General features: G+C 39.0%; 1 long non-coding RNA gene across 1 annotated transcript; it reads right to left on the bottom strand.

Annotated features, from left to right (window-relative positions):
• Positions 1-80676: 80676 nt before the first annotated feature.
• On the bottom strand, positions 80677-141791 carry LOC123456612. The gene is made up of 4 exons (XR_006634592.1): positions 141674-141791; positions 131409-131512; positions 83479-83630; positions 80677-81032 (listed from the first exon to the last, which is right to left on the bottom strand). It is a non-coding gene; the product is annotated as an uncharacterized LOC123456612 (long non-coding RNA).
• Between the last annotated feature and the right edge of the window lie 2388 nt (positions 141792-144179).

The raw sequence follows: 144179 nt of genomic DNA, 5'->3' as shown, positions 1-144179 counted from the left end.
ATGTGAACTTGACTGCAGCAGGAATCTTGGGACCAAGGAATGGTGTCATTTGCTACCAGACACCTGACTGTGTGGCTTTGGCCTTTTGAGGCTGATTTTCAAGAGGAATGTGGGAGGATTTGAAGCCGTGGCCTAAGAGATGCCTTGTAGTGCTGTAAGTACAGCTTGATGGACTATTCTGGTCTGAGCTGAAAGACCTGAATGCAGTAAGAACTATGGACTGTGAGGTTTGGCTTATGAAGGTGAGAAAGAGCTTTTCCTGGATTGGGGTAGTTGTCTGTGTGAGAGGCTTGTTGTTATGCCTGTCCTGAGAATTTCTGCAGAGTTGCTTTGTGTAGAAATAGACTGGTGTGAGTAGAGGGATATGGCACAGAAAAAATGAAATCTTTGGGTGAACTGTTGCTTGTTCATCTGCAATTGAGAGATTACAACCTTTGAGATTGGGCCAGCTGACCTGCACTGGGGCAACAGAAGAATGTAGACTCTCTTGAAAGGGCCTGAGTGCTCAAGGAGTGTCCCTATTCTTCAAAGTTTGCTTTATCCCCCACCTGGATTAAAAAATTGACACTCTACTTGGTATTATGGAGTATAAGAAATGCAGGAAAGAGAGGGACATTGAGTTTGCAATACAGTCTTGTGTTTTGGAAATGGCCATGGGCAGTGTGAAGCAGGTTTGCTGGATGCCTGCATGGAAACCCCATAGAGCCATGAGGATGAACTGTACATTGCATTGTACACCCAGTGGAGATGGCAGGAACATGAGATGACTGCTAAGTAAAGCTGCCAGCCCTAGATGAAGTTTTCCAGGCCTGTGAGTAGCCTAGCTAGAGGGGCAGAATTTGAACTCCAGAGACTTGTTGCTGGTTAGGATTATCGGAGACTTGTCACTGGCTAGAGTTGTTGGACTTGGAGCTACAGAGTTTGGTGCTTGCCCTGTTTAAATCATGCATTGCTTGAGTATGTCTTTGCTATGACCGATGCCATCTTTTGCAGTGTGGTTGTTTATTCTGTGTCATTATTTTTTGGGGGGAGGGGATTTTTGGTATTATGGCTCAGTTGAATGACTTTGGATTATGGGGATTTTTGAACATTATTAGCATTGATAAAAATGTGAAGACTTTGAAAGGTGGACTGAATGCATTGCATTTTGTATCATGTATGGTTGTCAGTATGTGGTCTAGGGACAGAATGTGGTGGTTTGATTCAGGTGTCTCCCGTAAATTTAGGTGTTCTGAATATTAGATTGCAGCTGCTGGAGATTTGTGAATTAACACCTCTTAGAGGCAGCGTTTGTTGGATGTAAACTTGTGGATGTTATAGCCAGTTTCTCCTTGCCAGTGTTTGGCACACTCTCCTGTCACTGTTGTCCAACTGATGTTGGCCAGGAGGTGATGTCCACCCTCTGCTCATGCCATCGTTTTCCCCTGCCATCATGGAGATTCCCCTCGAGTCTATAAGCCAATATAAACCCATTTTTCCCCCACAAGCTGCTCTTGGTCAGATGATTTCCACCAACAATGCAAACCTGACTTCAACTAAGACCTTCAAAGGGTACTTTAAATCTCAGGTATCACCTAAGTCTATGTATGTTATCATCTTCCGTATATACGCATTCTTATAGTAAATTGTATTTTGTAAATTAGTAAGAGTAAAATATTAACAACAATATATAATGATAATAAAAGAAATGGAAAAATTACAATATACTATAGTAAAATTTATGTGAATGTGCTCTCTTTCTATATATACTTTTCAGTAGAACTATTTTATTGTAATACAATCACACTTTTGATTATGTGAGTTGGCGCAATGCTAACATGATGAGATGAGGTCATGCGAATGACTGAGGCATTTGGCTGTTGTGAGTAACTAAAATGGTGGAAGGAGAAACCATGGGTCAGGCAGGACTGCTGTTTTGGTTAGTAATATTCTTTTATCGTTGATCTATACACATTCTGTGAGTACTAAGAAAGCAACTACCCCAAACAAAAACCAAGACTTTGAGGATAGTTTACAATGTATCACCACATCAACCTTTTTCCCTTGCCTCCACATTCAAGAAAAAAAAAATCACCTTAAATTATATATTTATCCTTCCCTTTCTTTTTTGAAAATATTTGTTTATTTTCAAGGAGATAGAGTAAGAAAGAGAGAGAGAGAGAAAATGGGCCCACCTGGACCTACAGCTGCTACAAACTCCAGATGCATGCACTACTGTGTGCACCTGGCTTTATGTAGGCACTGGGGAATTGAACCTGGGTCATTAGGCTTTGCAGGCAAGTGCCTTAACTGCTGAGACATTTCTCCAGTCCTTTTTTCCCTTTCCTTATATGTAGTTTTACTATATCTAGACCCATTTCTTTAAAATATGCAAATATTTCAGTTCTCTTATCTCTAATTTCAAGAAAAAATAATTTTATGCTGTATATAATCATTTTTTAAAAAATTTTTTACTTTTATATATTTATTTGAGAGTGACAGACAGAGAGAGAAAGAGGCAGAGAGAGAGAGAGAGACAGAATGGGCGTGCCAGGGCCTCCAGCCACTGCAAACAAACTCCAGACGTGTGTGCCCCCTTGTGCATCTGGCTAACATGGGTCCTGGGGAATTGAGTCTCGAACTGGAGTCCTTAGGCTTCACAGGCAAGCACCTAACCACTATGGCACCTCTCCAGCCCCTGTATGCAATCTTTTGAAGCCTTATTTTAAAAATTTTGTTGGTTAAGACTCTGTGGTGGTTATTGGGGCTGTAGAGGTGGCTTAGCAGTTAAAGCACCTGCCTGTGAAGCCTAGGACCCATGTTTAACTCTCCAGATCCTATATAAGCCAGATATACAAGGTGACACAAGCATTCATGGTTGCACATGCACACAAGATGGCACATGCATCTAGAATTTGATTACAGAGACTGAATGTCTTGTTGCACCAATTCTCTCTCTCTTTCTTTATCTCATTCTCATAAAAAAATAGAAATGCCATTTACAATCCATTTGTAAATCAGCCAAGAAAAACCTATTCATTCTTTGTCAGAAATTTAGCTTTAACTATACATCTTGGGTTTTACCTTTCAAACCTAGATTAGGTGTGGAGCTGTTTTAAAGATTCACATAGTCCTATTGGATATATCAGGGTTTCTTTTATGTACATACCTATGTGTGTGCGAATTGTAGACTTTAGGAAGTAACACAAAGTACCTTCTTAAATGGTTGTTCTCAAGAACCTTTGAAACCTATCGTCTATTTTGAGAACACAAAAAGGCTGGAGTGTGAACAGAGGGAACTCTATGTGAGGAAATTCATACAAAGCCAAGGCTCTGGACTGAATGCACCCTTATTTTGCTTTTAAGCTGGAGGTTAGAGTGTTACTCTTAACTCCCAGGTAGTTAGGAGTCTTCTAGATGCTTTGCAATGTGTTCTCTGTAGCTGGGACCTACAAGGGATCTCCCCCTGCCCATGGTTGCTAGAGCAGGCTGTGAGCCTGGGATTGCCTCCAGCCTGGAGCCACCTAGGAGCAAGAGAATGATCATTATGTACTGTGTGCTAGTTAGCAGAAACTGTTGTCTTATTGACCATGGACAACTCCAAGTGTATGGTAGGGAGATAAGATGCTCAGGCATAGTCCATAGGTCAGAAATGGCTATGGAGGACAAAGGGTTGATGAGGATGCTAACTTTGTTTCTGTCCAATTGTGCCAGAGAATCTCAACAAAAGAAAACATGAGGTGTTATTTGAGATGTCTGGCCAAAGAGAAGTCTTGAGCTAACAATCATTTTGTGACATTAGGCAGAAGCCACGAGAATAGCAGGAAACATTTGCTTCCATTGGGATCTCTGAACAATTCAGGAGGGAAGGAATTAGTTTTATTTCTCTTCCTTGGACATTCAAGAATGCAAGCTGGGCTCTGAATTTAGTCATTTGAAAAGCAGGCACATAAAGAGCAATGTCATCACTGTCAAGTTGGAGGTGTCTGCTTCTGTCTTGCATTTTCAACTGTGGCCTTAGCCAAAAGGCAACTAACAAATGGAGGAGGAGGTGAACAAGGAGAGAAAAACACTTCCCCTATCGTTTCTCTCATTCTATTGTAGTCTCTCAGTTGAAAAGAGAACTAAGCTGAGCAGGGAAGATTTAGTGGTAAGCTACTCTTAGAGTTTTGACTTTTCTAATGTTGAGTGAGATGTTCTAATTACTTAGCTGTGATGTGGAGTGACTGTAACAATCTGTTATCTAATATTGAGTAGACATGAGATGTGCTCACTTTGTTTTTATGTTTCATGGATGAATGTCCTCCTAGAAGAAAGGTTTTACAATGAAGTACTGCTTCACATAGGTTAGGTTACACTTGTTTGCATACTGGTTTCACAGGTATGTCCTGATTTATGTGCATTCATCTCAAATACACTTCCAACCACAACCCAAAAGCCATGCTGGCAATTCCAACTAGCCAAGAGGCCAGAGACTCTCTTTCCCTCCATTTTTCTGTGCATAAGATTTCCTACTACTTTTCTTCTCTCTTTCTTTTTCTCTCTCTTATCATCCCATTCAACTCTTCAATTCCTCACTGTTTTTAGTGGTTCTCAGTCTGTGAGTCTTTTTCAAAAGTCCATCATCTTAGTCTTCATTTTATAAGGAAATCTTGTGGCAAAGGAATGGGGAGCTTAACTGGTAGGAGGCAGATAGATCAGAAAGGCCCCAAATGACATGATTGTCCTAATGATAAACAGACTATCATTGATGAGGGTTTAAAAATAAAAAGTAGATTGAGTAAAAGGACACAGGGATCAGCATTTGCTCTTGTTTATTTCAACCATAATCTTCAGTGACAAAGGGCTGCACCTAGCAAGTGCATGGAAGCCAGGGCTATGACGAAGCCCTAATACACTAGCTGATAAGATCATGATTCAAGGTCACAGCTGGAAGGAATGGTTGAAAAAAAGCAAGGTGCAATCTGATTCACTGAATTCAAATCATCAATGACATAGATTGGGTAAACTTAGCTCCCTTTCAAAAAGCCCTCTGTGGGTTTCTTGACATAAGCCAGAGGTAAAAACATGGCTGTCAACACAGATGTTCAAAATCATCCTTGGTTGCATGATAGTATAGAAGAGCAGAGAATGGAAGACACTACTGTTAGGTGAGGATAGGCTCCCAAGATGGAGTCTCCAAGGACATCAGAAGGTGACAGATTCATAGGGAAGTGGATTATCCACATTCTTCAAGAAAACACCTGGTCTTTATCCCCTCCTTGCCTAGCAATGCCCCAGGTCATGGTTTCCTGCCCCTTATCTCGTAAGTTAACTTGGTCACTATTCTGGTGTCACACCCTAGCTATTTTCATGTAATGATCTCTCCTAAAGGAACTTTTCTTTTCCTCCCTCACCTTCCCCCAACTGAAGGAGCCCTATAAAGCCCACTACCTGAAAACCCATGTTGTCTGTGTTCATCTCTTGTGAGTCAGCCCTGGCAGCATGTGATTTTCCTGAATAAAAACTTTCATCTTCGTCTCAGAGTGGTTTGTGTGGTTGTGGTCTCTCCCAAACCTTACCTCTAGTGGCATGACTCAGATAGGAGGCTTCCAGTTGCCTTCTTGGGTGGCCAGAGCTCCTTTACCATCACCAGATCACTGAGCTGCCACTGACCCTCTGAAGGCTCCAGACCATCTCTGCCTGATACTGGCTTTCACCCCCATCACAATTAGGCCTCGCTCTTCTTCCCTTCTTTGTCTCCTCCCTCCTCCTTGGTAAGTGCTGATCTGCACTTGGGCTTAATCCCTTTTTTGGGAAGTCATGCTGGCAGGCCAGGCTACACCCCTCACCTGCTTTTGGGCCCCAAGCCCAGGTCTCATGAACAATGCACTCTCGACACCTTGGGTCTCTCGCACTCCAGTCTATCACACCCTAAGGTTGAACCATCTTGGGACACTTCCTCTTCCTCCTTCTACCTCCTGACGTCTCATCTTTCACTGCCAGCCACTTACTCCTTCGAGTGCACAGTCATCCATCTTGCCTACTAACAGGCTAAATAGCTGACAGTTGCGACCTGTACAGCCTCAGCCCACATGGGAGGTGCAGGCCCTGTTCACCCTAACGGGCCAGGAGGTCATATTGGTGTTCTGTGTAAACCCATCTTAAGCTCTGATTCATTTCTTCCATTCTTGTTTTGGTCTTTCTCTGTCTCCTTAAGAACTTAAAGCCTCTATGACTCTTGGAAGACATCAAACCTCGTCATCTGATCTTTCTTTGCAACTCTTCCTGGCCACAATATAAGCTAGACAATGGGTCCAAATGGCCTCAGAATGGTACTTTTGATTTCCAAATCCTCACTAACTTAGAAAACTTATGCCAACATAAGGGCAGATGGTCTGAAATACCCTATATTCAGACACTTTTCAGACACTTTTCACTCTGTGTGCACAGATCTCTCTCTCTCTCTCTCTCTCTCTTTCATTCTCTACTCTGTTCTACCTGTTCTTTTTACCATGTCCTTGTAGTTAACGGTCTCAGGAATGCACTTTCATTCAACCCTTTGCCCATACTCATCCTTACCCTCTGCTTTTGACCCAGACTCTAAAGATGATCTGGCCCCAACAGCTTCATCTGTCTTCTGTTCTGACTCCATGACCCCTACCACCACCATCTCCCATCTCCTCCCCTTGTCTTTCCCCTCCTGCCCAACATACTCTTTCTCCCAGGGATGAAATGTACCCTTTAGGTGAGGTCTCAGGCACTAAAGAAATTATTCACATTCATGTTCCTTTTTTCATGTATGATTTATCCCAGATTTAAAAAGTATAAGGTCTTTTGCCACTTATCCAATGCACTATACCAAAGAATTTGACTACCTCACCCAGGCCTATGACCTAACCTGACATGATCTCTTTGTAGTTCTTCCGTCCACTCTCACTCCTGATGAACATATCTGGGTGGCCGCTCAGGCCCATGCTAATGAGGCTTAACTGGTAACACTCTCTCAGTAGAGATGCCTGCTGTCACCAGAGAGGACCCTGACTGAAATACCATACTCCCACTAACTCCCCCAAAAGGATGACTCATGATAGGATCATTCTTTGCCTCCTGGCTGGCCTCCAAAAGGCATCCCGTAAGTTTGTCAGTTTTGACAAACTCCAAATGCTTACCCAGAGGCCTAATGAAAATCCAGCTGAGTTTATGGGACTCCCAATACACTCATACTACATACTAACAAACTTCTTAACTTTCTCAGACCTAAGGGATATTGAGTCTCCCCACAAAACAAACAAACAAACAAACAAACAAAAACATGTTTCTTTAACCCAGGTTAGGTTAGGTACCTGGGCTTTCTCCTTACCTCCACCTCAACAACTGACCCTAGACCACCAACAACATCTTGTCTCCCTCTCCCCACCTAACTCTCTTTTATTGGCTTTGCTGGGTTCCACAAAATGTGGATTCCAAACTTTGCCCTCCTGGCAAATCCCCTTTAAGACATAGCTAATGGAGATCCTCATGAACCTTTAGACCTAAGTCAGAGACAGATGCTGCCTTCTCCCACCTGCTCTTGGAAACTCCAGCCCTTGCACTTCCAGACCTTCAGCAGCCTTTTCTTCTTTATTCCACAGAAAAAGTGAGGATGGCATTGGGAACTCTGGGTCAAATGAAGAGTCCATCCTTTGCCCCTGTAGCTTATCTTTCTAAACAACTAGAAACCTCTGTCCAGGGTTGGCAACCATGCCTATGTGCTCTTGCTGCAGCTTCTCTTCTGGCCAAGAAATTCACTTTTAGGCAACAACTCACTGTCCTCTCCCCCCATAGGGTTAAAGAGCAAATTCTATTCACAAAACTCACCTGTCTAAACTGACTTCTTAACTTCACCTATCCAGGCCCCAGTTCCTCCTACTTCCCTTAGCTCGAATCAGAGCTACTTGTTGGGGACCCCTCATTCCTTAGCCCTTTTGAACACATGTATGAACTCCCCTTCCTATTAAACAACTTTCCCCCATTACCAGAAACTCCTCTACATAGGTACTTACCAACTTTTACTTTTATCTGAAAGCTTCTCTGGGAACATACTGACACCCTGCTTCCCCAACCATCAGAGGGGACCACAACTCTGTCACCTAACCCTAAAGATAAAGTCTACTTAATCAGTCTTGCCCACAGGAATTCAAACCTCTCTGGACCAGACTTCATCTGGTGAGCCTAACCATTCGCATGGCCACGAAGTTTCAGGACATCCCAATTGGATCCACCTATCACTGCTGAGGAGAGTCAATTCACTTCTCTCCTACCCTACCTCATGCAGGTATAAATACACTTCCATCCCAATGGGTCCTCTCAAACTTAAACTTTCTTTTGTTCCTATTCTTCCCTTGATACAAGAATGTTCCTTTTTAATGTACTGATTCCCCTCTGCCTATTCTGTTTTGCCCCAAGCCGTCTATCCCTCACTATTGGTGTTCTGATGTAGCTGTTGAGAAGGATAACACACTCCTTAATTCTTCCTTCTGTCCTTTCATGGGCTATGTGGAGCCCATCTCCCTTACCTTCTCTATAACAGATGTTGCCAGCAACTGCCCTGAAGCCAGCTAAATACAGGGATGGTATGAGAGAAGCCTCTGTTTCATTCAGGACCAGTTTGTAACAGTATGCTACACTGGCAGTATTGAAGCATGTTCACTATCAATTTCACCACACTGTCATCTCTAGCCACCATGAAATGGCCTCCTCATCACCTACCTTGAAGGGAGACCCATCAACCACATTATCCAGCCTTTCTCATAAGAACTTATCACCTCTATGGTCCACATGAAGTCACCACCTAAGAAAAATTAACCTTCATCCCTTATCATTAACAAAAGGCTGCAATGTTAGGTGGGGGCAGGCTCCCAAGATGGAGTCACCAAGGTCAACAGAATGGTGACAGACGCATAGAGAAATAGATTATCCACATTTGTCAAGAAACCACCTGGTCTTTATCCCCTCCTTGCTTAACAATGTCACAGGTCATGGTTTCCTTCCCCTTTATCTCATAAGTTAACATGGTCATTTTTCTGGTGTCACACCCTAGCTATTTTAATGTAATGATGTCTCTTAAAGGAACTATTCGTTTCCTCTCTCACCTTCCCCCAAATGAAAGAGCCCTATAAAGTCCACTACCTGAAAACTCAGGTTGGCTGTGCTCCTCTCTTGTGAGTCATCTCTGGCACTTCATGCTTTTCCTGAATAAAAGCTTTCATCTTTGCCTCAGAGTGGTTTGCATGGTCTTCATCACTCCCAAACCTTACAATTGAAACATGGGAGTATCTATGACAGAACCAAAGAACTACATGGATGACAAATCTTGGAAACTTTGATACATGAGAATAATTAAAGAACCAGAATATTTGTATATGGAGAAAATAACAGAGTTAATAAGAATAGCTTTTAATTGTTTGAAGAACCTCATTGTAAAAGAAAGGTTAGTTCTAGAAGGCAACAGCATAGCAAAATGTTCAAAGGTAGCTAAAGACACTGACCAATCAGTACATCATGAACTTGAAACTGGTTGCTTCATAGGGCAAAGACATACTACATCACCCAAAGAACTTCAAAAGTGTTCAAAAATAATCTACAAATGACCTGTACATACACTGGCCTCTACAAATCCTTTTAGCCTTACTGTCATTCAATTTTAGATTTTTTAGGTGGGAAGAGCCTGATAGAATTGGGAGGTAGGTGAAGTAGAGAATGAGGTTTTAACATATACCAATGCTACCTACATGTGAATCTAAGTAAATAGTGTGCCCTGATGAAGGGCTTTGGGTACCTGCTAAAGTGAAGGTGAGACATACCAAAATTAGTTAGGTGCTACTATGTTTTCAAGGCTGATTTAGAACCTAACATTCAAGGGACACTTATAAGTAGTTTTAGTAAGAGCAAATAGTATTCATCAAAGACACATAATAGGAAATCCCAACGGTTACAGTCTCTAAGAATTTACAGCCAAATAACTCAAGTCCTCTACAGTCAGAAGCATATGCATTGACAGTTAAGGAGAAGGTTATCAGATGGTTTTATTATGCCACATTTAAAATGCCTAGTTGTAGGGCTGGGAACATGGTTCAGAGATTAAGGTGCTTTCCTGAAAAGTCTAAAGACCTGGGTTCAATTACCCAGTACCCACATAAAGCCAGATAGACAAGGTGGTGTATGCATGTGGAGCTCTCTCTCTCCTACTTTCTCTGTTTTAAATAAGTAAAATACCTAGGCTTTTTTGTTGTTGTTTATTTTTGTGTATATGTATGATGTGTGTGTTGTGGGCACACATTCAGCAGGGTACACATGTGGAGGTCAGAGCACCTTGGAGTGCTTCTCTACTCTTTCCACCTTTGAGACAAGCTCTCTTTTGCTACTGCTCTTTGTGCACTTTCAGATCCCCTTGACTGTGCTTCCTAATGATTTAGGATGTTGGAATTACAGGTGCCTGTGCCACTTTGCATCTGGCTTTATGTGGACACTCAGGAAGATTGAAATAGTGTTGGCAGGCAAGCACTTTTAACTTCTGAGTCATCTCCCCAGCCCCCTACACATTTTTGTTTTAATCTTTGCTTTAAACATGTACTTACCTTACAGGATCCTGGCTCAAAATGTGGTATACTTGATGAGTTTGATGGGAATGAAGGGACTAGAGCCCTTCCTTGGACTCTTAATTAGATTCTCACCTCAGATGGCCTATAGATGCATTCACTTTTGAGAATCACTGCTCTTTATTAAAGTTGATAAAAACCACCTTTGTTGTTGGCTTAGCCTGATACTGCAGTTCAAATATGGAACTCATGACAAATATGAACATATATATGGAGAGCTAAAGAGATGACTTGGTAGTTAATGTGCTTGCCTGTAAAGCCTTAGGACCGGTAAGCCAGACACGCAAAAGTGAGGCAAGTGCAAGGTCACACATGCCCTCTAGGTGGCACAAGTATCTGTAGTTTGACTGCAGTGGCTGAGACACTGGTTCCTCAATCCCTCCTCTCTCTCTATCTTGCTCTCGATCTCTCTAAAATGAACAAACAAATATATAGAGAGGTGAGATATAACAGGATATTAGGCATAGGGATTCTTCCATCTGGGGTTACATAAAGACCAGTAATTGTTATTCAAGCGAGTCCATGGTGAAATAAGAAGCAAGAGTTAGTTTGAAGTAAAGAGAATTTGCATCTCAAAAAACTAGATAATATCTGAGAAGATAGGGAAGTGAGTCTGATACTTAGAGCAACAACAACAACAACAAAAATCAGTGGTTAAATCAATGCTTCGCTCAATCCAGTGGTTCAATAATACCAAAAGAGCAATTAAGATGGTACTTAGTTCATTTGGGGCCACTATAACAAAATAGTTGAGGTTGTATGATATATACAGAACAATGATTTATTTTATTTTTAAAAAATATTTTATTTATTTATTTGAGAGCGACAGACACAGAGAGAAAGACAGATAGAGGGAGAGAGAGAGAATGGGCGCGCCAGGGCTTCCAACCTCTGCAAACGAACTCCAGACGCATGCGCCCCCTTGTGCATCTGGCTAACGTGGGACCTGAGGAACTGAGCCTCGAACCGGGGTCCTTAGGCTTCACAGGCAAGTGCTTAACCGCTAAGCCGTCTCTCCAGCCCCAATGATTTATTTTTACAGTTATAAAGGGTGAAAGTTCAAAATCCAGGCACTGTATCTAATGACGATCTTGTGTCATCACATGGTAGAAAGCATAATACGGTGAGAGATCACATAAAAGAGAGGTGAGAGGTAGATTATCTAATCCTTTTTTTTTTTTTTTTTTTTTTTGAGGTTGGATCTCACTCAAGCTGGCCTGGAATTTACTATGTGGTCTTAGGCTGGCTTTGAACTCATGGTGATCCTCCTACCTCTGCCTCCCAAGTGCTGGGATTAAAGGCATGCACCACCACACTAGATTAATGATCTAATTCTTTTATAAGGAACATATTCTGGAGATAACAAACCCATTCCTGAAATAATAGTATCAATTCATTCCTAAGTGCAGACCCTTCATGATTTAATCAGTGCTTCAAGGTTCTACTTCTCAACACTGTTGCACTGGGAATAATTCCTGTTATGTAGAGTTTGGTAGACACATTCAAACTAAAGCAGATGAGGGTAAGATAACCGTAGCACTATTCCTATCTTTTACGTGTTCCCCTTGGTATTTGAAATACAAGATCTTGTGTTCTGTGCTGGTAGCTTTGGTGATATTTGGGAAGGGATGGCTTAGAGGTCCGTTCCAGGTGTCATGTAACAGGGATAAGGCATGTGGCTTGAAATTTAGCTAGGACAAAGGGAATTTAAAATTTTATAATGAAATTCCTTGTAATCATATTTTTTGCAACGCTTGAGATTTCATTGCCTTTGGAGTGTGAGAAACAACTCAAGAAATGAAGATAAATGTGAAAAATTCAAGGCTTAAAATGTATAATCTAACCTTGAATGAATTTAAAATACCCATACTTTAATTCACAGCTAACTACAAGAAGCAATGAAATACCTTTTCATTTGTTTGTTTGAAGACAAAATCCCAAGATTTTTGTCTAAGAAGGATGCTCAAAGACCATTTCTCATCCAGGAACATTCTACCATTGATAATCCTTAAAGAATTTTCTTTTGATCAACATTTAAAGAGTTCAGCCTTCCAACTCTCTGTCCATGGTTCATCCTTGTAAGCATGAACTGATTCAGCAAGGAAAGCTCAAGCCTATGAAGCTCAAATTTTGAAAACTATCTAGCAAAGCTTGAGAGAAAAGATTACATTTTTGATTCTTACACAATTGAAGGAGAAATAGGAGAGAGATAGCTTCTTTCAGGCAGTTAGGGACAGAAGCCCAAGAGGGAACAATGAGATACCATTCTGTCTATCTTGGTAAAACTGAAACTTGAGCCTAATCCTATCTCTCCAAGATGGCTGCCAGTGACATGCCGAGCAAATCTTTCATTCTTATTCAACTTGGCCTGTTCTGGGTCAGTCCCTTGATTCTGAACCAATCAGATCTCTGATTACACACCTGAGCCTGATGATGAGACTCAACTTGATTGGATGTCTGAACCATATGAAGGAGGGTACCCACATGGCTCACCTGCTCTTCTCTTCCTTTTGCTCTGTGACCTGGCCTGAGCATCCTGGGTACATACTTACCTTTCCTTGGGTATTTTTCTTCTTGCCTTCTACTTGTGTCATTCTTTTCACATTAATTATATGTAATATTTATCTTTGTTATCTGAGTCCTTCAATCTATTATTCTTTCTTTCTTCTTAGAATGGGGAGGCGGGGTCCTGAGTGGGTCTCCCATTTCCCTATTTTTTAAAAATATTTTATTTATTTAAGAGAGAAGAGTAAGAGACAGATTATATATATGATATATATCTATAATTATATATATCATATATATATATATATATATAATCTGCCTCTATCTCTTTATATATATATATATATATATATATATATATGTACATACATATAAATGGTATACATATATTTATATATATACACACACACATATATATATGTATGTGTGTGTGTATATTTTATATATATATATATGGAGAGAGAGAGAGAGGATATGAATGGGTGCACCAGGTCCTTCAGCCACTGCAAACAAACTCCAGATGCATGTGCCATTTTGTGCATCTGGCACTGGGGAATTGAAATTGGGTCTTTGACTTTGTCAGCAAGTGCCTTAACTGCTAAGCCATCCCTCCAGCCCCATCCTTCACTATTTCTTAATCCTCTCTGGTCTGTTATTTGAAGGGGCTTCCAAGTCAAGTCTTGCACATGTGAGTAGAACTGGCCCAGTGTTTTCCTAGATAGCATTTTCCCCTTAATAATCCTCCTGAATTGTCATTTTTCCCTAAAAAAACTCAATCATTGATAATTTATCCTTCTCTCATCTGTTGTATCAATTATTTGTTAAAACCGGTATAAGGACCCTAACTCAGTGTTCAAAGTTTGGCACATTCCTCCCAAACCCCCAAATCCTGTACCATACTCATCTCTTTCCTGTTCCAGTAATCAGTAGAACTAAAATAACTCCTACTTTACATCTGAAATAGGACAAATCAAATGCAAGTAGGAATGCTGAGCAACTGTGCTTTTGCTTTTAAGGGGACATTTATGTTACTGGCAGATGTAGCTCATATAAATGACTATCTGGAAACAAAGTAAGGATAAGAAAGGAGAAGGTGTTCGGAACCATAGAGGGTGTAGGTTTCCATTCTGTATCCTTTTTTTCAATTCCCCTCTGCATTGTAAGGAATTATGAAGTTCCAATGTTAGCCACATATCTCATACTTTCACATTAGTAACTCACAAATAGTGGTAACTTTCTCTTTGGCTTCATCCAGAGAAAGCATGGCTTTATCCAGAGAGATAGTCTACTCTTAGATTCTTGGTATTCCACAGATCAGAAAAGGCCCAACTTGCCACAAGGCCTTCTTTATCTTTTGGGTCAGAAAAAAAAGTCTGCTTAACAGCAGTATAGTTTGATGCTGGGGAATATTAAAACCAAATATGCAATGTCATATCCTGCTTCAATAAAGTCACTGTTTTGCTGGGCTAGGAAGAAGATAATATATATCACTATGAAAAACTATATATCAATATGAAAAACTAGCAACAGCAAAGCATTAGATAATGAATTCCAAGAAAGTGGTAAAAGTAAAGGTTACTTCAATTGGGTTTCATTCAAATGACTTTCATTCCAACAGGACTATAATTGAGGAGAATGCTCAAGTGACTTGTGAGCCTGAGGTTGGTCATGTAATGGTGAGCTAGAACTATGTGTGGACACCCTTGCATTGTTCAGAATGGACAGAGAAGATAGCAGGTGGTTCTGGTGGACTGTTAGATTTGGAGGGAAGATGTGCAACTAAGTTATGGTAGGACAACTGGGACAATGGATGAAATAGTGGCCTCTACTCCATGCAGGACTCCTTGCCTAGCTTGCTGCATAATTTGGAATAAGCACTTGTAAAGAAAGGGCAGAACCATTCTAAGGAACAGCAGAACCACTCAGGTACCCAAACTCAGGTATAGAATTTCTAGATATCCCCAATGTCTACATACTGCTCTCTTGGCTATCCTTCATGTTATTCCAAGTGTCAATGACTATATCTTTTCACAGGGAGAGAGATTGAATCTGTGACTACAGACAGCAAAGTAGTATGACATGGGATGACCTTCACAGAGAATATCTGTGGAGCATTCAAAGCAGTTCTGGCTTTATACCATAGTTGTTACTATGTTTTTCCAGAAAGTTCTTCTCATTTGTGGTCTCTGCTGAGTACCTAGCACCTTCTTTTTGAGACAGTTTAGGGTTAACAGGAACCCTAAAAATAAACTAAAATGGTTGAAGGCAAGAAATGTCCATGAGCCTATTCAGGGAACTCTGGCTTTTCCTTCTCTCTCTCTTAAAAAAAAATTATTTACTTACTTAGAGAAATAGAAAGAGAAAGAGACAGAGAGGCATATATATAGAGAGAATAGGTGTGTCAGGGCCTCAAATTACTGAAAATGAACTCTAGTTGCATGTGCCACCGTGTGCATCTGGCTTATGTGGGTACTGGAGAATCAAACCTGGTTCCTTAGGCTGCACAGGCAAGTGCCTTATTTGCTGAGTTGTCTCTCCAGCCCTTTTCTTTATCTTATCTTTATTTCATTAAAGGAGTTCTCTTCATGGATCACTATTTCCTTAAACCTGACTACCTTCCTCAATCTGTTTTTCTTTAAATCTGAGTTCCTCCATAAACCACATCTTCCCTAAAGAAGTTCTTCCTATGAAATACTTGGGACACAGTCATCAGGTGGATGGCTCACGCTACAAGAATTTTACAAATATATATATGTGTGTGTGTGTGTGTGTGTGTGTGTGTGTGTGTGTATACATACATACATATCACAGAATATCCCTAACCATAGAAGTAAATGAACTCTACAATGAATACATTAGAATACTGAAGAAATTAAAGAAGATACAAGAATATGGAATGACCTCCCAGGCCCATGGATTGGAATACATAATATCATGAAAATGGCCATTCTATCAAAAGCAATATGCAAGGGGCTGGAGAGATGGCTTAGCGGTTAAGCGCTTGCCTGTGCAGCCTAAGGACCCCGGTTCAAGGCTCGGTTCCCCAGGACCCACGTTAGCCAGATGCACAAGGGGGCGCACGCATCTGGAGTTTGTTTGCAGAGGTTGGAAGCCCTGGCGCACCCATTCTCTCTCTCTCTCTCTCTATCTGCCTCTCTCTCTGTCACTCTCAAGTAAATAAATAAAAATAAGCAAAAAAAATTTTTTTAAAAAAGCAATATGCAGATTCAATGCAGTTCCAATCAAAATTCCTGCATCATCCTTCACAGAAATGTAGAAATAATCCCAAAATTCATATGGAAGCACAAAAGGCTTCAAATCACCAAAATATGCTCAGCCAAAAAGGATACTGTGATAACATAAGTATACTTGATTTTAAAATTTTCTACAAAGCCATGATATTAAAAGCAGAATGGCACTTGGCAGAAATATAGACACATAGATTAAAAGAATGGTCAGATATGAATTCAAATAATTATAGCCACTTGACTTTGACAAAGAGACCAAAAATACACACTGGGAGTAAAGAATATTTTCAACAAATGGTACTAGAAATAAAAATAGAAAACCACATGTAGAAAAATGAATCTAGACCCTCTTTGTGCATCCTGCATAAACAGACATTCCAAATGGATCAAGGAGCTTAGTTATAAGACCAAGAACTCTGAAAAGACTAGAGGGAAAACAAGTCAACATGTTAGCATAGAGAAATACTTTCTAAATAAGAATCAAGTAGCAATAGGAACAAGACATGCATTCAACCACTGGGATCTAATGAAACTAAACAAACTATTATATACAAAATTACCATCAACAGAGTCAACAGACTCTATAGAATAAGAAGGAATCATCACAAGATATATATCACACAGAGGCTTAATATCTAGAATATACAAAGAACTCAAACAAATGAGCAATAAAAAAAAAATCAAACAACCCACTCAAAATATTGGGCAGAGAACTGAACAGAGAATTTTTTAATGGCCAATAAACAGCTAGCAAAATGTTCAACATCTTTAGCCATCATTGAAATGCAAATTAAAATGACCTTGAGATTTCATCTCACTTTGCTTAGAATGGTGACCATCAAAACCATAAAATGATAGCAAATGCTGGCAAATCTGTGGGGAACCAAACCCTCATTCAATATGTGTGGGAGTCTAAACTTGTACAGCCACTATAGAAATCAGTATGAAGTTTTTTCAAAAACCTAAAAATAGATCTTCCATTTGTTCCAGCTGTACCCTAAAGACTATGCATTTTATAGACAGTTGCTCAGCCATGTTTGTTGCTGGTATATTCACAATAGCTAGAAAGTAGAATCAGTCCATATGTCCATCATGTCCATCATATGTCTGTGGTTGAAGGATATTGAGAAATCAAGCTGGTACTGAGATGAAAGCTAGCCCCATGCTGACTAGCTGTCATGGTGCTGGAAAGCACTATGCCAGATTCAGGGTTAAAAGTCTTCAAAAATGTGAACAAACTGTAGACTCTATTAACTACAAAAGCAACCAGCCAGGTAAGATGTATCCACTGGTGCAATAGTGGCACAAAAGTTATGGGTATAATCAACTGCTCTCTAATTGGATATGAGGCATACTCAGAGGGAGGAATTTTCCACTGTTATTAGGTTAAATGGAGATGTTATTCCTATCCAAAAGCCTTCGTAATATAATTTTATTATCCCCTTTGATTGATGCTGCCCTCAATCTTGGTTCCAGATCCTTCTTTTTGTAGATGGTGGTAAGTAGCGGGAATACCCAAGACTAATCAAAATGACCAGAGGAAGCTGAATGCCTAGTACTGCACGAGTAATCTCTATCACTTCTGAAAGGGCCCAGAAAACAGAGGATATGACAGTTTAAATGATTGCTGCTATCAAGGTTAGTTAGAGAACCTTTTCCATACAGATGGCAGTAAACAATGAGGAAACTCAAACCTCATGAGAGGGGTGTGTGTGTGTGTGTGTGTGTGTGTGTGTGTGTGTGTGTGTGTGTTTTGGATGTCACTCACTCAGTGGAAGATTCATTTGACCATGACAGCCTAGCACCCTAACTTCTGGGTTAAAGCTCAACAAGAATGACTTCATTGCTCTCAATGACAGCCCAATTGCCCATATTTTTTCTCCAAAGCTATTGGCAGGAAATAATGATGTATTCTATTTTCCATTTCTCTATCTTCTTCTCTGCAATTCCTCTGCTTGATAACTGGCACATTTGACACTAGGTAGATTTGAGAAATTTTTACAGAGACATGTATTATACCTTTCTTTTATCTTTCCGCCCACTTGTAAGTACTTAAACAGAATGTATACATTTTTGCTCTATGGAACATGGCTGCACTTATGCCTTGGTTAAAAGGGACCTCACACTAACTGACTGGTGCTAAGGAAACTAATGCTTTGAGGTGAGTATACCCAAGAAGATCATACAGATTCCTATGGGGACCCAAATTTGAGTCTAAGGGAAGCATATACCCCAACTGTCTTTGCAGTGTTTTAACCAAGCCACTAAAGCAAAAGATTTTAGATGTTTTATATGTTTTTAAGAAATATTTTTTTCTTTTATTTATTTATTTGACAAAGAAAGAAAGAGAGAATGGGTGTGCCAGGGCCTCCAGCAACTGTGAATGAACTCCAGATACATGCGCCCTTTTATGCATCTGGCTAACTTGGGTCCTGGGGAATCGAACCTGAGTCCTTTGGCTGTGTAGACAAACGCCTTAACCACTAAGCCATCTCTCCAGCCCACATTTTTGTTTTCTGTGTTGCATGTGGTAAATTACGTCATAGCTGTCTTAATGTAGGCAGCCCAACAGATAAATATCAAATTCAGCCCAAGTACCAATCTGCTTGCTTCATCTGTAGATTGAGGAATTTAATATGGACTAAAAATACAAATTATGAATGTGAGGAAAAGAGTCAGAGGTCATATTTTAAGAGAATACTAGAGATGCTAAGACATCTCTGCATCATGTAGTTATTGGCAATTATCTGAATTCCCTAATGCATAAGATTCAATATCTTCTCCAGAAGTGTATTATTTTTTCCAGTACTGTCTTGATATTTGGGGAATTTTTAGAGGCTGAGACCTGCCATAGGCAAGATTCTAAATGTGTGTGCAAGAACCCTTCAGTGAGGGAAAGGGGAGGTTGAACAACTCTGAGAGGGATCACACTAAGAATGACAATGATGGGTCCTGCACAGATGGGGTATGATCAGCCAGGAAAAATGCAGGAAGAAATCATATAGGTCACAGAATATTAAGAGGTATGTGGAGTTTCAATGGTAAGAGCAGTTAATCTATAGTTAATCTGTAGTAATCTGTAATCTTCTCATTATCACTAGTGTAAAACAGCATACCAGGGACCCAGGCCACAAGGGCAAGATCCACTTGTCCTTAGGGCTCAGCTTTCATTGTGGCCAGGCACAAGGACAGGAAAAATAGGTGTCCAGAGGACAATCAGGAGAATAAAGCAAAAGAGAAATGGAAGACATTCCAATATATTGTCTTTTGTTTTACATATGGGTCTTCAGCAGAAACTCCCTAACATGGTATCCTTACCCATTGGGATCTCTGTGCTACAAAGGCCTTAAAAAAGAAACGCCTGATATTTTTTCTGTTCCTGAGGCTAGCTTAAATATAACCTGGAGGATAAAGAAAAATGGCCTCCAGAGGGAAGTATTAATTTTAATATGATTTCACAATCAGATTGGCTTTATAAAAAGAAAACTAAATGATGTAAAGTGTACCTTATGTACAGGTTTTCTTTGCTCTAAGAGACACTCCAGACTTATGCATGGAATACTATATTACCTCAGCACTCTTGGCTGCCGTAGGACCACATGTACTGACCTCCAGCTGGGGGCATAATCCCAAGGTTCCAAGGCATTTGTTTTTCTAACTAAATAAAAGTGCCACACAAGGCTATTGAGGCACTAAATCAGGGCTAACTTTGAGGGTTTTGGCTCTCTGTATGTTTTCCCTTGGCTTTTCTTGCTCACTGTAATGTAAATTATATTAATAAATTATCATGTGCTATTTAAACTTGTTGAGAGCTGGTTCAGAAACAGGATAGGCTCTCTTGTCTTAGACCCAAGTAAGTTTATCTCATGTGTCCTCCAAGACCCTTGTCCTGGTTTAGGCTAGCCCCCTGGCTCTGTGACAAGGGAAAGGAGAACAGCAAAACAGCTTAAGGGCTAGAATCACTAAAATGATGTGTGCAAGTACATGTAATGTGAAGCTAAATTACTGGAAATGGGTTTACATTGTATTTAAAAATAATTCATCTCTGTGCTTTTAGCTTTAAAATAAAAATGCTTGTCCATGCTTACTGTAATGGTAGACAGATGTTCTTAAGGGTGAACAAAAATGCTAAAATTCAATCCTGCCTTATAGATGGCCTTACAGATTCAATTAAAAGGTCAAAATTTTAGATGGTTTTATGTAGATGACATTATTCTCTGTGCTCCCACAGAGGAAGCTTCACAGGAGGATAATGAGGCACTTTTAAACTTCCTGGCAGACAGGGACTATAAAGTTTCAAAGTCTATGGCTCAAATGTGCCAGGACACTAAAATATTTGGGTTGTTTTATCAGAAAGGACTAGGCATTAAATTAAAAACATGAAGCCTATCGTCTCCTACATCCGCCTAAGACCTTCATGCATCTGAGAGGATACTTGGGATTCTGCTTGTTGAGGGACTTGATGAAGAATTGCAGGTAGGGGGATCAGGAGTTCAAGGCCACTCTACCTCAGAGCAATGATGACAGTTGTGCTTTTAATTCTCAAGGCTGCCAAATTAATTCTGGGGACATTCCTCATGATGTACCAGGCCTATTATCCTACAAGAGAACTTTCTGGCTAATTGGTAATTACATCCTAAGACATCAGGCGGCATTCCTGACAGGACCTGCTATTTAGATAGGAACTTGTTCCTCAAGAAATCCAGCTACCTTCCTCCCAGAAAAAGGAGGAACCCTAAAACATATCTGTACAAATATTCTCTCATAGTTAAGTGGCCCAAGAAGATGGGAAAGAGAAACTTTAAAACCCCAGACTAGATGGCTTTTACAAATAGAAGTTCTTTAATAGGGCAGGGAATCTGCAGGGCTGACTATGCAATAGTCACCCACAATAAGACAATTGAAAGTACAACTTTCTTTCCTTCAAGGTACTAATGCTTAGCTAGCAGAGCTGATGGCTCTTAACAGGGCACCAGAACTAAGCAAAGGTCAGAGGGTCAATATTTATGTTTACATTGTCCTCCATACTCATCATGTGACCATTTAAAAAGAGATATTTTGTGACTTTCCTCCTTCTGAAGTACTGCAAAGGGCATCAAAGGGTGCCAGATGAAACCTCAGAAAGGAGCAGGTTGGCTGATGAGGCTGAAAAGGCTATTCCTGAGTCCTCTTCCCTCAGAGTTACTGGTAACAGCCCTAGTTTGGGAAGATACTCTAAAGGGACTATGTCCTAATATTCCCAAGAGGAGAAAAATGGACCTTTTCATGGGGACATGACTTAAAGTTACTATTATCTGAGCCAAATCAATGAAAAATTCATCAAACGGATGGCAGGACTTTACACACACACACACACACACACACACACACATATATATATATATAATATATACACATATAGATATATATCTATATATGTATATACATATAGATATATATCTATATATGTATATATCTATCTATCTATATCTATCTATCTATCTATCTATCTATCTATCTATCTATCTATCTATATATATATATAGAGAGAGAGAGAGGGGAGAAGGAGGGAGAGAATAATTGAATGATTTCTGAAGGTTTATTATTTAGTCTACAAGCAAAACTATCAAAGACCTGAACTGTGGACTATGGGTACATATGGACCACTACCATCATTCAAGGAAAGGTGTCAGAGGCATTTTTCTTTTTGGTTTATGAGGTAGTCTCACTCTATCCCAAGCTGACCTAGAACTCAACCTATAGTCCCAGACTGGCCTCAAATTTATGACAATCCTCCTACCTCTGCCTCCCAAGTGATGGGATTAAAGGCATGTGCAACCATACCTGGCTTTCCAAGTGACATTTTGTGGGGTCATGTTGATAGTCCAATAGTTCCCTCCTAGATCAGAGCAACCTCTCCTGACGTAGGACTGAGAGGTAGGAGGAGGAGAAGCTATGGTGACAACCACAGGTTCCTAGCCAGTTCCCCACTGGGCAGAAAAATTGTCTCTAGGGCTTTTAAAATATTTTACCTGTACTTACAAATGTTGGGTATTTAAATATATATATATGTGTGTGTGTGTGTGTGTGTGTGTGTGTGTGTGTGTATAATCTCATGTCACTAAGCAAATTAAGTTAGATGTTATTCTTTAACTAGATATATATGGGTAAAAAAAAGGTGATCAAGTGTGCTCTCTATCCACTTCAAATCTTGTGTAACTGTCCTTCTGGACATTAATTAATCATATGTAAATGTCAAACCAATGAGGACTTCATGGCTGAAAGTACAGCAGATATTTTGGCTTTTTCACCTAGGTCAAGCAGGCACTACAAGATGACTACACACCTCCAGGATTCTACAGCTCTCGTAAGTAGCCTATTACCTTGATCAGAGAGGTCATGGAAATGCAGAGTTTGGTAGCAGGAGGCGGGCCAAAACAGAGGAAAAGATACTCAATGCTTCCAAGGAAAGCCACAAGCTTTCATTTCAGCAGATGGCACAAATGGTGAAGAATTCACTAAGCTCTTCCCAGGTCCCTAAAAATCTTTCCTAACAAGCTGCAACTTACCACACACACACACACACACACACACACACACACACACACATATATATTACATACATATACATATATATATAATATATATATATATTACATACATATACATATATATATAATATATATTACATATATATATATATATATATATATATATATATATATATATATATATATATAAAATCTATCTTTGGCTACTTACTTTGTCTTAAACCCTCAACAGAAGAGTATAATCAGAGAATAAAAAATACTTTAAAAGCTTTGTGCAATGCAGCTCAGGGAATTTCCCTTCTTAATTCTCAGTTTCAAATGATGAGAGGGGCAATTTTACAGGGGCATGTGACTTCAGATGTACTCATGGCAACTCAGAGTACCACCAGTGTAATTATCAAGGTTAAATGCTGTGTATATGTTCCTCATAATTCTACTGTTTCATTTCTTTACAATGTCTATAAGAACAGATTCAGACCATGTCAGACGCCACTGTGCCATTTGAATAAAATTAAAAATGGAGTTCTAGTGCTAGAGGGATTGCTCAGCAATCAAAGGCACTTTCTAACAAAGCATGACAGCCTGGGTTCAAAAGCCAGATGCACAAAGCCTCCTCCCTCTACTTCTCTCTTTCTTTTTTTTTTTTTTTTAATTTATTTTTATTTATTTGAGAGAGACAGAGAGAGAGAGAGAGAGAGAAAGAGAATGGGCTCACCAGGGCTATAGGCACTGCAAACGAACTCCAGACTCATGTGCCACCTTATGCATATGGCTTATATGGGTCCTGCACAATTGAACCTAGGTCCTTTGGCTTTATAGGCAAGTGCCTTAACCACTAAGCCATCTCCCCAGCCCTACTTCTCTCTTTCAAATAAATAAAAGGTAAAAATTAATTGATTAAAAATGGATTTCTAGATTTTCTCCTCATGTTTACATTCAGCCCACACTCAGATGATTCTATGGCAATCTAACTCCACCTACTTTGGTCTCCTCAATAGCCCTCCAAGGACTGAAAGTCTATGAGAAAAGCAGACCTAGCAATACCTCTGAGTCCCAATTTACTCAATGCCCACTTTTCGCTAATTGAACTCATTTTTATTCTTTCTCTGTAACATCTTTATCCAGAACTTTCTTCCCACACTATACCAATGCACTTTCAGAGTCCCTTAATTAGGCCCACTTGTGAGGTGTCTCAACTGCCACACCCAACACCTCACTCCCCTCGAAGAAGCGAGATCAGTTGTTGCCCTATTTCCCTAGTAGCTGTTAGGGTGACCTTTGCAGAGAAGGAAATGAAGTAGTCTAAGGTTAACAGGGTCCTTGAGAGTAAACTAAAGGAGTTCTCTCCATATATCTCTTTTTCTTTAAACCTAACTCCCTCCCTAGATCTCTTTTTTCTTAATCCTGAGTCCCTCCATAGATCTCTTCCTTACTAAAGGAGTTCCCCTTCTTATGAAAACCTGGGTCATAAAAGAAAAAAAAAATAAATAAATAAAAACAACCTGGGTCAGAGTAATAAGGCAGATCACCTGCTCAGGATACCTCCAGTCTTACGGAAACTTTGTTTTCTTTTCTTCTCTTTAAGCACTCCAGAACCCTCTAGGAAAATCTTTCTAAATGTCATCCTCTATGTTCTATGAATTTCATTCTTTGTATTCATAAGACAAGAACTTGGAGGCCACTGACTCAGCAGAAGCTTTGGGTATTCTTGAAGCACCCTAACTCTTGGGTTAAAGCCCAACCAACTACTAAGAATGGCTCTGCCACTTTCAAAGGCATCCCAAGTTCCTGTATCAATTTCAGAAACACTTCAGGTCTATGCTGCTTTCTATGGGGCTCCTGCACTGTGTATGCAGCTTGAACTCTCTGAAGATGCCTTTACGTCTAAATGGAGAGAACTGAAGTCAGGGAAGCTCTAGCTTTTCTTTCCTTGCTGTATGGGGTTTCTTTCTTCTTTTATCTCTCACTATCTTCTCTTTTTTAAAATGTTTTTGTTCATTTTTATTTATTTATTTGAGAGGGACAGAGAGAGAAAGAGGCAGAGAGAGAGAGAGAGAGAGAGAGAGAGAGAGAGAGAGAGAGAGAGAGAGGGAGAGAGAGAGAGAGAGAATGGGCACGCCAGGGCTTCCAGCCACTGTAAACGAACTCCAGATGTGTGTGACCCCTTGTGCATCTGGCTAACATGGGTCCTGGAGAATCGAGCCTCGAACCGGAGTGCTTAGGCTTCACAGGCAAGCGCTTAACCGCTAAGCCATCTCTCCAGCCCTCACTATCTTCTTACACTTACACTCTTATCACTCTTATCACTATCTTCTTACACTCACTTTCTTAGCCTTCACACACACACCTTCTTTACACCTTCTTTTAACTTCTTCCAACCAGTATTTGTTGCTCTCCTTCCCTTCTCAGTCATGGCCCTTCAAAGGGTGATATATACTGGTTGTTTCCAGTTTATCGGTTTCATCAATTCTCAACATTGGCTCATGGATCCTCCACCCACAGTCCCTTGGAACAATGTGTGCTTTAAAAATATTTCTATGTATTTATTTGTGGAGTGTGCACTCTCATGAGAGAGAGAGAGAGACAAAGAGAGAGAGAGAGAGAGAGGGAGAAGGAGGGAGGGAGAGAGAGAGAGAATGGACATGGCAGGGGCCTCTTGCCACTGCAAATGAATTCCAAATGAATGAGCCATTTTTTAAAATTTATTTATTTGAGAATGACAGAGAGAGAGAGAGAGACAGAGACAGAGACAGAGACAGAGAGAGAGAATGGGTGCGCACCAGTTCCTCCAGCCACTGCAAACAAACTCCAGATGCATATGCCACCTTCTGCGTCTGGCTTTCATGGATCCGGGGAATCGAGCCTTGAACCTGGGTCCTTAGGCTTCATAGGAAAGCGCTTAACTGCTAAGCCATCTCTCCAGCACTTAAATGAGCCATTTTTGTGCATCTGGCTTTACCTGGTTACTGGGGACTTAACCTCAGGCCATCAGGTTTTGCAAACAAATGCCTTTAACCTCTGAGCCAGCCCAAGTATGTTTTTAAGATCACAAGGAGTTTCTAATTTCCATATCCAAAAAAGAATTTTTGTACTAATCTGCTATATTTTACACTGTTGTCTTTACACACACACACACACACACACACATGCACACACACATATATATGTATATATGTGTGTGTGTGTGTGTATATATATATATATATATATATATATATATTTAATTTATTTGAGAGAAAGGGAGACAGCGAAGGAATGAGAGAATGAATGAGTGTTTCAGAGCCTTTTGCCACTATAATCAAACTTCAGACACATGTGATTTTTTTTTAATATTTTTTGCGCATTTTTTATTTAGTTATTTGAGAGTGACAGACATAGAGAGAAAGACAGATAGAGGGAGAGAGAGAATGGGCGCGCCAGGGCTTCCAGCCTCTGCTAACGAACTCCAGACACGTGCGCCCCCTTGTGCATCTGGCTAACGTGGGACCTGGGGAACCGAGCCTCGAACCGGGGTCCTTAGGCTTCACAGGCAAGTGCTTAACCGCTAAGCCATCTCTCCAGCCCACATGTGACTTTTTGTGCATTTGGCTTTATATATGTACTGGGAAATCAAATCCAGGCTGACAGGCTTTGCAAGGAAACACCTTTAACCACTGGGCCATCTCCCCAGCCCTTTATTACTTCCTGAATCTCTCTGTTCTCTTGTTTTCTATGTTCCTTAGTTTTCTTTCCTGCCTCAATGATTATCCCATTACTAACCCATTGGGGTACTAATTATTACCTTTCATAAGCTCCCATGATACCTTATACTGAAATAGGAGACTCTCCTCTGGGTTCTCTCAAGTCTCTGGAACTTACTAAACCATATCAAAATTATCTGTTTATATGTTTGTTTCCTTTATTAATCAAAACAGCCCTAGATAGAAGTGGCAGGGTTGGTTCATATCCCCAGTACCTTTTGCAGTGTACAGTGCCTAAAAGCATATAATTAATTTGTTCAGGTGCCTTGAAACAAGTGTCAAAGACAAACTAGACTGATTATCAATAGCATTCTATTCAGGATGTAAATTCTTAACATATGTGTTCTTTTTCTCAATGGCCATGGCCAGATTTTCAATTTGACCTCTGATGAGAAAAGGTGATGTTGGAGCTCCACATTCAGTGGGGGACCTCCAAACACCACTTATCAAGGTCTTCTTCAGTCTGCTATTGTAACCATTTGATTCACCATCCTACCAAAGTCCTTTCCTAAATTGGCCTTATGCTTGTTTATGAATGTGTAGTTTCTCACTGAATAAAATGGGATTCTCAGTTTCGCACCCATTCCAAATCATGGTCCCCTTGAATAAGGATACTGTGTTTATATTGAATTATTCTTTTATATATTTATAGAAATAGTGGTTATCATAAAGTCCCAAATCAGGGCTGGAGAGATGTGTCTGAGGTTAAGGAGGTTTATCTGCAAAGCCAAATACCAGGAGCCAGATGAACAAACTGGTGCATGTATCTGGAGTTCATTTGCAATTTGCAGAGGCTGGAGGCCCTGGTGTGATCATTCTCATTCTCTGCCTCTGTCTCTCTCTCTCTCTCTCTCTCTGCAAATAAATAAACAAATGAAATATTTTTTAAAACCCCAAATCATTTCCATTTATTTTCAGCTTCTCTAATGATACCCACATTCTGGAACTTTGTAAGCCTATACTACAATTGCTGTTATAGGCTGGTTGGTATGTTATCAACACATGTAATCTATATTCCAATATGATTCACTTGGTTGTTACCTCATCCTATCCACACTATCCCAAAGTTTAGAATTGAACTCATTTCTTTTATCTTAGTTTGAACATACTGGCTGTAAATTTGAATGATATTTCTTATCTGGAAGACTTTCTATGAAAGAAAATAGACCCTGGTAAGCCTCATGGAATGCACTTTTCCTCCCTCCTCCTTGCATCAATGGCTATATTACAGTCCTTTATGAAAGAGACATGCATCAACTATCATAGTTAGCTTCTTCCTTCCTCTCCTATATGTCCATAAAAGATTTCTCATAATCCATATTCCTAGCCCCTGTAAGAAACTGACTGCCAGGTGTTACCAGGGATTTATGGATTCCCTCCAATATCCATGTAGGCCTACTGGGTCCAGATAAAAAAATGACAGTCCATATTAAACCATAACTCCATCAGGTTATTGAATATTTGAGACAATGTGCTATGTGGTATTATTAGGTCTTAAAGTATGGCAGGAAATATTTGAATAGTAATTAGAAGACCTTACCTCTGACTTTATTATTAACCCTCAAATGAGCCATTCTATTACCTTGACCTGGATGGTATCTTTGATTTCCTAAGGATCTAGTAGTTTGGGTTCCTGACTCAAGAGGATCCTTTACTACTAAAAGAACCCGATTTATTGCTGTCAATGGATTATCTACTATCCCTTGAGTGTAGCCTTTCAAGCAAATTAATTTTCTAAGAGAAGATTGTCATATCCAGGAACATCACTCACAATAGATTTCTAATGAGGGCTCACATTGTTTCTGCTTTAATTGACTGCAATAGAGTTAGGAAAAGGCAGCAATGAGAATGGTTGGCCAAGTCTTTAAGGGTCTTCAGATGCTGGATACATAGGCACACACATGATTAAGGATTTCTTGATGTTTTATTCCATGGGACCATGATCCCCTTTCAGTTTTCCAGGCCTTTTGAATCTTGACATGGTCACCTAGACTTACCTGTCATTCTTGACTTACTATGTCACACTAGCAGAGGCCATGCCTTAGGCTTTTGGCACTACTCAGAAGTTCAAGCTTACCAGTACATATTTTCTAGAAAAGAAGTCAGAAAGCTTTTTCTGCAAGAGGGCATATTAGAAAGATCATAACTATTTTCAGGATTACAGACCATACTGCTCTTTTCATAGCCACACAATTCTTTCATTGTAGTAAAAGTCAGACAGTACTGATTTGACAGTCATGGCTATGTTTCTATACAACTTTATTGACAAAATCAGGTCAGGGATCAGATTTCACCTAAGGATTATAGTTTGTCTATTCCTATGTCTGTCTGCCAGCAGCTGTTTAACTGGATCATCATTGGGGGTACCTGATTGATGGAAATGAGTTTGATCCCTTTGTGGGTTGTTCCTTTTGTTTGTATAAGATTGTGTGACCTGATCGTTAGCAGTGATATCTATGGTAGGATTAGGACACAGTGTTCCAGAAGACAAGTAAGGTCAACTAGTACCATGGATCCATACATCAACTGACATTTTGTGTGCCAACAAATACACTGCTACTCTTAATCACTATTTACCAAGTCTCTGAAGGCATATTTTTATAGGAGTCCGGGACATTACAGTTCTGCCTAACCTGATGACATTGTGGCTAGTCTGAGTTTCATCAATGATGTAACTGGTTTCAGTTCCAGATGGTCAGCATATGCCCTAGAACACATGTAAGAATAACCTGTGTCAGAAGTAGAAAAAAATTCTATACTCTCAGTTTTCTTTTTCTGTCTGTGGTCCACCCCAGTGGCACAGACAGCAGGTTTGGAAGGTTTCTGTAGCATATTGCTGAGACCACTTCAGAGGAAACAGGGCAGGACAGTATTGTGGAAATAGCGTACATTTAGAGGTAGAGATACCCAGGTCCACGTTTTAGCTCAATTGTCAACTTAGATTCTCCATCTAAAATGCAAGAAAACAAAAAAAATATTTTTAAAAAAATAAATAAATAAAAAATGAACAAAAAATATTTAAAAAATAAATAAAAAATGAACAAAAATATTTAAAAATAAATAAATAAATAAATAATGAACAAAAAAAATCTTTAAAATGCAAGAAAAATAATGCTGATACTTTCCTAAAGGACTCCGGGTGGATGAAGAAGCTTAAATCTTGCAAGAGAGTACCTTGTGAAGGACATTTGGTTGCTAATGTTTCTCCATCAGTTATTGACAGACCTAAACACTCCCTGCTTCCAATTGCCATTGTCCAGAGCTGTTTCTTAACTGTCACAGAGTGCAGTTGAGAAAGAAGCCTTTAACTGAGACACTACCAGTCTCAAATGGCCACAACACAAACTGATACACCTTAAGTGATATTAAATATAACCTTACCTCCATCAGCAGCACTTTTTCAGACTTGTGTTTAAATGTCATTTATTCTCATGGAAGCCAATTAAAGAATATTTGGCTGTATCACCTTTGCAAATAAGACAACTGAGGGAAATAGCCACTAAACAAGAAACTAGAAATCATCTAAGTCATCTAGCTCTTTACTAAGGACCTAAAATCCTGATTTTTTTGAACCTAAAGTAGGCATTCCATAAATGTATAAATGTGGACATGCATGAACACACACCTCTGTTAGGATTTCTCCCAGTTCTAATTTTCCTTAAAAGGTCTTTGGAACCCAATTCAAGTACTACAACTGACACTTTCCATGGTATTGTTTCCTGATTATTATCAACATCTAATCTATTATATTATATTTCCATTGCTATAACACATACCTGAGATAAAGCAAATTTTCCACATAAAAGATTATTTTGGCTCAAAGTTAAGGGTTCAGTCATGGATCAACTGGCTCTGTTGCTTTTGAGCTTGTATAAATGCAGCACATCAAAATTAAGTGTGACAAAACAAAACTGATCATCTTACAGTGGTCTAGAAGTGATTAAAAGAGTGGAGGAGTGCAGAGCGTCACCGTGTCCTTCAAAACCATACATACAATGATGGGAACCCTCCAGTAGGCTCCAACTCTTAAATTTTCTAGCATCCACAAAAAACACATGCAGGGACTAAGCTTTTACAACGTGGATGTTTAAAGGATACTTAAGATCCAAAGCATAGCACCTAGAAACTAAACTTGACCTGGAGGAGACTTGTAAAGATTTTGGCAAGTGGGGAAGAGGGCAAGACAAACAACTGCTCTTAACATTGAAATAAATGTCAAAAACAAGAATATAGCCAATTTGGAACTTAACTCTTCTTTTGAAGAAAGAAAAGGGTGAAATCAAGATCTTGGTTTCAATTGTGTGCTTATCCAAATCTCAGTTTTGGATAAGCTGAGAAAATCTACTAAAGCCGGGTGTGGTGGCGCACACCTTTAATCTCAGCACTTGGGAGGCAGAAGTAGGAGGATCATAGAGAGTTCGAGGCCACCCTGAGACTACATAATGAATTCCAGGAGAGCCTGAGCTAGAGTGAAACCCTACCTCAAAAAAAAAAAAAAAAGAAAAAGAAAAAGAAAATCTACTAAATTACACTATGCACTCCACCTCTCCCAGAGTTTTATGATGATGCAATGTCTCTCTCTGATTCCAAAACTAAAGTTGCATTAATCTAATTTCAAAAAAATAACATGTCTGCCTATTGGCCAAACTATGTGTGGTGATAAATGTCAATGGCTTCAAGGGAAGACTTAAGGTTGGCATAACCCAGTATCTCTGTATCAACAATTAGTCCACACCAAGTGCTGGTCTTAGGAATGGCTGTCATAATTAGAACATCACTACAGAAGGGCATAGACCTAGGAACTAATCTACTGCATGTATATCTATCTATCTATCTATCTATCTATCTATCTATCTATCTATCTATCATCTATCTATCTATCTATCTATCTATCTATCATTACTTCTTATGATCTCATTTTTACTAATATTATTATGTATTCAGTTTAGGAATAGGACATAAATTCACATGGCTGAAATCAAAACTATTACAAAACACACAAATAAGACTCCTCTTCTTCTCATCCTTTCCTCTGTCTTCAATGCCAGTAGGTAACCAGTGTTATTACTGCATCACCAAGAGAGAAAATAATGTTGTTACTTATAGTTCTATAACACCATAAAGTAGAAAAAATTCCTATTTCACATCACAGTTGTTAAAATGTGAAAAGTGCATAGCACAGAATATTTCCTAATTTCTTTATGTACATATAAATAAATATGAGTATAGATACCAGTTTTACCTGCATATTAGGGTCATTTTAGTTGCATGTTAGAGTGTAGTTGAACACTTTTTAAATTAATTTTGTATGTATGTGAAAGCTCCTATGTGTGCATGGGCACATGTATACATGTACGTGTGCATGTGGAGGCCAAAAGATAATCTTGGGTGTCGTTCCTCAAGAACTCTACCTTGATGCTTTTGTTTACTTCACAGCTCGCATTAACTTCTCAACTATAGTATCTAAGATATACCTCAATACCACTCTTCTCTCTCTTCTTTTTCTGTTTTTTTTTTTTCCTCTCCCCTCTCCCTTCTCTCTCTCCTATTAGCATCCTGGTCCAAACCAATAGCACCTCTTATGGATGCAGCCATAATTGCTCACTTTACCTCCAGTGTTTCCTGTTCCCATCTGGCCTCATATGTCAGACATGGATATTTTCAAAACACAAATCTAATCCTGCATCTATGTTTTTCAAAAACCTTTAAATGACCTCTCCTTGTTTAGGATAATGACCAGCATTTTTAGCATGACTATAATGTCTTACATTGTACGACCCCTGACAACCTCTCCACCATCCTCTTATCCCATTCTTCACTCCTTTGTTTCAGTCATACTAGGATTCTTTGAGTTGCAAAAACTCACTTTGCACATTATCTTACCTCTATTTGGAATGCTGTTTCTTTTATTTAAACCTATTCATCTCTCAGATCTCAGCTTTAGTACCAATTACTTACTCGGTGTTCCCAGTTTTTAATTCCCTGATGCCACATACTTTCCTTCATGGGACTTATCTCAGCTGTAAATTACATACTTATTTGCATTGTTATTTGACAAATGTCAATCACAAGAGTAGAGACAATTTTTTATAGCTCTTCTTCAGATTCTAGCAAAGTATCTAGCCCAATACAAATTAGGATTTTATAAACTATTGAGTTAATTAAACTCATATTCACTCCCAATAAATGACCTTAGGTAGCCATTGAATGACTCTTTATCCATCACTAGTTTTGAGTGTTCCTATATACACATATCCTGGATATATAGAAAACACATAGAAGGAAGTTATCAGGCTCCAAGTTCATCTACGGAAAATACTGCTTGCATCTATCTTCCTTTTGCATGAGATCAACAAACCTACTTGCAGGATGTAAGCAGGAAACTCTAGTTAAATCTATTTTCTTCCCACAGGATTTATGGTCCAGAACATGGGCCTGGCCAAAGAGCTCCATGGTGCTTGCAACTTCAATTTAGCTGCCAAGAAACACAAATATATCCTTAGTTCCAGCTATCTTTCTAACTTCTCTATCACTTCCTCTTCCAAGCCACCATTTTGTGCAGACCATAGAACTCCTCAGTTATCAAACATAGCATTTCTTCATCAAATACTGGACTCCGTGATCCTATATAATAAAACAGCAAACTTTAAAACCTAAGGCAAATGGGAGGGCTATTTAGTTTCTCCCATTCAACATGGAGGAATTTCAAACTAAGGTTGAATCCGTTGGTGTGACTGGACAGCAGAATAAAGAAGACAGAACAGTGTATTACTTCTATTTAAGCCACAAAGATATTTCATCTTACACCTTGTTCTTTTGGAGGCATTACTTTGGAGAAGCCAGCCGTCATGTCATAAGGATACCCAACCAGCTCTTTGGAATGAAGTCCACTTTGAGAAGAATTGATTTCCCTGGTTAATAACTAGCACCAACTTACTACACATGTAAGTGTATCATATTGCATGGTTTCATCCAGAGCTGACATATAAATGCAACCTGCAACATCATGTGAGATTATAAGAAAAAAAACAGCCAACATAGCTATTGATGACTCCTCAACCCACATAAACCATGAAAATAATAATGAACACCATCACTATAAGCCAGAAAGCTTTAGGTCATTCATTGGATAGCCTTTGATATAAGCTATGAAGTCCAAAGCAGGAACCCTGTATGCAGGCTGCGTCTTTAATGTTTTGGCGACACGATTGATATCCCTTACATTTTTTATACCTTTTTTTTTCCTTTTTTTCTTCTTATCTCCTATACTTCCTAGGAAGGACTTTATGGCCTTTCATGTGGGTTTTTGGTAAAATACATGCATGTTTCTATGTTAGTTTGTACATGTATAACAGAATATAGTAGTTAATAACATCAACTCCAGAGATAAAATACTCTAGTTCAAATTCCTGCTTTGGTATTTACTGCTCTACAACTTTATTTAGGGGTTCTAAACTTTGTATATGTAATCCTTCTCAGTTCTAGAACAGATATAGTAATAGTTCCTTCATCATGTGCTTGTGTCCAGTACTCAGACGACCTGGCACATGGGAAGTACCCCAAAAGTAGCTGCTATTACTATTTTTCCTACCATCATTATATTGCTCATGTTATGTTCGTTATGTATTTTCATATCTCACTCCCTATACAGACCAAATTTCTTCAAAGAACTGTCTTAATGTCTTATTATCACTTCAGTTGCAAGCACCTCCCAGAATATAGGATACCAACATTGGCATGTCTTCTTCTCAAAGAGTGTAGACATTTTGAATTTAAGATGCCTGAGTCACAGAGAAATATAAAAGAGAGATTGTTTGCAATCCAATGAGGGAGCCAAAGAAAATACTAGGTCAATTGAGGAATTGGGGCAGAAGATAAGGCAGGAGATAGAGGGGGTATAACAGCTCCAGCAAATTCATCCAGCTCATTATATAAGGTCTTCAACTTGCCTTTTAATACAGGAAACTCCACTTCTCGTGCTCTGCTCTCAAGTAGTAGAATCTTACAAATAAATGCAAAAGGCCTTTACTTGTTAAAAAAAAGAAGTGGGGCCTTGGACAATTCTCCTTAACTCAGTCTTGGTTTTCCTGTCTACAGACCAAGAATAATAATCAGCCATTTTTGACTCAGGAATGCTGAAAGTTAAATGTGATCAAATTTATGAATAGATTAGTGCTAGAAAATGTCCAGTAAATGTTGGCCACTATTAGCTTGGTGAAAAAGCCTCAGTGAATATGGACTTTCTTTCCTGGAATCTTGATGCCAAAGAATTTTGATGATTCTCAAGTTTTCTGCCTTATTTTCTAAAATGAACCAAGGTATATCAAGGTATATGCTCTCTCTCTCTCTCTCTCTCTGTCTGTCTGTCTCATGTGCACACACACACACACACACACACACTTCCTTCTGGAAGAGGTCAACTATTATGACCAGTACAATTAGTCTCTTTCCATCTGATAACAATTCCATCTAAGGAATTCACAACCATTAATTAGAGGCACCCAGCAATCTTGTGAGGGAGAAAAATTATCTCTCAGACTCTACACACATCTGAACCAAGTTGGTCTGAGGTAACCTCAGCCACAGAGCCAGAGCCTGAGCAGGGACAGAACAGGATGGAGCCTGCCAGCTCCTGGCCCTTGCACACTGCCTCTTCACTCTTCCAGGGCTCCAGGGGGCTGACTAGAGGCCGTGCACTTGTAAGTTCATTATTAAATCATTTCTCACCAAAAGAAGAAAAGGACTCAAAGCATAACACAGTGGGTTTTAAAATGCTAGTCTCTCTTCAATAGAAATTGAATTCACCAATGTAGCCCAGGGAAAAGCGAACTCCTTCTGCCCCTCCAAATGATTCTTTCAGGGTAATATAGCAGTTAAACCTTCAGGTACATAATAGCACACTGCTCTATTAGCTAAGGCGATTTGATTCTCCAGCTTGCAGCTTCTTGCCAGACAGTTGTCACCTAGACAACCATGTCTCCATGAACTCAAGAGGAGACAGGAGGGGAGTCCTCTGAGGAGACAGTCAGCCTGATACATCAAATCTTCTGGTGCGAAGGAACCATTCTTGGCTTTGCGATGTGGAACACACTAAATAATGCATTCAACTATCGCCTATTCATCTTTTCCATCACCACCACTGCAGACCCCTCCTTGCCTGTGACCTTGAGTTGCTCCCTCAGCTTCAGGCTTTCCCATTATCCTATTATCAGCAAAAATGGTCTTGGGGTGTGTGTGTATGTGTGTGTGATGTTTAACAACTTTCCAACCTTGCAGCTTCCTAGCTAGGCTTTTTAATTCTGCAACAACAACAACAACAACAACAAAAAAAAAAACCAAAAAAACCCTGCAAAGATGGAAAGTTCTCCATAAGTGTATAAAGATACCCTAATAATTCAAGTGCTAGCAGTCTCCAGCAACTTAATGATAGGATGCCATCTTGGACTGCTCTTTCCTGGGAAGGGTTGAACCTTTAAGGTAGGAAGGGAGAGCCAACCTCTCCTAACCAAAACACACAAGAATCACAAAGCTGGAGAATCAGAGGACAATGGAATAATGTGGTATTCCAGGACAAAGGGTCCAAATTTGCATTTTTCCTGCAGTATGGTCTGTGCTTTGAGGACATCAGTCACCAGATGAACTGGCTTCTAGGGTTACCATTGGAAGTTCAGAGCACCTGTGGCAGCAGCAGTCATGCACAAAGTGAGGTCTGCACTCCTATCACATGTGAGACAATGGTTACTCCCAAGGTGAATAAATTTGTAGTACTAGGGGAGTTGACCTAATTCCCTGGACTAAGCACTTGTTCATGCATTCATATTGAGTGTCTATGCATTTTCCCAAGCTCTCTTCTGAGATAGCACACTCAACAAATCTGGCAAGATTCCTGTCCCCACAAGAGTGGGACATATATTACTAAGTATTATTTTAAAGCCATGAAATAATTAGATCCTTGCCGTAGGTGCATGCAAGCTGAACAGAGTGGAGGGAGCAGATCACATATGTTAATATACCTGTCCATTCTGCACATCATTCATGCCAAACAAAGGAGGCTGCCTTGGCAGTTTGAGCCTTCATGGTTCCCAAGGCTCCACAAGATAGACTTTAGCCTCCCCCTTCAGCTGTAGTACTCACTCCATCTGCCCAGGGGATGCCAGAGCCAGTTTACATGGGCTCACAGGGGCTGATTGTGCAAACTCTTCTCATTTCCATGTTGAGTGACATTATATTGATAGCTTCAAATGAGCCATGTGGGGGTATCTATAGTTTGAGAATCATCTACAGATCTGGGTAGTTGTTTATTTGTGAGCAATCCCATTTCTCAGAATTCTACAGTAGTTGTTTTATTTTTCCATAGATTCGGTTACACATAGTCAATTACAGACTGAAAGTAGTATGTGGAAAATTCTAGAAATATATAATTAAAAAATTTCAAGTTAGATACTATTCTGAGCCATCAGTCAATCATCTTTGTATCCAATATATCCATATTATGTATACTATGCCTGTGGTTATTAGCCATATCAGCTATCACATAAACTGCACAGAAGTATACGTCTTCTGTTCAGGTGATTTAAAAAAAAAAATTTAGGGCTGGAGAGATGGCTTAGCAGTTAAGCGCTTGCCTGTGAAGCCTAAGGACCCTGGTTTGAGGCTCGGTTCCCCAGGTCCCACGTTAGCCAGATGCACAAGGGGGCGCAGGCGTCTGGAGTTTGTTTGCAGTGGCTGGAAGCCCTGGTGCGCCCATTCTCTCTCTCTCCTTCTATCTGTCTTTCTCTCTGTGTCTGTCACTCTCAAATAAATAAATAAAAATTTTTAAAAAAATTAGATAGGCTCTCACTCTAGCCCAGGCTTACCTGAAATTCACTATGTCATTGTAGGGTAGCCGTGAACTCATGGCTATCTTCCTACCTCTGCCCCCCCAAGTGCTGGGATTAAAGGTGTGTGTGACCATGTCTGGCTTTCAAGTGATCTTTATTTGACTTAATAATGCCCCCAAAGCCCAGTGGTGTAACCAATTTGTATACACCAAAAAGAAACTATAAAGTGCCTCTGTTAAGTGAGAAGATGAAAATGCAATAGAATATTTTGAGAATAACTGCATTACATATATTATAGTATATTATTAAATTTGTTTCATTTTATTAGCAGTTATTGCTTTGAGTCTCATATTGTGCCTACTTTATACAGATTTGCATATATAGGAAAATACTGTGCATATGTGTGTGTGTGTGTGTGTGTGTGTGTGTGTATGTGTGTGTACTATCTTCTATCCACTAGATAGTCTTCTCATATGGTACAATCTTTGAGGAAGATGGTATCATCCTCTTTCACCAAATACATAACCAGAGTCTGGCCATCTCTCCTTCTGGTCACATTATTTGGAACAAGAGTGGGTGTATCACACAGTAAGCCAATCAAAGATTCCCCAAGATGCTTTTTACTTTTATATATGCTTATTTTAATTTGGTTAATAAAAATTATTCATATAATATATAACATATAATTTTGAGATATGCATGTATTGTGGGATAGAATAATTAAGCTAATTAATGCGATGTCCTCTAGGCCCATCCATGTTGGTACAAAAGACAGGATTTTCTTTTTAAATTTTTTTTTGTTTATTTTTATTTATTTATTTGAGAGCGACAGAGAGAAAGAGGCAGAGAGAGAGAGAGAGAATGGGCGAGCCAGGGCCTCCAGCCACTGCAAACGTCCAGACGTGTGCGCCCCTTGTGCATCTGGCTAACGTGGGTCCTGGGGAACCGAGCCTTGAACCGGGGTCCTTAGGCTTCACAGGCAAGCGCTTAACCGCTAAGCCACCTCTCCAGCCCAGGATTTTCTTTTTGTTAAGGCTGAATAGCAGCATTCTGATATGTGTAGGAACAACATTTTCTATGCATCAGTTCATCCATTCATGGAGACTTAGTTTGCTCCCATTTCTTGATTATTTATTATGAATGCTGCTTCAATAAATATTAGAATACAGATACGTATCTGCAACATACTGATTTCATTTCCTTCCAAGATTTTAAGCATAGGGAAATATGTTCTTCCCCTGTGAGACAGTAGAAATAAGAAATCTATAAGCCTAGAGATGCCACTTTCTTCTATTTCCGTTCTCTTCTCAGCCAGCCAGATAATAAAACAACACAGATGAGAGAAGAATGAGAGCTGGATAGAAGGTAGAGCCCCAACACAAACATTTGTGTGACTAGTTTACAGAAATATATTGGAGAAGCCAGAGTGCTAGTGACTTCACAAACATAGGGTGCAATAGGCACTAGCTATGTCTGGGGCCACTCACCCCTGTATTTTTCAATATAATGATTCCAATATATTATTTTGGCTTTCTCAAGGTAAGGTTGAGTTGGCATTTTATCACTTGCAACTGAAACATTTTTAATCATACTATATTATCTTTCCTCATCTTCTTATCTTTCTCGTAGTTGGCTTGACTCTTAAGCATAAAGCAGCAGATGGTGTCAGTTGCCCTGCCTATCATCCTTTGATGGTCACAGTCCTTATGTTGCTTTACAACTTCTTGCTGTTAGCTAATCTAATACTTTCAGTGCATAGGTAGGAGACCTGAGTGCTGGTGGGTTAGCACATATAGGGGCAATTCTAAACCATTGACCAGCAGGAGACGGTGGCTAAATAACCCAGCTTCTTTGTCCCTCAGGTAAAGACTAAAGGCATGTCCTACACCATCTACCTGAAGTGCCCAACAGAATGGACTTTCAGTTTCAGCCCACAATGGTAATGGACTTTGGCAGTCTGAATTAATTTTCTTTTCTTCTCTGTCTCACTTTTCCATTCCATAATGATTCTTCATCTTTGTGTTTGGTGCTGAGAATGGAACCCAGAACTTTGTATTTGCTAGGGAAGTACCTGACCCTGAACCATAACCCTAGACCATCCAAATGAGCCTTTTGAAATCAACTCCCAAATAAATTACTTTCTTCTAAATACCTATAGTTTTGAGATAAAAACAACCTAAAAAGCTAGTTACCAAAAACAATGATTCTTCCAACTCAAGCCAATTTGTACTTTCCCCTTCTAATAAGAGTATCAGGCAAATTGATACTGTGCTACATTTTTCATACTGCTTGCTATCTGGCTAAGGTGGAAATTTGCAAATGAGAAGAGAAAACGACTATTCAGAAGTGAAAGTAGGAGTCATATTCCTACTTTAGCAGAAATTCAAACTTGGATTTGACTTACAATATGGTTGGGCTATGAAATATAAAAACATGGACACATCCTCAATTTCTACCTGAGTAACCAATAAGTATGGTGCAAATCTTTCACCCAGGTACCACATGCTAAGAGTCAACATTAGCTGAGAGACCAGTGATTGTGAGGAAAGTCAAGAGAGGCCATCTCTGGGTCTGTGAGACTGTAGAGTAGACACAATAACAAAGTCAGTCAGTGCCAGTGAAACCACACTCATTCTCACCAGGAAATGGACAGAAAAAATAGCTGTTTTAGGCACTAGACTGCCAAGCTGTAGAAACTTCTGACACGCAGGTAACTGTATTTTTCAAAAGCCCTGCTCTGGAAGTAATTTCCTAACACATTACAGCTCCTTTGGAATCGACAGGCTTCTGAATTCATGGTAAGTCGGTAGAGCGGGACTAATCAAATAAATTTAAGTTAAAGTCTTTGGCATACCAGATGAAAACAGTCCAATTATAAATTGCTGTGACTAATACCTTCACAAATATAGGATCTTGAAGGATCAAATTTCAGATGATTAGAATGGCACAAGAAAAAACCCTAACCTGAAATGGGATACCTGTGTGTGAATTCCAACTCCACCTTGCCAAGGTGTCTGGTAGCATGTTTAGTGGTTATAAACAGTCTCTAGAGCTACACTGCTTGAATTTGAATCCCACCTCCATGCCCTATTAGCTGTGTGTGCTCAGGCAAGTTAAATAACTCCTAAAGCTTATCTCTTTCATGGATGAACTAGGCATAGTAATAATGCCTGCCTTGTAAGAATGATGCAACTGTGAAATGAATCAATTACCTCTCACAAATTTTTAGAAGAATGCCTTATACATACAAAGTTCACAAAGACACATTTTTATTTTGTGTCAACATCTGTGGTGGTTTGAAGGTAAATGTCCCTCATATCCTCAGGTATTTTTTTTTTTTAATTAGGCTGCCTACTTAATCCCCATCTGGTTGTCATTGGGAGGTAGATCCTTGCTTTAGGAGCTGTATAGCTGGAAGTGGACCTTGTGGTTGAGTTCAGCCCTACTCTGTGTTCAAAACCAGCTCATGCTTGCTCTTCTCTGTCTTTTCTATGGGTGTGTCCTGAAGTAAGCCAGATTCCTCTACCATGATGAAGCTTCCCCTTGAAACTATAAGCCTGAAATAAACCCTTTCCTGCTATAAGTTTATTTCGGTCAGGCATTTTGTCCCAGCAATGAGAAGCTAATTATAATTCCATTTCTCTGGAACTTAGTCTACTTACTTGTAAATGGAGGATATCTTTTTGTCCTCTGTTGTAAGTACTTTTGCATTGTTGGGATAAAACAGCAGACCAAAAGCAGCTGATGAGAGGAAAGGCTTTATTTTGGCTTACAGTCTGTAGGGCAAATCAGCTGAAAATCACTTCTTGCCACAGCAAATAGAAGACAGCACCATGATTGAGCTGACTCTGGAAAGAAGGGGCTGGACTAGAATATGTCAAAGCCCACAGTTAGCAGTACACCATCTCCAACAATGGTCCATCTCCCAAATTGCCATGAGGTGAAGAGCAAACATTCAAAACATAAGAGTTTATGGGGAACATCTGATTAAAACCACCACAGCCTATATGCTGGGGGTTTATGAGGACAAAATAATTCAATGTCACTGGAAGAGAAATTGGTAAAGCCTAATATGAATTTACACTATAATTAAATCAGCTGAAGGCTCCTGGCTGGGTACTTAAAGGCTCCCTTAGTTTTGACTTCCAGGGAAGGAAACAAGAGCTTAGGGAAAGCTCCACCCCTCTACATGGGTCAGACATATGGTGAGCAGCTGGGATGTATGCAAAGCGTTCTTCAAATTAGTCCAAAGGCCCCACTGTTCGGTTATTACCCCAGTGCAGCCATAAAACCACAGCTCACAACTGCCAGCAGGTTGTTATATCCCCAGGCCTGTACTTTGCCCAGCCCCACTCAACCACCGAGCCAAGGCCACTCCAGGTTTTCTGACCCCGGAGCCACCTGGGTGTCCTCTACTTAACTCAATCTGCTGTCAAGCAGGAGGAAGGGAATTAAATAGGGGACATGTCAGTCCCACCATAGGCCCTGGAAAAATAAATAAAATTTAGTCACAAGAATGGGAGCTGATTTTTAACCCTTCTACATAAACCATGATGCATACACAAAAGTTATCAGCTTTGGGCCACATCATAAGTCCAGGAAGTGGGGCCCCTTCGTACAGTTTTTATAAAATGGCTTTGGGGAGATGGAAAGAAGGAAAATGTGGTCTTTGCTCCAGAGTAATGTGGTATGAGAAATGGAGAAAAAAAGCATCTTGCTTCCTCCATAACTCTAAAGCCCAAACAGATTAGGGGGAGGGACAGGGCACTAGTGAAAAGTAGTCAAATGGTAAAGAGGACAGGATGAAATATTGAGACTACACTGGTAGGCCAATCCACCTCTGGGAGACTGTGTTTGAGAAAGTGAGCTGTTAGACAGCAGTTGAATTAGCATTCTATTACTTGCTAGCTATATCAACCCCTTCTGCCCACCTGTTTCTCAGCTGCAGAATCTGCACCAATTTTTCCATCTGTCACAGGCTCCATTCCCAGAAGAGCTGCAGAAAGGAGACGAGGGAAGGGAAAACAAGAGCCTATAGGAACTAAAAGTTGGATTTGGCTCATCATCCTCTCTCTGTTTGCCTGCTTGTCTGCCTGACCCTTTCTGCTGTTGTCTTCCTTTTCACCCTGTTAAGCATGTGAATTTTCCATGAAATCCATCTCATTGGCCATTTCATGAGAAACTGAAGCTACAAACTCATAAGTCCACCAGTGAGGCAAGAGTGTTTGGGCCTGGAATGAGGATGGAAAGAGAAAACAACGGTTTCCTCACAGACATCACAATGGATCAAGACTCAAGAAGATTTGCCAAATCATTCATTTTCCAATCTCATTTATCATTGCAAATAGGCCTGAAATCCTTTATCTCATTTCATTTTTCTTCCCAAAGTCAAGGCTAGTCTAAAAAAGTAATTAAGTATAATACTGAAGGCAAAACACAGAATAATACATGGCCAACTTCTTTATACTTAGCTGTTAGGATTTATTGTTCACTGATTATTATATGTGTTGTATGTATTTATGATATGTGAGTCTGTGGAGGCCAGAGATCAATTTCAGCTATCCTCTTCAATCTCTCTCCACTATATTTTTAGGGACAGGGCTTCTACCTGAGCTTGAAAGTCACTGATCCAGCTAAATAAGCTAACCAGCAAGTCCTACAGACCCTCCTGTACTAATGTGCCTCCACATTAATAGGATTACAGTTACACCCCTATCCAGCTTTTATGGGAGACTGTGGGAGCCACACTTGTGAGGTAAGAACTTTACACATTGAACAATCTCTGCCAATACCTATTGGTTCTTACTTTTAATCCTCAACCTTCCTGGACAGTAGGTTCTAAAATCATCATACCAATTTTACAGAGCAGAGAAACTGAGCCCCTGGCAAAATTCAAGAGCCTCTTCAAGGTCAGTGGCTGAAAAGTGGCCGAGGTAAGATGTGAATAGTCGCCCAATACTTATTTCCTGTCAGCTGTCTATGATAACAAAAGCTTAATTTTTTTTTTCTTGCTTATCAGACTCCCAACCCTTCAGGCATGTTATCTTGTTTGATTCTCAGTAGAGCTTTGGAATAGGAATTCTTTTTGAGGAAATTGACATTGACATTTAGAAGGATTAAGTGATCCTCGCAGTATCATAAAGGCAGAAAATAAAGAGTAAGGGTCAAAAACTCCTTCTGCTCTTTTTGCTACACACGTGTTGCCTCAAAACAAAGTCTTCACCTATGCCAATTTCATCCACCCTGGAGAAATCTTCAGGATCACTCACAGAAATGCCCAATTCCATTGGCACATCAGTGGATTTATTGCAATGTGGTTTCATGGGGTTTTTGGTGCATGACCTCATGACCTCACTCCATTTACATAAAAGTATTAGAGATTTAAACTTTGGTTAATATAAACTTCCAGGGCTAGAGAGGTGGATTAGCAGTTAAGGCACTTGCTTGTGAAGCCTAAGAACCCAAGTTGTATTCCCCAGCACCTACATAAGCCAGATGCACAAGGTAGCAGATGAGTCTGGAGTTAATTTGCAGTGGATACAGGCAATGGTATTCCCATTATTTCTCTACTTTCTCTGTCTCTCTCTATCTGTCTATGTATCTGAAATAAATAAATAAATAAAATATTTTTAAAAGATAAATTCCCAGTAGATGACAGTAACATGTTTTAATGAAGACATGGATACCCTTTCCTAATTTGGATAGAAATAATATACAGTTAGTTTGGACTCTGATGATGCCTCTTTTGAATTCTTGCTATCTTTGGTGGCAAGATGGCACTGATCCATCCTTGTTTACACCTTCTCAAGTCCCTTGTTATCACTGGCATGCAACATGAGGTAGTAGAGTTTCTTTTGGCTCATTGTTTCAGAGGGATTTCAAGAGAAGGCCTGGTGAAAGACATGATGGTAGGAGTAAGTGGCAGAGGCTCCTTCACTGTGGAGGACCAGGGAGAATAAAACAGGCTGGAACAATAAATAGGTATTGTCTTCAAGGCTTACCCCTTGGAACTTACTCATATCAGCCCAGGCCCCATGTTCCAAATATTCCATAACCTCCCCAAACAGGGCCATTATCTGGGGGTCATGTGTTTAAACACATGTGAATGTGAGGAACATCTTACCCAAACCTCAACATCAGATCCAACATCAGATAGAAGATACTATCCACAGAAATTCATTTCTTTTTTCATTTGCATGCAATAATAGACTAATCAGACATTGTTCAAGGTGAGCTGAAGAAACATGAATTCCCTCATCTTTGAAGTTGAGTAACAGAATATGGAAAGCAGCCTGGGCTGGTCTGCTTTAGTTGGTTTTCCCTGTCTCTGGCTTGGCTTTATTCCATAGGTTGTATACTAAATAAAAACAAAACAAAAATGAAAAAAGTTAATTGTTTGAATTCTTTTACTACTGGAAGTAACCATGTATCCCATTTCTGGATAATAACACTTAAAATAATCCATTAATGCACACTTTTTCTTTATTCTTTCTGACTGAATATAGATGTTATGCCTAGAATTAAATATACTTGGTATAGACAATAGTGATAGAAGAGAAAAAGAATCAGCTCTGTAGGATGCCACTGGGCCACTAGACCTACGTTGACTACTTATGCTATTTTAGAATAAAAATGCATCTCATATTTCAGCTGCAATCAGCCAAGTTTTCTATTTCTTATAGCTTAATAATATTTTAAATGACATAAAGGAGACCTACCATGTAGTAATAATAGTAAACACACAATTATAAATACCAGTCAGGAGAATACAGGGCTCCATGGGGATGTAAATTAAGGTGTGTGATCAGGGTTTGAAGGTAAAACTTGGCTGAGAAATTGACATTGAATGTTACTCAGTAACTATGGGCAAGATGGCTTCTGGCTAAATGAAGAAATTGTTCAAAGGCCTTGAAGTGCATCCACGTTGCAGGTGGAGAAAGAAGGACAGTGCTTATAAGCACAGAGGTAAATCAGCTCCTGGGGATCAAAACTGTGACCTTAACCTCTTTGCTCAGTTCATTAACCAACAGGATTTGACTATCCACAACTACCTAACTAGTCAGGCAACATTGAAGCAAAGGAATGCAAATGGAAATTTCCTCAGGCCTGGCTGAAGTAGAAAAGAAATTAGGTTCACTCCTAATTATTCACATCAGTAGGAGGCAAGGAGAATCCCCAAGGGAAAGCCAATTTAAAGAGTGTTGTTGCCAAATACCCAAGGCAATGAGCGTCTGGCCTAACCTAGGCATATGATAAATGTTTGTTGAATCACTGAAAATCTGATGTCAAAGAAAGTTATTTCAAGTCACAAAATGATGTACAAATTATTATGTCAAGTGTGGTTTAATTTTTTTTTCTTTTTTTACTATAGCGTGGTAAATTTTCCACTGTGGTCTACACAAATAGACAAAAATAGAAAGCCTTTTCTATTCTTGCTGTGTATCAAGCCCAAGGCTTACTATTAATGAATCACAGTTTTGTTTCTTGCTCTGAAATGGAAGAGGGAAGGAGCTCTTTCTTCATAGCAGTTCATTCCTCCAAGATCCCCCTGCTTTGTTTTTCCAATAGCACTCTCTGGATCCACCTGCCACTTTGGGTGGTAATACCCAGTCAGTTTACAGTGGATAGTCCTTGGAATTGCAGCTCAGCAATCTGGCTCTCCCAGCTCAGCGGGAGTTATGGCTGAGTTGGCTTTGCATTCTAGGGTAGGACATAGCACAGGAACATATGCTTCTTGAGTGCTAGCAAAATGCCAGGAAGTGCACATTTAAATCTTCTGCAAATCTCTTAACAAACTTGGGAATTGTCTCATATTATTTCCTCTCCCAGATAAATGAGCCTGAGGTGCAGAGAACTTAATCAATTCTCTCAAGGTCATACAATGAGGTTGTACCCCTCTCCTCACTTCCCTCGTGGTTCTTACACTCACTTGCTCTGTGATGGTTAATCTTAGTTGTCAACTTGACAGGATTTTAAATCACCATGGAAACAAGTCTTATGGCAAGTCTTCGGGGAATTTTCTACATTCAGTGGATTAGGGAAAACCCACCATGATTGTGGGTGGTACCATTTCATGGGCCAGAAGTCCTAGACTACATAAAAAGGAGAAAGTAAACTGAGCACCAGCACTCATCATTTTCTGCTTCCAAATTACAGATGTAACACAAACAGGTGCCTCAAACTCCTGTTGCCATGTCTTCCAAACCATGGTGAAACCTCAGACTATAAGCTGAAATAAACCATTCCTTCCTTAATTTGCTTCTAGTCAGGTTATGTGTTCATAGTCACCAGAAAGTAATTAGTGCCCCAAGGCAATCAAACACTTCAAGTTCTCAATTAGACTAGGCCATCACAGTATAGCATGAATTCTACATTTGAGCTTTCTTTTCTACTAGACTTTGTCCATACAATTCTCATTGAACTCTTCCTAGCTGACCCTCCTACCATAGCTACTCACACACTGTAGAGCACTTGAATGCAGGGACTAGGTCCCTAGGTTCGACTGTCCTGCTGGTGCTCTGTACTATGTTTAATAATGAGTTGCCTTCAAGTGTCCAGGTAACACATGGGGACAAAATAACCCTCCATGCCTCAATTGAAAATAGACTTCACATGAAGTCTGAATCTATACAGTCTGAGGTGATGTTAGCTGCTTTGAGGAAAGGCAGTGTTCATTAATGTCTACCTAAAAAGTTATACTCCCTCCTCCTTGCCTCTACCACATTGTTTTCTATTAAATCACTAACCTTTAGAGATGGCTATAATATGTCATAGACACAAGATAAATATTGTGATTATATTATAATGTATTCTTTTGCTCTATATTTTTCTAAACATTTTTCCATTTTTTTGGATACCTAGGATCAGGAACAGAAGCTAATATTAGATAACAGAAAGTAAGTCTTCTGTATATTTTCCTTGGAGAATCGTTGCCTGGCTAAGAAGAAGAGACATGATCACTGTCTTTCAACAATCCAGTCAAGAGACAGAGATGGGGTAATGACTTTCTCAGTGCATATGATGTGTGAGATGAGGGATTGGAGGTGGTTGGAAGTGAGGATGCTCCTAACAGACTAGTTCTATATTTCCACATGCCTGACATCTATAGGTTGGAGGAATGCAGTGACAGGAAAAGAGGACACCAATATTTGTCTTTGTAATGTAAGAAGCTCCTGTAGTGGAGAAGGAAGATAACCTTGCAGTTACAAATACCAGTAACAATAGTGAACAGTTGTTAAGCATTTATTATGTATTTGATAGCATCAATGTGCCAGTTTTATCTTTTGTTTTTGTTGAGAAAGTAAATTGAGAAAAATGAAAACTGAACCTTCAAAATATCATACTGCTAATAAATGGTAAAGCTGAGATTTGAACCAAGGTATTTTGACTTTAGAGTATGACTTCCTAACTTTTATCTTTGCTACAACTCCCTCGGCACTAAAGACCTCAAGATATTAAGTGTTCAAAATATAGGAAGTCTTTTTCAGGGATTAGTGAGACACCCAAGCAACAGAGTTAGAGGAAGAGGTAAGCTATAGAAAATATGATATTAAGGTTAGGATATGTTGTAGTCATAAAACTCCCTCAAGTCTCATTGCCTTTATATTTGCTTGTTTTCTGTTGCTATAACAAAACACCTAGCCTGGGCACTGTGTAAGCAAAGAGCTTTATGTGCTTCACAGTTTTAGAAGCTAAAAGTCTAAGATTTGGTGGTTCCATCTGTTTTGTGACTGGAGAGGGTCTCATGGTAGATAGCACTAGGATGGAGTCCATATGGAAGAGAGTACAGGGTGAGAAAAGAAACCAGAGGGACTCAGGCCAGCCTTGCCTTTTCTCACAGGAACTGACCAAATCTTTTCTGTTTGTTTCTTTGTTTTTTGAGGTAGGGTATTACTCTAGCTTAGGATGATCTGCAATTCACTATGTAGTCTCAGGGTGGCCTATAATTCACAGCAATCCTCGTACATCATCGTGCTTGGATCAAAGGTGTGCACCACCATGCCAAGCTTAAACCAAATCCTGTGAGAATACATTAATCCTTTCTGAGGGCAGAGCCTCCATGACCTAACCATCAACCACTAAGCCCCACTTTTTAAAGACATCAATATCACCACCCTGGTGACTATACTTCTAGCACACAAACATTTGGAAGATAGGATTAATTAATGTACAAATCATAGTAGACTTAAAACAATGAATGCTCATTACCTAATCCACCAATGCCCATCACAATCCTTCCTGGATGGACTGCTTCTTTTGGTAGTTACCATCCCACTTTAAACCTCTGAGGGCTCTGTCTTCTTCTGAAGCTTTGAGAGATCATCTATATCCCACATTTGGTAACTAGAGAAGACTCAGACTAAGTGGAGGGACTCATAGGTTCTTAGAGGCTAGTATGAGTTGCTTTTCTTATTGTGACAATATACCTGACAAAAACACCCAGTATGAGGGTACAGGTAATCAGGGAAGGAAGGTATGGTGGCAGTTGGCTGAGCTAGTCAGGAAGCAGAGAGAGATGGCAGTGGTATTCCATTTGCTTTTTTCCTTTATTCAATAGAGGACCTCAGACAATGAAATGGTGCTGCCCTACATTCGGGGTAGGTCGTCCCATATCGGTTAAACTTCTCCAGAAATGCCATCCCAGTCACAGCCAGGGATGTGTCTCTTAGATTATTGTAAATCCTGTAAAATTCAAGAATAACCATAACAAGGAGCCAATCCTGGAAACCAAGTGGAGCACTTCCCCCAATAGTTCATTAGTCTGAACTTCTCTAAAGACTCCATTTCAATACAGGGGACAGGGATGAAAAGAGTCCCTCCTGACCTTCCAGGAAGAAAATGAAAGAGTAGTGAACACCAGAATTGTCTTTGCCACTGAAGAATTTTATCTTCTCATCGTTGAAGAGGTCAATTCAATAGACTTGAGACATGATCTATAAACATTTTGACTTATTCTTTCCTAAGGGCAGAACATGTTAGACCCCATATGCCATTAGCAATCATATGCATGTACTTAAGCCAGTGTTCATACTAGATATTTGGTTACATTTGATTTCTTCAAATTTTAAATGAAGAGATAAATATAAAGAGAAGTTTCCTTACCTTCTGCTTCTAACCCACAGTTTGCCTCATTACTTATAACATGGCATTTTTAATGCTGCACTCTTGAGACTATGCACCAAACTATAGAGGAGAACATTTCTGCACTGGAAGTAAACTTTCCTGGGGTGCAAGGGGTTCCCTGATATTCTGGCATGGTGAACAGAAATGGGTAAAGATCTGAGAGGCAGATGTTTCAAATTGTTCCAAGTCTTCACCTGAGAAGGACTTTTCCTGTCCTCCCCTTCCTATTTCCATGTCCTTGACTTAGGTGGCAGGTATGGCATGACAACTTCCTATCAAGTGGAACTAACTGTGGTTTACCAGACCCTTCCTAATATGGGCCTATGGGCATGTATGGTGAAGCTATAGTGAGTTGGAAAAGGCAGCGATTGGGGGCAGTTTGGATGGGCTGGATGCACATGTAAGGAATGTGACTCGAAATGTAAGTACACTGCCACATGGATGTTCCAGTAGCAAAGGGTCAGGCTAGTGCAATTTGAATTTGAACCATTATTAATGAAAGCTCTATGGGGGTAAGCTAAAACAAAACTCAAAAAACAGTTATGAGTGTATAAAGAATAATAATATTGATAAGTAATTTTAATGGAGTTCTGGCTCTATAGTACTTTACTTAATACAGTAGTCCTATGAATGATATATTCCATTGTGAATAGGCAGAAACTAAGGCTTAATGTTCACTGAAGCTTGTCTAAGTTCACTAATGTTACTCAGACACATTAGAATAATCTGTGTGCCTAGCAGAAATGAAAGATCTCATGTTCCACCCAGACTCATAGAATACTCAGTTTGTAGTTTCTGAAGACCTCCAGAGGATCATGGGCATATCAGAATCTGCAGGGTCACAACAGCAATGTCTTGTTTAGCCTAGGTCATGAGTGAAATCTTTTTTATTTTCATTTTTATTGTTTAATTTTTTTTATTTGAGAGCAACAGACAGAGAGGAAGAGGGAGAGAGACTGAGAGAGAGAATGGGTGCGCCAGTGCCTCCAGCCACTGCAAATGAACTCCAGACGCATGCGCCACCTTGTGCATCTGACTAACGTGGGTCCTGGGGAATCAAGCCTTGAACCAGGGCCCTTAGGCTTCACAGGCAAACGCTTAACTGCTAAGCCATCTCTCCAGCCCAGTGAAGTCTTTTTCAAGAGATAATTGGCTACCTGTGCTGCTCTCAGTTCCCCTCCACATGTTATGCAAGTGATATCTGCCATTTCCAAAGACATGATAGTAAGGTTAATTGGACAGCATTTGCAATCATAGAAAAGTCATAGTTCCAGGATTAGGGAGATGGCTCAGTGAATAGAGCACTTGCTGTGATGATCTGAGTTTTGGTTCCCAGAATCCACTCAAAAGCCAGATGCTGAGGGGTGATAATCCCAGTGTACCTATGGTGAGAAGGAAGACAGCGATAAGAGAATTCCAAGAGTCTTTCAGACCAGCTTGCCTGGCAAACAGTGGTAAATAACAATGAGAATTAGAGACCAAACATGGTGAAAAGTGGGAACCAACATTCAAGATGACCCTCTGACCCCCACACATGCTCTGTGGCATACACGCACCTGCACTTTCACACACAAACATGCACAGGCACAAACATATGCACAAATATCACATACATATATACATACTTATATACATATATACACACCAATAAAAAGAAACAGGAAGAGCTCATGAATTTTGTGTATACAAATACTTTATTGTTGGTTTCTATGCTCTCCTCCATGATCTTAAAGTAACAGTGATTAAAATGGGACTCCAAAATACATTGGTCTCAATCTAGTCCATTGGTCCCATTCTACTCCGAAGTTGCCACATGTGGTCTTTTGAATAGATGGCCCCAATATATTCAGTGTTTTATTGGTTTGCAGTTTGGATCTGCAGCCACCTGGTTGGAAGTGGTGTCACTGGGCTGATCTTAAGGTATGGTGGTGGGTTTGAAATTCCAGTGTAAAGATAAGCAAAGTGCCTGGAGCTTCTGATGTGTGCTTTTTTTTTTTTTTTGATATGTGTGTTTTTGTGGTGTGATTTTAGGAATTTGGCTTGTAGCTTCTCTCTCTCTTTCTCTTTTTGCTTGGTCCTTTAAGAGGGGGCCAAACTTCTTCTGCCATTATGGAACTTCCCCTGGTTCTGTAAGCTTCAATAAATCCCTTCCTCCATAACGTGCCTGGTCTGGAAGTTCATCTGAATGAACCTGAAGGTGTCTGCTACAGTGCATAAGTGAGACAAATCACTGGGTCTTCAAAGGCTCAGATTTTTCTTGTGCAAAATAAGTATTTGTGTAAACTGAATGTCATAAGGAATAAGTATGATAACTCATGTGAAATATTCAGGGCTGTGCTGGACACTCAGTACATAGTACAGTACATAGTACATCGAATCTTACTTATTATGAATAGTGATCATAGACAATTCTAGTTAAAGCTGGTAGGTAACTCCAATTCTGAAACTTTTCTAGATGTCTTGAAATTTGTTGTGTAATTAATCCCTAACAGATATAATTGACAATTAATTCAAAAGTCATTAAAAACAGTCCAAGCTAGAAACTAAATTTTTCCCTTCAGGTCACAAAATTATACTGCATAAATGTGGAGAAATGGATATTTTCATTTTGGAAGAAGACATTAGAAAAGTTCTGTCTCTCATATTATAAAGATTTGACTTGCCTTGCTATAATATTGCTTCATCATGTCCTTTATAAAGTGTAACTCATAAATTGTATGTTAAATTATTTGATACACACTTCTAAAAATCCCATAAAACACATGATATGAGTGATGAATTTAGGTAAAAGGAAACACATATCCAAAAAATAAAAATTAAGCTGGGTATGGTGGCACACACTTTTGATCTTAGCACTCAGGTGGTAGAGGTAGAAAGGTCACTTTGAGTTCAAGGCCAGCTCCGGACAACAGAGTAAGTTCCAGATCAGCTTGGGCTAGAGTGAGACTCTACTTAAAAAAAATAAAGCAATAATGATTAGAAGAGAATTAATTAATAACCCTGTTATTTTTTTTCTTTTCGTTATTACTGGTGCAAAATTATTTTAATTCATGTATGTATGTCTCAATAACAAATCTCCACCCCACATACATTATTTCATGTAGCAAGATAATTTTAAGATTTAAAAAAAAAATTGACCCCTGACAACTGAATGGTGGTGGCTAGTTTTCTGCAACTAGATCCACAATGTGGAATGATCACATACCCAGACGTACTACTATGAATTGAAGAATCTCACACCCCTCACTCAACCACTCTGAAAGGACAATTCAGCATAAAATTTTGTAATCATCAACATCAGAATCTTGACATTTGAGAGAGGCCATCTTATCCCATCGAAATCTCCAGCTATACCAGCTTAGATCAGAAGCTATAGATCCTTAAACAATGTTTTGTGTGTGTGTGTGTGTATAGAAAGAGGGAAAGAGGGAGAGAGAGAAAGTTGATTTGTTATACAGCAGAAGCCAACTAACATAAACAGTATGATACCACTATCAGTGTCTCTGACACTTGAGAGTTGGCATTATTCATTTTATGCTGAGCTGCACTGTTTTTTTCATTTAGAACCTTAAAATGTCATTCTTTATGAACACATATGCACATGCTACAACATTCATGCCTGGCTAGAATATCAGGTTTTATCAAATGTTGCTTTTGTTAACCACATGGACTTGGCATGAAGAAGACTTAAGTACCCAAAGAAGGATTTCAAGTTTTGGGGGGGCTTCAGTTTACAGCTAGCTAACAGTTGTCCTCTTGAGTGGTTTATGTGGTAAAGTCTGGAGTAAATAAAGAAGGAGATAAAACTCTAAGGAGGAAACAAAAGTTTCATACCTGATGGATTTGTTCATTCTCAGTTTCCATACTTGAACAGAGAGGACCACAATCTCACAGCTTCTGACAACATTTGCAATCAAGCAACTTGAGGCATTTCATCTGGGCTCAAAGGCATAAATAACATTCGTACCACCAAAGTAAGTCAGTGATGTTTGCATGGGGATACCAGCTGACTGGCCGACTAATGATGGTTATTCAAACTCCAGTGTTCTAATAAATACCATCTCTTCTCAGAGCCTGACATCTCTTGCCTTCACACTATAAGCTTGTTCCTGAATTTTTAAAGGGGGGTTGACAGCTGGAATGAGTGGTCTCCTAGGCCTACTACTATAGTCCTGCAATGTTTCCTAGGTCTTTCAGATGAGCCATTCCTATACTCAGGTCAATCACGAAACATCAACATTTAACCAATCATGAAAATCATGCTAGCTCACTTAGTGAGATAGCACAGGTGAAAACAACTGCTGGAGAGAGTAGAACAAAGGCTAACCAAAGGTGCTGGAGACTAACTGTACTATATGGAAACAACAGAAGTACATAAATGAGCACACACAAGGGTGTGAGAGTCTAAGAACCATGTCTGGCACATTAGGAGATATTCAGTCAACATTTGCTGCATGAATCAATACACGGCATCCTAGCCCCAGAACAGAACTTCATGTCTATTCTCATGTTGGAAATGTAAACGTATTTGACCCCTGTTGCTGAAACATGGCTTATATTCCAAGGTCAACTTTGACCAACAGAACTTAAATGTCACCACAAACAATTTGGTTGCCTTAGAAACTGAGATGTGGGCCACTAGCATGTTTTTCAAGTGACTTTGTCACAGATGAGATCCAGAGATATACTGTTCTCCACCTCTACAAAATCTTTTGGTAGAAACAACTTTCCATGCTCTGTCAGGGGTTAACCTATACAATCCCTGGCCTCAAAATAAAGATTAACATGTGTGTTCACTAATGCTTCACTGACCTACATAAATGGTTTAAGATAGCAATGGGAAAATATCAAATGCAGCCAGCCAAACTAACATGCAGGGAAGAGAAAGAAGTTTCTTTAAACAACCACAACAATAACAAAAACTTCCTGGCAGCCTCTTTTGTTCTAGGCTTGACTATGAAAGATTGCAATAGTGGGAAGATAACGTGATGTCAACCCAGCCTGCAATAGGGGGTGAGAACTTGCAGGCAAATTGCAGCCAAACCTCAGGCCAAATGAGGCTGCCAGATGAGCATGTCAGTTCCAGATACGTGTATTTTATGGCTTTATAATAAAATTTGGAAAAGTGAGAGATCCTGCCAGTACAAATTCAATAAAGTTCATAGAAAGGTGTGGGGAAGGATAGAACGAGAAGTAGTATTTGCCAATTTATCAAGCTCAAAGTCCCATTCTATCTCCTGGTGAAATCAAGAGTAATCATAGTAACTTTCTAGGAAGCATCTGCATCACAGGTAGATTCTAAACAATCTCTATTCAACAGTTGTTCATTGTAAGTTACTTATAATTCCACTTTAAGAAGGATAGGCAGGACAAGTGACCCCAGGTGAGCATGATAAACATCTGCTTAAAGAGCATGCCTGGGTAGTTGAAAAGAATCACTTGGACTCTAAGGATGTGCATCAAAGAATACTGAGCCTAGTAGCAACAGTGGTTGCTCAGTCTGTGGTGGGATCAGAATTCTAGATACATATTGGCCCTGGAAAACTCATTTCTTTTACTTTTCATTATCATGTGGTAAACACTCTCAAGTGGCATTATAAGTGACTTTTAAACCTAATCTGATTCATATTGCAACATATATATTGATTGTGTTGCTTCATAAAGATAAAAATAGAATGTACTTACAGAGAGCAAATAATTTGTATTGATGTTACCTGGAATGAGAGGATACACACTTTTGTAATAGTTGGGTCCTATCCTCTTCACTGTGATACTTTCTCACTTCCTCCACTGTGACAGGTTTTAGGATAAGAAACATTCCCACTCCAAGCCAAGCTAACTTTAAGAGCTCTGTTCATGAGATTCCAATTTTCCAAGTGCTAACAGAAAGTCTTATGTCCTGTCCTGTCAAAAGTGCATGAAATAGTCTGGATGAGATGATACACACCTATAACCTCAGTATTTTAGAGTCAGATGCTAGAGGATTATGAATTAAGGGCCAGCTTGGGCTACCCAGTGGGTTCTAGACTAGCCTGGGCTATGCAATAACAGCCTGTCTCAAACAAACAAAAAAGACACAAAGAAACCAAGAAGAAAATAGAGAGAAAAGAAAGTAGAAAAAAGGAAACAAAAAAGAAGAAAAATACATGAAATACACTTATATTTTCTCCATTGTCACATCCCATTTTCATCAACACACTGAAGAGCTGTTGCCAATCTCAATACAGCATGATAAGATAGACACTTGGGGGCTGGAGAGATGGTTTAGCTGTTAAGCACTTGTCTGTGAAGCCTAAGGACTCTGGTTCGAGGCTTGATTCCCCAGGACCCACATTAGCCAGATGCACAACGGGGAGCAACGTGTCTGGAGTTCATTTGCAGTAGCTGGAGGCCCTAGCACACCTATTCTCTCTCCCCCCCCACCTCTTTCTGTCTCTGTCTGTCAATTTCAAATAATTTTTTTTTAATTTTAAAAATAAATAAATAAATAAAAGATAGACACTTGGCCCTAGATTTGGCATCTAATGTTGATGTCAGTGATGAGAGTTTCAGTGAAGTTGTGAGGATGGAGAGGATGTTAACATAGCCAGAGAAACTCAGAGAATTTCACAAAAGCTAGGTAGAGATGGCCCTAAGATAGAAATACGAAGAAAAAAGTTTCTGAAATTAGCCTTTGCTCTCGTTAAAAGTTCACCTAGGGCTGGCTAGATGGATCAGTGGTTAAAGGCTCTTTTTTGCAAAGCCTACCAACTTGGGTTGGATTCCCAGTATGCATATAAAACTGGATGTACAAAGTGGCACATGAGTCTGGAGTTCATTTACAGTGGCAGGAGGCCTTGGCATGCCCATACTCACTTTCTCTCTCTCTCTCTCTCTCTCTCTCTCTCTCTCTCTCTCTCTCTCTCTCTCTCTAATAAATAAAACTATTTTAAAAAGGAAAATAAAAATAAAAGTTCACCTAGATTTCATAAGGGAGGCATCCCACACCTGACAATGAGATTTCTGTTTTGCTAAAAACTGTTTTCTAAATATTTATGTTTGTATCCACAGCTTAATGCTACTCTCAGACTTTGTTGTAGAAGTTTCTTTTTGCAGTGAGTGGCAGTTACTGAAGAGACTCATACCTAGTCAAAATTCTGAGAATAAAAAACGGTTGAATGTCAGCCCCAAATGGACCATCTGTATTACTCCCTTCAAGGTTCACTGAACCTTGAGGATGAGAGAGAAAAATAAGATGGTGAGGTGTGCATAATGTATTTTGGCCATGACATGGTTGTTGCCCTCATGAATTCACAGCAGTTACCAACACAAGACTTGGCCCAGCAACATTCCTTTATTGATGGTAGAGAAGGACTGTAGGCCCCCATACTTGTCTGAGGAGTATTTGCCAGTTAATAAGTACTGGGGAAAAGGGAGACATTTTCTTCAGTGATGTAGCCACTGGTAAGTTGACTATGCTCAGTAAATAACCACCAAGCAAGCAACTTTAATGTAACTCAGTGGGTAGCACACACACACACACACACACACACACACACACACACAAGTTAACCTAGTACCAACTGAGCCTGGTCACTAACTCAGGTAATAGTGTTCCTTTCTATTCATTTCTCTCTTTAAAAGTCATTAGCTATCCCTGTCTCAGAATAGCACCACTCATGTCTTCCTCACATACAACTGTCCAGACAGAAATTGGCCTTGATATCCAAGACCTCACAGTGCCTAGCAATATCTTCACAAGACCCTCATAGTAGGAGAAAAAGACGATATCAAATTGAAAGAGAGACTAATGGAGCTATGGAGGAGATATGATGGAGAGCAGAGTTATGAAGGGGAAAGTGGGGGAGGGGAGGGAAATGCCATGGTTTGTTGTCTATAGGTATAGAAGTTGTCAATATATATATATGTAGTAAAAATATTCATAAGAAAGAGCCAAAGAAGGCACCGTTCTAGCTGGCTGACAATGTTTGGAATGTATCATTGTTGTTTCCCCAAGGTCAATGATCCTCTAGCCTCTAGAAGTTTTGCCTTCACTCTTTTTCTTTAAGGTGCGTATTTTATTAGTAATGTACACAGTGTGTATACAGACATGTTGGTACCATGTCCTCCCTCCTCCACAGGGACCCTCCTTGTTGAGGAATGTGGGTAGCCATAAGTTATGGGGAAGAGGCAATGTCTTTGTGCATAATGTCCCAACTTGTGGCTCTAACAATCTTCCCACCCCCTCGTCCATGAATTTCCCTGACCCATGTTGGGTTCATTTCAGATCTACTTCAGTGATGAAGTCTTGGAAGCCTCTGTGTCTCTGGATATGTGGTTTGGCAGGAGTTGGGTGTTCTCTGTGTCTATCTCCTTCACTCTTGTGCCTGTACCAGGTTCACCAAGAAAGTAGAACTCTTGCTCATTTCCCAAATTACTCTATGATTTCAGCTGGGGCCCTGGTGAGGTGCAATGGGCTGATTCTCTCCTCAGGATCTTCATCCATCTGACAAAGAGAAGCAGATTATCCAACAGAGAGTGAAGTCAGCACTGGATAAATTGGATTATTATCTATTTATTATTATTATTTTAGAGAGAATTTAATCAGTGTAGGCCCTCTTGTAGCCCTTGATTTGTGGGACCTTGATAATGGAGAGTGGGCTCTTTTTTGATATGGTTCTGAGCTGTTTTCCAGCTCCAGCTATGGGTTCCGTTCCACTGAGCAGATTAATTAGCCAAATCAAGAGCAGTTGGTTACCCACCATGGCTGTGTGCCACTATTGCACTTGTGTGAGCATCACATCAGGTTGTTTGCTGATGAGAAGCTTAGGCCACACGATTTTCTTAGGCAGATGTTGGTCATTTTCCCCAGTTGCTCATGTAGCACCTTCTGTCACTAGAAAAGCTAACTGTCTGGGGACTGACTCTCCAGATTCAAGCCAGTTCTGTACCAACAGCATATGGCATTTTCTTGCCTTCACTCTTGACTCCTTCTATCTGTCTTTTTCCAGATGCTTATAAAACTATAGCTTTCAAATTTTCAATGTTCTTTTTGGCTTATACTTCTTGCTGATTATTTGAAGCCACCAGCCTTGGTTTAGTGACAACCTTGAAACCTTAATAGTGGCTTTTCCACATTCCATATAATCAACAATATTACCTTCAGCAACTTTTATGATTCCCACACACTTCTGATTGTGTTTCTTTCCATTTAAGACCAGTGCTCTTTTTTGGTACTCTCACTCAATTATAGTTCTCAGGTACTAACAAGCATCTAGTTCTCAGTTAATTTGCAGAACAAATATTGCTAATGCAACTCAAATCTTATGAATAGGACAGAGTATTATCCAATCTTTCATGTTTTCCTAGTACTGCCATGCACAATCCCCATTCCATATCCCTGCTTGTGTGAGCTCTCATAGTACTCAGTTGGCTGATGTGGGGTATCAAATACTTTTAAAGATGACAATAGCAGCTCCAGGTTCTGTTATATGATGAATCTTCAATAAGTACTTATTGTGAACATTAGCTATTATGCTGTGATGAAACACAGAAAGGTTATCATGTGATACAGGTATGTCTGATAGTTTGTTAATGCTACTTGGCCCCAGAACATCATAGTTTTTGAAAACTTATGTTTAATAGCTTTTTCTCTCACTTTTTTGCTGTTACCTGCTCTCTCCCTATTTGCTAGTGTAAATCTGCCTTGTCTTCAGCAGTTCTGACCACTCTCCCTGCCAATGTGGTGTTTCTAATGAAACATTTTGAAAAAAACTGTGTGAGCTCCAATATATGCCAATATTTAAGTGGGAATAGCACCAAAAATAATTCAGGTATTGAAAATATGCAGAACTAAATAAAAGTTTCTAGCTACCACATATGAAAAATGTGATAAAATAAAGTTTTATCCTTATGTTTTTAAAGGCATAAATATCAGCTTCAAAAAAGAAAATGAAGGGCTGGAGAGATGGCTTAGCGGTTAAGCGCTTGCCTGTGAAGCCTAAGGACCCCGGTTCGAGGCTCGGTTCCCCAGGTCCCACGTTAGCCAGATGCACAAGGGGGCGCATGCATCTGGAGTTCGTTTGTAGAGGCTGGAAGCCCTGGCGTGCCCATTCTCTCTTTCTCCCTCTATCTGTCTTTCTCTGTGTGTCTGTCGCTCTCAAACAAATAAATAAATAAATAAAAATTAAAAAAAAAAGAAAATGAAATTCTCAATTTCCAGAGAAAAAGAGGTAAATAAAAATCTCAGAAATAATAGCATGCTGGAATCATGTTGTCCCTCAGGGGCCTCAACCAGATGGAGGCTCCAGGGACTAAAACATGGGCTTTGACATGCTTCTGCCCATAGAATCAGTGTTCCAGGCAAGGAAAATATTCAAATGGAGTCACTTATACTTATAGCTTGGAAACTCCAAACTATCTTATTTATTAAACATGTATAGAAATATTTATCTACTGGCTCAGTGAAGTAAGAATATTTGTTTGGGCTTTAAGTAGTGAAAGAAAATAAACAGTTATGTTTTTTAAACATTTATTAAAAACATCCATAATATAGACAATATATATCATGATCATAACCTTTCGCTTTTTCCCTTCCTGAATACCCACTCCACTGAATCCCTTCTTCTTTCCAACTAGTCTCTCTTCTATTTTGATTTCATCAATTTTTCCATCCTATCTTGCAGGTTGAATTTTATTGCTTTAAATATATCCTTCTGGTTTTGTGGATACAAAGTTTGAGAGCTTGGGCGAAAACTATCTATATTGAGAATTTGACATAAAAGACAACTGACATAAATTGAGAATTGAGAATTTGACATTAAAAAATGGTCAAGAACTTGGCCTGATGGATTATGGTTCACACCTTTCATTGCAGAACTCAGGAAGCTGAAATAGGAGGAACACCATGAAATTTAGTGACAGCCTGAGCTACAGACTGAGTTCTGGATCAGCCTGGGCTAGAGTAAGACTGCACCAAAAAATAACCTAGATCTTTTAGCAAAATCAATATTAAGTTTGAAGACTATAAAAACTGCAATAGAGGGAACAAAAGTCAAAGATAAGCTCATAATCAAAGACAGTGCTAGTTACACAGGGTCATGAAATACTACAAGGGACACTTAACAAATGAAACAAAGAAAGAATATTACCAGGCCACATGAATAATAGAAACACATGAAAGATAATATAAAATAAACATTATTAAAATGGTTAAAGACATAAAATTTAGATAAACATCACTAATAAATGATAGCATAAATAACAAATGACTTAATTTGAAGTAATAATACATTTGCAATAATAGTAACTTATAAGGACAAGAGTTGGATTTTAGTATGAATTTAATAATTTAACCTTAAATTAACATCTAGCAATATCAGTATAAAAATAATATCTGAAATAAACTACAGGAAAAAGTAGGGGAGGGATAACATTAGAATACCTAGACACCATTTTCTCTTTAATTTTGCATTATCTTGCTTGTCGAGGTAGTAACTAGAACAGAAGCCATCAACATAAATGTTTTTTGAATGAATGTAGTGACAAAAAATGAGCTCTAGGTTAAAGGATTATTGAATATCAGGGGCAGGCAGCATTGTGAACTAACATTTTTCTTTTATCTCTTAAACCCAAGATATCTACTAAACTCATTTCAATCTTAGCAATGACAGAAGTTTATAGGCCAAGGCCATTTATAGACATCTAGAAGCAGTAGACACTATTTTCTAGAAAACATGTTTTCATAAAGCTCCAGCTGAGCTCATTACCTTTGTAGATTGTGGTTGCTCTGAGAACTGCACTCCACCCCTGCATAGTTTTAAGCAACAGTCAAAGGCAGTGGAAAGTGGAGGGACAATAGAAGCTCACCTAGAGAAGTCCATGCAGAACCAGCTTTTGCTCAGATCACTGCATACTTTCTAATCATGAGCTATAATGCACTTGAACTCAATGGATCAACTGACGTAGGATGTGACCCGTCTGTATAGGACTGATGGCATATGAATGCTGATTCAAACCAAAGTAAAATGCAGAAACAGGTGGCAAAAAATAATAAGGAAATCTTATTCTAGATTCAGTAAAATTATATATCTGTTGTTTCTTCATAGCTCTAATGGGGGTGCTTTGGTAATTAAAACAAAAATTTGCCCTGACATGATGGCTTGACAACATATCAAATTCTGGCTCTAAGTGTTCTCGGTTTGTTTTTAAGTTTACAAGTAAATCCTCTCAATTTTTTTTCCAGCCTTCTACACTCAATAATGTTGTCGCTCCTCTTATATTTCTCAAGATACTAACCTTGTGGAAGTAGTTCCCACAAGTAGAAGCAACAATAAATGTAGTTGCCATAGGCTACACAAAACACACTTCATGAAAGGTTAACACTCTAGAAAATGGGAACAGGATAGACATGTTTCTGTGCCTATTTCAGCTACTCTGGGAAATTAAACATGTCAGAGAACTTTCTAGTCATTAGTTTTTATTGTATATAAAATTAGGACGAATGTGCAGAGTTTAGGGAATGGTCTTGGGTATTGGACAGGTTAGGATTTGAAGCTGGACTTTTCAGTCACTACCCAAGTAACCTTGGTGAGTTACCTAATCTCTTTGAACATATCTGGAAAATAAAGATAAAAGGATCAACTTTCCTAGGTAGGTAAAATATAATTTTACTACACTGGTGTCCTAGGGCAGCTGGAATGCAAAATAGAATAATTTGTGTGATTATAGCTCTCTGAGTTACTCAGAGCACCATGCAGACCACTATGGGCACTTAGCACAGATTTTTTGAACGCTTAGTCATTGATATAAGTCCCAAGCGAACCATGCTTGGAAACCCAGCTTCAGGGTTGGAGAACTGAAAGCTGCCACAGGCTTTGCAGTACATGCTAATTTACCTCTTCTCATAGTCCAACAAAACACTACTTGAAGCAAACCTATTTCCCAATTCATACATTCCTACATGTGAAATAAATTCATCTACACTTTTAGAGAACACATATGACTTGTTAGAACAAAGATGCTTAAAAGTTTTGCTACTCTTTTCCAAGTGGTGGATTTGAATGACTTGCTGAATTTGGGTTCCCTTACCATAGTGGCATGCTTTACCAACAGTATAGAGTAGAAGTGTCGTTCTAGGCTTTTTGAGACCATGCCATGGAAAAACATGCAGCAGTTTCTTCCCAGGTCTTTTTGTTTGCTTGCTATAGGAGAAGCCAATTGCCAGGTAAGGAGTCTGACCATCCAGTGATTACCATATTTCCAAATAGGACACCTAAAGTGATCTTGAGACTATATGAAGGAAAGTAAAGTGTCCAGTCAGCCCCTAGATGTAGTCATTTCCAGTTTAGTTTCCAGGCATCTCAAGAAAGAGAATCATGTCCCTGTCAAGTCCTGTGTAAATTTCAGATTCAAAAGGAATGTATGTTTTTTTTTCTTTAGTTTCTTTTTCTTTTTCAGCAATTTGTTGCATAGTATTATTTTTTTATATTAAATATCCATCACATGTTTTGAATGCTGGTACTCAGCTGATGATAATATTTTGAACGGTTCTAAAAAGATTATAAAGTAAAACCTAGTTTAAGGCTGGTCTTGGGGGTATTTTGTCTCTAGTCTCTTCCTAGCTCTGTTTCTATATTTCCTGTCTACCATGTGATGAACTGCCTTCTTCACATGCTTCCACCATCATGATATTCTGCCTTACCACAGGCCCAGAAACAGAACATCTTTAATTTCCCCTTTTCGTTTATTCTTCTCTTTTAGTGTGTGTGTGTGTGTGTGTGTGTGTGTGTGTGTGTGTGTGTGTCTGTGTGTGTGTGTGTCTGTGTGCGTGTGTGTGTGTGTTGTACATCTGCATGTCATCTGTGCACATATGTGTGTGCAGATGTGCATGCCTTGTGTGCATATGTATGGAAGCCAGAAAGGGCCTCTATCATTCTTCTGCCTTACTTCCCTGAGACATAGTCTCTCATGAAGTTTTATTTCAATGATTTGCAGTAAGATAGGCTGATCACCAAGCCCTAGATTTCTGTCTCTGCCAACCTCAGTATCATAGTTACAGGCATGCAAGGTCACACTTGTTTTTTTTTTTTTTTTTTTTTTTTTTTTTTTTTTTTTAATGTAGGTCCCAATGATTTAACTCAAGTCCTTATGCTTGGGCAGCATGCACTATTACCTACTGAACTATTTCCCCAGTGCTTTTGAAATTGTTTTCTACTGTATTATGATCACAGCAATGGAAAGTAACTAGCGATATATAACTAGCAGAAAATGTGCTTCTTGATTGTTTGAATTTTTTTCCAAGCAACACATTTTTCTTTTAGTTTGAAAATAAAAGGAACAAAAAAAAATGAAAGAGAAACTTACAGGAGATGAAAGTTCTTTTAAAGAGAGAGGCTATCTCCTGTACTCTTCATATCACCAGTTGTTCCAACAGCTTTATCTTCTTCTTCAGTGAAGTTGAGTTGTAATAGGCTAGCCACCTTCCTCTTCTGAAGAAATCTACCGCTTTATGTCTCCTGTATCTTTTGGGAAACAGATCCTGTTCCAAACAGCTCCAAGTACAAGACAAAGCCCTTCAGGGATTCAAAGATAAGGACTCAGTCTCCTTTAAGATCAGTAAGTCACTCTGCACATATTTACATGCACAATGTATCATGCCATCATTCAGACCAATTGGACCCAAATTTTGCTTAACAAAACAAAAAGGAGGGCTGGAGAGATGGCTTAGCGGTTAAGCGCTTGCCTGTGAAGCCTAAGGACCCCGGTTCGAGGCTCGGTTCCCCAGGTCCCACGTTAGCCAGATGCACAAGGGGGCGCACGCGTCTGGAGTTCGTTTGCAGTGGCTGGAAGCCCTGGCACGCCCATTCTCTCTCTCTCCCTCTGTCAGTCTTTCTCTCTATGTCTGTCACTCTCAAATAAATAAATAAAAAAATGAACAAAAAACAAAAAGGAGCAAAAAGCTTTAGAGTCTAGAACTTGGAACCAGTATGGGTGAATTTGGAAAGGGTCAGCCTCTGCGGTTAGGAATGTAACCTTTAGGATCATAGCAGTCTTCTGTTCTGTAAGTGGGGGAGTTTTCATATCTCCTCTTGACTTCTTTCCTCATAAAAAGGAACATGACTTAATGGTTTTGCAGATCTTTTATAATTAGGAAGTTTAATATTCAAAATAGTTAGGAAGTTTAATGTACCAAAAAGAGGATAGGCCTTGCCTCACAACAAAACAGAGAATTTAATGAAGAAAGTTTTTTTTTTTTTTCTTTTTTCTTTTTTTGGTGTGATCACAGGCAGAATGGCAAAGCTTCAATGTGACCAAGAGGAATACTTTCTTCTTTCTCTTTTCACTTTAGTAAAGGGCAAAAGCCCTGTGTATAAGTATCCTTTAGAAGTAAAGAGACACAAATTTGACATAAGGCTTTGTATTCGAAGGGAAATAAAATGCAGTTGTCAATTTTCAGAAGGAATATTGGTTGTGAGGGACAGGCTGAAATAAGCAGATCTTAGAAACTATTGTTACTGTGTCCTGGAGGGGAGGGTAAGAAGTGGACTAGTGTCTCCTAAAATGGCCATTTTGGATTGTGTACCAGCCATCTCTTCTTCCTAACAACACAGCAGGAAGAAATCAGCTTTGTGACAAACGGACCTTTCTCCCCCACCGCCTTGGTACAAGAATGCCCTCACCAGTTAAACAGAGTATCACCTCCTCCACTGAATTCTAATAAGTTAGGCTGCTTAGCTGTCAGAGGCCTTCACACAGAAGACTGCGATGGTATGCAACATGCCAAATAGTTTACCTTTCCACATCAAAGGATGTGAGTATCAGAACAGCGTCTATGATTGGTGCACTCACAGACAAACACAGCAACAATGGACACTGGCATGTGTTCCCCTGGGCCTGAGGGTTGCTGCCAAATATGGTGAGCATAGAATGACAAATGGAAGAAATTGATTGAATTTAATCCTGATTAATCTCATGAGAAGTCTTGGCTGAAAACATAGATACATACAAGCAACCTTTGTGTGTCAGCTCTGAAATTAAAGGACAATGTAACCTTAGTCCCAAGGACAATGAGTTAAAGGTCTGTTTTGCTATAAACTGTAGAAGCAGGGAATCTATTTAGAGACAACACTGAGAAATCCAGGAAGTAGGCTGGACAAAAACTGGCAGAGGTCCTAGATTGACATCAGTTACTGGTTTTGTCACTTTAGAAAAGACAGGTGAACAACAGGTCTATGTTTCTAACACAAGGGAAGGTGGCGAAATGTCTGCATGAGAACAGGTATTGCACATCTTACAAAATAATTGATTTTGGTAACAAGTGCTTTAAAACCCATTTATTTCCTTTTGTAAACTGATTTACATTATTTTTTCAAATATAAAACATAATTGAAGTGTTTAATGTGTTTTAGCAGCTGTATACAACTTTCAAATACCACTGCAATCAAGACACAAAATATTTTCATCATTCTCCAAATTTTACTTCTGCTTCTTAACAGCCCTAAGCAACTTTTCATCACTAAAAATTAGCTTTGTCATTTTATTTTTACAGTATGCATTCCTTTAAGTCTGGCTTCTTTCAAAGTAATAGCTCTGAGATTCATCCATGTTGTTTGGGACAGAAGTTGTTTAGTTTCCTTTCTATGACCACCAGGCAGCATTCTGTTGTGTGAAAATAGGGTACTTCTGAACCATTCTCCACATGTGAGCATATCATTTTTTTTCCTCAAGTTTGGACCATTATTGAAGCCCATAGAACATTTTTTGAAAAGTCTTTGTATGGGTACATTTCCATTTCACTTGGGTAAATATCTAGGAGAGGGTTTACCAAGTCTTCTGATAATCTAGGTTTAATTTTATAAGAACTAGCCAAACTGTTTTGTAAATTGCTTTTACAATTTCACACACCTGCAAGCAATGATTTATATGAAATGCAAACAGAGTCAAGTCACATCATATGTGGGAGTTCTAACTCTAATATGTAAACCATACTCAATTTCTTATGAAAATTCTTAAGGAAGCCTGTTTGGGTGGGTTGCTGCTCTATGATATGTGGGTATGCATATAAATTATATATTCAGTAATCTGCATGTGCAGGATGTCATGGTGCCTGGCTATAATCCAAGCACTTAGGAGTCTATGGCTGGAGAATCATCAGTTTGAGACCTACCTTGGGCTTCATAGTGAGTTACAGGCCAGCCTCAGCTAGATAGTGAAGACTTACCTCTGAAGAAAAATAATAATTTGCCTATGTATTTGTATATTATTTGTAACAATAGGTAACACACAATATAACATTACAGAATTAAAGATCAAGGCAGAGTAATGAAAGACTAAAAATGTAGGCTGAAACTATCATTTCAATTTTTTTCTGCATTTGAGCACCTAATGAACTAGTATATCTGTTTTGTGGTAACTTTTTTCCTAAGGAAAGAGCCTGAGACAAAGGCTTTTATGCAGGTAGCTCATTGGAAGCAGAAGTGAGGGAAAGTGCAAGGAAATAGGAAGGGAAGGAAGGCAAGCCTAAATAAGCATTCATTAAAGAGTTGGCAAGTATGACAAGTGACAAGTGTTTTACATTGCTAGAATTTCTTTGCCTGCCTAGGGGACAATGGACAGAGCATTCAAGTGGGCTCTGCTCCACTATATTTCACATAGTGCATGCATGAGTGCAGGATGGATCCTTACATATGTCCTCCACTACAACATAACAGCAGGCCCGAGATGGGTACACTTCATGAGCCCAAGAGGAGAGAGACTAATTCATTGTTTAGAACATATCATAAACAGCAATGAATTTGTTATTATAGCAGCCTGATTCTCTCTCTCTCTCTCTCTCTCTCTCTCTCTCTCTCTCTCTCTCTCTCTCTCTCACTTGCTCATTGTCTCTCTTCCTCCCTCAACCTCCTCTTCATCTTCCTTCTTCATGTCCTCTATCCTGCTTATATATGAAGTCTGTGTTTTTCTTTTCAGCTAGGGATAATATATATGTATGTATATAAACTCTTAACTTAAATGAGGGTATTACATGATTCCACTGTGTCTGAGGAAATGGAACTTTTCTGAAACAACTTTTGAGATATAGTCAAGAGTTTCAAAGATATGTCATGTTTGTGTTTGGGACATTTCTCCAGACTCGCTGAGGTAATAGAAGGTAGGAGAGAAGGTGGGGTACATATTCGTCACTATCTTCTATTGTTGGCTCAGAGAAAAGCTGAGGTTCTTTTATGTTTTCCAGACGTGGGTCATATGCAGACCTTTTTGAAGATTTTTTTTCTCTTGGATGTTCATTCAAAAAAAGTATTTTATTTAAAATTTTGCCTATTACATTCAAATATAATGTAACATGCCATCAATTCCTTATATTATACAGTGTATGTATATCTTTGAAATGTTTAGATTTGACATTTTCAAATTAATTTGAACAGAACCACAGAGTCACAGCATTCTGATTGGTACCATTGATAAAATAATAGGTGTTATTATTTTGCTGGAACTACACTGCTCTGACAATAAGTCTGAGAAGGACACTGTACTTGACTACAGGGAAAACATGGTTTAAATTTCCCAATAATTTTCAAATAATTTTCAAATTTCTAGGAAACCTTGGCTCAAAAACTACACATGAAGTGCAAATGTTCCATTTATATATAATGCCTACCTTTGTAATTTTCCTAGTAGGAATGCCAAGTTACTTTAAAATACATACCACAAATTCACACACACACACACACACACACACACACACACACACACACACATACACATAAGAAATATGTACACATAAGAGTGAGACTGTAAAATGGAAGAGACAGTAGCTGGTGTTTTTGATATCATTATATCCTTAGCAAGTGAAAGACTGAGATAACCCTAAAGAGACACTATAAGGCTGAAGAGTAATATCAAGTGTTCTAAAAAATAGACAATTACCTTTTCAAAATACTCAATTATTTGGGTACAATTATACAAAATATCAACTGTTTAAAAATCAGAAGCTCACAATTCCCATTTGGCCATCATTGAGCATAAACACAATCAGAAGTCTGAAGCTCTTCTGTGGAGAGAGTATGTGAAAAGATATGCACAAAGACACACAGGGGAAATTAATCAAGAAATATGGAGAAAGCCTGTGAATATGGTGTGGATGGTGATATGTTGTTTGTTCAATGGACAAACACAGGAAGACCCAAGGGGAAAGAAATTTCCCAGTATGGTCAGCCAAATGTGCCTTGTCATCCAATGGGCAGAGGCGAGCAAGATCACTGCTGATAGAATTGGTAATATAAAAGTTTGGGGGGAAATAGAGCTTAATTTAATAAAGATACCTTAGCATTTTGGTGGGATAGTACATTTTTTAATGCATGCCCACATATGACTCCATTGCATGATCAATAAGGTAATTGTGCACTCTCACACAGGAAGAAACTGAGGCTCACTGAGGTTAAATGCTTTTCACGTGATTATAACAAATCAGACAGGAGGAGAATTTGAGCTGAAGTTGCTAGTCCCGGGTTCAAATTTCTGTCAACAATTTGGAAATAAGAGCTAGAGGCAGTACCAGCTAGTGGTTAGGTTTTCATCTTGAAGTAAGAGAAGGATCTGACACCATCATTCACTGGCTGGGGAAGATACCTGGCAAACCATTTTCCCAGCAATCTCATCATGTTAAGATGCTGATATGATGGAACTTAGTACCTGGCACATAGTAGTTTTCACTAAATGGAACCATTACAGTGTTAACAGTATATATATATATTACTCAGTGCAATACATATGGGAGGGGGTGAATTGCATGTAACCATTAAACTAGGCACAAAAGCTTTGGTGATAGTTAGAAAGGTGTGGGTTTTAGAAACAAATTCAATATGACAAGATTAGTTGTGAAAGAAGAATAAGGTAAACTATATAATTTGACTATTCAGAAGTGAGGAATGATAGCTCTTACCACAGGGCCAAACAATGAAACTGAACTGGGAAAGTCAACATTAACTATTACTTTTTTTTGTTGCCAATATCTTAGGTTTAAAGGAAAGATTAGTTGATAGATGGTTTAAAATTGTATCTTGCTGTGAACATCAGAAGATTCAAATGAAACTTCAGGTACTTTATGCATACTGTATTAAGTGGAAAATATCTAATGGATAGATAAAAGACACATTTTGTATGACTTTCCTCGGGTTATTTCAATTCAATTCTCTTCTGAACACTCCATTTCTTGAGCAACCATGTGTTCATGCTACACTGCTATGGTCTTATGTACCACATACATTGCTATGTTCTGGCGATCAAAGACAAAAATACCTCAACCTTGGTCTTTCAACATAGAGGCTGATACAGCACCTGGATGAGGAAATTCATAAACCAAATTGTCGGCATCACATTTTCACTTCTCTGCTATTATACTCCTACATAAGAGCCTGGCCATAACCTAACTGTGGGACACGTAGTCCCCTGATCATTGGCCTTAGCTATGTGATTAACTTGGACTAATGGAATAATAAATGATGTAAGCATAGGCTTAAAATGAGTTCACCCTGTTTTGCTATTAATTGCCACGGAAAGAACATACCATCTATGTTCATTCCTCACATCTATATATGATGGAAAATGAGAGGAGACTTGGGTGCAACTCACAACTTGAAAACAAAAACCAGCTGACCCCAGTCTAGATGAACTAACTTTTAACCAACATACATACACTGAAGCAGCAAATATGTGATAGTTTTAGGCCACTGAGATTGGGAGTGATTTGTTATGTAGCACTGTGTCAATAGCTGTCTGACATATGTCATTGTGGATGTGGTTTGGATAAACAGGAGGAACGTTTATCATGGCTCAGGTCTGCTTGCATTATCTTCCCACACACCCTCCACTAAACACATGTACATATGCTCCAAAGAAGAGTTGTAGGAATTCTCCCATTGATAGTCCTCTGATAAGACTTTTGTTTAGATTGTGTTGGTTCAATGTTGGGTCCTTTCATAGATACCTTCAGAGTAAAAAGAATAAAGAGAAGCATCCCAGCCGGGCGTGGTGGCGCACGCCTTTAATCCCAGCACTTGGGAGGCAGAGGTAGGAGGATCACTGTGAGTTCGAGGCCACCCTGAGAATACATAGTGAATTCCAGGTCAGCCTGAGCTAGAGTGAGACCCTAACTCAAAAAACAAACAAACAAACAAATAAAAAAAAAACACAAAAAAGAGAGAAGCATCCCAAACCTCATCCAATCCACAACTCCCTTTCTTGTTGCTTTGAATTAAAATTGATGACTCCATCATGAAAGCATATGCATAGTGCTGACTCTAATGCAGTCACAGCAGCTCCATCAACCAGAAATGCTGGGAGATGGATTTCCTAGGAGGAGGTCTAAACAGATTTCAGACTGTGGCCAAATTTTCAAGTGTCCTGTAACCATAGGGAACATGGTATTTAAGCCATAGATGAAAAAAATTGTAAGTTCTATTTCTCTCCTAGTGGGTAGGCAGACGCTAAATAAATCCTAAGAAGACTTTCTTACAGGTAGGTAGGGTGGTGATAATTGTGGTGAGGAAAATCTCTCTTATCCTTTAAGGGACTTTAACCTTCTATCCAGTCCTTCCAGAGCATGGAGCAATATAGGATGATATACATTTCAGAGGAAGAGGTTCTGGTTAGAAGTTTTGTGTTAGTTAATTTAAAAAAAGAATTTAAAAAGAGAGGGTTTCCAACTAAGGCAGATGAGTCCCACAGTATTAATACAGTTAAGCAAATATTGAAGGATCATAGGAAATGAGGTTGAATAAATTACATGTTTTATCAGACATCTTTGGGCTTTGAAATTGCTGACAGCCCACTGTGGAATATTAAATCTCACATTTCTCAATTTGCCTTTCTATTGATATTAGGAAGGAGGTTGTATATGAAAAACTTTCTTTTCCCAATATTTATTAAATGTTATGTATGCATTAACATATGTGTAAATATTTATTTTAAAATGTATCTTAGGTTGGGTCTCCAACAAACCGACCCTGAGATAAATATTTATCTGCAGGTAGCTTATTTAGGAGGTGAATTCAATAAGCAGTGGTTCTCTGGTCGAAAAAGAAGGAATGAGACAGGATGGGGAAAGAAACCAATCTAGGGCAGATTCATTGCTACAGTAGGAAACCAGAAACTAGCCCCATCTGAGGCATTTGAGAGACACTGTGGAAGATTGTCCCACCACCGAGAAGAGAAGCAAAAGTGCTGATAATGAATTGCCAACCAACATAGGTTGAGAGATGCTCTCAGATGTGTTAACTCACAAACACTTTCAATCTTACTTGTAAGCACTGTCTAGAAGAAAGCAATTGAGAACCAAGGCTCTGCCTTCAGCAGTAGGATGTCACAAGGTAGTAGGATAGTGAGTAATAAAAGGACATGGGCCACCCATCAACAGTTTTTACTATAAGGTGCATAAAGTAATCTATGTGTCAATGAAACCAAGCTATGTATTAGGTTATACCTTATGAGAAATTCACCTGTTTTAGCCAATAATGTTCATTTGGGTCATACTTAGGATCTCACTGAATAACACAACTCTTTAATCGCTGGATTAAGAGAGGGTCCTAGGATGAGCAAAAGTAGTGCCCAGGAAGATAGAAAAGCAGCAATGTACAATTAGGGACTAATAAATTCAATGTTTTAACATTTAGGAAGACTGGACCCATGATCATTTGCTGACCATGGACCCTGAGCAAAGCATCTTGTCCACAGACACAAAGAGAAGTGTCAGAATAGGCAAGGGTATACATATCTCCCTGGCCTCAAACCTAATTCTCTCTTCATCAGGTACTCTAGGAGAATCATCACTGATGCCAGCTAAGCCTTCTCCATAGGTGATTGGAGCTACATACTCTGAAAGAAGAGTAGTAATGAGATGGGACAGCATGCGAGTCTTCCTGGTATCAGATAGGGAGGTTTAGGATTTGTTGGTTGAGAAAGCCCTTTAATAATCTGTTCAAAACCAAGACAAATTCATATGTGAAAAAATTAGAGCCCATTATTTCAAAACCCTTACATCATCTGAAGCCCCTCAGTGGGTGTTGGGATAACCTACAGAAATATAATAACTAATCAAATTATGTGGGTTGTGATTTTTTGACCTTTCAGAAAGCATTTGCCAATTTGAAAAGATTTTTACAGATAAGGGTATTTTCTTCTTTTTTGTTTTATTTTTATTTTTATTTATTTGAGAGCAACAGACAGACACAGAGAGAAAGACACACACACACACACACACACACACACAGAGAGAGAGAGAGAGAGAGAGAGAGAGAGAGAGAGAGAGAGAACGGTTACACCAGGGCCTCTAGCCACTGCAAATGAACTCCAGATGCATGCACCACCTTATGCATCTGGCTTACGTGGGTGCTGGGGAATTGCGTCTTGAACTGGGGTCCTCAGGCTTCACAGGCAAGAGCTTAACCACTAAGCAATCTCTCCAGCCTGGTATTTTCTTCTTAAACTTCTCTGTCTCCCACAAACCGTTTTCATATTAGGTTCACAACTGAAGCCAGTCCAATAGCTTCAAGTGACTCCAGGGATTCCAGACATTCCTTCATGATTGTATCTGGTAGGTTTTTACCAGCTCTCATCTAAAGCATTGACTCCCTAGCCTGGGTTTGATTCTATAGTATCCATCTAATGCCAGATACAGAAAGTGAAGTGGTGCATGTGTCTGGAATTCATTTGTACTAGCAAGAGACTCTGGTATGTCTATTCCCTCTCTCTCTCACTGTCTCTCTCCCTTTCTTTCTCTCAGATAAACAAACCATATATATATATATATATTATGAAGTGCTTGAATTAAAGGCATGCACCACCATGCCTGGCTCCAAAATATTTTTACAGAGAAACTTTAAACAAAGCATGGTGACACATGTGTAATTCCAGCATTTGAAGAATGAAGAAAAAGATTGAGAGTTTGAAGTCACCATAGGCTACCTAGTTCCAGTCTCCCCTGTGACATCAAGACCCTGTCTCAAAACGAAATAGAAACCTTATATTCTTTAGGATATAACCTTTAACATTCACCCTCTTTCCTAAGATCTAAGCAAGTATAAATCCATTGTCAGTCAAGATTTGTCAATTTTGGATATTTCATATGAATAGAATCATATCATATTTGAGAATTTGTGGCTTCTTTCTGCTACCATAATGTCTTTAAGGTTCATCCATTTTTGAGAACTTTGATATTTGATCATACAGTAATTTAATTGGTCCTGTACCCTTTTTGGCCCTGTTTCCCCATCCCCTGAGAACTCCCCTCCTTCAAGGCAATCCTTTCTGTTTTGTTGTCTCATTTATTTTTTTCCTCTTCTTCACTCCTGTGTGTCAAAATCTTGAGGGGCTCCAAACCATGCTAGTGTTAATGGGGGTTTCGGTAACCACTGTGGACTCATGAATGCATCAGTCAGTTCAAATAGGGAAGACAGCATCCTAAAATATTCCTACAGACATTATGACTCTTACTTTCTTTTTACCCTCTCTTATGAAATGCTCCCTGAGCCATGGATGGAAAGGTTGAAATCCATTTCAGGTTTGAGCTCTTGATAGCTTATTATTTTCTCCTTTGATGAGAGTTGAGTTTCCTCAATGTCTACCAAATATTTCCACAGAGAAGGTTCTCTGACTAATGGCGAAAGCAACACTTCTATTTCCTCTACAACTACTTCACAAATGTTTCCTGAACACTGGTTGGTATGAGAGGACTTGTCCAGGGCTAGTTCTAGGCATTCTTGTTGTCATTTTGTTAAGTCTTAAGTTTCCCTAGTATTTGTTGCAATTTCTAAAATGAAGGTTCTATATCCAGTAGTAAGAATAGCATGAATCAAAGGCCTTAATATATAAATTTAGAAGGCTGTTTGATTGGCATGACATCTCTATTAAGCCAAAGGATAGTAGCTTTCCTCTGAGATTTATGACATCCAAGCAAAGGTTTTTGACTCAAATCTCAGTACCAGGCATAAATGCCTTCTCATTGAGCTGGACCTTTTATTCAATTGATTACCCTCATATGTGCCACTATTGCACTATTGGGTACACCTCAACTGGCTGGCTGGTTTTGTAACTTGCAGGACCGACTGCTTATTCACACTGTAGATGACATTTCTCTTAGCAGATTTCACAGAACTTTCCAGCACTTTGGTATCGATCCAGCAGGGAGATGGTTTCCGTCTCAGTTCTAGCTTGATTTTTCAATATCCTAGCTTGTGGCGTCTTCAGCAATAGGCTCTTACCATCTAATTCTGGTGGATAACCATGCACTTTGGCAGTGGCATACATTGTTTTGGATGCCTCCTTGACCAGATCACTGTTGGAGTGGTAGTAACTCAATCACTCCCCATAGCAGTATTTTGTTTTTTCTTGTGTAGCCCAGGCTGGCTTCTAAGTAGAGATCCTCCTGACCAAACCCTTTGAGTGTTGGGATTATAGATGTGTGCCACCCCACCCAGCCTTCATAGCAATCTTATGACAGAACTTTTTGCCCATTTTATACTTCTGGAACCTGAAGAACAGAGAAGAACTAGTTTTTCTGAGACTATACAACTAATAAGTTGCTAGATTCTAGTAAGATCCTAGATTCAAACCAAGAGGGTTTGACACCAAAACCTATAATCTGTGCTACAGTCAGCATGACGTCAATTATTTTCCAAGTAATCCTGGGTGGCAGAGTGTAAGAAAAGATGCAGCAAAAGATGATGTTGGAAGTGTAGGCATGCTAAGCCATATGAAGCAATTCTAATTCCAAAAGCAAAATGGAGATATCAAAGGCTCATATGCAAGGCAATGACACAGAGAAGATTCTCATTTTAGAAAGACAAGTGGCAACAATGTGGAGGAGGGGCTAATTGAAAGCAGGGAGAGTGCACAGGCTTGTTTCACTGTCAATATCACTGGAAAGCAAACAATGTCACTGCCATCCTTTCACATATAACATGCACATTACAGGTGTGAAATTGCAAAGGCAGAATTGGTTGTGCTCACCTGCATGAAATCCTTTCAGGAGATGCTGCAGCCGAAGCAGTTCTTTATTTGCCCACCTTCTGTATCATAGAACTGAGCCTGATTCTAAATGAATCAGAATGGGGAGTCACACAAGATCTAACCATAGCAAAGCAAAGTTCTGACTACACAAAGGCCTCACACATATTTTCACAAACACACTGAGATGAAATGCTGATAAACAAAAGGTTTATGTGTCAAAGGACTGCCTGACAGGGTCTCTGCAATATATACAATATTAAAGTGGCTGGCCTTCAATACATCAATACCTTAGAGAATGTTCATCCACATTTTTCTGTCCTCACCCTTGAGTACTCATTATATCTCCCACCCTCTGGCAGGAACCAACTCAACTACAGAACAAGCAGAGACATTTCAAAGGCGCTCTGGAATGAGTGCTAATGGAAAAACAGGATGTGGCTATAACACCTAAGCAAGGCCCACAGAAAATGTGCCCTCTGTCATTATTCCTGTGCCCTAGAATCAAGGTTATTTTAGGAATGTAGAAGATGATTCTTGAGCATGAAATATTTCATGTTCTACTAACAAATCCTCACAATACTTTTACAAAGCTGCTGTGGTTGTTTCCATTGCACAGGTGGAAAAGTGGAAAGAATAAAGAATGAGTAAATTGACCTGTTGTATTCAAAACTGTGCTGGCAAAACCTATGAGACTGGAAAGTCACAAGTCATCCTCTCCCCACATCTTTCTTTTGGTTGTTCTTAACATTATGACGTGTTTTCTAAATTCTGAGATGGTGCTTACTTCAGCAATTGTAGTTGTGTGCCTTTAAGTTTTGCCATTTTATTTGGGATCTTGGTAAATTTTGCTACAAATATCTATTGAATAAGTGTTAGAAATAACTCTTGGGTTTATTACTGAAGTATCACCTGTGTCTGTGTCTTTCTAGATGTCTATACATAGAGATGTGGGTAGCATCATATACATATATGTTGATTTTTCTATATAATTTGTACGTAGGTGATTTTAATAGAATAACTAACTTTATTGATAACTTTATTAGATGAACAAATTGCAAATCAGTCATACTTCTATCAGGTTATATACTCTTATGTTCCCTCTCTCCCACCCCCATTCCACTGTGGGCCCCCTTCAGTAGGGTTATCCATATTCACTGTGCAGTGATTCATGCACCAGTCAGTCTCTGTGTTGAGGCAATGTCTCAGAGTATGCTTGCCCACCCATGGCTCTTATATTCCTTCCACCCATGTTTTTCAGGCTCCCTAAGCCATAGAGAGCATGTTAGAAGTCCCTTTGAGTAATGTGCTCTTAGCAGACTCTGATTTTCTGCTTTGATGAATTGTGAATCTCCTCAGTGTTTATCAACATTTTTTTCAAAGGGGGTTCTATGGCTAGCAGTGAGAGCTATACTTATATTTCATCTGTTGCTTTTTCTGTCATGTTTCCTGGCTGATGTGATAGAAATGACTTGTCTCATTCCAGGCAGTTGGCTTTCTTTTCTTGTCATACTGCCTTGGGTCACCTTGGTATTTGCAGCCATCTGTAAAATTCAGGTTCTCTAGCCAAGTATAGGAGCAGCATGGATCAAATGGGATAAATGTAGACATTTAGAAGACATTTTGGTGGATATATCATCTCTTTTTAGGCAAAGAACGATAGAAGATTCCCTCTAGGTTATATGACATTCTAAGCTATAGACTTCTAACTTGGTTCTCAGTATAAGATATGAGTAATTTCCCTTTCATTGAGCAGGCCTCATATGCAATCAGAGAGCAACTTATTACTTCCATAGACTGTGTACCACTATTGCACTGGTGTGTACATCTTGCATGGCTGGTTGATTTCACGATTGTGAACTTTTATGGAGTGTTTAACATGTATCAAGACAAGTTTTAACTCTTTATATGTGTTGAGTCATTTTATTTTCCCAACAACCTTTGTGAAATACACTATTTTGTCCATTTTACATATAAAGAAATTGAGGCACACAGAGAGTGAATAGTTTGTTCATCCTCTTAGTGATGCTAAATTTAAGACTAAGGATCTACGCAAAGGTAACTGAGCTCTAATCATGCATTCTTTCATTTACTAAATTCTTAAAATAAAATATAGTTTCTGACAATGTTGAAAGATAAAATTCATCTTAGTCAAAATTTTGTTTCTTTGGAGAGAAACAGGTGATTTACCTTCAGGACTTTGTAATTTGACTGTTCTAAGTGCAACCCAAATACAACTGAGTTGCATTGAGGCCACCACTGTAATATATCCAAAAGAAACACAGATCTAATACTAGTAGCCTTTAAAAGTACTAACAATCTCTAAAGATGATGATGTTGGGGAATTATATTATGAAACATGTTGAGAGACTAATTAAAATGTAATAAATCTAATTTACATACTGTTCTTTTCAAAATTTGTCTTTTCTTTTTTTCCACATTTCAACGATTCTAGCTTCTATCCCCACATGTGTCTTATTCTTCCCATATCATGTATATTCAAAAATAATTCTGCCATTCTTCTTTCCACCTCTTCTTACTCTAAGTACATGGCAGGTGCCCCAGAAACCTAGTAATCAATGAAGCCATCGCCACTAAGATGCCAAAGAGGAGACAAAATTACTTACAATTAAATGTTATCTCTTACTTGCATATATAAAAAACATGAGGGTGTTGAAAATATTTATATACAGAGAGTAGATTATCTGTCATTTGTAGGAAGTCTATTCAGTGGCATTTTCAGAGGACATTCACAAGCTGTCCAGTATGGACGAGGGTATTATCAGCCATAGGGCATGAGATGGATCCAGTGAAAGATGGCAGAGGGTGAGAAAATTGTTAAGAAATGGTCCCATGGACATGGTGGCACACATCTTTGATCTCAGCATTCAGGAGGCAGGTGAGGATCACTGTGAGTTTAAAACCAGCCTTGGCTGACAGAATTAGTTCCAAGTTTTCCTGGGCTAGATTGAGCTCCTACCTTGGGAAGACAAAAGAGAAAGAAAGAAAGAGAAAGAGAAAAAGAAAGAAAGAATTAAAGAAAGAAAGAAAGAAAGAAAGAAAGAAAGAAAGAAAGAAAGAAAGAAAGAAAGAGATCATAGGAAATTAAAGACTCCAAGTAATTTTTTTTTAGCTTTTCTACTTTAAAAGAAACAAGTTTCCTATCTTTTCAACTGTAGATGAAGTTGGGCAGAAGAGAGGATAGAGTTGTAAGGTTGTAAGTCTGGAGATGGAAAGCAATAGACAACATTTAGTGCATAGAAAAATACAAGCATGCTATCTTGGCTTTCACAGTGGAAGCTTATAAATGATGCTAGCATAACTGAGAAATATAATGCTTGGTAGGGTGTTGTGGCATACCTTTAATCCCAGCACTCAGCACTCAGGAGGTATAGAGGTAGGAGCATTGCTATGAATTCAAAGCCATTCTGAGACTACATAGTGAATTCCAGGTCAGCCTGGGATAACCCCTCTTCCTTAATTATCCCATGACAAGGAGTATTGCTGGTGGGAAAAAGAAAGTGATAGAAACTATTGCTATTAAGCCTGCCCCATCCTTCATAAAGTAAGAGGCAATGGGGGATAATATCACTATGTTTATCTGAAATCATTGTTTAAGAGACCGCTTTTTGTGGATGACAAAATAATTTTTCAACAAAATGAATATCTATTATATTAAGTCAGGATTGCTTCCATTTCAAGTAACTAAATCCATACTCAAACTATTTCCATTATAATGGGGATGAAGTAAATTTGTTAGCTAAAATGTCTAGAGGTAGAATGTTAGCCCCAACTGCTCAGCTCAGCCATGCCTTCCTCCATGCTGGATTTATTCTCATACAGCTTTATCAATGAGAAGTCCAAGACAGTAGATTTCCAATATTCTTATGGTTTACATTCTTAATTAATGTGCCAGAAATGACTCCTACTGGCCCATCTTGGTTGACATACTCATCGCTAAACCATTTAGTCTAGCAGTAAAGGAGGAATATTATCATTGTCAGGTCAACAGTTAGAAAAGGAACAGCCCAAACAGTCCAAAAGGAAATGGCATGTTGAGGAGATAAAAAATTCCAGATATGCAGCACCTCTGCCCTTGGGGGGGGGGGTTAAAATTTAATGAAAGCAACAGCTATGCAAGTCATAATTTGTAGATGGTTACTGAGAGAAAGGGAAAGTACTACTTTCCTTTGTGCCTGGTTAAGGCTTCACAGAAATATAATAAATGACATTCCCTTTTAATATACATGTTTTATTTCCTTAAAATTCAAATAAAATTACATTCCATAAGGTGTATCCTTTTAAATATATTAATAGATCTTAGTATCTTCACAAAATTAAAAATCATCACATCTATTTAGCTCCAAAACCTCCCCATCACCCTGTTCAAAGAATTCTCTTACCCATTAGTAGTCATTCCACAGTCCTCTTTTCTATACTCTGGTAGCCATTAGTCTACATTCCATCTCTATGTGCTTATTCTTCTATATATTTCATAAAACAGAATCATAAAATCAGTGGCCTTTTGTGTAAAGCCTTTGCCACTAAGTATAATGTTTTCTTTTTGTGGATGAATACCAGTCCATTGTATAGATATACTACATTTTGTTCATTGATTGATTGATAGATGTTTGGGCTGTTTCACAGGCTTCAAATTTTGACTATTGTGAAAAGTCTGCTTAATTGGGTCTTAGATAATGAATAATTGCTTAGCAGCTTAAAAAGTTGAAAAAACTTGTATTCCAGGTAATCATACTAGTAAGTATTTATGCTGTTCTTGTAGTTTTTGTGTGTCAAGGATTGTCCTATTATGAATTCAATGTTTTTATTTCAATTTTATGTATTCCTGTCCACAACCTCATAATATAGTATGGTGGTGTGATTCAGGTGTCCTTCATAAACTTAGGTGTTCTTAATGCTAGGTTTCCAGCTGATAGAGATTTGGTAATTAACATCTCTAGGAGGCAGTGTATTGTTAGAGGTGGGCTTATGGATGTTATAGCCAGCTCCCCCTTGCCAGTGTTTGACACGCTCTCCTATTGCTGTTGTCCACCTGATGTTGGTGAGGGGGTGATGTTCACCCTCTGCTCATGTCATTGTTTTCCCTGCCATCATTGAGCTTCCCCTTGAGTCTGTAAGCCAAAATAAGCATTTTTCCCCACAAGCTGCTTTTGGTTGGGTGATTTCTGCCAGCAATGTGAACCTGACTGCAACATCAATATTATTTTCATTTTGCAGATCTGTACATTGAGGCTTAGAGATACTCAGAAACTTTCTTAAAATGCAACAGTAAATAAAGGAACATGTAGGAATTAAATGTTGATCTGCACAATCTTAGTATTTGATAGCTTTATGGTGCTATTTAAAATAGCCAAGATAAAAGAATTTGTAAAAAGGAAACATATTTTGTCCTGTAATTTCAGGTTTCAGTCCATGGTCACTTGGTCAAATTTCTTTGGTCCTGTGGTGAGGCAGAATATCATAAATCCTGGAAAACATGAATAAAGACAAAAGAAATAATATCAATACTTTCATAACTCCTGATCAACTGAATACAGACACTAAAAAATGTTTATATGTATAAATTAAGGTTATTTGGGCTTTTATAGAGCTAAAACTCTAAATGAGGGAAATAAAAATCTGAAAAAAATAAGGTTTTGTTGTTGTTTTTGAGAGGTTTAGGTAAATTAACATAAAGGGTCCAACAGACACTTTAACAAAATTCCTTTGGAAGGATAGCTTATATTGAGATCTGTTCATAGAAGAGTGTCAAATTAAGAAGGTACTTTTTGTATTTCAATATCTGTGCACTGTATATTTTCAGCACCCTTAGTGCCTTCCAAGTGACTCAGCACTTGAGAAAAGCCAAGTCATTGGAGAAGCGGTTTACTCAAGTTATCTTTTAAGGACTGGTTCAACTGCTGGAACGGGGGAAAGTCCCTTTTACTTAGTGAAACCAGAATGATATCAGGGTTATATTAAAAGCATAGTTAAGATGATATCTATCTTAATCATACATTACCCTACAATATCATCAATCAGATTAATTTCAGGGTTGTTTTTCCAAGTATTTATCTTCATCATTTTAAAGAAATGAGTGCAATGAGTACAAAACTAATTAATAAAAAAAAGTAAATGAATTTTCCATATGTCTTCAAATTTCCACTATCAAGGTCATTGAACCATAAAAGTTCAGGACAGCATGGAGTTTAACAGTTTAGCTAGATTAATATTTACTTTTATATGAATATATTTAAATGCAGAGAAGTTAAACCAAGAATTTACAGTCAAATGCTTCCATGACAAGGCAGGTAATATCATTAAGTGAAGCAGGCCTTGAATTTTCTTTTTAAATGATCACTTCTACTATGAAACAGGCCATGTTTAGATTTTTCTTGGAGGTATGTGGTCCTTTTGTTTTAGCTCTACTTATGTGCATACATTCACACATATGCACACATTGTGTTCTCAACAAAGGCATGGAAACAAAATAACTACAAGAAAAAGAAACATTCACTAGCAGATGGTGACTGAAATAAGGCTTTAGTGCCTTGGTTCATTGGGAAGGTACTTGAACATCTTCCTAGACAAGCCTTAGCCATAGAGTCCAGCTTCAGGCAATAGTATGAGTGCCTTGTTACCATTCTTTTCAACTGTGTTTACTTGTCTCTTCTCTTTCCTCCACAAGCTGCTTCATTCTTTTTACTTACACTTTAATTCATCTCTAGAAACTGAGTTACTGATTATAATGAAAATAATTAATAATTTTTCCAGAACTCTCTTTATACTCTGAAAACCTGCTAGTTTTGCAGTTGTACTGGTAGGTGATAGAACAAATTCCATATTTCTCCAGCCTAGATTATCTGAGAAAACAACATTCTGTTTCAGTTTTTTTCTGCTTTGTGTGATTTTTCCTGTTTCACTCTTTGAAATTATTTTTTTGCATTAATTTAAAGCATCAAGCCAGATATATTTTGAACAATGATGTAGTCATTTCTTTATAGTAAATATTAGATTAAGTCACCAGGAAGATATGATAAGGAAATGTTTTCTAGAAGTTAATAGTTTAAAGATTCACATGGATACTAGGAAAAGATTAATATGTATTTATTTCTAAAATTATGTACTTGAAACTAGGAGATTGTCAGTATCAGTATACTGCAGCTAAGCTCCAGATTAAAAGCCAGTCTAGTGGATATATTACTTGTCTATTGCTGCTTTATCAATTATTCCAAATTTTGGGAGCTTAAACTACATATTTACTATCTCATAGTTTTATGGCTCAGGAGTATGGGTACATATTTGTTGACTACTCAGTTTAGGGGCCCTCAAACCTACAATCAAGGGATTGGCAAAAGATATATAGACCTATCATAGTTTAACTGGAAGACGATCTATTTCCCAACTTGTTTGTTTAGTTGTTTTCATGCACTGGTTATTCAAATACTGATGGAGAGTTGCAGATCCTGATGGATTATTGGTGAGAGGCTATACTCAACTTCTGGCTACATGGACCTCTCTAATATAATAGTTTGCTTCATGAAAGCCTGTAAGAAAGTCTCCTGGTGAACAAAGGACAATCTTCTGTAACCTCATCATGGAAGTGGCCAACAATCATCTGTGCAATATTCTATTCACCAGAAACAAGTCATTAGGTCCAATATACACTTGAGAGATGGGATTGTATAGACATGTGAATACCAAGAGATGGAGATCAGTGACATTCAGAAGTCTACCTGCTAAAGTGTGGTTCTGAAAATACTTTGTACTATATCAACTCATACTTAATACCAGTTATGTGACCTCTGAAATGTTTTATAGTACATGAAATTGTGGAGGCTTGGAAAATATAAATTTGTTAACTCAGATAATACCTGCTGATGTAACAACTCCCCATATTTTACTGGTTCCACATGAACAAGATTATTGATTACCGGCATAGCCATATAGTACTGATATTCCTAATCAGGCAAGTCGTTTCAAAATGGTAATTCAGGGATCAAGGCCACTTTCATTTTGTTTCTCAGCTCTCTCTCTTCCAAGTGACATCTAAAGTCTTTCTGGAGGTTATCTCCTTTCCAAGAATCTAGGAGAGAGTAAAAAGAAGGATAATGTATGAGAAATTTCTCTGCATCAGGCATTAAAATTATGAGGTTTCTACTCAATTATCATCAGCTATAACAGACCAGCTACAGGACAGCTGGAAAGAACATATGCTTAGAAAGAAGAGTAAGGAGTTTGGTTGATAGTCTCTGTCATAAAAATAGTAATAGATTTATTCATTTGAAAAATATTAAGAAAAATATTAGACAAATATCCCAAATTTTGGACACACACATATATTTATTTATTTTCTTTCTATCTATCTATCTATCTATCTATCTATCTATCTATCTATCTATCTATCTATCTATATGTAACATTGGTAATATAAGTTTGAATTTTCTTCAACCTTGTGGTACTGATATCTAATTCTTTGTGTTATGTTGTATAATAATCACTAAAGATGCCTACCAACTATTCCTTCCATCCTGCATATATATCTGGTTGCTTTCTGAAAAATGGAATATGTTTCCCCTACTACTGAATCTATGCATATATATATATATATATATATATATATATATATATATATATATATATATATGAGACAGAGTCATATAGAGAGAGAATGTGTGTGCCAGGTCCTCTAGCCACTTCAAATGAACTCCAGATTCATGTGCCACTTTGGGCATCTGGCTTTATGTGGGTCCTGGGGAATCAAACCAGGGTTCTTAGACTTTTCAGGCAAGTAACTTAGCTGCTGAGCCACCTCTCTAACCCATATGCTGACCTTTGGACATTCTATGACAAATAATATATTCTGGAATGGATACAATTTAATTCCAAAGAATTTAAGATGGACTTAAGGAGCTTGGAATTTTCTATTTTTATGATTTTAGAACCTCAAGACCACCATGTGAAAATGGAGTCCAAACTAATAACACAAAGAGAGCATGAAGTAAAAACCAGAGTGTCCACACTGACAGACCCAACTCGCCTATGAGTTGAATGTAGCCATGAGTGACTACAGCCAAAAACATATAAAAGTGAGGAACTGTCTGGCTAATACCAGTCAAAGCACAAAATCATGATGTTTTTAATTTTTATTGACAATTTCCATAACTATAAACAATATCCTATGGTAATTCTCTCCCTTCCCCCACTTTCCCCTTTGAAACTCCACTCTCTATCATACCCCCACATCCCTCTCAATCAGTCTCTCTTTTATTTTTGTGTTGAGACAAAGTGACAGAGGAGAGCTCAGCACTGAAATATCTCCATCACACCTTCTTCCAAGGCTCAGGTTCCATTGTGGAAGAGGTATCAGAAAGAATGTAAGAGCCAAAGAAAGGGTAGGACTCCTAATAACGTGCTCCCCCAGACACAAAATGACTGGGATATCCATGACCTCACAGTGCTTGACACTACCTACACAAGACTGTCATAATAGGATGAAAAGATCATGACATGATTTTTTTTAAAAAAATTACTATTTTTAAGTCAATACGTTTCTCCATGGTATATTATGCAATAATGGGCCATTGAAAGACACTTTATTTATATTTTATTTCTTCTATATTCTTCACATTGCTGCTAACGTCTTCAGACAAAATTTAAATTTATTTATCTGAGACAGAGAGAGGCAAAGACACAGAGAAAGAGTGAGAATTGGCATGCCAGGGCCTCTGGTCACTTCAGAGGAACTCCAAATGCATGTGCCACCATGTGCATCTGGCTTACATGGGATCTGGAGAATCAAACCTGGGTCCTTAGGCTTCATGGGCATGTGCCTTAACCACTAAACCATCTCTCCAACCCCAGACAAAATTTAGATGAAATTACCTAGTAATTTAGGAAAATAAATAAAACATTCATGAACTTTCTATCAATCTAACAAAATACTTGAACTGATTAACATAACCATGAAAGGAAATAACAGATCTTTACATGAACCTTGAATACACTGGAGAAAAGAGCTGAAGTAGGCACTTGATTATTATGTTATGCTCTTAGATTGGCAGAATTAATGTTTTAAAAATGGCTATATTACAAAAAGTAATCTAACTCAATGAAATTGTCACCAAAATTCCAATAATATTTTTCAAAGAACCAGGAAAATATCCTAAAATTTATATAGAAACATGAGACTACAGATAATCAAAGTAGTTCTAAACAGAAAGAACAGTGCTGGAGATATTATATCTGACCATAAGCTATACTACAGAGCCTTAATTATAAAGATAGCATGGTTCTGGCACAAAATAGACATGTAGATCAATAAAAGAGAATACATGACCCAAAAATAAACCCATATCGCTATGGCTACCTGATATTTGGCAAAAGTATCAAAAATATATATTAGAGAAATAAATAATTCAACGGTTCTGGCAAAGGTGTAAAAGAATGAAATTAAGTCCATGTCTTACACCACGTACAAAAGAACAATTCAACATTAATCAAAGACCACAATTTCAAATCTAAAACACTGAGATTGCTAGAGGAACTCACAGGTGAAACTCTTCAAGATACAAGCATAAACAAGGTCTTTCTTAATAGGATTTAAACAGAAGAGAATAGTCCCATAAGTTGACAAACAGGATTACATTTAAAATGTAAAATAAATACTTCTCTACAGTAAAGGAAACTTTTGGAAAAATTAACATATAGCCTATAGAATATGAGGACATCTTTGACAGCTCTACTTCAGACAAGGGGTTAATATCTAGATTATATAAATAACTGCAATATTAAACACCAAAATGCCCTGCCAATCAATAAATGTGCTAATGATATGAATAGGTAATTCTCAAAAGAAGAAACACAAATGGTCCATACACATTTGAAAAAGTCTTTAATACACTTAGAATCAGGGAAATGCAAATTAAAACTAATTTGAGATTCTACCTCACCCTAGTCAGAATGGCTACCATCAGTAAAACAAATGAGAGCTGGAGGGATGCCTAAGTGGGCATAAGTTCAATACATAAGACTCAGTCCTACGGGGGCCAGACCAGAGAATTGCTATAGCTTGCTAGTCCATCATTTTGAATGAATATAGTGAAAGATTGTTTATAAAGGAAAACAGTGCAAAGGAGAGACAGAAGAAAACACTCAATGTTTTCCTCTAGCCTCTCCATGTGTGCATGTGGAGTTTTTGCATCTGGGCACACAAATGGATATAGTATACAAACACAACACACTACACATTCTATACACACTTACACACACATGAATGTATGTTAACATAATGTAATAAATACTTAGGAGGTTGTGGAGAAAGGGAAACCTTTTTCACTATTGGTGGGAATGTAAACTGGAAATCAGTGAGGATGTTTCTCAAAAAGCTAACATTTGAACTACCCTATGATACATACATACCACTACTAGGCCTATATCCAAAGAATTCTATATCCTACCACACATATCCATATTTATTGTTGCACTGTTCACAATAGCTAGGAAGTAAAATTAGGTCAGACATGAAATTAGAAATTATTAACTGATGGATAATAAAAATGTACTACATATACACCATTAAATTTTATTCAGTTGTCAAGAACAGTGAAATTGTAAAAATTACATGGATCAGGAAATTATATACATTATATATTAAGCAAGGTGACCTATACTCATAAAAACAAATACTGCATGTTTACACTCATGTGTGGACCCTAGATTGTAACATATATTCTTCTGTGCATGCATGCATGCATATAGTTACAGGTCATGGAACTGTAAAGTAGCCCACAAGAGGGAACAAAAAAGTTTTGAGGAAAGGTAAGAGAAATGTGGCCTGAAAATTGGAAAGAAGCTATTAAGGATGGGAGAGTTTAAGAGGGATGTAGGGTGATGGAGAAAAAGAGGAGAAAGATATCAACAGAAACAAATTATGGTTGAAAATGTCATAATTAAGCATAATGTTTTGTATGCTAATTTAAAAATAAATTTATTTTGGAGGCTGGGGAGATGACTAAGTAAATAAGAGCACTTCCTGTAAGCATGAAGACCTGAGGAGGCTTGAGAGACTGCTTGGGTTTGATCCCTAGGACCCACATAAACAGATAGTAGGACATGGCCATACATGTCTATAACCATTGTCTGAAGGGAAGCAGGGAACTGAGAATAGCCAAAACTTAAAAAATATAGTAAGCTCCAGAAACAGTGAGACTCCAGCTCAAATAGGAACAGGTGAAGGAGTTATGGAGTGCATCACCCAACTTTCTGCTTGGGCCACCATAGGTGTGTGCAGAGTAGCTCCACATATGTGCACATACACACACAGAACATTAATACCTATACATACAAAAGCAAAAAATAAGATTATATAATTCATATTAAAAAGGGAATAGGGCTTATTTTGGCTCGTGGTTTAGTATAGTTTAGTCCACAACCAGATTTATTTATCACAGCTATTTCAGGCCTTGGGTAGGTGGGTAGGTGCTGGTTGACAATGGCTGGAAGCACATAGTCGAATAAACTTCTCATCTCAGAGGGAAAAAAAATTGAAGAAAGTTGGGGCTGGAGAGATGGCTTAGTGGTTAAACACTTGCTTGTGAAGCCTAAGTACCCCGGTTCGAGGCTCCATTCCCCAGGACCCACGTTAGCCAGATGCACAAGGGGGTGCAGGCGCCTGGAGTTTGTTTGCAGTAGCTGGAAGCTTGGCACGCCCATTCTCTCTTTCTCTGCCTCTTTCTCTGTCTGTCGCTCTCAGATAAATAAATAAAAATAACAAATATTTTTTAAAAAAATTGGAGAAAGTGGCTGGAATTTCACTATCCCATTTGAGGGTGGGGCATATCCCGAATTACCTAAAAAACTGTTCACTAGGCCTTAGTTCAGAAGCATTCCACCTTGTCCAATTGGCAATCAAGCCTTGACTCATAGACGTTTTTGTGCAAATACATATTACATAATAAGGATCCAGAACAATTATAATATTTCAAATTGTTGATGTAATAGGGCAAAGTATTTCAATTCTAGAAAGTGTAGTGAATGAATAAAATGACAAAGGAACTTTGGGTGTGAATTTGTCCCTTCTTCAGATCTGACCTCTTAAAGCCATTTACTATAAATATGTAAATATTGTCAAATGAAAAGTTCTGTACTTCAAATAAGAGTAATGTTCTGAACCAGGCGTGGTGGTGCATGCCTTTATTCACAGCACTCATGAGTCATAGATAGGAGTCTCGCCATGAGTTCAAGGTAGCCCTGAGATAGCCCTGAGACTACATAGTGAATTCCAGCACATCCAGGATTAGAGTGGAACCCTTCTCTGGGGAAAAAAAAAAAAGTAATGTTCCAAGTAGTATGGCCATGGAGTCAAAATGTCAATAGGAAAAGTGAATAGAGATTTACATGGAATCTCATGCCTGGCAGTATAACAGGATAAATCCCAATAACTTCTATTGTCCTATTTCTATTTTGCCTCCTTCTCCTTCAGTTAACTTGTATTTCTTATGCTATTTTTTATTTTAATATTTATTTTTAAACTTTTATTGGCAATTTCCATAAATATAAATAGTATTCCATGATCATAATCCACTGTCACCACCTTCACTTTTTCATTTTTTTTTTATTTATTTGTATTACATATGTCCATATTTAGTATGTAAACAACTTGTGTTGCTACCATACTTTCCTTCCTCCCAGCCTCTTTTCTGAAGAGGCCTTCCTCTTTGGAAATGAAAATCAACCCCATGGAGATTGTGGGTCACATATTATGGTGGCAGTAGTTAGTTATGGGGGAGAGGCAATGTCTCTGTGCAAAATGTCCCAACTTGTGCCTCTAACAATCTTTCTGCCCCTCTTCCACAAAATTCCCTGAGACATGTTGGGTGTGTTTTAAGTCTACTTCACTGATAGGTTCTTAGGAGCCTCTGGATCTCTGCTTTAGTAGCTGTTGAGTGTCCTCAGTGTCGATCTCCTTCACCATTCTGCTGTCATCAAGTTCACCAATGAAACAGCATTCTTGCTCATTTCCCCAATTCCTCTGTGGTTTCAGCTGGGTCTAGGATAAAGTGTGCCGGGTCGTTTATCTCCTCAGATCCTGACCAAGGATGTGAAAAATCTATATAATGAGAACATAAAAAAAAAAAAAAACTCAAGAAAGAATTCAAAGAGGGCTTGAGAAGGAGGAAAGACCTCCCATGTTCCTGGATAGGTAGAATTAATATTGTGAAAATTGCAATTCTACAAAAAGCAGCATAGAGATTTAACACAATGCCAATAAAAATACCAGCATCATTCTTCACAGAGATTGAAAAAAGTGATCTCAAAACTCATATGTAATGGTAGAAGGCCTCAGATGTCCAAAAATATCCTCATCAAATAAAAGAAAGAAAATAAAAATAACTCTGGTGGTATCACCATACCCAATCTAAAGCTATATTACAAAGCCATACTGACAAAAACAGCATGGTACTGGAATAAAAATAGAAACATAGATCAATGGAATAGAAATGAAGACCCAGGCCTTAGGACAAGTAACTATAGCTGCTTGATCTTTGACAAAGGTGCCAATAATGTGGACTGGAGAAAAGACAGCATCTTCAACAAATGGTGCTGGACAAATTGGATGACCAAATGTAGAAAAAAAAATAGATTCACTCATTTCACCACATATAAAAATCATGTTCAAATGGATTAAAGACTGCAATATAAGACCTGAACCTCTTCAACTATTAGAAGAAAAAATACAAGCTACTCTCCACAATATAGGACTGGGAAAAGATTTCCCGAATAACACCCCATAGCCCAGGAAATTAAACAAGCACTCAACCAATGGGTTCTCATGAAGATAAAAAGCTTTTTCACAGACAAGCATACCATAAGTAGAGCCAATAGATTACCCACTGAATGTGAGAAAATCTTTACCAGCTATTCCACTGACAGAAGCCTAATATCTAAAATCTGCAAAGAACTCAAAAAACTAAACAATAAAAACAACACACTACAAAGGTGGTGAAGAGAACTGAATAGACAGCTCTCAAAGGAAGAATTACAAATGGCTAACACATACTTAAGAAAATGTTCGTCATCCCTAACCATTAGAGAAATGCAAATTAAAACAACTATGAGATTACTTCTTACCCCGGTAAGGACAACAAGCATTGAAAACTCAAATGAAAATAAATGTTGGTGACTCTGTGGAGAAATAGGAATACTCATTCACTGTTGATAGGCATGTAGCTGGTACAACCACTATGGAAATCAATATGGAGACTCCTGAAAAGGATGACTATAGAGCTACCAACAGACCCTGTTATTCCCTTGCTGGGCATTGACCCTAACAGCTCCATACCTCCGTTCAGAGATATTTGCTCAACTGTGTTTACAGCTCTCAATTCATAGTAGCTAAGAACTAGAATCAACCCAGGTGCCCATCATTGGATGAATGGATTACCAAGATCTGATATATCTATACATCTGTCTTATAACAGGAGGAAGTGACAGGCAGGAATATGAGAGTGACTAAGGGATATTCTGGGAATGTTCATGTTATTTTATCTAAGTATTTGTTATACAGATATACTTTGTGATAAGTCATCAATCACTTAGGATTGACTCATTTTGCTATATGAATTTTACATTTCAATACAACAGTGTATACAAAGGGAAAGATCTCCATAGATATATTTTAAAAACAATATGCCTATTACTTAGTCCAGGTAATGTTGGAGAAACCAAGTAATTCATCCAAAGTTGAAGGGAGAGAAAAGAGTGTTGATACCCTCTTGGCATGACCAAGGTGAATAGGGCACTTGCTCACTTACAACAAGGTTATATGGGACATAAGAGAATCACACTGAGCCTGATATGCTCCTTAGAGCTAGAGCGACATAATAACAGTTACCAGACTTGTGTGTGGGAAAGCATAAATGTATGAGATGATAGCTGAGAAGCTGCCAGTTCAAGAGAGCAAAAGAGAGGTGACAATCCTGGGAATCACCAGTGCTGCTAGTGTTGGAAGGTATGGGGCACACATAGAGATGGAGCCCCTGGAAGCAATTAAAACTGAATGGCTTCAACTGGATTCTTCTCAGGAGAAATCAGCCTCAGGATTCTCACCCTCATCTGAGGACTGCTAAAGAGAGATTTCCAGCTATGCACATCTTCCAGGGCCCATGACAAGCACCAAAATTCTCCTTAAGTGAGTCTGGCAGTTATCATGCCCCTTGAGCTCCATGGAACACAGGTCAGCTTTGAGAATTCTCTACACTGGCAAGTTCCCTGTTCAATAACAATTGCACTACTCTGGTGAGAGGTTCTGTGTCCTGCCATCTCCCTCTTTCTATGCATCAACGATGGATGGACTCAAAATGGGAGCTAGAAACTGGACATTGCAGATAAAGGAAAGGAAAGATGTGAGGTCAGAAGACAGAAACTCTGCCTCCTGAACATGACCCAATCAGAGGTAGGTTCGAGAGGGTACTGAGGAAGGTACTGTAAATCAAATAAAAGATTGGTGTTTTCAGGTTAGACTGGATTGGACATTTTACTTACTGAAATTAAATTGCACTTAAGACTGAAGGTGAATGAAAGCCTATATGAGCCCTACCCGAGATTTCATCCTGGAATGAGAAAGAGCTGAGAAATCATATTTAATGAGGTGAAGGGTAAAAGAATGAACCATTTTCTTCTTACATCCCCACAAGCAAAACACAAGTTATAAAGTGTGTCACAGACCTTTGTCAGCTTGTGACTTCAAATAATATGGCAGCCCTGCTTCATACTCAATATTACAGCACAGATCTGCTCCAAGTGGTTAAACTCAGGATCCCTGGAAACATTGCCCCTACCCAACCTATTCTGTGGAGTTCATCGTGGTATGGAAGGACTCCTGTGTGCTCTCAAAGAAGCCTCTCTGTCTCTCCCATGACCACTCCTCAACTGTATCTTCTCACAATGATAGTGATTGAGCACAATAGTTACAGAGTAGTTGGGCACTGCCCTGAGGCAAAGAGGACACTGAAACAGAAAAGCCTTTTCTCCAACTGCCTTAACTGGTTGGTGGCCTGCACATCGTTTTACTGCATGGGTTATCAGATCTGGGGACTAGAGCATGGAATGGAGAAATCCAATGTGCTGTGAATGTTGCAGAAGTGCTAGGGATTCATGGTTCTCAGACAGGCTTAAGCAACAATTCTTGACAGCTCTGAAGAAACTTTCTTGGTCCAAGAGGCAGAGAGAGGGGTTGAAGTCATCACATGTCATTGAAATAGGGAGAATTGTAGTATGCTGAATACAGGTTATTAGGAATCCTGGCTGTTGTTAATTATTAATCACTTACTACTTCAGGACTTCCAAAGTGGATACTTAATTGATCAAAGGAAAAATGTTAAGAGCAGATATGGCTTCTACAAACACACACCCAACTACCCAATGTGTGTACACTAGTCATAGAGAGGAAAAAGCAATTTCACACAGAACAAATCAATGATAATAGGAAATACTGTGCTTATTATTATGCACTAGGTACTCTTCAAACCATACTTGTAGCAACCAATTTAACCATTATAGAAAATATATGAGATATCATGATTACTGTTTTTATGGGTAAGAGAAGCTGAGACAAACAGACCAACATAACTTAATAAATTTCTTTGTTATCACTGACTACATAGCATTCTCAGATTCAGAGACATCCAATCAGAATTCTGATTATTGTAAGGTTATTTTCTAGAGAAAGTTCTGGAAATAACATATATTCCACTGAAGAGTTAAAGTTTGAAAGAAGTATAAGCCTAAAACATAAAACTCCAAGCTTTAAGTATTTGCATGTATATCTTTTGTTCTACTCCTTCTACTGGATTTCACTTAGGAGCACAAGTCTCTGACTTTTTGGATGGTTAGGGAGGAGGTGATGTCACCAAATAAGTTACTATAATAAAGATTGCACCCTTGCCACAATTCTCATCTGTTCCTGCTTCTGAGAATAAACAGAAAGTTTCCATGCGAACTCATATTTAAAACACTTGTAACAGGCATGGCAAAGATGTTCTGACACATCACTGATGTGTAGCCACCCCTGAACTATGCTCAGCTGCTTCATCAGCATGGCTCTAAAAGTCTCTTCATACCAGAGCAGTGACCTGACAAATATAGCAAGAACCCTATTTTTAAAAAGGCTTCAATGAGCTTGGACAGGGCCAGCAACACATGCCATGTACATATTTTTAGCAACAAAAACAACAACAAAAAAAAAAACAGTGGCAAAGATGGGGGCTCCTGCTTAGGGAAAGCCTCATTGGAGAGACTCTGCTAAGTGTTTTTATGAAACTCTTTATTGATATTTTATTCACAAAATATATTTTGATGATAGTGCCCTCATGTCACTTCCTCTTGCCCCCACTCCCCCATACCACTTCCTCCTTTTAACTAGTACCTCTGCTATTTTGATGCCTTCATTTTATTTTTGCCTCCATTTGTCATCCATGATGACATGTTTATGGGCCCCATATTGTGCAGGTAACAACAGCAACTGTGAGGTTATGAATGCAATGATCACCACTAAGTGCTGTGTTGTGCTCTCTTGTTCATCCTAGAGATAATTTTTCAGGATATATTTTTGTTGTTTGGTTTTTTGAGGTAGGGTCTCACTCTAGCCCAGGCTGATCCGGAACCCATTCTGTAGTCCCAGGTTCACCTCAAACTCATGGCAATCCTGCTACATCTGATTCCCAAGTGCTGGGATAAAAGACATGTGCCACCATGGTCAGATGCAGGAGAGATTTTATTTATTTCATTCTTTATTTGTTTTACATTAGTTTGGTTTGTTGGAGAGAATGTCTTGTTATGCATCCCAGGATGGCCTTAAACTCACAACTCCCCTGCCTTAGCTTCCAAGTTCTGGCATTAGTGGCACGTGCCCCCATGCCCAGCTTCAGGAGAGGTTTTAACATCCCCATTTCACAGATTAAAAGAAAACATGGCCAGTGATGCCCTTGGTTTCCAAGAACACTTCATTAAATGTCACTCCACAGGTCCACCTTCTCAGTACCCTGAAATTTGTGTTCCTGGAATTTGACTCCATGTACCCTGAAGAGTCAAAATGTGATGAACATTACTAGCAAGACATTGCTCCTATTCCTACCCTACCTGAGAAGGTAGAGTTAGTCCACCTCACTATCAGCAAAAAACTCCTCCCTGAATTTTGTGAGACCCACAGGCTTTAAGAATAGAGCATTAATCATAAAATTGTTCTTCACAGAGATAGAAAAAAAATGATCTCAAATTTCATATGGAAAGGTAGAAGGCCTTGGATATCCCAAGCATATACTCAGCAAAAGAAATAGCTCTGGAGGCATCACCATACCTGATCTAAAGCTATATTACAAAGCCATAGTAATAAAAATAGCATGGTACTGGCATAAAAACAGGAGTAAAGACCAATGGAATAGAATTGACGGCCTGGACTTTGGGTCAAGCAACTACAGCTAATTGATATTTAACAAAGGCCCTAACAATATAGGCTGGAAAAAAGACAACATCTTCAACAAATGGTGCTGGACAAACTGGAGAACCATGTGCAGGAAATTGAAACTTGATCCACACATCTCACCATGGACTATAACCAAGTCCAAATGGATCAAAGACCTCAATATAAGACCAGAAACTCGGCTACTACTGGAAGAAAATATAGGAAGAACTTTCCATGATTTAGGAATGGAAAAAAGATTTCCTGAACAAAACCCCAGTACCTCACGATCTTAAATAGTCTTTCAACAAATGGGATCACATGAAGTTGAAGAGTTTCTTTACAGTCAAGCATACAATAAGCAAAGCCAATAGATTACCCACAGAATGAGGGAAAATATTTGCTGATTATCCAACAGACAGAGGCCTAATCTCTAGAATCTACAAAGAATTCAAAAACCTAAACAATAAAATGTTCAACAACCCACTCACAAAATGGGGCAAAGAGCTGGACAGTCAGTTCTCAGAGGAAGAAATACAAATGGCAAATACACACTTAATAAAATTTTCATCATCCCAAATCATCATGGAAATGCAAATTAAAACAACTATGAGATTCCACCTTACCCCAGAAAGGATAGCACACATCAAAAAATCAAATGAAAATAAATGCTGGTGAGGATGTGGAGAATTAGGAACCCTCATCCACTGTTGCTGGGAATGTAAGATGGTACAACCACTTTGGAAAGCAATATGGAGAGTCCTGAAAAAGCTGATTATAGAGTTACTAACATACCCAGTTACTCCCTTACTGGGCGTATACCCTAAAACCTTTAAACCACAGTCCAGAGAGATTTGCTCAACCACATTTATAGTGGCTCAATTCGTAATAGCTAAGAGCTGGAATCAAACCAGATGTCCATCACTAGAAGAATGGATAACTAAAATGTGGTATATCTACCCAATGGAATTATACACAGCAGTAAGAAAAAATGACACAATGAAATTTGAAGGAAAATGGTTGAACCTGGAACAGATCATTCTCAGTGAAGTTACTCAATCACAGAAAGATAACTGTCACAGAGTCTCACTCATCTACAGCACCTAACCTGAATCTACCAAAGATGCTGACATACCCAACAAGCATCTCGAGGATAGGGGAGGCAGGGAGGGAGGAGAGGGCGAAGGAAGGTGTAGAAGACACAAATCTAGACTCAAACAGCAATAGTACTAAAAAATTCTATATCCTAAAAGGCAGACCAAATGATTTAACTTTCACCAGGCCCTTGAGGGAACACTTGAGCCACAAGACACTGGAGAGGGTATGATGAAAACAGACCTTAATCTTCTACCGCTTCTCTCTCTATCTCTTTAACTCTTTTATATTAGTTATCTTTTCCTTCCTTTTCTTAGTAGGCACTGACCTGTAACTCACAGTACCAGCATGGGGCTATCATCCACAATGAGCTTTTGATCAGAGAGACTTACAGGGTTTCCTAAAAGAAAGACAGATTTCTGTCCAAGTACTTGGTGATCCACCAAAGGTTAGTGGTAAGACCCTACTGCTGAAGACACCTTATGTGGTCAACACATAAAATGGAATAACATGGCTGGAAGCTGGAAGACAGTCAGTCCCCAGATAGTCAGCGTGTCTAGTGCCAGAAGGTGCTACATGGGCAACTAGGGGAAAATGACCAATATCTGTGCAAACAATTCATGGTCTATCCTACTCAGCAGCAAATAACCTGTTGTGATGCTTACACAAGTGCAATAGTGGTGCACAGCCATGGTGGGAAACCAACTGCTCTTGATGTGGCTAACTGATCCCCTCAGTGGAACAGGACCCATAGCTGGAGCTGGGAAACAAGTCAGAACCATATCCAAATATGGTCCTTCTCTCCATTATCAAGCTACCACCAATCCTGGGCTACAAGAGGGCATATACCTATTAAATTCTCTATTAAAAAAATAAGGGTTATCCCATTTTTCTGGTGCTAACTTTGCTCTCCGTTGGAGAATATGCTTCTCTTTTTCAGATAGATGCATATCTTAAGGAGAGAGCCACCCCATCATACTTCAAAAGGGCCTTGACTGAAACTAAGGAAAATTAGTGAAACAAGCAAGGGTGCTCTTTTCCTGATGAACCGGATACCAGCACAAGGGGGAAGGAGACCAACACAGAGAAAAATCAACTCCTACCAAAACAGAGAGCCAGAGCCTCAGAGGCCCCCAACACCTCATCACTGAAGCAGACCAAAAATGAACCCAACATGGCTCAGGGAGATTTTGCAGAAGAGGGGATGGAAAGAATGTCAGAGTCACATGTTGGGTCATGATATGCAGAGACATTTATCATACCAAGAACTGTGAGCTAACTCCACAATGCACGACCCACTTACATCAACAAAGAGGTGCCATTGGGAGGAGGTAGGTCATGGATGAGCCTAATAATGGTACCAAACTGACTGTATGCACTGAGAATAAAACTAATTAATAAAAATAAATAAATAAATAAATAAAGCCAAGTGCACAAAGTGGCTTATAAAAAGAAAGAATAGGGCACTAAAAATGCAAAAAGAATACACAATGTAGGCTCAAATATAAAAGCTAAACTAATTATAATCTTCAATATGACTCAGTCATGCCATTTCTAGGCATTTACTCAAAACAAATGAAAGTAAATGGATATAGGAAGCCATGTTTAAGAGCATCCGTGGAAACATTATTAATAACAGGCAAAGATTAGCAACAACCCTCCTTTTTTAATACAAAAAATGTGGATGAACACACTGTCTTACATTCCTATGATGAAACACTATTCAGCAATAAAAAGGAATGAACTATCAAGGCATGAAAAAAAATGGATCGGTTTCAAAATATGTATGTTGAGTGAAGGAAACCAGACAACAGAAAACAGTGTACAGTACAGAATTCCATTTACATTTATATCACATTTGAGAGCAAACAATGTAATCCATAGTGACAGAAAGCAGATCAGTGGGTGCCTGGTGCTGCAGGTTGGAGTAGGGTTGCCTGCAAATAGACACAAAGGAAATGAGTGTGGGAACAAGAATGTTGTACATGTTGATTGCAGTGGTGATACATACCACACAAAGATATGTGTAAACTTGAGAAAACGCTTTGAACTGGATACATCAAAATGTTGTATCTTACTTTGTGCCTGTTATAATTCAGTAAAGTTGTTGGGATTTTTCTTTTTTTTTATGAGATAGGGACTTATGTAGTTCAGGCTGGCTTTGGACTCCTTATCCTTCTGCCTCTGTCTCTGTAGGGTTAGGATGATAGGTTGGGCCACCATGCCCAGGTTTTAGTAAAGCTGTTTGTTTAAAATATTTTATTTGGGCTGGAGAGATGGCTTAGTGGTTAAGTGCTTGCCTGTGAAGCCTAAGGACTCCGGTTCGAGGCTCCATTCCCCAGGACCCACGTTAGCCAGATGCACAAGTGGGCACACGCATCTGGAGTTCGTTTGCAGTGGCTAGAGGCCCTGGTGTGCCCACTCTCTCTCTCTCTCTCTCTGCCTCTTTCTCTCTCTGTATGTTGCTTTCCAATAAACAAATAAAAAATAAACAAAAAAATTAAAAAAAATATTTTACTTATTTATTTATGAGAGAGAGACAGACAGACAGAATGAAAGTTAGAGAAAATGAGTGTGCCAAGGCCTCTGGCAACTGCAAACAAACTCCAGACATGTGCCATCTTGTGCATCCAGCTTTTACATAGGGTCCCTTGGCTTTTCCAGAAAGCACCTCAACTGTTTATCTCTCTAGCCCAAAGCTAGTTTTTAAGAAAGCATTTAAATAAAGGGCAAGAAATCAGAATATATGGAAGGAAGTTTGGTAAACGAGCTTTAGTAAGTAATAGAGGCAGAGTAAAGAAAGGTTAGAAAAGGCAATAGCTTTCAGGCCTAGATGCTTACCTGGTTCTGCTATTTGTCACTCAGATCATCAAGTCTGTGAGGTTTTGGGGCAATAAGTTCAGTCCTTTTACCCTCAGGGTTAAACAAAATACCAAGGGTGGTGCTTTTATCTCCAATAGCAATTTCCCACTAAACCTGGTTCCTGACTGCTATCACACTAATCACTTTAGAATCACAGTGTCTGATGTTCTTTTTGCCTGTTGTCAACAGACTACAAGGCCAAACTTCTGATACATGTGGTTGGAATGAAGCATAAGACCTACTCCTCCCATGTCCCTGCACAAAATTTCTTGGAGGCTGGAGAGATGGCTCAGTAGGTAAAATGCTTATTGCTCAAGCATGAGATCATAAGTTCAGATTCCCAGCACCTGCATAAAAGCCAAGCATGGAAGTGTGTGCCTGGAACCAGGAAAGAAGGAGGCAGAGATAGGAGGATCCCTGGGGCTTCTTAGCTAGGTAGACTAGCTGAATCTTTGAGCTTAAGAATCAGTGAGATAACTTGTGTCAAAAAATAAGGTGGGGCTGGAGAGAATGTTTAGTGGTTAAGCGCTTGCCTGTGAAGCCTAAGAACCCTGGTTCGAGGCTCGATTCCCCAGGACCCACGTAAGCCTGATGCACAAGGGGGCGCATGTGTCTGGAGTTCATTTGCAGTGGCTGGAGACGCTGGTGTGTCCATTCTCTCTCTATATATATATCTGCCTCTTTCTGTCTCTCTGTCTGTTGCTCTCAAATAAATAAAATTAAACAAAAAATAAGGTGGGGAGCAATGCAGGAAGAATTCAACATCAACTTTTGGCCTCTACACATATGCACATGTGTACATACAGCTACATACATATGTATACACACTACACGTGTATGTATTCATGCACACAAACAACGATTCTCTTTTCTCAGTATGAATTCATGTAGTCTCTCTCACAAAGACAACATATTTTCATATACTGGAAAATTAAGTTAAGAGGTCCTTTTCACAGCTACTGTTAGATGATAGGTGCTGTATGGCTACCTGTTCAGTGGTTCATACATTCATCCACTAACTTATTCACTGGACAAACATCTTTGGGCACTGGTTCTGTGCTAGGCTTCCCTGGTGAGAACTCATGCACTGTAGGCCACAAATCCACTGCCTTGTGGAGCAGAGGACTACAAGCATTTGCCAGGCCATTACATATAACATCCAGGTGTAGTAAGTGCCAATCTCTACCCACAGTCCCTGGATGTATGTCTATCCTCAAGGCCACAGAGATCACCCAATCTCTGACAGGCTGCTGAATGGAGACTACTTTATCATCACCACTATATATATACTGCCTTAACTGTCTCCAGATTGTCCCAGTGACTGAACCAAAATCACCCTCTGAATGACTTCGCTTAATAATACATGCTGGTCCTGCTTCTTCCCCTTCTGCCTCCTGGTTTCTCTTCCACTACTTCTAATCCTTGAAAATACCTCTTTGTAAATTGCTTTCCTTAGCTGTCTTCTTCCAAGAACCTCATCGGAAGCCCAATGAAAGACATGTTCCAACTGTGGGACACCAAAGTGGGGCTGTGGTGGTTCCATGCAGGTGCACTAGAGGTCATAGACACTTTCTAAGAAAGTTGGTGTGTGTGTGGGGGGGTACACATGTGACTACACTTGTGGGTTGTGGGTAGAGGTAACAATAAAATTGTACAAAAAGGTAGGAGCAGACTCCAAGGCTTCAAGTCCCCAAGGTGGGGTTGATTTGGCATACAGAAAGTAGCTCATTTTGAATGGAACGTAGCACACAGATGACAGGCCACATAGGTCATGACAAGATATTCAGAAAGAGTCTTAGTTGATGGAGGTCCTGAAGATCAAGGTCATATTAAGGAATTTATTATTAAAGCAATATTAAGCTATTGGTAGTGACAAGGCCAGACTGGCTCTTTAGCAAGATAACTCTGTTTGCAGTATCAAGAACATGCTTGTGAGGAGCCAAACAGGAGCAGTTAAGAGGCTGTCACAGATTTCTGTACACTAACAGAAAAGAGACAATATGGGTGAATAAATACCCTTGGTGGATTCAAGAGATGTTCCAAAGACATAATTCGTAAGGCTTGAATTTTTGTTGATTGAGTGATTTAACATACAGGGGCGTGTATGGAAGGAGAAGAGGTGGAAATGATTCCTGGATGTTGTCACAAGCCCTGTTTCCCAGGAAGTGTACTTTAATTTGGAGACTTGTATGCAGGATGGATCCTTTCTCAGAGAAAAGGAAATAATCTATGGATGGAGCAGAGGGCATTTTTGGGCTATGATGAAACATACAAGAAAACAAACAAACAAACAACAGTAAGTGATGCAGAACAATGACAGCTGAGATATCCAGCTTTCTTCTCCTTGGATCCCCACCAAAGCCACTGAGGAACCAACTGATATCAGTGAGCATCATTTTTTTTTCTTCTCTTATAGACAGCCTGAACTCCCCAAGTCTCATACTGCCTGTTCTGACAACCCAAGCACCAAATGGAAACAGGTAGGGATGCTGACACTTTGGGAAGTGGGTTGCAGCTCTTAAGGCCCCAGGATAGAATGGGATATTTAATCATTCCTGGGTTTGGTCTGGAAAAATATATAGGCCAAGCCACTTGTGTTTGTGTCCTAAGAATGCTTCCATTAAAACATCATTCATCCAAAAGAGATAGAAAGAAAAACAAACTTTTCAGTTGTAATTTAGAGCTGGGCTTTTTGGATGTAAATGAAGGGATACAAGTGGTGTTTTCTAGCAGTCACAAGTGTCCAAGGCCCAGAGAGAGGTCTACAGCTATTATTCAACAGTACTTACACAATGACCATTGAAACAACGATCAAGTTCATTCCAGAAAATCAAGTTCTGAGTCCAAGTTGTAAGTTCAGCCCCTTGAAATGTTTGCTTTGAATGGCACCATGAAATCTCAAAAGCTACCTTACAAAAAGTCCCTCAAGATTTAACTCTATTGGTTTTTGTGATTGTTACCGAGGTTAAGTTTGAGTTTGTTTGCACTTCAAAGCACCACCTTCTTCTCAAAAAAAAAAAAAAAAAAAAATGTCCTTGGATAAGGAACTGTCTACATCATGGGACAAAATGCAGTGCACTCATGTCTACAAAAAGGTTAAGAGGAGCTTGGTAACTTTGGCAGAGCCTGGAAATGAGCAATGCTAACAGCAGACCCTGCACATAGCAGATGCTTGGTAAACAGCTGTGTGGTGGCAGTTGTGGCTGCAACTGATACTCTAGGCAAAACCCATGGTGCCTATTGAGTCATAGGGAGAGCAATTTGGGTTGATTCAGCTGGTATGTTTATTCATATCTTTACCAGATTATGAAATTATGAATCATAAACATTATAATCTCTATGCACCTTCCACCTCATACCCCTGTGCTGATCCAATCATATGTATGTGTACAACAGATCAAGTTTTGAAAATTTGGTTAAAATAGAAAGGATGTCATTTTTTTATGATGATTTGGGTAAAACAAGGAGAGGGCAGAACTCTGTGTTATTCTCCTGCCTTTCCACCACTGAGTGATCTCAAATGAATTACTAAATTCCTCACAGTTAAAATTTCCCAACCAGAAAATGGATAAGTCACCCCATGTTTACAAAGTACTCTGGTAAGACAACTGGAAATATAATCAAAAGTTTATCAAGTGCGATCTTGCAACAAAAATAAATATTAAACCATGAAATTTTGGATAAAATTCAATATTTTGTTAGTCAAATTCCATCTAAATTATAGTTAGGTACATTAACTTAATTTAAGAACTACTGGCAAATTATATTACTATTTGACACATAACTGCTCTGCATAATTATTCAATCAGAGCTCCCCAAAACAAATTAATGCTGATGCAACCTTATTTTTTAAATTTAAAATTGTTCAAGAGTACAGAAAAGTATCAAGAGTTATAGAATGAATACACCTACACCTTGTATGCAGCATTGTTAAACATTCATATTTTACCACGTTTATTTTTTTGTTTTTGAAGTAGGGTCTCTCTCTAGCTCAGGATGACCTGGAATTAACTATGTAGTCTCAAGGTGGCCTCAAACCCATGGCAATCCTCCTACTTCTGCCTCCCAAGTGCTGAGACTAAAGGCATGCACCACCATGCTCTGTATATTTTACCATATTTTTTTATTAATTTTTTATTTTTATTTATTTATTTGAGAGCGACAGACACAGAGAGAAAGACAGATAGAGGGAGAGAGAGGGAATGGGCGCGCCAGGGCTTCCAGCCTCTGCAAACGAACTCCAGACGCGTGCGCCCCCTTGTGCATCTGGCTAACGTGGGACCTGGGGAACCGAGCCTCGAACCGGGGTCCTTAGGCATCACAGGCAAGCGCTTAACCGCTAAGCCATCTCTCCAGCCCTATTTTACCATATTTTATCCAAAACTTTTCTTGAGAAATAAAACAGACATCTAGATGAAACTCCCTGTAGTTTTTAATTGTCTTATTCCTTTCCCTCTTTTCCCAGGGGAAGAAAATAGAACACATGTTATTAGCATCCCAAGCCACATGCCTTCAGCCACACTGTTTCAGGCAAACTTTCAGTATCCACCTTCAGGGCTCAAGTGAAGTCTCTGCAATGATTTCTCATAAAACCCTCCAGACTACATTTAAGTCTCAGAGGTGCAACAAAGAAGTGTGGGAAAATTTACATCTCTAAGAGAAACATCAGCCAATGGGCACAGAGCCAATATGCAAACATCTCTCATTGATTCACATCATTCACAGATTCTAAAAATCCCTGGAGGGTAATTTCTCATATAAACTTGTGTATCATTAGCATATAATCTATGTACATCCTCATGTATACTTTATTTTTTAATATTGTATTTATTTATTTGAGGAGGGCAGATAGAGAGAGAAAGGGTGCACCAGGGCCTTTAGCCACTGCAAATGAATTCTGGACACTCATGCCACTTTGTGCATCTGGCTTTACATGGGTACTGGGGAATGGAACCTGTATCCTTTAGCTTCACAGGCAAGCACCTTAACCACTAAGCCATTTCTCCAGTCCTCCTGTGTACTTTAAATCATCTCTATATGACTTACAATATACTTCATATAATGTGAATGCTACTTAGCCAATTGTTATATTGTATTATTTAGGGAACAATGGCATAAAAGTTTGTAACTGTTCAGTACAGATGTGAACATCATAGGCCTAAATGCATGCTTCAAAAATAAATAAAGACAAGTGATGCTAAAATAAATGCTGGAGAAAGTCTAAGGATCTATGGAGTGGAAAGGGGCTATAGTAGAGTGTGCCCATGCATCACTTCATTTGTACAGATTTGGCATAGTGCTTAGCACATAACAAATTCAAGTTTTGTTTTTTAGAACTTTCTGGAATGTTCCCAAATATTTTCTGTCTGTAATTGACTGTATCCATGGATGTGGGATCCACAGATACAGAAGGAAGCACATATGAAAGAAGTAATAAAAGTATCAAGCTATGCCTGCCTATAAGACGTATGAAATGACAGGAAAGAATTTGTCTTTTAAAAAATATTTTTTTTAATTATTTATTTGCAAGGGGAGAGAGAGAGAGAGACTGGGTGCACCAGGGCCTCCCGCCACTGCAAAGGGAACTCCAGATGAATATGCCACCTTGCAAATCTGGTTCTACATAAGTACTAGGGAATCAAACTCAAGTCATGAGGTTTTGCTAGTAAGTGCTTTTAGCTGCTGAACCATCTCCTCAGCCCCAAGGAAGTGTCTTTTGATACTGCTTATAGGAATGCATGGCTTGGTGCTTTTATTACTTTTCTCACATGTGCTTCCTTATAGCCATATTATTCACTTGCATGTTTTTAACTCCTGTAAAAGTGATGTCATTATGCTTGCTTTTCCATTGTGCCTTATTTGCTTGTTTCCTACTACATGGGAATGTAACCAGGCACAAAACACATTTAATTTCCAAATACTGAATGACTGTATTATATGCAATTCACTGGACTATATGTTAAAAGTTTCTCAATTCATAATACATTGCATCTAAAGGGACTTGTGAAATGGAAAAGTCTCAGTACAATTTTCCAATTAGATACAAATATTTACATACACAGAAAACTGAGAACAATATTTTATGAAAAGTATTAATTTCCTAGGGTAAAAGAATCCCTTGTTGTACTGAATGTGGCATTGACTGTAATTGTCATGCCCTAATAATAAGTTCTTGCTTTACTGCAGCTCTTTCCTGTGGTGCAAGTTTATATGCATTAGTTCAGTCAAATTCCTCAAGTCTGTGAATGATTTATCTGTTTCCTGTGCATGCCCAACTCATTGCCTTAAATATAGTAGACACTCATTTAATATTTAGTCAATAATGGAAATGGCTCTCCCTTTTGTGTATGTGAACACTGTGGCCCCAAAAGACAAACACACTATGGACATACAACAAATAAGTGGTGGAGCTGGAAGTAGAATTAGGATATGGAAGCCAAAATTTATTTCAAGGCATTTTGAAATCCATATAATAATATGTTTTCTTGAGTATCTGCCATAACTAATGGTTATATTAGTATCAGTATAATTATTTCTTTTGTTTAAAAACCACTTCATCAAAGCAGTAAGATAGGATACTTTCCTTTAACAAGGAATATAGGAAGAATTCAAAGTATAACACAGTCTCCCCAGGAAAGATGCTAGTATATGTTTTTTTTTTAAATCAAGATATAATTTATAAATAGTGAAATGTTTAAGAAATCACAGTTCCAAATATATTTGTTTACTCACTAACAGAGCAAGACATAGACCATTTCTAGCAATCTCAAAAATTATCTTTTATGCCTCCTCTCAGTCAACACTCCTTAAAAGTAACCATTAGGGCTGGAGAGATGGCTTAGTGGTTAAGCGCTTGCCTGTGAAGACTAAGGACCCCGGTTCGAGGCTCGATTCCCCAGGACCCACATCAGCCAGATGCACAAGGGGGCGCACACATCTGGAGTTCGTTTGCAGTGGCTAGAAGCTCTCGTGTGCCCATTCTCTCTCTCTCTACCTATCTACCTCTCTCCCTCTCTCTCTCTGTCACTCTCAATAAATAAAAATGAACAAAATTTTTTTAAAGTAACCATTATTCATGCTTCTTCCACCAAAGATTATGTTTGCTATTTGTGGAGTTACACAGAAACAACATTCTATATTTTTATCTTATCTTGTTTTGTCTTATCTCTTTCACTGAATAGTGTGTCTATGAGCCATATGAACATTGTTCCACTTATTGGAATCTGTACTTTTCATTACTGTAGTTGTTTCATCATATGAATATGCCAGTATTTACTTACCTTTTGACTACTGATGGACATCATGGGTTGTTTCCCATTCAAAATATAATGACTAGAATATTCTTCAGAATGGATTTTGGAAAATGGGAAATTCCAATTGCTCTTGGGTATACACCCAGAAGTGAACTGCTGTGTTATAAGATTGGCACACACTTCATTTTATGAAATAAATTATTTGAATGTGCTAAATATTTCTTTCATTTGCAAAGGCTGGAAGAGAGCAGAACTTTCCTTCCTTCCTTCCTTCCTTCCTTCCTTCCTTCCTTCCTTCCTTCCTTCCTTCCTTCCATTCTTTTTTACATAGGTCATAGTCTTATATCACCTTACCCCTGGTCCCCATTTCCCTGATGGTCCTCCTAAGTAGGGTCCTTGCTGTTCACTGTGGGATATTTAGGGTTTCCATCACTCTCGGGGATGTGTGTGGGCCTCAGGATATTTCTACTCAACCTGTGACTCTTATAATCTTCCTGCACCCTCTTCTGCAATAATCTCTGAGCCTTGGCAGCTTGATATAGTGTTGAGCTCTCTGTGGCCTGTGTATCTCTGTTAGAAGTGCTTCAGTTCACCTCTGTGATTGTTGCTACTTCCCTAGAGGTGGTTGCCAGGCCAGCATTGGAAGCAATGCTTGTGTTGCTGCTTCCTTTGCAGTTTCTTCTGGACCCTGGTAAATGTGGTAGAGGTGGAACATCTCATGATGAGTAGTTAGCTGTCTTTTCTTGCCGTATTAATGGATGTTGGATGTCCCCAGTATTATCTGCCATCTGTATAATAAAACAGATTCTCCAGACAAGGGTGAGAGCAACTCTGATTAAGAAGGATATTCATAGAAGCTTGGGAGGCATTTGATGGAGATACCCACTCACCTTGTGCACAGAATAGTGGGGGATTCTCTCTGGAGTTGTGTGTTTTCTGACTGTGGGGTGCTGACTTGTTTCTCAGTACCATTTATGAGTTCTCTCTCATTGAGTGGGCCTCATGTCCAATCAGAGGGCAATTAGGTTACTCACAAAGACTGTGAGCCACTATTACACAAGTGTGTTCTCTTGTTCAGCTAGTTGATTGCACAGCTTGCAGGGTCTCCTGCTTATTCATGCTGTTGGTGACCATTATCACACAGTAGCTCCCATAGCACTTTCCAGTAACATGAGAGTTTTCCAGGAGAGGACTGGCTTTCCTATCAGTCCCGCCATGGTTTCCAGGTGTCCTGAGATGACAGCCTGTGGTTTTCAGCAATAGGGTCTTACCTTTTAGCTCTGTCAGGTAACTAAATGCTTTGCAATATACTACACTGTTTTAAGGACTCATGGATCTCTCTGGGCAACTGTGAGAGCAGAGCTTCTGATGCTAAATGATTCCTCATTAAACACATAATCCCAGAATGAGGGAAGCAGAGAAAGCAGGAGCCCTAGGGCACACTGCCCAGTGGGTTCACTGAGAGACCCTATTTCAAAAAATAAGGTAGAAAGTGATTGAGGAAGACACTTGATGTCGACCTCCACATGCATGGACACATACTTCCATGTGCACCTGCGCATACATGTACATTTATACATGCACACATACCTCACACATATACACATGCAAAAACATCTTTTGTGAATCAAATGGAACTGTACTGATTTGGTTTTTGTCTCAGGCCCTGCATTAGTCAGGGTTCTCTAGAGGAACAGGACGGCTAGAATGAATTATATTTATAAAGGGAATTTATTGGATTAGTTTACAGTAGTCCAATGGCAGTTGCAGGTCTCAGAACCAAGGAACATGGTAGCTTCTCAGTCCACATGGCCTCAGCAGTCCCATTCCAGCACTGAAGGATTGGAGGCTTCCTAAGGAACCACTGGTTTTCAATCCACATGGGTCTTCAGTTGACACCAGTCTCCAACACATGCTGGGAGGCAGCCAGAAGTTCTGGCAGCCAAGTGGAAGTAAGGGGCTCTTTTCACTCAGAGTTTCCTTATATAAAGTCCCCATCTGAGAGGGGCCACCCGCTCTGGAGGAAGGGCTCACTCTGGGGGAAGGACTTCCTTCTTCACTTAATCCTTCCTGGAAACAACCTCAGAGACCCACCCAAAAAAGGATTTCTATGAATTACTAAACAGATCAAGTTGATAATACCTTAACCCTCAGCTGGGGAACCAAGCATTCAGAATGCCTAAGTTTATGGGGGACACCTGAATCAAATCTGTCCCTGGCCCCTATAAACTGATAACCATCCATGATGTAAAATGCCATGCACTCAGTCCAACTTTCAAAGTCCCCATAGTTTTTATCAATCCTAATGATGTTCAAACATTCCCATGACCAAAGATCTTTTAACTGAGCCATAATAACAACCCCCCCAAAAAAAAACATAATGGCACAGAATAAACATTCACATTGCAAAAGATGGCATTAGGTATAGCAAAGAAATGTTCAACCAATACAAGATTTTAAACAACCAGGGCAAACATCAAACTGTAGCTTCAAGTCCAACAACTCTAGCCAGTGACAAATCTCCAAGTCCACCAATTCTAACAAGCAACTCTGGAGTTCCAATTCTGTCCCTCCAGCTAGGCTACTCACAGTCCTGGAAAACTTCATCTGGGGCCAGAGGCTTTCCTTACCAGCCATCTCATGGTCCTGTTATCTCCCTATTGCAATTTTACAGTTTATCTCATGGTTCTATCGGGTCTCCATGCAGGCATCCACCAAACCTGCTTCACACTGCCCATGGCCATTTCCAAAACACAATACTGTGTTGCAAATTCAATGGTACTCTCTTTCCTGCATTTCTTGTACTCCACAGCACCAGGTAGGGTATTTGTTAATCCAGGGGGACTAAAGAAGACTTTGAGGAACAGAATATTCCTGGAGCACTCAGGCCCTTTTAAAAGAGTTTAAATTCTTCCTGATGCCCCAGTGCAAGTCAGCTGGCCCAATCTCAAAAGTTGCAATCTCTCAATTGCAGTTGGATGGGCAGCAGTTTCATCCCTAAGATTTTATTTCTGTGCCATATCCCTCTACTCACACCAGTTCAGCAACCCTGCACAAATTGTCAGGACAGGGGCATAACAGCAAGCCTGTCACACAACCTGCTTTTAGCCCTGCCAAGCAATGCTTTCTCATGCTCATAAGCCAAACCTCACAGTCCATACTTCTTATTGCACTTAGGTCTTTTAACTCTGACCAGAATAGTTCATCAAGCTGTCCTTACAGCACTACAGGGTTTCCCTTAGGGCAAAGTTTTAAATCCTTCCACATTCCTCTTGAAAATCAGCGCCAAAAGGCCAAAGCCACACAGTCAGTTTCTAGCAGCAAATGACACCACTCCTCGGTACCAATATTACTATCACAGTCAGGTTTGTATTGCTGGCAGAAATCACCTGACCAACAGCAGCTTTTGGAAAAAACAAAAAACGTTTAGTTTGGCTTACAGACCAAGGGGAAGCTCCATGATGGCAGAGGAAAATGATGGAATGAGCAGAGGGTAGACATCACCCCCTGGCCAACATAAAGTGGTCAACAGGAGAGTGTGCCAAACACTGGCAAAGGGAAGCTGGATATAACACCCATAATCCTGCCTCCCACAATACACCACCTCCAGGAAGCTTTAATTTCCAATTGCCATAAGCTGGGGAGCCTAACATTCAAAACACCTAAGTTTATGTGGTATATCTGACTCAAACCACCACAGGCCCCAAATCCTCTTTTTGGTACTGACTAGTTGATTAGATTTGGCTCAGATAAGAACTAAATGTGCTTCCAACTGAAGATGGATTAAGACTCAATCTGGCTTCCATCAGTACTGATAGAGTGGAGGTACACTCTGAGCAAAGGTATCACTTGATGACAAGTTAGAAAAGGCAAAATTCTACTCATCTATTGATCATCTTCCTGTTGGGGTCACATGTCAAGAACTCTTAGATCCTTGAGGCTCTTGGAGATCATCCAGTATAAAATGTATCCAAACTTTGAAATAGTTCCAAAGTTCTGTTTAAGCACATCCAAGGAAGACAAATTACCTCGTTCTGAAACAACACCACACAGACACACATACTTGCTAAAATGGTTTTCTTTCCTTTTACCTTAAAATGACTGTCTTTCTTTCCTTCTTCTTTTCATTTTTCTTTTTCTTTCTTTTTAATACAGATTGGTCTCAGACTTGCTAAGTACCTGAAGTTAACCTTGAACTCTTGACACCCCTGTCTCTACCTGCTAGGATTACATGCCTGCTCCACCTCACTTATCCTAAAGCTTTAAGTTGCCTTTTGTTTCTTTCCATCTGTTGATCCTTGTATTACACTTTGAGACTCCTGAAAATAAGTTTTATTCATCTTGTCTTCCTGCAAATATTACAGGAACATTTCCAGCACTGGAGAAATAGATCCTCATTTAAAAGTTCGTTTGGGGCTGGAGAGATGGCTCAGCAGTTCAGGTGCTTGCTTGCAAAGCCTAACAACCCTGGTTCAATTCCCCAGTACCCACATAAAGCCAGATGTACAAAGTGGTGGATGTGTCTGGAGTTCATTTACAGTGGCTGGAGGCCCTGGTGTGCCCATTCTCTCTGTCTCTCTTCTCTCTATCTCTTTACTTGCAAATAAATAAATATAAAAAATTAAGTTTGTTTAATAAGGACAGAGGCAGACAAAAGTGCAGGTAAACGCTGCCTCCTGGCTTAGGTTTTATAACTTGTAATTCTTCATGATGGTTAGTTTTGTTACAGCTTCACTGATAACTAAAAAAGAATGTACAGCCTTTTGGTACATGTCAAGGCCACTGTGGCTTCTCTCTTTTCTTGAATTTGTGCCTGCCCTTGTACCTACTCTTACAGCTAATAACGGGGACTGTCCTGCTTAGTTAACTCCCTGGGTGAATTTGGCTGCCAGTCTTGGTTGTTATTCATATCAAGCATGTCTGTTTTCTGTTTGTTTGTTTGTTTGTTTGTTTGTTTGTTTGTTTGTTTGTTTGAGACAGAGTCTCACTCTGACCCAAGCTGACCTAAAATTCACTCTGTATCCCAAGTTTGCTTCAAACTCAAGGTAATCCTCCTACCTTAGCCTTCCAAGTGCTAGGATTACAGGCATGAGCCACCATGTCTGGATTATGTGTTTTGTTTTTTAAGACAAATTAACATTCTTAAAATCAGTAGGCTGTTCTAGCCACTTCTTTGAATCATAATTTTCTGGAATACAAAATTGATCCTTTATTGTACCCTTAAAAGGAATGCTTTAAGAATTAGTTATGCTTATATGTATGAAGTATCTGACACCATGTAAGTTAGACAAGAGCTAGTATTATTCTTTTGCCTAATATTACTAACATTCTCCACTCGTGAAATCATGAATATTCTGTAATGAAAATAAATTACAATACTGTGCGATGGAAAGACCTATGAATATGTCTTCCATTCTATGTCTTAAACTACTTATGGACCATAGAAAGTCACTGAACCCCTTTAAATGTTATACATTGAGTTAGATACTTCCTAGTCTTAGGTGTACCTTTGTAAAACCTACATCTAAGATACTGTCTTTCTGAATCCTTCCCAGCAAAACTTTTTGAAGGATACTAGAAAGTCCACCAGTTTTTTTTTTTTTTTTATTTACAAGTCACCTCCACCAGAGGCAATATTTTTGTTCAGGTTATCTCTTTTATGTATTCACATATAACCCCCAAAGTGGGTTTTGGTGCATTTAATATGAAAATTTTGTAAGTTTACAATAACCTATCTATGAGCTTTCTGAAATTTCAGACGGCCATGGAAATTCAGTAACCTTTACTATTCATCAGCCCAGCTTGTCTGTGAGTGGAAGCATTTACAAACATGCAAGGGCCTGATGACTATGCTCACAGGCTGAGCTGGAGACAGCCGGGTTGTGAGGAGAGCTTACAGTTCATGTTTGTGGATGTGATGTTGACACAATGATCCTATCAATTGTCTCTCTGTGTACATCTGACCCTGAACCCTGGCATGCAGTTGGTAACCTGATAGTTAGGAATGTGTGCCCAGGCACAGCTAAGGTGATAACTAGCCAGTCTTTGGAATGCCCTAAAACAGTTTATCACACCCCGCACTGAAAAATCTCTAGCTAAATGCAACAACTTTGATGGTAAGTGCCAGAGTTCAGCATGAGTGCCAACCGAAACAATCACCTATTTATTCAGTCAGTAAACATTTACTGAGAGTTCTCCCTCCTTCAGCACTTGTAGTGGAACTGGGAAATAAAATCTGCCTCTGGAGACTTGCAGCATACATTTCTGCCCAGGAAACCCTTTGAGTACATGTGCTCCCATTCTAAACCTCTCCTCATTGGACATACCCCAATGAGCTAAATTATCAAGTCCCTTAGACAGCAGAAGTCTACTTTGTCCTCTGTATGATACTTTTCTATCTTTCCCAGAGGTGCACCTTCTAGACTCTGCTGATATGCCCTACGATCTTGCCAGATCTGACCCAGATTTATTTCTATATGAGATCCCTGATTACAACAACTCATTCATAGGAAGGATATTGTTTATTTCCCAAGAAAACAGCAATGGACGTGGAGTAACCCATTCACCTGCCAGAAAATAGAGTGAATGAAGAGGCCCCAGGGGTATGAGGACACAGAATCCCAGCATCCTAATATGGGTAGGCACAGAATCAGTGTCCTGTGGCAGATTATATGGTCTCTCGTATTTGAGACTGAGACTAAGCACACCTGAAAAAGTGGCTCATCGAATTAGAGGCAAACCCCACATCTATGGAATCTCACTAATTCCCAGACTGGTTGATTGTCATTTGCAATCAATGCATCCCAGCATGTGGTACTTTCATCTTTCCCCGTTTAACTCTGCCCACTATACATATATTGGTGCCTTGCCTCTGTTCCCAGAAATAATGTCACCATTTCTGTCCCACTGGCTACTGGCTGTCTGCTGCGAATCCTGAAAGCCCCATAGGTGGTGAGCCGAACTGCTATTGGTGATGTTCCTTTAGGAAAGACCTTTCTATTTTTAAATTTTTGAAAATATTCCATGCTAAAGTTTTCTTGCTCTTGCTCTCACCCTTTGTGGTATTTTTAGGCTATGCAGGCTCTTTAGAAAGAGCATGTAGCTTGCTGGGCACTGCAAATAGATTTTCCCCTTACCTGCCAGTCATGGTGTACCCCAGGCATGTGTCATGTGGAGAACTGGTCCTTGCCCTCCATCCTTTCCTGTGGGCTTTACTTCTGTGTGCTGTTAATCTGCCTAGAAATCAAAGGCTCACCAGACTCAAAGGGGAGGCCCTGGCTCACAGCAACCTGCCAGGGTTATTATGAAGACAATCCATCCTATACCAAGGGCTCACTGGGAGCAACTGACAGCAAGCAGGGGAAAGCCAGAGATCAGGGATCTGAGCTGTGAATGGCTATTTGGGTGAAAGGAGGGTGGATAGGAGCATGGCGGTATAGACTTGAAATGGGAAAGGACCCTGGGGAGATTGCCGTCCTGACTGGTTTTGGACAAGGACAAACATAAGAATTAGCAGAGACACTGTGCAGTGGGGACAAAAGGTCCTCCCATCCCAGGGTCTCCTCTGTTAGGAGTTGTTCAGAAGCATCTGTGGGCTTAAGAGAGGAGTAGAGTGAGCTCTACACCATTCCCCTCTACATTACTTCCCACATCACTCTTGCAGGTTCAGAGAGATGCCTTGCAGCACCTTTGCCCTCCCTCCAAAACTACTGGAAATGACTAGACAACAGAAACTACCAGGGTAGTGGGTTTCAAAGTGTGGCCCTGCACTTTCTATAGCAGCATCTTGTAGAAAAGCAATTGCTCAGTCTCCATCCCAGACTGCTGGAATTAGATGCTGTGAGAATGGAAACAACTACTTTTAAACCAATCTCCAGGGGATTCTGATGTCATGCAAGCTTGACAGTCACTGTATTAGGAAAACCACAATGAGGAGCCACTAACAACTTCATCAGAAAGCTTTTCTTAAGATAACTTTTTAAAACAAGTAAGGGAATGGCATAAGAATACAAGGATTCCTAGTCACTTCCCATATTAATGTTTTTGAAATGAAATGAATGTCATCAATATCCAAATAGGCAAAGGGGCCTCATACTGGACAAAAACAAGAATATATTTTTAAGTGAATATAATGTTAACAAAACACTACTTGATATTTCTCTTGGGACCAAGGGTGAATTATCAGTTGAGATCAGTAAATGATATTTTGATTACAAAGAGAACATTTTTCAAAGACTATGCATGCCTGAATTTGCTGAGTTTCCTTCTAAGTTGTTCCCCTCACACTTGAAAAATCATACACAGCTGGGATATAGTTCAGTGGTAGAGTGTAGGTGTAAGGCCCAAGGGTTCCTTTCCTAGCACTGTAAACAAAAGCATACATATGTTATAGTGATTACTGATGTTTCACAACAAAAACTTGCAAGAACATTTTTAAATTAAATGTCTTTGTTATTCAATGAAATAGAATAAGGCAAAAGACCCCTTTCTTCTCTCAGCGGATGATTTTCCTTCTCATTCATTAAAACAAAGTCAGGGCTAGACTGATGGCTCAGTGGGTCAACTCATTGCCACACAAATGTTGAGGACCAAAGTTTGGATTCCCAACATCCATGTGAATATAGGGTGGTATGTTGACTCCTGTAATCCTAGCACTCAGGTATCATGACGGGGGTCCCTGGGTCAAGCAGAATAGCAAGACTGGCTGAATCAGCAAGTTCAGAGTTATGTAAGAAAAGGAGAGTGACTGAAGAAGGTTCGCAATGTCAACCCTAGCCTCTACCATGCCTGCACACACATGTGCACCTACCCACCTACATAAATGCACACCATGCCCACACGCTTACATTTAAAACAATAACTAAAGACTGATAATATGGTTCAGTGGATAGAGAATTTTCTTTGTGAGCATTGAGTACCCAAATTTGAATCGCTAAGTCCCATATGAGGTGGTTTGATTCAGTTGTCTCCCATAAACTTAGGTATTCTGAATGCTTGTCTCCCCAGCTGGTAGCAATTGGAACTTAAAGCCTCCTGGAGGTGGTGTATTGTTGGGGGCGGTCTTATGATGTTATAGCCAGTTTCCCCTTGCCAGTGTTTGGCACACTATCCTGTTGCTATTGTCCACCTTATGTTGGCCAGGGGGTGACGTCCACCCTCTGCTCATGCCATCATTTTCCCCTGCCATCATGGAGCTTTCCCTCAAGATGGAGCCTAAACTGTTCCCTACATTTAATAATTTCTCTTGTCCCTGATTGCTGCCTCCCTTGAGAATCCACTTCCTTGATGAATTTTATAGTTAAGCTAAAATGAAATCCATACAGGTTTTCAGTCTTCATTTCCTCTTCTAGTCTTTCTTGATCCCTTTGCACTTACATTTCCAGCCTACGGCACTGCACTGAAATTATCTTCCTCCAGGTGCCCAGCAACTTCCAAGTGGTCAAGCACGGTGGCCTATGCTCCATTTCATCTCTCTGGCTTAGCCTTTTAACAACACTTGATAGAGTTCACATTTACTTGGCCACTCTATTTCTGATTCTTCTCTCAGTCCTCTTCCTTTTTATTCTAAATTTTGGGGTGCCCCAGAGCACTGCTTGAGCCTCTTCTCAACTTTACCTATACTTGTTGCCTAAGTGAGTTTACTGTTCCCATGACTTTAAGCAAAATCTATCAGGAAATTTTTTTAAAAAAAGGAAAAGAGTCCAATTATGTCTGTCTTTCCAGGCTTTTGTCAGTATTTGACATATTATATACTTTCTATTTCACTTTAGCTTGTCTCCTTTATATAAAATGTAAGCCTCTATATACCACAGTGTCTATAACTATGCTTCACATACATACAGTGGTCTTGCATTAACATTTTCTACATGATTAAAGAATAAATAAACTAAGGATTGCTATATTATCTCAGAGAAGGAGAAGGGGAGTTTGGAAACATCATGCATGTAAAGCACTTGCCACTTGCCAGTTCCTGGGGAAAGATTCACATACATCTCCCTGGCTACATGTGAAGATAATTCTGATGATTTGTAATGATTATTGTCTTTTAATTCCCACAAGAATCATTTGTGAATCTTAAAAATATGAATTTTGCCCCAAGAAGCTTCTGGTTTGAGGCGTTAAAGTTGGAACTCTGTAAAACATATTCTTGAGATTACAGTCAAGCAGAGTGATCTGTAGTGGTTTGGATAGATTCTGGAGTCATGCCCTCAGTTTCAGTCTTGAATTCATTATAGCTATAGGGCTTTGAGCAGGTGACTTCACCACTCTGGGCCTCAGATTGATAATATCTTATCTCACAGGGAGATAGCAATAATCAATTTATTTACTAATATATATCCAGCATATAAGAGTCACGAACTACTATATCTATATTTTAGAAGTTTCTTGAGCAATATTGGTGCACATCTAGGTTTAGGAATATGTTTGAGAAACCTTGGTATATATGGTAGACTCCACTAAATAAGAGAAATGAGGCTTCCATGATCAGCGGGGCAAACCTCAGGCTGACTGAAACAAGGCAAGACACACACAGCTAGTTTCTGAAGGGTAAATAGAACTGCATGGATTATGGGCCCAAACACCATGCTTGCCTAAGAGAGTACAAGAGCTTTGTGGCTGATCTAGAGGAACCAACCCTTTCTGAGTTAGATTCTTGCTGATTCTTCTTGCCCACACAAGCAATCAAGAGGCAGATGAACTGTATTCTCCAACCAAACTGGTGACAGAAAGCTTCATGAGCCATACCAAGGCCTGTCATAGTCCAGGAAACATCACAGGGGTATAAATAGGCCCAGTAGAAGGCCATCCCCAAAACTCTGGGAGCTCCATGCTCCTTCCAGATACCTCCCAAGGGACATAAAAAATCCTGAAAATACAATCACAGGTAGAAAATGATAGAAACATGTTTTATCAAAGAAGCTAAGTCTTCATTCACAGGGGCTTTTATATGGCACACTTAGCTCCACCCACGCTAAACCTGGAAACTATTTAGCAAACAGAAAAGTTGACATTCCTGGTTCCCTCCCTTATTGGTGAATTAATTCACTCCGAGTTACAACATGAATTCCATAGTAATGATCTGTGCTTTTCTAAGTCACTTTTTTTTCCCTTAGGGCATGGTTTCCATTAGCTTAAGCAGGATTAGCAAGGCTGGGCTCTCATGCCTATGAAATAAGTACTGAAATCCAGTGTTAGGTATGTGTATAATTCAATGATTCAAATGACATTGTTTATTGAGTTCTTGCTATGATATAACCAGAATGACAATTTGCTGGAAATTCAGCAACTAATCCATCCTATATGCATATGTTTGGAAAATATTTTACTTAACTGCTTTCCAATTTCATCTTTAGAAGATTGTCTAATATATCCAGACTTAGGACCATGTGGGAGATTCTTTTGTGTTTCATTTGAAGCTAAAGGAAATGCTATCACTTCTCTCAGCCTCTAATACCCTTCTGTCTGTTCGTCCCTCCTTCCACATGTACCTTACCAATTCTTCATTGAATGTCTGCAATTCCTGGAGAGCTCTCTAGAGTCCAGTCCCTCTTTATGGGACTGGGACTGGTTATTCTGTCCCCACTGACTGACCTAATAGTCTCCATCAGAAAGGGTCAATATAATGGGCTGGAGCTCCCAACCCTGGTTGCTTTCTGACTTCTAAGATTAAATAATAATTTTTAAGAATAATTCTTTGGTGAGGAAAGTCCAGTCATTCTGGTATATCCAGATGAATTTCCCAAGCCCGGCTTTTGTATCCAGAACTCCCCTACTTTTCCTGAGTAGCTTTTTGTCAAGATTGCAGAGAAGGGCTAGAGAGATGGCTTAGCGGTTAAGCGCTTGCCTGTGAAGCCTAAGGACCCCGGTTCGAGGCTCGGTTCCCCAGGTCCCACGTTAGCCAGATGCACAAGGGGGCGCACGCGTCTGGAGTTCGTTTGCAGAGGCTGGAAGCCCTGGCACGCCCATTCTCTCTCTCTCCCTCTATCTGTCTTTCTCTCTGTGTCTGTCGCTCTCAAATAAATAAATTAAAAAAAAAATAAAAAAAAGATTGCAGAGGAGTTATAAGACAAATGTCTGACCACGTTAGAAGACAGTTGTGCAGTTCAAGTATCCCTGCTATTATCGGAAACCTTGAAGTAAAGTAATTACCTTGGGCCATCCTGCATTAGGTACTGCTTATGTTGGTGTTGTAGTTTGAATAAGTGTCCCCTATATACTCATGTGTTTTTAATGTTTGATCACAGGTTGATGACATTTTGGGAGGTAGAGCTTTACTACAGGAGGTGTGTTGTTGGGAGCAAGCTTATGAGTGCTATATGCAGCTCCTGTTTGCTAGAGTTTATCTCATGCTCTTGCTTCTGTTTTCCACCCAATGTGGCAGAAGTGATGTCTCTGCCTCTGCCAATGACATCTTTTCCCTGCTATTATGAAGATTCACCTCAAGACTATATAAACCAATATAAGCAAGCCAATATAATCCATTTCCTCCCATAAGTAGTTTTTGCTCATGTGTTTGCAACAGCAACAAGGTAACAACAACAGTTGGTGACAATGGGTGGTATGCATTTTATACTTACAACTAGGAAGGTCAGACATACAAGTAGTTCACATAGATTAACCCACTTAATCTTCTGAGTCTCTATTAAATACATTCTGCCACTTTCACTTTATAGGCAAGAAACTGAGGCAATGATAAGAGAAGGAACTTATCTAAAACCATACAGTGAGGCAGTGTTTTAGCCACTATGCTATCCTGCGCTTTGAGAGATGCTGAAGTGTCCATGTTTCAAAATGACTTTTGAATTCCCCCTTCGTCAGTGTATGGAGAGAGAGAGAGAGAGAGAGAGAGAGAGAGAGAGAGAGAGAGAGAGAGGCCAATTTCTTTCATAGCAGCCAAAGAACAGAACTATTAACTCAAATGATGCACTTGATTCTATACCTTAGGTTGTGCAACCTGGAAGATTAAAACTAATAGTTTCTCAAGGGGATAAATAGTACTTCTTAGCTTATCCTCAGAATGAGTTCTAACATACAACAAGCATTGAATCAGAAGTCCAAAGTCCTGGGTTGAGGTTCTTACATGGCTATTTGCAAGCAATGTCACTTTGGAAATATATATTCATCTCTTGAAGATATTCATCTGGAAAGGGGGCAACTATAGTCTTTGCCTTACCTACTTCATCAGGAAATCAAACAATATAATGCATGGGGAAGCACTCTAAAGATTTCAAAGTGTTTTGTGATACACCTGTCAAGAGAGAAGACAGTAAATGATTTTTTACAGTCAAGCTATTGCAGTTCAGTCAATAGAAGCTCCATAGTTACAAATTCAAATGTTTGGGTTTGTCATTAAAAAAAAAAAGGGGGGCTGGAGAGGTGGCTTAGCGGTTAAGCGCTTGCCTGTGAAGCCTAAGGACCCCGGTTCGAGGCTCGGTTCCCCAGGTCCCACGTTAGCCAGATGCACAAGGGGGCGCACGCGTCTGGAGTTCGTTTGCAGAGGCTGGAAGCCCTGGCGCGCCCATTCTCTCTCTCTCCCTCTATCTGTCTTTCTCTCTGTGTCTGTCGCTCTCAAATAAATAAATAAATAAAAATTTTTTTAAAAAAAAGAGTTCTAGAGACTGGAAAGATGGTTCAGCAGTTAAAGGTGTTTGCTTGCAAAGTCTAATGACCTGGGCTCAGTTCCCCAGTACCCATGTAAGCCAGAGACACAAAGTGGTACATGCATCTGGACTTTGTTTTCAGTGCCAAAAGGCCCTGGTGCACCTACCTTCATTCATTCATTCATTCACTCATTTTATCTCTCTCTGGACTTGCAAATAAATAAACATTATTTTAAAAATTCCTGCAAACTGGACTTAAATTCTATCCAGGGTTCCCATTCATTTGGCTGAAGCATGGGCCAATCATTAACAGGCTGGCAGACACTCCATTGATTTTTTCATTTATCTAGATTGAAGTTTAAACAAACTCTGTATTCCCTATGCTACCCCTTCTCCTTCTGCCTGGCTGGAACTCAGCATGTGTCTTCTCTAGTGTTGTCTTGCTATCCATAGGAATAAGTGGCATCTCTTGGTTGCCATCTGTCTTTAGAGATGTGTCTTTGTCCCCAGTCCTCATTTTCTGCCTGTCTACACTGCCCAATCTCTGCTGAGATGTCTACTCTCAGTGGTCTGAATGGGGCTGTATCTCCTTCTACTAGTACTCTTCTTCCTTTCTCTCTCTCTCTCTCTACTTTTGCATCTGAAATGTCCCTTATGGGATCACAATTTCAGTGTTTTGTTAAGAGCAGTGTTTGGGATAGTTATGGAGTCTTTAAGAGGAGGAGGTTAGCTGGAAAAAATAGGCCAATAGGGGCCAGTCTATGAAGGTTCACAAGGTTATACCTGCCTCTGCCTCTGGTTTGGCCTTCTGTCTCTGCTTCTTGGTTCTCTGCCATATGAACAGCTACTGCTGTACACTCGTAGTGCCATGCCTTCCTCTATCACCAAGATTAAAACTTCTGAAAACAGGGTCCCAAATAAGTTGTTTCTGTTAGATATTTTGGTCGCAACAATACAAAAATATTTCCCTTCCCCTCCCTCTACCTCCTTTGCTTAGTGTACTTTTCCCTCTTGCCCCTAAATGTGGGCTCACCTTAAGATTCAGTACCTGAATCTCTATCATTTTTCTCTAGATTGTTTTTCTGGGGCAAGTTATTTCTTCTTTCCTGTTTCCTTCAACCTCATCATCCCCAAATCTAAGCTTTGGCCCCAACTTTTACCCATTACAGAATTTCACCTTGTGTTGAAAGGACATGCTATCCTTCAGAACTTTGTACCTCCAGCTGCCTGGTAGATGTCCTCCTAACCTGACTGTTTCCCAACCTCCTCAAATTCACCAGAGTCGTACCGGAGGTGTCCAAGGAAAGGGTCCTCCCTGAATTGTTCTTTATTTCTTCCTTCCAACAAATCGGGCCTCATAATGCTCAGCACTCACCATTTAATGTATCTGGAATCTTTTTCCCTTTTTCTTTCTATTATACTGATGGCACTAGAGTTTAGTCAATTATTACATCATAGTAAATTTCTAGAATCATATCCTGACTTATTTCTGATTAAAATCATCCAACCCTGCAAGTCTCTTCTGTACTATCTCTATGACCTATCAATCAGTATTTATGGAGCCCTAAAGGTGCCTTAATAGGTGGAGCAGGATCCACAGGTGGGCTTTAGGGAAACAAATGAATATTCTGGAATTATAAAAAATTATAACTTGATCCAGGTCATTGGAAATTAAATTTCAACTGAATAATTTAAAGAAGTCTTCCATCTTAAACACACACATATAGTTTAATAGCTGATGTTAGGACTTCTCAAGATATCAGCTTTGAAAAGAGGTAATGAAGGCCTTAGGTAAAGAACGTTGAGTCATGGACCATCTCCCAATTGTACTTGATCCCCTGCAAAAACCCTTGGGTGGCTTTCTTAGACTCTAATCAATCAGTCTCCATCCATCCATTCATTTTATATATTTACCATACATATTATGTATCATAAATTTACATATTTCACAAGCCTGTAATTGAAGATTATATGATTTACATTTTAGTAATGAAGACATTGAGGTTTTCAGACATTCAGTCCTTATTTCAAACTAATATAGTTGGGCAGAAGGACCATAGACCAAATCCAATTGGACTTCTCTGTTCTCATTGCTTCCACAATGACTTCCATTTCAGACACACTGAAGCAGTCCTAGGTATGACTTCTGGAGTAACATATATATGGTCATGATGTACACAACAATCCCTACTACCAAGAGTATTATCTTTGTGTAATCTCTTCTCATCCTTGCAGATCATGGGCTGTGTAACAATACAATAAACTAGAAATTTAAAGAAAAAAATAATGGGCTAAGTGAAGTGATAATAGGTTAAAGTATGTAGAATTTGGCCTTATACAAATAAGGAGTTTAAAATTGTTTGAATAATCATTGGAAAATTAATAATGAATTCTCAACTTAGGAAGTTGAAAGAGAAGGTCATATGCAGATGGGGAAGAGACACCTAGGGGAGGGTGTAGCTGGGGAAGCAGCTGAATTGGTCAGTCTTCAAGAAGGGAAGACAGGGAAGTGAACAACTCACTATATGGTCATATGGTATGCTTTATTGAATAGTGAGAAACTCTAGGCCCAATGTTTGGCCTCCATTAGCTTCCTTCACTTTTAAAAAATAGTCATGACATCTAGTCCAATCTATCATTTGAGGATGACATAGAAACCAGGAAAACAGAAGAAATAAAAAAAAAGGTAAGCTGCTATCTAAGAGCAGCTCTGAGTAGTGAAATTGTAGGTTTATTTCTCCTTTATACACTTAAGATTCAACAGACTGGAAAGATGGCTCAGCTATTAAAGCCACTTGCTTCAATGCTTTCCAACCTGGGTTTGATTCCCCAGTACCTATGTAAATCCAGATAGATGTACAAAGTGGAACATGTGTCTGGAGTTCATTTGCAGTGACACTAGGCCCTGGTGTGCCCATTCTCATTCTCTCTTTCTATCCCTTCTTCCCTCCCTCACCCTTTCTTTGAATAATACATCATTTAAAAAGATTTTTTCAGTAAGAGTGCCAGGACTTTTATCTGCATAAAAGGACATTTATAGCCGGGCGTGGTGGCACACACCTTTAATCCCAGCACTTGGGAGGAAGAGATAGGAGGATCTCTGTGTGTAAGAGGCCACCCTGAGACTACATAGTGAATTCCAGGTCAGCCTGAGCTAGAGTGAAACCCTACCTTGAAAAATAAAAAAAGAAAGGACATTTATTGGAAAAATCTTGAGTAGAGGCCAGATCCCAGAGTCAGGGACATAGAATCCCTCCTTCCCTCCTTCACACATAGGCCCATGCTGCTGCAAAATGTGTCCTTCAGTCAAGTGGCGCTACATTAGGGAACATTTATTTCATAAACACACACAATACCATTCCCAATGGCTTAATGTTTTGAGTGTAGTGTACAGCAAAATTTAAGTGTAATATTCTAGCCAAAGTCAAGTATAATAACAAGACTTTATGAAGAAAACCACCTGTGTCAGTGCCTTACTGCTGATTCTGTGTATTTCATATTAAGTCCCTTTCTGCCAAGGAGTGTGATGAGCTCTATGATTATTCATTTTTTTCAGAGCTATACTAGGTTTTTAGCTAATCATAATTTCATAATTTCACTTTCTGTCTTTTTGAACCAGGGACCCCAGAATGCTACTAGCTCTCCGTGTCTTAGGGGAGAAATCCTTTCCCCAGACAGACCTGCTGGCTGTCTGGCATACCATATTTTCCCTTTTCTACTTGTAAACAGCTCCCTCTGCTCTTACAGTGGACAGTTTCTACTGTTAATGTGATGCATGAAGGACTCACTTCAGGAAGTCCTTCCTCAGGATTTCATTGATGATTTCCAGCTCCCCTCAAAGCCAGAATAGAACTACATTGATTCTCCCTTATCTTTGTTTTCACCTCCAAGTGTCCTAGTTTCCTCCACATTTCACACAAAAAGAGGTATCAGGGAGCTTTTCAAGAGTCAAGGCAGTGGATAGACAGGCCAGAGCAGCAACAGTAACCACAAATGTCAAAAATTACTATTATTTTTTAAGGATTCCTTCTGAACTGAGTGGACAGGCTAGCTTCCAATAAAGCACCACACATATTATTTACCATTCTCAATTATAAAAGCAAGAATAAATTTTATTGCGACTTTTGCAATTTGTCCCCACCCTACCTCCAACCCTGCAAAATGTCAAAATGTCTTGTATTATCATTCTGGATTCTGCATTTTCCTAATTCATTTCTTTCTGTAGCCTGAATAGAGGCTCAGTCATTCCTGTGCTCATTTCAGAGATCCACAGCTTTCTTTTCCACCAAACCTCCAGTGGAGGTCAAGCACTTTCCTTGCATTTCCATCTGCCTGTGCCATGGCACCTGTGGTGAGTCTTTCTTTGCCAGCCTAACTCTCCCACTACTTGCTTCTGTCTCTCAACCTACCTACAGGCTGAAACTCTCCTTCCAGGCTGAAAGACTAGAGACAGGGAAATTAACATGTAGAAACAGACGCCTCATCTGTGGGGTGTTTATAAATAAAGTTTGGAGGACAAATAGCTTGCTGGAGGTAAGGGAGATCGCTTTGAATACAAGTGTCTACAGTGGCATTAGTTTCCTCAAAAGCAAGCACACTCAGCATGGTCAGGGATGAAAATGACAAACTACAAAGCTTGCTGGGAAAACACATACATTTTTCCATATACAAGCAAATAAAACACATTTTAAAGGTCTATGTCTGAGCACATATAGGTTCATCTACTCCATGTCCCAACATAGAGTTATGACAGAGGGTGATACAAATGACCATATGCACTACTTCCAGAGAGCCCATGATTAAGAGGAGACCATAAGGCCAGTTGAAGGACATGGATTTCCATAGACATCATCAGAGATTCTTGTTTCTCACCTTTGGAGAAGGTAAGAAGGTAGGAAGTGTCACCAATAAATGCCACAGGTTGATTCATACCATATCACATGTATTCATAGTAGCTCAGTATATCATTTATAATTATCTTTGTTTCCAAATTATAGCAGGTAATTAGACCTGTTATTATATTTTGTTGACTATATCAATGAAAATATACATTACTGTATCACAAATGTATTTACTAATATTTTGATAACTATTTTTCAAAATAATTGAGTCTCCTTTAAATCATATGCATTTTGGTGCATTTTGAAAACACTTTAAAAATACTTTTTAGGGGTGGAGAGATGGATTACTGGTTAAGACACTTGCTTGCGAAGCCTAAGGACCCAATTTCAATTCCCCAGGTCCCACATAAGCCTGATGCACCTGGTATAGCATGTATCTGAAGTTTGTTTGCAGTTGCTGGAGGCCTTGATGTGCCCATTGTCTATAAACCTCTTTCTCTCCCTCTCAAAATAAATAAATAAAAATATTTAAATATATATATATTATTTATTAATTTGCAAGGAGAAAGAATGGGTGCAACGTGGCCTCTAGTCACTGCAAATGAACTTCAGACACATGTCCCATCTTGTGCATCTGGATTTATGTGAGTACTGGAGAATCTAACCCCATGTCATTAGGCATTGCAGACAAGCAACTTAGCCTCTGAGCCACCTCTCCAAACCCCTAAAAAGACTCTTTTGAGAGGGATTTCATTGGTCTCATGATATTTCCCTGTCTATAATACACGCAAAAAATATTATGTACTTCTGTCTTTGAGCATCTTTGACAAAAGTCTATAATGAATAAATATGGCTAATTGGTTTCATGTTACTACCACAATTCCACCAGCAAATTTATTACCAATTTATTTTGTGAATGAGAAGTTGAGGCTTGAAGCAGAATCTAACCATTTTCAAAAGGTTATTTTCTTTCCACTATATCACACACAAATGTTCAGGCATACATACAAAACACATCAATACACCTATCTTTTATTATTCACAAACATCAACTTAAAAATTTAATTAGCATGGATACTCCTAGCAATCAGAGTAAACCAATTAGTCATATGTATCTACCGTGCCTCAAGAACTGGTGGAAAGATGAAAAAAGTTTATCAGATTATTTAAAATTGCATTCATAATTTGATGGGCCTCTTCACTCCACCCAGGCCAAACAGACTGAGGATGTGAAAAGTTTCATGCCATGGAGTACAAGGTAAATGAACTATTCCTTTGTTGAATGAAGACATCGATGTTCCTTTGGTCCTACTGAGACTCTAACCTCCAGGTCTTGCCTTTTGCATCCTTCTTCCCTTTTCAACTATAGACATTTATATCATTTTGGCTCACCTAATGGCTTTAGGTCTAATTATTCATGAAGAGAAGGAAAGGAAGGGAATGGATGCAGAAAGGGGAAGAGAAGAAAGGGGATGAAATTGTATATTGCCCTGGGTACTGAGAAGAAGACAGAGGGTCTTTATGCCTACAGAATTAATGTTTAATATTTGAGGAGTAATAAGGAACAAGTGGTGCCTGAAATAATGGATTCATTCATGACAATGACAGCAAATGCCACCTAAAAGAAATTCAGGACATTATATAGCAGAGGTCCCTCACCTAATCTGGAGCAGAAGAAAAGATTTCTCTGAGGAAACAATGTTTGTGAACTCATCTTTTGTAATATTTATAGTTTTAATATCCTGCTGGCATGTGACCATCCTTTCATTACAATATGAAATACAAGTCAGGTCTCACCTCTGCCATCTCATCTCAAATCGAAGAGTAGTTTTCCCACCATTTCTAGTTAAGATTCGACTGCTGGGAAGTAGGAGATAGTGGCAAAGATGTCTGTCACACATGGTTTGTGCACAGCCCCAACCAGCTTGAGATGCCCCAGGCCTATGTCACCAGAGCTGAACTGAATAAAATGGAAAACTGTAGCCTGATCTGGGTGGCCAATTTCCAATGCTGCAGCTTGCTTCAGGGTTTGGGGGCCACCAGGCCCATGTGCATAAGAGACAATCTTCTGAGAATCTAATCAATCAAACTTTACAGTCTAGCATCCCATTTGCACATGCTCTATAGCATAACTCAGTGTCTTTTCAACTACAAGCATAATAGACACAGTTATGATGAGAAATGGCTGTGATGTGAGGTAGATGGGAGTTCTGACCAACTCAAGAAGGAAAATCTCCTTTTCTTGAGAGATAATGATTCACTCTGTGAAGGTTTAAAATTCCTACTTGGGAGCAGAATTACAGTGCATTCAACAAAGACTCCATCTGATAACCTATTCTGTGGTATTGTTTAAGCCTTATTTCTTTTCTTCCTGCTATCTTTTGACATCATTGTGAATGAGTGCTCAACAACATGAAAAAAAGGAAGAATATTTTATTATTAAACAAGATGAAAAATAATAGATCTTTGTTTGATATTTCTAATAAATAAGTATAAAAACAAAGTTCATAATGAGATCTCTTACTCACCTTCAGTCATCTTCTGAAGGCAGTATCTGATCTGTTGATGAACATATGTGGCTCATGATTTAGAGCAAAAATAACATACAACCCAAAAAGAAATATCCTTATTCTTTGAACTTTTCACCTATGCATCCCTAGATTCTGTAAGCCTGAAATAAACCCTTTCCTATCATAAGTTGCTTCTGCTTAGGTGTTTCTACCAGCACCATTAACTGACTGTAACACACACACACACAATGAAAATCTTCGTCTAAAAACAAACAAAAAAAAATTATATACTTTTTTTTTTCAGGTAGGGTTTCACTCTAGCTCAGACTGATCTGGAATTTATTATGTAGTCTCAGAGTAGCCTCGGAAATAAAATTTAAGCTGAGTGTGGTGGTGCATGCCTTTAATCCCAGTACTTGGGAAGGCAAGGTAGGAGGATTGCTGTGAGTTTGAGGCCAGCCTGAAGCTACATGGTGAATTCCAGGTCATTCTGGACTAGAGTGAGATCCTTCCTTGAAAAACCAAAAATAAATAAATAAATAAGAAAGCAGAAATAAATCAAATTCATTTAACATATCTTGGATCTTGCACTTAACACATATAAAAATTATTTAACTTAATTATTATAATTCTTAATGGTAAAGTTTGTTTATACTGCTATTTGTACCTTGTCACTAAGAACACTTATCCAAGACCATCATTGCTCAGTACTTTCCTAATACATTATATCTTCCAGGATTTTTTCATTGAATTTTTAATGAAGTAAACAGTTCTCACTGTACAATACATGTGTAAGTCAGTTTGAGCTGCTTTAACAAATTACCTTAGCCTGGGTAATTTACACACAACAGAAATTTGTTGTTTATAGTTCTAGAGCCTAATGAGTCTAAGATTAAGTTACAATTGATTGAATATCTGGTGAAGACCTCACAAATGACCTTCACATAATTGAAGGACAATAAGGAGTCTCTGTGACCTCTTTTATAAAAGCACCAATCCTGTTTCTATTCCATTCTTGAAGGCTACAAACACATCAATTCATCATGTCTCAAAGTCCCCATCTTCGAACAGCATCAACTTGGTGAATAGTTAGCAACATATGAATTGTAGGAGACACATGCATTCAAACCCTAGCAGCATATTATTGTGAAAACAGGTTCTGTAGAACCTCAGAATTTCATGAGCTGTTGACATACTAATTGAAAAAAGGTGAAAGTTCAACCATTTGGTCTGCCTTTTAGGATGTAGAATTTTGAGGGAACACCTGAGCCACAAGACACTGGAGAGGGTATGATGAAGACTGACCTTAATCTTCTACAGGTCCTTTCTCTCTCTCTCTCTTCTCTCTAACTCTTTTATATTAGTTATCTTTTCCTTCCTTTTCTTAGTGGGCACTGACCTATAACTTACAGTACCAGCATGTGGCTATCATCCACAATGAGCTTTTGATCAAAGAGATCTACAAGGTTTCCTAAAAGAAAGACAGATTTCTGTCAGAGTACTTGATGACCCACCAAAGGTTAGTAGTAAGACCCTACTTCTGAAGACACCATATGCTGTTGACATGTAAAATGGAATGACATGGCTGGAAGCTGGAAGACAGTCAGTCCCCAGACAGTCACCGTGTCTAGTGCCAGAAGGTGCTACATGGGCAACTGGGTGAAAATGACCAATATCTGTCCAAGCAATTCATGGTCTAACCTACTTAGCAGCAAATAAGCTGTCGTAATGCTCACACAAGTGCAATAGTGGTGCACAGCCATGGTGGGAAACCAACTGCTCTTGATTTGGCTAACTGATTCCCTCAGTGGAATGGGACCCATAGCTGGAGTTGGAAAACAAGTCAGAACCATATCCAAACATGAGCCTGCTCTCCATTATCAAGCTATCAATAATTGTGGGCTACAAGAGGGCCTATACCAATTAAATTCTCTATAAAAAAGGGGTTATCCCATTTTTCTAGTGCTAACTTTACTCCCCGTTGGAGAATCTGCTTCTCTTTTTCAGATAGATGCAGATCCTAAGGAGAGAACCACCCCATCATACCTCAAAAAGGCTCTAGCTGAAACTAAGAACAATTGGCGAAACAGGCAAGGGTGCTGTTTTCTTGGTGTACTGGGTACCAGCACAAGGGTAAAGGAGGTCAACATAGAAAACAATCAACTCCTACCAAATCAGATACCCAGAGACCCAGAGGCCCCCAACACCTCATCACTGAAACACATCAAAAATTAACCCAACATGGCTCAGGGAAATTTTACTGAAGAGGGGTGGAAAGAATATCAGAGCCACATGTTGGGTCATAATACACAGAGACATTTCTCCTACCCATAACTGTGGGCTAACTCCACAATGCATAACACATATACCTCAACAAGGAGGGACCAGGGGGAGGGGGTAGGACATGGATGATCCTAACAATGGTACCAACTTGACTGTATTCACTGAATATAAACCAATTAATAAAAAAATGAAAAATAAATAAATATTAAGAAAGACAAAAGGATCCAAGATGAAATGAGAACACATTGCAAAATGTATGTCCAAGGAAGGTTACACATCCCCCTAGTATGAAAAAAACCTCTGAGGATCTTATGTGAAGAAATCTTATATAATTGGGATTCATTCAGCATTTCAAAAGCTTATTTAACCACAGATTTCCTTTTTTCCCCTACTGAACAATCTGCAAACACTTCTATTCCTCATAATATTGCATTGGAAATCGTGTAGCAAGCAATGACTGTATCTATATGCAAACAAACATAGGACTTTGCAGAATATTGCTTGATTCATACAAGCTAACATTTAGTCATGACTTTTTAACTTGTTGTTTTCAAAATAATTGCACATTTGCCTTAGCTCAATAGTGTCTTTATTACTTTTGGGACAAAAGTAAGTTTTTTAGATTTAAACATCGACTTCCCCTAAACAAAGTTGAAGATCCAATAATTTCTCTGGAATAGTCAATTCTTTTTTTCAAAAAAGCTTTCCTTCTATTTCAATTTACAGTTAGAAATTTCAAGGCACAATCCAAGGAGTGGGAAGATTAGCAAAGAAGAGAGTTTGAGCTAGTAAAACCCTTTTGACTAAAAGATGAAAAACTGCATCTAAAGATCCCATAGGCAATTAGAAGTTGGTGGGCCCAAGAAATCAGACACTTCATCTTCCTGCTTGGCCCCAATACATTGTTCTTTAGGTTTGCCAATAAGCCCATTTTACTTTGTGCTGATGTCAGTACTGTCAGGACATAGTCACCACCAACAAAGAGCTATTTAGGCATGCACATTCTATAGGTTGCCAGAAGTGTTTCTAGTGAGGTAAGTTTTCTCAGTTTTAGGCAGGCAAGTCCAAATTTTGCCCCACAGGCTGCATGCATACAAGAATAGCTATGAATGATGCCCAACACATTTACAGGGGACAATATCATGTTACATTTTTTAAAAAGGATGGATACTCTTGGTAGAGTGTATGATAGAATAGGGACCTGCTCTCTTAGGGAAATTTAACATCTCAGTGTAAAGTCTTGCCATCTTGCATATGGACTTATTTCTTCACTAAGATATTGTAATTAAATCTAATTAAGAAAAACATCAAGTAATGTTTTCCAATTAGCCTACAAATAGTTTTTAATCCACAACAGAGTGCCAGTTTGTTCTTTACTGGGACATTAATATTATTAAACACTGTTAGAAGATAGAATTCATTACCTGAATCTTTTGACAGCCGAGGTATTGTTTTCTTCAGACAGAGTATAGACATACTGCAATTTTATTGGACTAAGTATTTGTTTGAGGAGGCAATAGTGTTCAGAAGAGGAGTGGTACCTGATAGAAATTATGAAGAGGCTCTGAAATCAATCTCTCTCTTTCTCTCTGTCCATCCTTCCCCCCCTCATCCATTACTCTTTTTGCCATGGATCTAGCCATACTTCCCTGTGTTAGTGATGCTCTCCACAGGCAAACTCCACACCTGTGGCCTATGGCTCATTCTAAGTAATTGTCTGTTTGCAGGAAGCACAATGATCACAATGTATGGCAGTCACATCTCATTAGGGGAGCCTGGGCCCCATGGTGCATAAGTGAAGTAAACACTGCCAATGTAATTTGTTTTATATGCTTAATTCTCTTCCTTATAATTAACATCTGAAAATCGAAAACAAAACAAAAGCACTTTGTATGCATCTGGGATCTGTTGAGCATATTCAGGGAGCCTGGGATTTTTTTTAAATAGTAATCACACATACCTTGTCTTTTTCCACAGCAAACAATAGTGGGCACTGAGTCAGGGACATCCAGGGATCACAGAGAACTAATGTAAACCCAAGAGGGATGATCACAGAAAGGCAACCTGTGTGAGGAGGGAGGAGAAGGCAGAGTAGCTGAAAGTCAGCATTGCCCCTCAAATTATGTGTAGCTGCTATAATCTTAGCTGGATTGAAATAACTATGCATATGACTTACCAGTGTGATAAAATCATCAATCAAGACCAGACTGCTTGTTCCCCCACTCACCGTACTTCCGGTCCAACAGCCAAAATAGATATGGAGTGGCAGATAGATAGTGGGATTTCTTTTGCCACCATCCACTCTGGCAGGAATACCATAGTGCCATAAGAAAATGTTATCCACAAGTCTCCACACTGTGGATGGGGCTGTGGTGAACAGTGTCCCATCAGACCTGGAGACTATATATCTAAGACAATTTACATGAGATCAGTCTGTATTACAAATATGTCAAACAGCTCTTCTGTTGCTTTCACACATCACAAATTGGTTCTAGATAATTCCAAGTGAAGGCAAATTTGTTGATAGTATGTTGACTACAACACAAAGTTTACAAAAAAAAAAAATAATAAGCAAGAGGTTGAGATGAGAAAATAAAACCCCTAAGTCCACCACACAGATAGTTATATTGTAACGTCAGCCTGGTTCACATAGCCCAGGCACTGCTACCTCTCGATGCCACTAAGCACTGTTACTGCTATTAAAATAGTACATACTAGATACCATATTCTTTCCTTCCTTATACGAAATTTCACTCAGATACAAAGGAAGAAAGCTCCTGTAGAGAGTGGCAAAATTATGGCAAGTATCTTTTACCACTGATCAGCACACTGGGAAATATGTAGGTCATTCATTTAATTAAGAATTTTATTCCAAACCTTGGAAGAGCCAATGGTACAGTAGAAGATGTATGATAGCAGATATGGTCCTTTGTAATTTCCCTTTGTATCTGTAGTTCCCATGATCCCTAACTCACAACCAGAGTCGTTTTGTACCAATTCTCTTCACTTTTCTATTTTTAAAAACAACACCAACAGTAATTTATTAAGAAACCATAATATTTGTTAGATTATTTATGTTCATTATTTATGCAATCTCCACAGAAATTTATAATTCATATATACTAACTCCCATTTTCAGGTAAAGAATTTGAAGTTTTAAAAGTAGTTTTCCATTGGGGAATCTGCTTCTCTTTTAAAGATGGACACAAAACCTGAGGAGGAATCAGCCCATCACACCTCACCAGGGCCCCAGCTGAAACCATAGAGTAATTGGGGAAATGAGCAAGAGTGCTGCTTTCTTGGTAAGCCTGGTACCAGCACAAGGGTGAAGGTGATAGACACAGAGAACACACAACTCCTACCAAATCAGAGATCCAGAGACACAGACGCTCCCAAGACCTCATTACTGAAGTAGACCTAAAATGAACTCAACATGGCTCAGGGAAATTTGCGGAGGAGGGAGCGGAAAGATTGTTAGGGCCACAAGTGGGGACATTATGCACAGAGATGTTACCTCTTCCCCATAACTGATGGCTACCCCGACTATGCATGACCAATAGTCCCCAATGAGGAGGGTCCCTTTGGAGGTGGGAGCACAGGGAGGAGGCTAACAATGTTACCAACATGGCTGTTTATACACTGAGTATGTACATAACTAATAAAGAAAAAAAAAAAGGCCTAAGTCTACCAGATAATCTAAGCCAGAAGTACAATTTTAATCTAAATACAGCTGATTTCAAAGCCTGGGGTTCCAATGACATTTAGAATCCCTTTCAACATAAAATTGTAGAGACTAACAAATAATAGTCTTAATAGCAAATATTAGTTTAAAATACACAGTGGACAAAACAATGATGATTCAATATAAATTCATATTTATTTTATGTATCTACCAACATATGCACAGTAGAATCTACCTATGGTTGAAAAACATAAGTAATAGCTATGTTACCTAATTAGTATATCACAAGGACCCTCATAATCATTTTTATAATAAATATTTTACCCCACCTACACCTAGAGCATAGGTACATGATTTGAGTTTGGCAAGTTGATTCAGGACTTTGATATGATTGAACATACTAAACCCTATAATTTTCTGACTCCCAAAAAATGCACATGATAAATGTTGAATGAGGTAAGGATTGGAATAAAGAGGAGGGAGGGAGAAGAAAGGGAAGGGAAGAAGCAGACAGGACAGGACATGTATAGTCAGGAGAAACCACCAAAAGTTAAGTCAGTCTGAAGTTTAAGGTGAACAGGTACCTAATGTTCAAAGCTCAGGGGTGAAATCTAGTAAGTGTTGAAGTAATAGGCTAGCTTCATAGGTCCTGGAGGAGAGCTAAAGCATAAATCTATAACCCTTAGGAGTAAGATGGAAGCCAAAGACACAGGAGCTCAAGGAAAATGACTAAAGGATTGTGGAAAAACAGGGGCACCAATAGATAAGAAGGCACCAAATATCAAACTCACTGTCCACCACCTGCTACATTTATGCATGAGGAAGAGATTCTCTAAAAAGAGCACCGCAACCTCAGAGTTGAAGACAGCCAAAACACTCGGGCCTTCTGGAAGTAGCATCTTCCAATCAGTGGTGCCTAGGATTCTTGTTTTCTGAGATCTTCATAAAGAAAATGATCAATTTCTCTTCTTTTTGAAATTTCACATTGTACATAAACATGCCAAATGCCTTTATAAAGTTGGAAGTAAAGAAACTTGCTCACCATTGTTAAACCCAAGGATTTTCTAAACTTACTTGACCCTAACACCCCATTTTGCAAACTTTCCTTTATTATCTCAAGATTTGAATACAATTGCAATGGAAGCTCTTGCCTTGCTCTTGGAATTCTGAGCTACACAAAAGCTAGGTTTCCACACATCTACAAGGGAATTATTGTCATAGCTATTGTGTCATCTCATCTGAGGAGCATTCCTTAACTCTCCCTTATGAACTTCACCTCAATCAATCCAAACTCAACTGGCTGTCACATTTCCAATGTCAAGATAAAGAATATGCACTAACCTTCAGGGAAGAACTAATGCCTTGCTTCTTAAGCTTTTCCATAAAATAGAAAAAGAAGGAATCCTACCAAATTCCTTCTATGAAGCCAGCATCACCCTGATACCAAAACCAGGCAAAGTTAGAACAAAAAACGAAAATTACAGACCAATTTCCCTCATGAACATAGATACAAAAATTCTCAACAAAATATTGGCAAACAGAATACAAGAGTATATCAAAAAGATCATTCACCCTGACCAAGTAGGCTTTATCCCAGAGAGGCAGGGATGGTTCAACATACGCAAATCTATAAATGTAATACATTATATAAATGGGTTGAAGGACAAAAATCACATGATCATCTCATTAGACGCAGAGAAAGCATTTGACAAAATCCAACATCCCTTCATGATAAAAGTCCTACAGAGACTGGGAATAGAAGGAACATATCTCAATATAATAAAGGCTATTTATGACAAGCCTACAGCCAACATATTACTAAATGGGGAAAAACTGGAAGCTTTTCCACTAAAATCAGGAACAAGACAAGGGTGTCCACTGTCCCCACTTTTATTTAATATAGTACTGGAAGTCTTAGTCATAGCAATAAGGCAAGACATGCACATAAGAGGGATACAGATTGGAAAGGAAGAAATCAAGTTATCATTACTTGCAGATGACATGATTCTATATATAAAGGACCCTAAGGACTCTACCAGCAAACTGTTAGAGCTGCTAAACACCTAAACACCTACAGCCATGTAGCAGGATACAAAATAAATGCACAGAAATCAGTAGCACTCCTATATGCTAACAACAAACATACCGAGGATAAAATCAGAGAATCACTCCCATTCACAATTGCATCAAAGAAAATAAAGTACCTTGGAATAAACCTAACCAAGGAAGTAAAGGATCTCTACAATGAAAAGTATAAAACACTCAAGCGAGAAATTGAAGAAGACACTAGGAAATGGAAAAACATCCCTTGTTCCTGGATTGGAAGAATCAATATTGTGAAAATGGCAATCTTACCAAAAGCAATCTACACATTTAATGCAATCCCTATCAAAATTCCAAAGGCATTCTTCACAGAAATAGAAAAAAACAACCCAAAAATTCATTCAGAATCACAAAAAACCTCAAATATCTAAAATAATACTGAGCAACGAAAATAAGGCAGGAGGTATCACCATACCTGATTTTAACCTATACCACAGAGCCATAGTAACAAAAACAGCATGATACTGGCACAAAAGCAGCTATGTAGATCAATGGACATTTCTGCCATTGGAAATGAGGAGCCATGCATGAGTTTGGCCACATTAGCTTTCCCATAGAGCCCTCTCTCTTTCCCTTCCCAGGTGGCTGACATTTCCATCAATTGAACTATAATTCTATACATGAGTTTGGGCGTAGATGCAAACAAACTGAAATCACCCCATTCACATAGCAGTACAAAGAATTTCCAAGATTGAACTTCCAACCCCATAAACAAGAAAACAGAGACTAGAGAACACAAGGAAACATAAAGCAATGTTCCATGTACTAATTAATGCAAGTGTGTCAGAAAGACATGACCAACATATTATCCCTGGGCAAATAAGTCCAAACACAAAAGGGCAAGCATGACAAAACAAGCCAGTATGTCTTACCTAAGAAACACCAAGGTCATGGTAGAGGACTCCCAAGAAATCTACTTAAGGAAACTCTAGTCAAAGATATCAAAGGAATGATTGTAAATATGTACAAAGGAAACAAAGATAAATGCCTGAATGAAATCCTGAATAAATTCAAAGAGGACACAAGTAAACAGCAAAATGAGAAGAGGAAGTCAAACTATGATATGAAAATGGAATTAAATAAATAGTTACAAGTCCTGAAGGAAAAACAGGGATGAAGAGGAAAATAATACATACAATACATTAACTAAAAAGTTCCCTGGAAAGCTACACCAATAGAAGGGAGCAAGTGGATGATAGAATATCAAGCCTTGAAGACAAGTTAGAGGAATTGAGAGGTATTTGGGATAATAAGAAAAGATAAATTGTTCATAAGTAAGAATATCAAGCCAATGGCAAAGAAAATATTTTCAATAAAATTATAGAAGAAAATTTCATAAATGTATGGAAAGACATGGCCATCCAGGTATAGGAGGCATACAATAGCAAATAAAAAATCCCAGGAAAGAAACTCTACATGCCAAAACACTAAATACATAGAGCAAAGAATGGGTACTGAAAGCCAAAAGAGAAAATGTCAAGTAAAATACAAAGGCATACCCATTATAATAATGGTCAATTTTTCAATGAAAAATCTAAAAGTCAGGACTTGGAATGATGTATTTAAAATATTGAATAACCATAGCTGCCAATGCAAGTCACTATCCCCAAAATATTATCACTCACAATACAAGGAGAAAGAAAATCTTTCCATAATAAAAGTAGGCTAAATGAAATTTTGGCTATTAAATGAGCTCTACATAGGATATTACATAAAATACTTTACATTGAAGAAAATAATAAGCCCATACAAAAGAATAAGCCCATACAAATATCTATGGGGGATGATAATCAATGCAGTTAATTTAAGAATAGTTATGAAAGAAATGAAGACTAAGAAAAAGACTAAGAAAAAATGCAGTACTAATAACTGAATATTAATGTTCTCAAGTTCCCAACCAAAAGACACAGACTGGACTAGAAAACAGGCCTATCGTTTTGTGGTCATCAAGAAAATTACTGCACAGTCAAAGAAAGACACCATGTTACGGTAAAATAATAGAAAAAATATTCAAAGAAAGTAGAACAAGGAAGCAAACAGATTTTGCTATTCAAATTTCTGACAAAATAGAATTCAGGTCAAAATTAATCAGCAGAGATAATGATCACTTGATACTAATTAAAGGAACAACACACCAAGAGAGCATTACAATTCTAAACATATACACACCAAACGCAAGTGCTCCTTTTTTTTTTTTTTTTTTTTTTTATTTTTTCGAGGTAGGGCCTCACTCAGGCTGACCTGGAATTCACTATGCCTCGAACTCATGGTGATCCTCCTACCTCTGCCTCCCGAGTGCTGGGATTAAAGGCGTGCGCCACCACACCTGGCAAGTGCACCCAACTTTATATATAAAAAAAAAAAATGTTACTACTTATAAATTCAGAGATAAATCTCAACACAGTTATAGTGGACGACTTTAATACCCCAAGTTTGACTAAATAAAAATTATAAGGGATACAAATAGGAAACGAAGGGTTCAAATTTTCCTTATTTGCCAATGACATGATTCTATATACATAAGCTACCCTAAAGACCACCAGAAAATTTCTAGAGCCAATAAGCACTTTTGACAAAGTGTCCAGACTTCTTATGTATCAAGGACAAGCATATTGAAAAAGAAATCAGGAAAACAGCCCCAATCACAGTAGATGCATAAAACTAAATATCCCAGAATAACTCTAACCAAGAAAGTGAAAGGCATCTACAATGAAAACTTTAGAATACTGAAGAAAGAAATTGAGGAAGACACTAGAAGATAGCAAGATCTCCCATGGTCATGGATTGGAAATATCATTATTGTGAAAATGGACATCCAACCAAAAGCAATGTAAAGATTCAGTGCAATCCCAATTAAAATTCCAGTCCTATTCTTCACAGAAATAAAAAAAATCATAAAATTATTTATATGGAAGCACAAAGACAGCAGTTAGCTAAACAACTCTGAGCAAAAGAATACTTCTGGAGGTATCAAGATATCTAATTTCAAGTTATAGTAAGGGTCATAATAATAAAAAATAGCATGGTACTGATACAAAACAGACAGAGTCCAATGGAATTGAATAGAGGATCCGGGGATAAATACAGGTAACTACAGATACCTGTTTTACTTTGCTTTTTTTTTTTTTTTTTTTTTTTTTTTTGAGGCGGATTCTCCAAGTTCACTCTGAGCCACAAGATTTTTGACAAAAATGCCAAAAATTGCAGTAAAGATAGCACAATCAACAAATGCTGCTAGGAAAACTTCATATCTACTTGCAGAAGAATGAAACTAGGACCCTATCTCTTTCCCTGCAAAAAAAGAGAATACAAATGGATGAAAGATATCAATGTAAGACCTGAAATTCTGAAACAGAGGAAAATGTGAAGAGTAAAATGCAAGTTATAGGTATAAGGCAGGATTTTCTGAATTAGTCTTTGGTTTTCAAGTACATAAGCAGCAATCAACAAATGGGTGCTTATAAAAATTAAAAAAAAACTATTGAACAGCAGGAAACTATCAACAAAGTCATGAGGCAACTTAGGGCAGGGGAGATGGCTCAGCAGCTAAAGGCCCTTGCTTGCAAAATCTGACAGCCCAGGTTCAATTTCACAACACCTATGTAAAAGTCAGATGCAAAAGGGGTACATACATCTGGAGTTCTGGGCTAGAGAGATAGCTCAGTATCAAATGCCATTGCTTGAATAGACTGATGGCTTGTATTTAATTCCCTAGTACAATGTAAAGCAAAATACACCAAGTAACACATGCATTTGGGGTTTGTTTGCAATAGCAGGAAGGGCTGGCATATTTTCTTTCTCTCTTTCTCTCTAATAAATAAAAAATACATAAAAAGATGGTACCAACACATGATGTTCTTATTAAAAAAGAAAAAAAAAAACAAGAAACATGTAAAACAAAAAAGAATAAATATCTTTACAAAGAAGTGACATACAGAATGAGAAAATATTCACCAGCTCTGTACATCTGACAGCATTAATATCTAGAATATACAAATAACTTTAAACAACTAAACATCCAGAAAATGACAACTTGGATCTCAGAACAAAAAATGCTGAAAAGAAGAAATACAAATAGTTATTAAATGTTCTTTTTAAATATTTTTATTTAGTTATTTGAAAGAGACAGAGAAAGATGCAAAGAGAGAGAGAAAATGGGTATGCCAGTGTGTCTAGCCACTGCAAACGAACTTTAGATGCATGTACTGCTTTCTGCATCTGGCCTACGTGGGTCCTGGGGAATCAAGTCTGGGTCCTTTGGCTTCATATGCAAGCACCCTACTAAGCCATCTCTCCAGCCCCCTCATTAGATTTTTTTTATTGTTCAGCATCCTTAACCATCAGGAAAATGTAAATTTAAGCCACGTTGAGGGCTGGAGAGATGGCTTGGCTGTTAAGGTGCCGGTCTGCAAAGCCTAAGGACCCAAATATGATTTTCCAGGACCCAGGTAAGCCAAATGCACAAGGTGGTACATGCATCTGGAATTCATTTGCAGGCTTGGATGCCCTAGCATGCCCATTCATTCCCTCTTTGCTTCTCTCTCTCTCTCTCTCATTCTCTGTCTCATAAATAAATAAAACCATTAAAAAAAAACACATTGAGATGCCATCTCACCTTGGTTAGATTGGCTATCATCCAAGAAAAAAAAAATCAAATGTTTTTAGATATGGCGGCAGAGTGGAACCTGATTAAGATCAGTTTAAATGGTCTCAGCAGCTTAACTTGTTTCTACTCCATTCTGGGGCAAGAATTTCTCAATTGGACGGGAGTTCCAGAATGCTTAGACTTTTATCTATCTTCTTGGTTAGGGAAAAGGAGAGCTGGTTTGACTCCCAAGCTTGGCTTTTCTTAACAAAATGATTATCACAAATGCCCTGCTATGTCCCCTTCAACTCCCATGCTCTAGCCTTGAAGAGAGAAATGTCATTTAATGATTCTTACTTGTAAAGAGAATAAAAATAAAAATCAGAGAAACTAGTAGGAGAGGGAAGACCTCCAAAAGTCACAGCCCCATTACTGTGTGCTTCTAATTCTAGCCACAGATACAACTATATACCCAAAGAAATTTCTTCTTCGAAAATTAATCAAAATTCATTTAAGTTAATCAGATACAGTCATTTCTAGGCAACAAACCATTTTCATAAATCTCTTTTCATAAATCTGTTTTGCCTAGTAGGAATATACTTATCTCACTTTGTCCTTGTTCTAAACTCCAGTGTGACAGTGGGAATGGAAAAAGATGCAAAGGGCATTATCAAATATCAAAATAAAAAGAAGGAACAAAGGCAGGAAAGAAGGAAAGAAGAAAAATATCAGTGTTTGTGTTTTTCCCAGCAGTCTTCAGTTCACCTCAGAGATGTTTTCTACATTGTGGCATCTTTCGGGTTTATACCTACCACAGCCACAACATTCTCTTAAAAAATATTGTGAGTATACGTGTGTGTAGGGGTGTGTGTGTGTATGTTTCCTGATTGGGGAAGTAGTGTTGTTCTCTGGTGTTTTTATTTTTGTTTTGGCACTGTTCTGTTGATTTTGTTTCTGTGTTTTGTTGCATGATTCAACACCTCCAGAATGATTGACTGTTTTTCATCATGAGATGGCCTAGGCTGTTACCTGTAAGTAAGTCATCATAGTAATCTATTCTGCTGTTTTCCTAACTCTAACAGCTCTACACACAGGCTTCCGTCCTCCAGAAAAGTCATAAAGGCTATTTAAAAAGTCAGCCAAGCCGGGCATGGTGGTACACGCCTTTAATCCCAGCACTCGGGAGGCAGAGGTAGGAGAATCGCCGTGAGTTTGAGGCCACCCTGAGGCTCCATAGTGAGTTCCAGGTCAGCATGGGCTAGAGTGAGACCCTACCTCAAAAAACCAAAAAAAAAAAAAAAAAAAAGTCAGCCAAACAGCCATCTCAGAGGCTTTACACAAGGAAGGGAGTTAATATTTTAAGTAGCTCCAGCCCTCTGGACTGTGCATGTTTCCAGCTGCTTCCTCATCCAGTCCACACAGAGCCTTTTCTTTCATCTTCCCCTGGAGCGTGTGCACAGGATATAATGGTGATAATTACCATGAAAGAATTGAGTTGTCCTCCCAATAAAAATCACTCTGTTAATCACTCCAACTTGCAGCCCCCTTGTCTGAGCACCCTTATGCCAAACTTTCAGGGTAGAATGTGGCTACAGATAAATTAACTCATGTAATTGCATGCAAAAACACATTGATTTAGTTTCCCCCCACCCTCCTTCAACTTGACAACTTGCCTAAATAGGCTTCTACCTAGACCTGACAGCTCTTGGACAAGAAGTGTACAACAGGCTATTAAAACTCAATGCTCTGAATATGGCGAGTTGAAAGCACAGACAAAGGGGTAAGATTGAAAGATAAAAGGAGGAGATAAAACAAAAGAAGGGAGGGTTATATAGGATGGAATCTGCACACTTACCCTTTAATTGTGCTTTTAGACTTTGCACAAGCTGGATTCTCTGAAGCAGGTCCAGAGATGGAATTTGGGGTGGATTATTTATGAGGACAAACAAAGTATAGAAGAAAGAAGCACAAATAGAATCAGGCAGACAAAGAAGCTAAACTGCTATGTAAGCTGGGCAAAGTCTCAGCAAACTATCACCTCCCCCAGGGGGGAGGGCTCTGTGGCACTCTGTAAGGGGTTGAAATGACTGGCCCTTTATCATTCCCATCCCCTTGCATCAGTCTTGGCATATGCAAGGCTATACCCGGGCTGTGCTGACTCCCAGTGGCTCAGGCAAACCCTAAAAGAGCGCACACTGGGATCCATTCTTTCCTTGGGAGGGGCTCTGGGAGGTGCCTCTTTGTCTTCCAGAGATACAGTCATCTACCTGATCACAGCCCAGCTCTCTGAGTTTCTAATAGTTGTTTCTCATCTCAGATCAAGTTACAAATCTCCACTGGCCACAGGGTAACAAAGGCTTCTTTTACTATGCACAAAGTAGTCTGATGTTATGAGCTACACCTATTTTATCACATTTAACCCTCATAAAACCCCGTAGAGGTAGATATTCTTATAAATGACATTTTGGAAGAAAACCAGACCAACAGAGATGTTTTGTCAAAGGCCATATATCTGATAAACTAAAGCATTGACATTTGAACCAGGGTTGTCTGATTCCAAATACACTGATCTAACTAGGACACTGCACTGATTGAAACAGATATCTGTAGGTCCTCCTACAACTCCTTCACTGACCTCTATCCACAAGGATTTAACAGAAAACACTTCTGTTAGGACTGTTAGAGATTGTGAAAGAGCCCATTTACTGTGCTGGGAGACACAGCCCAGTGTTCCTATGGGCCTTTGCCTCTCTCTGGCGGCCAGGCCCAATGTTTTATTTAACATGTATTATGCTCTGTCTTTGGAGTCTCAGTGAAGTTGATTGTACAGATTTATTATGGTACATCAACGCTAGGGGAAGGGAGAAGCAGGAGCAGGCAGAAGAAGTTGGTCAGCAATGCATTTCCATCAAATGCCTCAGATGACCCCATCAGAGTTATTCTGAATTAGGATAAGGAGAACTGATACATTTCATGATGTGGCAGCCATTGGGCATGTGGTACCCCAAGGATGGAGCATGCTTTTACACTAGGTAGCTCTCTATATCTAGAATCTTTCAAGCTGGAGAAATGTGTGCTTCATCATTCGAAGGGGATCTATATGGCCAATCACTACTAGTAGTTAGCATATAATTTTCAGTTCATTCATCGTATTGAGTACCTTCTGTGTACCAAGCATTGTGCTGGGTCCTACATACTTCCATGATGAACAAAAGATGATCATTAATAGAGATGATAAAGGAAGAAAAAATATTTTGAGTAGGGAAGGAAGAAAAAGGGGTAATACAATACATGTGACATAAAAGCAGAAGGTGGGTGTGGTGGTTTGATTCAGGTGTCCCCCATAAACTTAGGTGTTCTGAATGCTAGGTTCCCAGCTGATGGATATTTGGAAATTAATGCCTCCTGGAGGGAGTGTATTGTTGGGGGCGGGCTTATGGGCTTTATAGCCAGTTTCCTCATGCCAGTGTTTGGCACACCCTCCTGTTGCTGTAGTCCACCTTATGTTGGCCAGGGGGTGATGTCCACCCTCTGCTCATGCCATCGTTTTCCCCTGCCATCGTGGGGCTTCCCCTCAAGCCTGTAAGCCAAAATAAATCTCTTTTTCCCAGAAGCTGCTCTTGGTTGGGTGATTTCTACCAGCAATGCGAACCGGACTGCAATAGTGGGTTATTGGGGGAAGGAGTTGGTGGGACAGGAGTATGGGGGAGGGGATTTGGAGAGGAGGACCAACAAGAATAAAGTATCTATTAAAATGCCAAAATGGGGGCTGGAGTGATGGCTTAGCTATTAAGATGCTTGCCTGCAAAGCCAAAGGACATTGATTCAATTCCCCAGGACCCACATAAGCCAGATGCACAAGGTAGAGCACGTGTCAGGAGTTCATTTGCAGTGGCTGGAGGCCCTGGTGCACCCATTCTCTCTCTCTCTCAAACAAATACATGAAAAATAAATAAAATTAAAAAATGCCAAAATAAAGTCCTTTACTTTGCATGCTAAATTTTTTTAAAGTAACAAAAAAAGTAGACCTTTGACCTCATCCAAATAAAATTGTAGTAGTGTTAACAACATTTCACTGCAGGTATCAAAACAATTTTATAATTTTTTGGGGGGGTGGCAATGAACTTGGGATTGAACCTAGGGCCTTGGACTTCTTAGATAAATACTGTACCACTGAGCTAAATTCTCAGCTTTGTCTATTTCTTTAGAATAGCTAGGTCAAATTTTTCCTGGTCCAAGAAAGGACCATTAGAGCTTGTTAATATATACTTCCAAACTTCTTTCCAAGAGAGCTAAAAATTAATAAGGTACATTTCTCAAGTTTTGAGAATGAAGAAAAGGAAACTAACTTGACCATGAAA

The sequence above is a fragment of the Jaculus jaculus genome, chromosome X (assembly GCF_020740685.1).
Source record: "Jaculus jaculus isolate mJacJac1 chromosome X, mJacJac1.mat.Y.cur, whole genome shotgun sequence".
Taxonomy (NCBI): Eukaryota; Metazoa; Chordata; class Mammalia; order Rodentia; family Dipodidae; genus Jaculus; species Jaculus jaculus.
Note: the sequence above shows the minus strand (reverse complement) of the source record. Positions and strands in the feature narration are given on the sequence as shown.